This window comes from Megalops cyprinoides, chromosome 4, assembly GCF_013368585.1.
Source record: "Megalops cyprinoides isolate fMegCyp1 chromosome 4, fMegCyp1.pri, whole genome shotgun sequence".
NCBI lineage: Eukaryota > Metazoa > Chordata > Actinopteri > Elopiformes > Megalopidae > Megalops > Megalops cyprinoides.
The window spans coordinates 20,048,844-20,193,022 of NC_050586.1; the positions used below are offsets into that span (position 1 = coordinate 20,048,844).

Genomic DNA, 144,179 nt, shown 5'->3' on the forward strand with positions numbered 1-144,179 from the left:
AGTGTGATGCGCAGTTCTCTCCGTATTGATCCCATCCCTGAAGTGCAAAATTGCAATACAGCTCTTACCCCCCGCTCTAAGACACACACACACGCGCGTCTGAATAGCAAAGGGCGTATAAGAAATAGTTTTAAATAAAACATATGTGAAACAACCGAAAATATATGTTTCACTCAATTACGATCCACCTAGATACAATGTTTGGATTCGTGACAAACTGTGCCTATTTATTTTAATTGTCATTAAAATGTGTCGAGTACGAAATTCACCCATTTAAATCCTGAGCAGCCTAATAAATAATGACACAATCGGTGCTATTTTTACAAATAGCACATGAATAATATTTTGAATGGCAGCCAAACTTCCATCTTAAATCTTATTCAGGAATCCATTCAACGTGTGTGTACAACTTTCAACCTTGTGATAGTTTAGCTAACCTATGCATATATTTTATTACAAATGCAATACTAATACTACTGCTGCTAATAATAATAGGCTAATAATAATAATACTAATACTAATACTGCTAATAATAATAATAATAATAATAATAATATATTAAATTATATAAAATAGATAAGGAAAATAACAGATGTAAAATCATAAAGTATTTTATTTGAAGAAAGTAGGTTAACTCGGCGCAGCATGAAGCACGTTTCAATACAGAGATAAGGGGTTTTGCAGCTAAAAGGCTAAAAATGAGCAGCGTGAGTGAATTTGTGTTCCCCAGGGAACAGAGCTTTTTGCAGGAGCTTGCAGGTTTCCCCTTTTCTGCTGCCGCCTCTGCGTCAAATGATGCCACAGATCTCTGGCTATATAAGCACCTGTCCTGGCTGTACTGTACTCGCATCTCTCACTTTCTCTCCCACATCCACACACACACACACTCACTTTCACTCACTCGCAGGCAGTGGGAACCGAGCTCTCTGCAGCAAGTGAAGGACAGCACTTCAGTGATCCCGCTAAACATGAGTTACACCAGCGACATGTTCTCCAGTAGTTCCTATCGGAAGATCTTTGGGGACGCCCCGCGAGCCTCTGGGCGCATTTCTTTGAGCAGCAGCCCGTCCCGCCTCCAAGCGGGATACCGCTCTGTCTCACAGCACCGTAGCTACGGCTCACCATCCTCCATGCTGTCCACCAGCTACCGCAGCAAGCTGGGTTCCGGCCGCAGCTTCTCGTCCTTGCCGGACCCCACCGTCGACCTGTCGCAATCCACTGCTATCACCAACGAGCTGAAGATCATCCGCACCAATGAAAAGGAACAACTACAAGGCCTAAACGACCGCTTTGTCACCTTCATTGAGAAGGTGCATAATCTGGAGCAGCAAAACAAGGTGCTTGAAGCGGAGGTTACCTTGCTGCGCCAGCGCCACTCCGAACCCTCGCGCCTGCATGATCTGTATGAGCAGGAGATCCGCGAACTGCGGGCGCGCGTGGAGGAGCTGACCCACGAGAAGAGCCAGATGCACCTTGATTGCGTGCAGATGAATGAGGCGCTGGATCGCATGAAGGAGAAGTTCGAGGAGGAGACGAAGCTCCGCGAGGAGGCGGAGAACACCCTGAAGGGGTACCGCAAGGACGTGGACGACGCTACGCTGTCAAGACTTGAGCTCGAGAAGAAAGTTGAATCACTGCTGGATGAGATAGCTTTCCTCAGGAAAGTTCACGAGGAGGAACTGCAAGAGTTGCAGGCGTCCTTGCAAGCCACACAGGTGCGAAACTTCACCTTTATCTCAGTCACCATCCTAACATTCACCATCATCATAATCATTATTCTTGTCATGCAACACAATGCACTTTGAACGGTTGCAAAAGATCAAATGTTATTTTTTTCCGTGACCTATAAAGGGTGGAATTCAAAAACATGAAAAGCAGCACAAAGTTTCTACTGTCATGATTTTCATAACGGACAATAGATTATATACGTAGACCAGATAACCCCAATTAACTACATGTAGTCACTTTATTGTAGGTGCACAATGTCCCAGTATAACTTGCAACACACCCTCTGTGCCTCCTTAACTTTTAAGCACAGTAGCAGTCTATGTGAAAATTAAGACCCATAGTTATGGGTTTTGGCGTACTGTCCGTTTTATACTACAAGAACATGAACAGCGCATTGTGACACCAGATGGGAAATCTCCTTAATTTACGGGCACTGCAGTTTCAGAAATGCGTAATACGGTACCATCCCGACAACCCACCCATTCTGGGGTAAGATGAAGTGTTCCGCAGTGCTACATCCTTGTCTTCGTGCCAAGACGCAAGTTTTTATAAACGTGGAAAAACCGTAGCGATAGATCAATTTCGATTAATACTTGAAAAGCAAACTATTGGCTGAGCTATAATTAAGAGAGGAACTTCCATTGATCGATGAACTTGAGTATTGCTAACTGTGATTGAGCGAGTGTGAGGTCGGTAAGTTTTGCGCTAGTCGGGGTAATAAAGCTTTCGTGTCGCAGATAAATAGTAGCGCAGTTTTTAGGTGTGGCTCCGAACGGGGGGAGCGGGGCACTGCATGAGCTGTGTCCTTCAGTGCTCAGCATCAGCCGGTCTGGTGCTGTGCACTCCAGATTACGGAAGTGTGAGGAAGCAGATCAGGGACTGCTCTCAATACGACACCCAAAAACAGAGTAAATAGAAAATTTCTGAACACGGTGGCTCGGAGGAAGAATATAAAATACTTAAATATAAAATACTTTAAAATGATCAGAAAAGACAACTAATTAAAACGACTGCAGACATACTTGCTAATATAGCAAACAGATTTCTAGTGATCTGCAAGGTTATCATAAAATGAATTACTGATACACAGTAGAGCCTGTAAGAGGTGTCAGTTCTGTGTTCTGTTACTGGTATCCTAGCTACGTGAGTGAATATGCAGGTATTTATATAAAACACAGTTTAAAGTTATATGGGGATTTGAAGGTATATGAAGATAGATAAAACATTAAAAGACCGAATCAACGGTCCAATTAGACGATTTCTAGGAATTTCAAATTATTATGAAATTAATGCCTGAAGATACGTCCAGCCCGTATAAAAAAGGCAATCAAGTGCAACTCAATTCGTACAAAAGAGATTTGCTTCAGCCTTCCTGAGACAAATATAAGAGGCATTACATGCGATGTAAAGTGTACGCGTATTGACAGTCAGTCAGCATCCCTCGCTTCGCGCACAGGATGCTGATTCAGCGATCGATTTATTTCCCCTCAGCAAATTTCTGCCGCTTCAACAGAGCACACAAGCCATATATTGTATATCCCACTGTAATCTGTATCAGCCATAGATTCACCAATATATCCAAGTAGCTGCACAATATTTTATCATGTCTGTTAATTTGAAATCATCTTTTTTGCATTTAAGTGTATTTAGCACCCCCCCACACCCACACACCTTGCTGTCTTCTCTGTCCACACCAGGTTTCAGTGGAGATGGACATGACCAAACCAGACCTGGCAGTGGCTCTGAAGGATATCCGGGCCCAGTACGAAACGCTGTCCGCCAGGAACCAGCAGCAGGCTGAGGAGTGGTACCGCTCCAAGTTTGCCAGCGTGACGGAGGCTGCCGCACGCAACTCCGACGCCATGAAGCAGACCAAGGAGGAGCTGAGCGAGTACCGAAGGCAGGTGCAGGCCCGCACCCTGGAAATCGAGTCCCTCAGGGGTCACAACGAGGCCCTGGAGAGGCAGCTGGCTGAGATGGAGGACCGCCACAGCGGAGAGATCGCAGAGCTGCAGGTCAGTGACTGCATTCACGCAGGTAGGATACACACTGGAAAACAGGAGACCAGTGTGGATCCACTATGTGGTACATATGCACTCTACCTGTGTGAGTTGTGTGTGCTACTTTATATTTCAGGATGTACCAGTAAGTACTCAGTATTTCAGTTTACCAGGGAACTGTAGTATTGCAGCATTAAATATTGCAAATATGTCAACATATGTTACAGTAAATGAATTTTCAGTTTGTCAGTTTTAAGAGAAAGTCCAAAAGGATGTGCGTGAATATATGTCAAATCTTTGTGAGCTTGTTGGGTTGATGTGTAGGGCCTGTGTGAGAGAGTGTTACAGTATGCTTGATTTTTATGTGTGCTGGGATGACTTCTGAGATCCTTGTATAAAAATGTGGGCGACTGTGTGTTTCTCTGCCACAGGAAACGATCCAGCAGTTGGAAAATGCTCTGCGTAACACCAAGGGTGAGATGTCTCGCCACCTGCGTGAGTATCAGGACCTCCTCAATGTCAAGATGGCCTTGGACATCGAGATTGCCGCCTACAGGTCAGAGACGCAATATGCCTCTGTGGGGGGGGGGTGTTGGGCTAAGGCACAGCATTGGACCAATGCTGTAGCACTGGAGTCATTTGCAGAATGTTTGCAGAGCTGGGGTTACATCCGCATAATTAGCCAATCACAGTCATACCACACTGCCGGGATAGTAAAGTAAAATGGTCAGATCTCCCTTAAGTGTGTTGTAACGTGGACATTGTTCATCTAACAGTAATGTGAGTGTGTGGAAAAGCTACAGCATCAGATCAGAAATATGTATGCTGCAGCCAATACATTCTATACATGTACATTCACTGCATTTCTCTGTCTTTTCAGGAAGCTGTTGGAGGGAGAGGAGTGTCGTCTGAGCACAGTGGGTGGGGCGATCCTGCAGTCAGGTTACTCTGGCTTCTCCTACTCAGCTGGCCGCTCCTACCCACTGGGCGCTTCCGCCCCCTACAGGAGGGTCGGCGCCAAGCCAGAGGAAACAGAGGAGGAAGAGGAGGAGGAAGAGAAGGAAGAGGAGGAAGAGGGAGAGGGAGAGGAAGAAGGAGGAGAAGAGGGAGAGGAGGGGGAGGATCAAGAGGAAGGTGATGAGGAAGGGGAGGAGGAAGAAGAGGAGGAGGAAGAGGAGGAGGAGCAGCCAAAGAAGGATGAGAAGGACGAGAAGGACAAGAAGAAAGGAGCTGCTGGAACCGCTGGAACCAAGAACAGCAAGAGCTAAACTGCTTGCATTATGTTTTTCTTTTCATACAAACCCACTCACTCACTCATTCACTCACTCAGTCACTCCCCTTCCATCTCTCTACGTCTCTGTCTTACACAGACAAACATATATACATACACACACAAAAACACACACACACACACAAACACTCTCACACACACAATCTTGTCCCTCTGTTTTTCTGAGTATCATTGATTATAAGCAGTCCATGTATTCAAACTGGACCACAATGGATGTACAATATAAATTTCAAAAAGCAAACCCACCATAGGAAAGAAACAGTTGATAAACAGTTTAAATACAGAGCATCTGGCTAGTTCAGCAAGATGTATCTTATTGACATAGCACACTGATACACACCAAGTATAACCAGTGATATTACCCAAACACAGCACAGAGAGACCATCTCAGAGTGCAGGTCAAGTATAGCAATGGCAGGGCTCAGAGCAGACACAGAGGGATTTCTGAAAGTCCAGACTGCTAAACAAGGAGAAGGCCTTGTCAGAGTATCAGTCAGATAAGAATGCATGGATGGTCTTTCCTCAGAATGTCCCACCTTTTTATATCATTTCACTGTCATTATGGTTAAAATGCAATCAATGTGAAGCAGACAGTGGGTTCTCCATCGGTGGCACTCAGACTACAGAATGCACAGAGATTAGTGCAAAGTGACCAACTTGGCCTGGTCCATTTTAAGGTGCTATTTGATAACAAGAAAACGGTTTGGAAAGCATTGGAACCAATACTTTGACAAACCAATGTCAACAGTGTCTCTGGCTTTTAAATCAAAGCAGAAATATAGATTAGTTCTACTTTGTGAAGTTTCACATGATTGAGCAGGGCAACCATCCAGACAGTGTAGAGAAAGTTTGTTCTGTGGGTTACATTAGTATAACATACACATGACACAAATAATATGTAGTGGATACTGACATCTGTTAGAAAAGTGTGTTCTTCACTCCTCTCTCTTACTCATTCACTTGAGAAAAAGGAATAGAACATTCCATCCATCACTCTCTTTCTCTCCATCTCTCCACACTTTGATAGAAAACACAATGATACGTGGCAAAGTTAGTGTTTAGGAGGTGTGGAATGATCCATCCATCTTTCCTTCGATCCCTTGATCTCTTCCATTGCAATGGCCCCAGCACGATGAACAAGGCAAAGTTGAATAAAAGAATTAAACTGAGAATTTTAGGGGGAGTGCTCTGCTGGTAGAGTTAGGAGTAGGAGGCGTCACACTGCAGCTCCGCACTGCAGAGGAACTCTTCTGGGAATGAAAATGTAGAAACTAATACAAGACTGCTGCTATTTATTGTACTGTACCTTTTTTGTTTGAAAACAAGACTGCCTCTCGATTGATTAATTTATCTTTAAGTGGATGTGCAATTATGTGTCTTAATGTGCATTGACCAGTTCCGCTTTCTCAGTCAGAGGGGGGAAAGGTGTTGCCATGATGTCTCTGCCTGGTTCGCCATCAGTATGGTACGGAGAGCTCAGGCAAACATGGTCTGGTGGGTGTGGCCTCACAGAACTGCCCAGCAGCGCTCCTAGATCAGTCCTGTGGAATGATTGGCTCGGGCTCAAGACATACGGCATTCCTGCTGAGAGACTATAGGTCTGACGGGTAGGGTTTTTCAGTACAGCCTGCTCTGGACAGGGTAAAGGTCAGCTGGACTAGGACAGCTGGGTCTGACAGCGACAGCCCTCCACTCAAGGCTGCAGGCGACAGCAGTGCAGACACTGTGGTGTGATGGGCTTAGGGTGCAGTGGCGCAGATAAGGGCTATTTTCACCATCCTCCCTCGCTACAGGGAATTCTGCACTGCTTCACTAATGGTGTGTACTCTGTACTGTGAATGGGCATTGAAAAAAATATGGTAGAGGGACTGCATAAATGTGAATTCTGCAGACAGCACTGTTTGGAGTTTAGTGCACTGTGAAATCTGAACAGATTGCAGGAACCCACACAAAAACGGACAGGTTAGGATAGAGTAAATTACCATAGGGTTTGGCCAATAAACTATAGTGTCCTATTGTTAATTGCTCTATCCCATCAAGACTTGTTGCTAGCTTAACCCGAGAGACAACAGTGTGAAGGGAGGGACCAGGACTGAATCACAGGAGGCTGGAGCAACCTAGTGGCTTTAGTCTAACTCTCTTTCTTTCCGTCTGACTTTCACTGATGAATAAACCAATCGACAGGCAGTGATTGCATGGCCTGATTCTTGGAGCTTGAAAACACGAGGGGTTGGGATGGAAATTGCTTGTTGGGTGTAAAAATGTAGTTGCCTTAACCATGAACTAAAATAAAGAAAAGCAACCTTTCACGCACATTTTCACATGATCAGAGGTGTTGCAGAACTGCTGACACTTACTGTTCAACTACTGTGACTGTATGTACTGCGAACTCATGCAGTGGTATTCCCCCTAAAGCCAAATAAAGCCATTTATTAACCAAACACTCACCTTATTGTAATTGTGTGCTTATTGTATGTCAGTATTCATAATGAAATCAATAAAAAAAATTCCAACAATAGTTTGGATAATAGTTACAATAAGCCATAATGACATGAAAAATCTTGTATGAAAGATGTTATGTTTTTAGCATGTCTCAACAGTATCTATAACATTACCAACAGGTAGAACTGGCCTTTTCCATTGATGAATGTATTTAAACCAATTAACTGACCTTCTCCCCATTTAAACATAAATGGACCTATAATAACCTACAATGTTGTACAAGCAAAATGAATACATTCTCCAATAGTAGAAGCTCCCAATCATCTAGAATCTATGTTATTTTCCACAACATAACACCTGAAATTGCCAAAGACAAATGTACAAATCTCAGAAAACAATAACGAGTACAACATTAATAAATGAAATCGAATAAACTCAAACAGGCAAGGAGATGATGAATGAAGAGAGATCCGAGCAGCTCAGATTAGGGAGTGTTTATCCATTCTGCCTCTCCACCATTTTTCTGTGAGCTCCGCAGCAAACTGGGAGGTCGAAAAAGATATGTCAGAACTGACAAGACCAATGCAGTCATTACAGGGCGGTGTTTCTGTGCCATATTCCCGTTCAATAATCCTGACAGAAACATTACCTCAATCGTGAGAAGCCAACTCGTCATTGCATTAATCTTAGGGCCTATAACAAGATGTGATCAATGGCTCACAGTGACCAGATCCCTCAAACCCCAATTGCACCTCTACTCACAGAAGCACATCCAGTATAAGCAGATGTTAGATTTATTGTCCTTTTGGCTTATCTAACTGCAACAGATAGCAGGACCAAATCTGTCCTCTCTTTCCCTGCATGTCACAAATCACAAACCTTGTCCGGTAAATTAGTTCTTTTGGAGCCAGACTCAAGACCAAATTGAAGGAGTACAGTACTTCAGGCAAAGCTCTGAAACCGGCAATGAACAGGTGGGTGAAGACCAAAGAAAAAGCCCGGTTTCCATTAACCTTCCTTAGCTCTACGCATTTCAACAAATTGAGTGTTCCTGGGATATCTTTAGAGTCCGCCTTGTTTGGTACACAAAAATCTGTGGCAAATGATGCCAATTATACGTGGATGCAGCTGAACAGCATGAGAGGTAAAATGATTATTTGCTATTGAACTATCCATTGTATATGGATATATATAAAATAAGCATGCTACCAATTTGCTACCATAAGCATTGTCAAAGGAATTTTTCTGGCAACAGTACAAACATGCCTACTTCAGCTTGTCTCACATATTGCTGACATACAAACTAATGATGGTGGATCAGTAGAAGTGTGGCTTCAGTGACACAGGAGAAATACGGCAAGTCGTCATTCACCTGATGTCACTACCATGACAGCGCTGAGGAATGTGGCAGTATAGTCTTTTTAAATTAATGGGCCTGCCTTGCGATGTGATTTACTGTGATAACTGTCAATGCGGATCTTGAAAAGGGTTAACAGACAAGCCCTGGCAAGGACAGGTGCTTGCCTGCTAGTCTGTAGTCTGCAGGTTTTAATTCACGTTTAACTGCTGGTTTAATTACAAGGTTGATGTTGAGCGTAAAGATAGGAGTCAGGAGTGTTTGTTGGTTGCTGTGGCCGGGCACAGATTTATTGTTTTATTACCATGAGTCTCAGGGGTGCAGAAAGATGAATCTGCTCAATTATGCATACATCTCTAGAGCCACAAATTTGCTGACGGAAAATCGCCACATTCAGCCCGACAAATCAAGGTCGAATCCACGCCACAGCGATAGCCTTGTCATCTGATCACATCTCTGCGTTCTAAATAAATGTGTCTGGCCACTGTGGTCCTATTACAATGTCTTTTTCTTCTTATGCTGCTCCTCCTAACAGAAATGTCACTGAGTTCATCTCATTTACCTTTCCTTTGCACACCTCAAACCTATGTGATTCTCCCTGTATTACCCAACCACCACACACACACACACACACACACACACACACACACATTAATTGACATCAGCACCCTTCACTTTTCATTGCCAGGCAAACGAGAAGGCACTTTTATACAGTACCAGGCACAACAGACAATCCATAAAGACGTTTCCCTAACCATAAAGCAACATGGGAAGAAACCATGAACAAACATCACCGTGTGAAACATCAGTCAACATGTGAAACCCATCCTCATGATGGTCTTCTTTACTAAAACGGTTCAAGTTGTAACCAGTAAACTAGAACAAACAATGACTGAATAGCTGAATTAACAGTAATCGTTAATCTATCAGTGCAAAGAGCATCTGTGCACTGCCAAATGTTGCAAACACTTTTAACATGTAATTTTTCTAGAATTTAAGGTCAATGTCATTTTCTATACATAATATACTAATTACTACACTGACATTTTGCAGCTAAACTATTTATCAATAAAGATATACATGTAATACATTCAATATATGTTTTATATATATGATAACTTAATTGTTTCATAATATTTACAGATTATATTTGGCCCTTATTTTCAAGGGTCCGCTATGAAAATATATGCAAATTGAAAAATATAGAGCAAATATTGCAAAATATGTCAGTTAAATACATTTGACAAATCATACATTTTACAATATCAAATGGTTAAACACACAGTACCAGAAAATAAATATTTAACCCTCAGATCAGGTCATTAATGTGGAATGGCTGTTAAACCTGATGCTAAAAGGATGCAAGTGTTCATTTAGTAAGATGCTGTATAAGCACTACTGAATAAGGCATCACAGATCAGAGTCAGAGTCAAGAAAATTTACTGGAGGAGATAATCTTGTTGGCTGTCTCATAGAATTTCCCAAAGGATGGCCTATCATTTTGGGAGGGTGAGGCTGGTAAACTCCAGTGATGCAGTATAATCATAATTTACAAATTACGTTGAATACATCAATCAGTAAACGTTTATAGAAGCTATTGAATGACATGCGTATCAAAAAACCTTCTGACTGTGCAGTTCATGTTCAGTTCACTATGCAGACACACAGAACTAATATTTTCATTTCCAGTTGCTTAAAAAACTTTCAGGAATTTTCAGGCATACTAATTTGAGGCAACTGGGCCCAAAATAAATGGCCATTCCTATGTAAAATGAAACTAACTGACTTTAGTATTTCCATGGCTTCATGGACAATTCTTGAACCATTGTTATTTTCCATTTCAATGTGAAATGTAATATCTTCAGGTGTCAGATGTGATAATCCTATATGGATTACCCCTTTTTATTCTGTCCCCTTGGTGTGTAACTCCTCTGTTCATCTTTAAGCACCTCTATCCCTCCTTTACATTTCAGCAAACCCACTCTTCTGTCTGTATGTGCAACCTCTCCTGTCTCTCTCTTTCCCAAACTTCTTATGCACAACGCATAACCTCCCCAGACATCTTTCATCTCTCTTTTTTTATCCCATTTTCCCTTCATTCTTTTCTCAGCCTCTCCTTTCCCCACCCTCCCTCCCTCTCTCTCTCTCTCTCTCTCTCTCTCTCTCTCTCTCCCTCCCTCTTTCTGGCACCCCTCACCTACTGCTATATATAGACTTCTGCATTGCAGATGTCCCACAGCCCAGAGCCCTGCAGTCGTGTGAAAGCTGCTGGATCCCAACCCCAGTGCAGGTTCGACACAGAAATGGCAATTACCAAACAGTGCATGTTGTAGTGTAATGTAGTGTGGCAACATGGGTGTAGCATGTGATGTATGACGTATAGCACGGTGAAACAGCAGAATGTGGTACAGTAAAGGCAGACACAACAAACTGGCAATCTAGGGGGAGGTAAGCATTTGTAATGCAGCAACTGTTGCCACGACTGCATTGTGTATATTTTACACAAAAATGACAGTAGTGTAGGCGTAATATCAGCTGTATTTGTGGGGAATTAGTCTGTGAATGTACAAAGCCACCTTAAAAGACCTTGCCACAGTGAGGGGGAGTAAGTTACCATCACCCATCGTGACCACCACTCTGCTACCACCACTTCACACACACACACACAGTACACACATGCATACACACACATGCCCACGCACATGCGCACATACAGACACTCAAGGACAAGCTGCAAGCTCATCTATATTCACAGATCAACCCTACAGCAACCATTTACATTGCAAAGACATTTAGAAGTGAACAGGTTTGTAATGCTAAATGAGGCAGGAACCCAAGTCTGCAATAGGGAAATCTGAACATTCTGCAGACAATTTAAAAACCAGATGGCTGAATAGCCAAACACACAGCTCTGGAAATCGATTTATCAGCACTAATCTGATTCTGAAACATTCCCCCCATCTCAAAACACCACAAATCCCAATAGGGACCTGCAAACTGCGGAATGGCTGAACATTTCATTTAATTATTTAATGTGGTGTCTGCCTGAGACTACTCCACTGTGACTATGGTACACAGACTGACCCTGGGTGGTCATGTCTGCCAAGTACAAGTTAACAAAATCACTGAACATCAATCTACATTACCAAATGTTGGCTTTAATAAGCCATTTGTTCAAGCCCTCTGATGCACTGAAAATCCATCCCAGCTTAGAGGAAGCATGCAGGAGTCTAAGGTGTTGTAGTATTTCAACACATGCTAAAAAAATGACTCAGGTCCCTCTGTTCTTCTAATAAAAGAATGTGTAAAGGCAAGTCATAGCATAATACACTAATTTACCACACAAAACAGATGATGAATAAGGTATGATCATAATAGAGGAAGTATAATGGGATAATATGTATGACAGACTGGTTTCATCTGACAAGAATTAGTGAATAAATTGCTTTGCAGTACCATTATTGTAAAAATAAAACTGATGAATGAGCTGAGGAAAACTAATGAGGCAGCTACAATGTAAGTATTCACAGCTGTGCTGCTCAAGTAATTAAATTTGTCTCAAACACTACATATAGCAGTCCCATTCAAGATCAGTAGGGACTCCTATCATTTTTGCCTTTATGTATTAATTTACTTTGGAATTCCAAATTGTTTCGTGAGACCCAAGCAGGTCTGACCAACAGTTCAGTAGAGACTCCATTGGGCAAATGTTGCCGAAACACCCTTGCATGCACCAGTAACACATTTTGACTGCAATGTTCCCCTCCCTGAACCCCTCCACTGCAGGGAGCATCAAGTATTTATACTGCTCCTCTCTGTCACGACACAGGGCTGAACCACTGCACACTGTTGCTGGGAAGAGACATTACATGCAGACAAGTAGATTTAATGGCCTGGGTAACAGCATGTTAAAATGTGAAGACAAGTAATGACTTCACTATTCAGACATCTCTTTTAGTACACTGAACAGACCTTTCCCAATGCCTAATAACTACTTTAGATTGTCAAGCTTTGTACTTTAATATGAAAACAAACTCAGTCGTTAAATGCATGGACCTGCTTGCATGGGAATTAAATAAAATTCCAAATTATCAAAAATGCAGTTACCATCTGTTATGTCATACAATACGGAATTCCCAACATGCAAACACTTCAGTCCAGCATGAAATCGTATTTATATGCGTTTCCTGCCACCTAGTGTTACACTTACGCCTTGCACCACGTTTCCATATGGTCAGTTTGTAAGAGCGCAAGAGCACAAACGAACATTCGCTGAGAACATGTGGAAGTAGCAACCCATGTTACGCTCATAATCTCTGTGCGTACATGTAACTGGGAGAAATCCATAGTAAATCTATTGTTCATTTTATTACTTTGTCCGGAGTAGTACGACTCCTCTATTTGAGCAGTGCACCGGCAGCGAAAAATAAACATATGACATTCTATTTCCGCTCATGGGTTTGTAGTTACATGTGTAAAATAGAACAAATTTCGTTCCAGAGATCTGCTGATACGTGAATACTTTTAAAATCCTTCTGAATAACCTCTAAATGGTTAATTTTGTCTCATATTTAATCCATTCCTGAAACCAAAATGGCCGAATTTTAAATGATCACTGTATGAAGTGCTTGCGGCGATTTTCATCGCAGTTGCTACGTCAACTATACGGTAAACAGGGTTGGCTTGTAAGAGCGGCACGTTTGCCCGCATCAGAAGACTGCACGACCTTCTGTTTTGTCAGCTCCTGCAGAATTGCGTGATCCCAGGGACTGTATGACTAAGATGTATGGCAGAGTTTTTCATTCCATGTCATATCTGTTTAATACCTCCTCTGTCCTTTTCTTACACCAAATAGGTGACCGAAGGCCGCGTAAACCATATCTGCCCTACAACTGCGGATAAATCGAGGAATATTTACGAGGGCAGCAATATTACGCAATAAAAGCAAAGACGGGATGATTTTTATAGTATCTGGAGTGGTTCACATTATGACATGAGCCCATCCAAACAGAATACGTATCGATAGATATTCACAGTTGCTGCGCAAATCGGATGTCCCTTTTTAATCCACATCGTGTGAACTCAGTTGGAAACATCAACATAAGGTCACGTACTGCTTTGCACACACCAACCGCTATCCTCTGCGATGCTGTTATTGTTGAGCGGCCTCCTTCATTCCATACTCTGCCAATAATACATATTAGGGCATGTGCTTAAACGTATCGTGGTAAGTTGCATCACTTGTTTACCAGGTGTTTTGTATATCTATAAATAAAGTAATAATGATTATAAGTGTGAAGGAGAGCCTTTACCTCCCCTAAAAACAATGTTAATTGCTAGGTTGTGTCAACTGTTTAGAGAATATTAAATGTTCAAGGGCCGTTTGTCATCTATACAATTAACAGATCATATTTTATCAAGTGCATCAAAACCTGTTCATTGTTAACTGTTTGCCTATTTCTTATGATAATTGTCTTGAACCAGCCCATTGGTTAATGAGCCACACCTGCCCAATTAAAGGCCTGTTAAATACAGGTGTGGGGGTGGAGAGCAGGGGTGTTTATTTTGTTACTTCTGACTTTGTTCAGGATGGTTTCTTTTCTGTTTTTTTTTTTTTTAATTAATGTTTGCTCTTTCTGTTTGGCTCATTTTTGTGTTGGCCAGCTACTCCCCAATAACAAAACGTCATCTCAGTTGTAATGCACCTTTATCAAAACTGATGGCTGTACTTTGTAAAATAGGGGTAGCCAGGATAAACCAAAAATGTGTAACACAAAGCAAGCTGTCATGTCATTAAAATAGACACAACATATGTGTAGTTAATTTAAAAATCCATAAATGGCAGTATTGAGACGATGGGTTTTATAAAGGATGAATACCCATGGTTACGCACTCTGAAATAATTGGGCAAGGCGTTGCAGATCTGGAGCAGCACTGTAAAAGCAACGCCCTGCAAAAAGTCATGCCAACTATGGTAAGGAATTTGGCCGCGGGTATCACGAACATCTCAGAATCATTCAACCTTTTAATGGGACTGGCAGGGTGTAAGTATAAAGGAGATTACTAAAATATGCTGTTCTACCCTGAAGTGCTTTGCAGGTGAGGAGAAGCAATCAATGCCACTAATATGACACAAATGTCACGACTGATCGTTTGGTACACAAATATACCATGTAATCAGGTGACCATATTTTGTGCCATTGAAAGTTAATACGTCTTTTTACATTAAAAATGCACGTGGTTTAAACTGTCAGTCAAAATAGCTCTAGTGGTAAGAGCACTTCCGACCATGCAACAGCCAGTAATGTCAATAATATCAAGTATGTTTACCGAATGAACACTAGAGGCGCACCACTCGTCTGAGGCAAAATAGAGATACTATACAGAGATGTATCACTCAGACCAGAAGATGCTACCTACGCCTTCGTGATTGGGACCTCGAGTTTGTTTGTTGAGCCTTTCACATTTGCCATTCGAATTCTAACCTATCGCCTTTTGGAGCATCAGTAAGGAATAAAACCAGATATAAGAAATTTATTTAGCTTCATTTAATTGGGTTCATGCGATCTGTTCATAGGTTCCATGCTGAACTACAATTCCCAACATGCAAACACTTCACTCCAAATCACGTACAATCTGTGAGCTCAGGGTTAATATAAAGTACATTGTTGAAACGCGCTTAGTGCCAAAACCTCATATTAAACTGCTGACAAAATCCTACTTTGTTATTGTGTACACCCCAAGGAGCCAACACTGAATCTCAGGAATTATAGGCTAGTTCAAAAGCATATGGAAACTTGGGGAAAAAAAACAAGCGTTTTCATTGATCGGCTGGAGGTCTGCTGTAAAAATACACTATGTTCGCAAATATTCTGAGAACATATTTATTCTTACATATATATGTGTTACTATGTGTGTTACTATGGACTGTTACTAGCTACATATGTATATGTTATATGTGTTACTGTGTTATTATGGACATATATGTCCATAGTAACACACGTCTGCATTAGGTAGGCCGAGCTAAATCAGACAGGGACAGAAAAGACAGCTACTTTCTCCCCACATTGTGCTTGCTGTACAGTTTACCTGCGAATTTACCTCTTCAGAAATCAGACGGACACTCTAATACTCTTAAAATACGTTCCGATCTTGAGCACCAAGCAACCCAATTAGTTGTACACAACAAACTGATATTTGAAAAAAAACTTGCGTTTTGGGTGACTTAATGGCAAATATGCTGCACGATTTGATTTGCGATCATGCAGCTACCACATGAATATGTGACACGTGGGTCACTAAAGTCGGATCCATTGGGTAACAGAAGCTTCTCGCGTAAGAGTCAATCGGTGCTCCGCCATGAAATCGAATTCGGAGTTGGTGTGAATGTTTTAAAATAGTGTGTAGCACACCATCAACAACCCACAAACCGATTAAAGGAACCAACGCCTGCAGTACACTAGATGCGAAGTGTCTCGCTCTTTGAGAATCTTTGCGGATAAGCATGCTGGCAAACGGCGGGTGAAGGGTTACGGTAGTGCGTAGGTCGTCGGGCGACGTAAGAAGGGGGTATGCTGTCCAGGGGTGGGTAGATTGCTGTACTGCGTGACAACCAAAATAGCTAACTAGCCAGCGACATACTCGAGTTATCTAGCTAGGAATAACAATATTCATTTTAACAATAACACAAAAACTCCGGTATAGCAATTGAGGAAACAATTGTTATAATGACAGAGCTTCGACACCGCGGTACGGCGGAAAACGACTTGCAACAACCAACAGATGAGAAGGTAGGGGGACGTTTGCAATGTTTTCGATTTCCATGATGAGCTTTAGCTAACCTTAGACAGCAAACAAGTCAATGGTCATACGGCTATGATAATTTATTGAACGATCAAACTATCTAGCCAACAGTTTACCTCGTGATTGGAGCAGCTAACTGGAGCTACTCAGGTAGCTAACGTTGACTAGTTTGCTACCAAGCCATATAGATTTGCCTAGCTAGCCGACGTTTATTTACACACACAGAGATGGCTAAATACAGCTAACACTGGGGTTGCTAGTTGCATCTCTAGGTCTGAAGTATTCATCTGGTTCATTTTAGATGGCTGGAGAGATGGGGAATTATGGCCCATAAAAATCAGGTTACGTAGTTAGTTAGCCAGTGGTCTGTCATAATATAGTCAGAAAGCTGTTATCTAGCTATCACTGCCTTGTCGCCAAGTCAACTAGCTAAAATTAGATTGCTAACGCTAGGCAGTCTACTTGTTAGCTCGCTGTTTTTGGCGTTAGGTGAATGGCGTTAGCCAAATGGCTACATATTCTAGTGGCTAGCCACATGTTAGCGATTCCCTGGAGTTTGATTAGAATGTTCGAGACTCAGCTAGCTAGCAGCTGGCACCTTAGCTAAGTTCGTTATAGGCTATAGCTAGGTAGATGCGTCCAATAATGCATGGCCCAGCTACCAATGGCAAAAGGCAAGTTATCTGACTTAACTCTTATCGAAGCAAAAAAAAAAAAAGTAGTAACGAGTATTTTCGGGGCAGTTTTTTCCATAGATGTTTGACTTGGGAGTCTTGCTTAGTTAGCCAGCTAGGGGGTGCATTCCTGTCCTAATTCTGTAATGCATTTTGTTCATAGATGAGTTTCTGTAGCCAACGTTAAATATATTATCGCTGGGTAGTAAAACTGGACCGTAAGCCAGAGCTGTTACCTGGATTGCATCCTTGGTGGTCCAGTAAACGGAAGGGGCGTGGTGGGAACTAAGGATATTTTTAGCTATCAGCTAGCCAGCTAGTTAGACTAGCTAACATGCTAACGGAAATTGGTGACGTCATTGCTTTCTTGCAAGTTGGCCAACGTATCGGCTCATTTAGTTGACTAGCGAGTTCCTTACTTCTCCGTTTAGTTCTCCCGCCGAGTAGTACACATAAGCTGTGAGTTAAAAAAATGTTATACTGGTGATGGTAGTATGTTTTCGTCATCGTGGATCACATGCACAGTATAACTATGCTAGCAAGATAATTGAATGATTTTATTTTTAAATCACGTATTTAGTTTGTTATTAGACTTGCTAACTAAGTCCTGCGTCGTTAAACGCAGCTCCCATGTCCTTAAGTTAACGTTAGCCTAGTTATCTTGCTGGCTACGTCATTTCGGCTGTCAAGTTGACAGACTTGTCACCATCTTGAGCAGTTGAGCAATTTTAATATAATTTCAACAAAAAGCAGACTGTGTTATTAATGTAAACCTAATTAGCATTAACGTTGGATTGCTTGAATAGACTGGGCTTACAGACGCACGACTCCACTTGCTACACAAGCCATTATTTGGGGCAGAACAGCTCTAAGTGCTAGACATACATTGTTATGATTCTGTGCTAGCTAAATGGTTCAATCCAGATGGTCTGGCTATTAGAGGAAGGGCCCTCAGGGTATTGTATTGCAAGCGTTACACAGTGGGCTAAAGGGCAGCTTTGGGATGGTTTATCATTCATTGAGCTGTTTCTGATTAAATTCAAAGGAGTCAGTCCTTTATGTGTTTGCCAAATACATGTTTACAAACACATGGTTAGAAAATCTGTGAATTGCAGAAATAAGGTAATGCTTAGAATGAAAGTAGCATCCGTTGCTGTCCCTATGTATTTGGTGAAGCCAATCACAATCATGTCTCATCTCTCACAAATATCGTTTTATCAAGTGACCATGGCCACACATTGGGTCCAAAAAGTTAAATTCTAGTTTTGTGCAATATTACCTGTCCAACTATTTAAGAACTTGCATATGAACGCAGCTGAGTAAATCTGTTCCAGCTGCTTACATCCAGGGAGCTAGAGCTGTCTGTAACGTGTGCATCTATTACACAAGACTTGCAGCAGACTTGATTAGATTTACATTGTAATGAGAGTCATGCTGTTCTGGCAGATATTCTTCTAGCGTTTAAAAAATCCAATTCATTTAGTTCTTTTCTATATTCCCCTTTCACTGTCCCATTAACCTCAATTCTGTCAGCTGAACTCTACCAGTGTGTGATTGCTGTTAAACAGACTTGAGACGACTCAAAAAAAGTATAGTTTCACTTTGAACTTTTAATTAGAATTTTGAGTGTCAGTAATTGGTTGAGTGCTGTCAAATACAATCATAGCCTTTGTGCTCAGTGTCTCTTACCTACTTATATATAGTCAGGTGTGCTCCTGCCACACCTTACAGCTTAGCAAAAATAAGGTGCTCAAAAGCTTTTGAGTGGAGGAATGCAACACTGAACTTAACCCTGTTGCAATGTACGTTTCTGAACAGTTCTTTTCATGCATGATTGATTCTTTGACAAATTGCCAAAATAACTGTGGGAGAGGTTTATTTGACCATCACGGAACACATCTGTGCTCCAGCTTCATGGATCTGTGTTCAGTGGAGGAACAGTTCTTGCGTTGCTTGCGCCCAGGTGGAGGTGACAGGGGTATATGAAGGACCCTCAAGGGCAGAGTGCTACCAGTAAGGAAACATGTTCATGAAACATGTTCAGACTGTTTGCAGTGAAACCTACCATAACCAGTAGTGAAAAACAGGTTTTCAAGCATTCACAGCTGCTTCTCCAGCCCAAGGAAAAGGTGAGCCCCATAGTTATGCCTCTTGTGTGCTGTAGGGTAATCTCTGAATCCTGAAGATGACATATGTAAAAAAAAAAAAAAAAAAAAAAAAAAAAAAAGCCCAAATAAAAATTCAGAGCCTATTTACAGATAACCGACCCATTCAGACAGTGGGCATGACCGGATTGCAAGATTACAAGAGGGGGGTAACAGCTAAGCTTCCTGAAGAAGCTGAGTGCAGTGGTCTGGCTGGTGTGTAAGATTGGGTGATCAACGAAAGATAAGACAGAGCCATTCCCCTCACTTCTTGGTAGGCTAACACCAGCATTTTGAAGTGAATGTGAGCCATCACCGGTTGACAGTGAAGGGATGTACTAGTACAGTAAGAGAAAACGCCCAGCTCTTTCTGATAAATTGTGTGAGAACTTTGATGGACACAGGTCATAAGGACCTTAGTCAAATGTGCGCTGGGGCATTGGTTTCTGCGTGGCGTAGCCCTAGAGGGAAGAGAACCCCCTCCTGGCCCGGCTAAACTTGCTGTAGCTCCATGCCATATAGTAATGCTTTTGGCTATATTAAGCACATCCACCCCCTGACCTTGTCAGCCTACCCACACGGGATGTAAAGAAAGCAAGGGTAGCAGTTGAGAAAGAAAAGCTACAAATGTGTGCTAATAGGGTAAGTAAGCAGGTGCGAGAGTATCTGCTGCTGAGAAGGAACAGCAGAGAAAGCATATGAGCAAAGTGTTGTCATTTGCAGAGAGAGGAAAAACAGTTTTGAGCAAAGAGAGTGATGTCCTGCGATAATCAAATTCCAAAAGCATTTGATCAGCAAGCCTGTGTTACAAGCCATCTTAGCGAGATGATGGCATTTCAGGCAATTCCCTGCTGTGTCGCTTTTGCATTTTTTGACTTGCAAATTTAAGACTGTCTGTCTGTCTTCAAAAGCAAACTACTCTCAACACCTGATGTTTTAATTGGAAGTCTGAAACAAAGCAAGAAACATTGGCAAACTGCAGTGAATTGGTTTTGCATTTTGAATCCTGTTACTTTATTTTCTTGAATTAAATAAAACGTGTTTTATGTAATTTCCCATATATTGACACTTGTATGTCTGTGGCTTTGAGCATTGTATGACGCACACTATCCTCTGTTACTGTATGCGAATGAGAAATTGTCTTACTGTTTTGTTCTTTAAATAGGAAGATTTTTGTTTTTAGATAAAAATCAGTGAATGGACAGTAAGAAGAAACAGAAATGTAATTGAAACATGTGTTCATATGTGCTAGTGTGAGACAATGATATCTACCACAAAGATAGCAGCTCCATTTATAAGCAAATTGTGGATGCAAATGCTGATCGGAAATCATTTATAGTGCATAACATGCTAGTGCTACGCTTTCCTGTTATCCCCTGTAACAGGAAGTATGCAAGGGTTTCCTCACAGTTCCAGAAGGGTCTTTTTTTAAATGTAGGCATCCTGAGTGACAGGATGTGGTCTCCATGGCAACCCAGTGCCTGCAGTTTCCATCAGCCAGATAGAGTGAGTGAGTGTGTGCATGCGTGTGTGTGTGTGTGAAAGAGAGGGAGAGCAGGAGAGGAATTGACTTTGGATATTGTAAATGATCGATTATTTATTTATCCAAAATTATGGAATTTGTTTGTAAAAAAACATTGATTAGACATGTTTTATCTTTTGTAATTGGCTGTAGATTGAAAACACAGGGAGAGGGAGGGGTCAGACAGCTGGTAATCTCTACTTCATGAAGACAAATGCTTGAGACAAATGAGAAGAGGGTCATCTGACAATCAGGGGGGCGATGGAATTCTTACTTCATAAAAAACAAGCCACACACAAAAACACACACAACTTACAACATGTCATTTTCCCCAAATGTACTGCATATTTGTAAAATTAAGGTAGACATGATAAGGTAAACACATAAGTTGAGCTATGTGTGTAATTTAAATGAATAGGATTTGCATCACATCTTTTACTGGAAAGATAAGCATACACCTAAACAGTGAAGATAATATTTTTTATGTTATGTTTCATTTCATTTTCAGCAAGCTAGCTGAGTAAAAATAAGTCTAAGTACTATACATTGATCAGATATACTTTGGAACTGTCCATCAGCCACTACTTTACTTAGCCTGCTAGTTATTTATTGTGATATTAAGACAGAGACATTCTTCTTTACCCTCTTTATATTGTGGATTAGGATGGACAGAAGTGCATGGAGGCTGCAGAGACATCTTGCAGCAGCCTCTGTGGCCATTTGTCTCTGGGGTGAACCAGCCTGGTAGTAACAAGCAGTTTGTTGCATTCAAGTGTGGATGGGCAAGTCAAACCGTGACCCACCTGTCAACAAAATTAACTCCATCCTGAAACATGCTGCAGAAATTAAGCCCAGATTTAGCTGTCTATGAACCCTCTAGGGTTTTGTGTACTTTTAACAGTTGGTGATGAAATTCAAATGTTTTGATTCATGTATTGTCAGGTTCTATTCAGCCTGAGTAGATAATTGCTTCTGAGAGAACTTACAGAGCACACATGACTAGTGTTATGATATTGGGTTCCATTTTCACAAGAATGACATCGTGTCAACACATTACAAAATAATGGTGATTCAGTGAGTTGTGCTTCAACATTATGTGGACAATTGCTTAAATGAACATTGCGACTGCCCAGTTTGCTACCTGTACTTTCATGTATGACAACCCATGATAGTAATCTCACAGATCATCAAAAATGACTTCAATAAAATTAAATATATTAATAGCTTCTTCTTTTAAACAGGCAAGTTGTATGTGATTACAAGAGGGTGCTAGTGAAAGTGAATAAAAAGGCAGCATCTATTCTATACATTGTATAACAGTCCATATCTTGTGCTGTCATGTAATCTGGTGTATATCATCTGGTGCTATGGTCCCCGTAAGTGAGAGGAAGTGTTTTTAGGTGGTCTTGCCGCTGTTTGACAGATATGTCTCTAGCTTTTCCCTTGTCTACACAGATGAGGTCATCATTGGGCCCCCAGAGAGATGTTTAAAATTACTCAGTATACTCAGGAAGTAATCTCAGCTGAATCATAAGTGATACATTCTACATTGTCCCATTTTTTACGTGTGTGTGTGTGTGTGTAAGCCCTGAGTTCAAGAATTCCCAAGAAAAACATGGGTACCACAGTTTTCAGACATTGTGTAATGTATTCCAGGCATCAGTGGAAACAGTGAGTGGGCAGTGACATGTATTTTTTTCTAACACAAGCTTGGTAATTGTGAATGCTTCGACAAAGGAAAAAAATCTATAAATATTACATATAATATTATATATATAAATATTAAATATATATAATTGTGTCTATGAATAAGAAATTACAGAAACTATGATAAGTCTTTTATTTTTATTTTCAGCGTCAGTAGTTGCAGCATCTTGGGAATTTAGCATAGTAGCCCACCACAAAACAGACTTGTGGTAGTCAGCTTATGTTTATGACGTTACATTAATTAGTAATGTATCATACTGCCCTGGTGATAAGGTACTAAGCAGAGCACACAGTAATTATCTAGGATATGCATTTTACTCATTTAAAAAACATGAAAATGGAATTGCATTTCAAAGCATTCTGCGTTACCTCTTTTTGGTTGCCTCTCTTGTCTCTCAGGGCTCAGAGACAGACGCGAGGACCGACGGAGAGGCGGCCTCAGACAATGAATCAAAGTTGGATTCGGGCGTCCCAGAGGTTCCTGTCCCACCTGATGACACCCCTGAAGTCCTTAACAAAGCCCTCTCCGGACTGTCATCACGGTACCCTGTGCCTTTCTGTACAGTTACTCATTTTATCTTTTTTTTAATCTCCTCCGTAAGAAATCTTTGTCCATATATTTATTCATCCATTCATCCGTTAATCCTTCTGCATACTTATGTGTTGTTCTTTGAGAGAAGTTAGTCTGGACTTTGTCTCTATTGTGAACAATGTACAACGAGCCATTTATCTGTTCCTCAGTAATGCTGTGTATGGGCTTTCAGATGGAAGAACTGGTGGGTGCGGGGAATTCTTACTCTGGCGATGATCTCTTTCTTCTTCATCATTATCTACCTGGGCCCCATGGTGCTCATGATGATTGTGAGTATTTTTTTTTCTCTCTTATGTTTCTCTGGAGTGTATGCTGGGATTATTTTGTGTGTTTTTTTATTTTTTTTTTTATTATTTTGTGTTTTTTTTATTGATTGCCTGTTTTTTTTTGCCAAACTGTAATGCACAATAAGGGAATAAACATTCAAAATAAGAAAATCCAAATAGGAAAATGTGAACATCTTACAATGAAGAATTTGAAAGACTGTTTAAGGTTTTAAAAGTAAGAGTAAGTTTAAAAGTAAACCTCTAAAAGTAAAAAAAAAAAAAATGCAGTGCTCATGTAATACAAACCTGAAACGTAATACATTAGTTAGTCAATCAATCAAACTATTTATTGTAGAGCATTTTTACAGTCAGGATTGTCATGAAGTGCTTTATATAGTGCATTTTCCGGGGTGAATAAAAAAAAAAAACAGGTCCAATTGGCCAATTGGGTTAAAATGGAAAATTATTCTCTGACCCGAGGTACATGTGAACCTGTGTTGGTGAACTAGAAAATGAGTTCTATAAACATGGTCATTTCATGTGAAACAGAGCTGACATTAGCAAGGCCCTCTTAAAAGTTGGCTCATATATTTGTAATGTAGATATTAAAATGTAAAAATGGTTAATGATATGAATTAGAAGTGTTTGTTGTTTGAGATATTGTTAATTGAAGCACATATATACCATAGTTAAGAAAGCCTCTGAGAATCAAGTTCTTTTTCAGCAATGTTAATTTTTAGTTACTATGTACACTTTTTATATAAAATTCTTTAATAAGTAACTGTCAGAATTATGGGAAACTATTCAAAATAAAGAAAATGCTTGTTAGAAAAGTGGTGATACAGAGTTGCAGTTTTTACAGTTTACAGGCTGTTGCCACATTTATAATCAAGCTCAAAATATTGTCCCCTCGCAACACTTCTGAGGCAAAAAAAAAAAAAAACTGGGTCAGAGCAAACTAATACACTGCCTGCATTTGGCATCAAGACAAAAGCTGAAGCACCCAGTATACAAGTAACAGAGAGCTCCAGAGTATTGTGTTTGAGGTTTTCTATAGTGAAAGCATGGGAGAACAGGGTCTGCCCAGCTGCTCCTAAAGCGTTTCCCATAAGGTTAGAAAGGGCACACACACTATTCTGATGTTCTAGCAGATCTGCATAAAACTTAGACACCAGGCATGATTGGCCTCTTACAAAGATTTGAAGACGGGTGAATATGTGGAACGGGCCAGTTTCTGGTAGTAATGTAGGAAAGTCTAGAACGAGGTATGTCCCCCAGGTGCAGATGAGCTTCCTACTCCCTGAGAAAGAAGACTCATTAAAAAATTTAGAATGGAAACTGTACTTTGAGTCGACTAAGATTCTGTTCACAATCCAAGCCACAAGATTAAGGCCAGCAATGGCAAACACAATTCACTACAGTCAGTCATATTGTGTGTCTAACAGGTCAGTGCATGACAACTTTGGTTTAATTTGTGATATTCTAGAGGTTGCCAGGCTCTTTGGGGATAAATGTCTAATATCCTTAAAAGGCTTTTGACCTGGATGAACACCATTATTTATGGAGGGTAATGATGGGCTTTATGTTGAATCCTGGGTAGACAGTCATGCAGGGTGGTGTACTGTGACTTTGAGAGTGTTAAAGTAATTGGTTCAGGGCTCCATTCCAGGTTAGAATGCTGGATTCGGTGGCTTTTCAAACTCTGCTTGTGGAGCGGGGAGGCAGGCTTGAGAAATTACAACAAGCAACAATACGCAGTCACAAAAACAGCAAAACGGCATTTGCAGATAGAGATTTATACTGTAGTATAAATATTTGGAATAACATGGAGGCCTGAACCTAATGTTGATATGACTAAATTAAAACAGGAGTCCTGAGACCTTCTTATATTTAATATAAATATGTAAAGAATATCTGTTACTGAATTTAAAGTTTACCAGTATGCATTGCAGCATTCATGTCTCAGTGTGCTTGCTTAGCCGCTGTTTGTTGCAACATCTTCAAACTTTGCTTAGAAAATTTGGTTAGATCCTTAAACCCTAACCATTAAATCCAATTTTAGAATCCTGACACATGTTTGAAATTACCACATTTAATAAGCGAACAGGCTATGATTTAATTTAGCCCCTCTCTGTCGGTTACTGCTTAGCCTATGACAGATGGCACTGGAAACATGTTTGATGGTGTGCGATACACTGTGTCCTCACAGCAGAAGCGAGCCAAGTGCAGTCCACCAATACACTTGCCCACAGCCAGCTGTTTTTTTTCACACTATCACCCTACGGTGCCATACAGGAGAGCAAGAGCTGATTGGTGCGATAGGCATGTCTCTTACTCATGGTAGCCTAGCTACATACAGGTGCCTGACCGGTCACTAGAGGGTGCTAATGAGAGGTGTGGCAAGGAACCTTGGCCAGCGTATGCCCACCCTACTAGAATGAAGGCAATGGCTTCCCGCCACTGCAAACCTCTAATTCTAGTTGGCTACTGACGAATCACATTGCATTTGGGGAGGCTGTAGAGCTGAAGTGTCCTTGAGGTTTGTGTCAGGGATGCAGGGTAATGCAAGGGGCCCACGTTGTTTAATCAAACACGATAATTTCTGTTAACTAGCTATTAACAGCTGTACGTAGCTCACTTTGGTCTACAGCAGTGTTGTTTGTTGAATAAAATCCTAAAACACTGTGCACTTTGCAGAGTTATTTCAGGTTGCAAACGCCACTCACAGTCGATCATAAGTCTCTGAGCACTCACAGCTAATGATGAAATGTCTCTCCCGTGCCAGGTGCTGTGTGTGCAGATCAAATGCTTCCATGAGATTATCACCATTGGCTACAGTGTGTACCACTCCTACCACCTGCCTTGGTTCCGAACACTGAGCTGGTGAGCCTCCCTCCCCCGCAGGTGTCACTGAGTGACACCCTGTCCTTGTATTCTTTTGGCTCTTTGCATGGCTGGGGTCGACATTTTACATGGTTACCTTTGTCTCCGTATTGTTTGTAAAGTGATAATATGACATGCAAATTGACATACAGTTTTTCCAGTGCATTAATCAGGAGATATTTTATATTGTATTTCCTTGCAGACTTCCAGAGGTTGGTCTGATTGGGTAATACAGTAGTTTATTAGACAATCAAGTGAGTTAGTAAGATGTAGTACTTATTTACATAGGTAGAAAAATAAGTAGTTATGTAAATAGATGAAGGTAGGAAGAAGCAAGTAGTTATAGTGTTGGTGATGAAGTTTTAATATGCAGTACTTTGCTGAACAAGTGGTAAATGGAGAAGCGACTATTTAATTAGGTGTAATGCTTCATTGTAAAATCTAGTGTGTATGTTCCATCTGTTCATTAGTTTGTTACCCTTTTGTTGTACAACAAATGATAGAAAGTACCACCATAATGCCCTATGGGCTTGTTGGCTACATTCAAAAAGATAAAGAATGATGTGTCTTTCAGATGACTCATCCTGCCTGAAGGTGTACTCTTGAATGAATAGGTCTGGCGGTTAGCATAGCTGAGCTGTCAGCATTTCTTTGCTGTATCTGCAGTGTACGTGTCTGCCCTTCCCCTTAGGTACTTCCTGTTATGTGTGAACTACTTTTTCTACGGAGAGACTGTGACAGACTACTTCTTCACTCTGGTGCAGCGGGAGGAGCCCCTGCGAATCCTCAGCAAGTACCATCGCTTCATCTCCTTCGCCCTCTACCTTACAGGTGAGACACCACTCCACCCTGTCCTCTACCCCCTACCCATCTGGTGTAGTGGGCAGCAGTGTGGTCTAGTGGAAAGGAGTGGTAACTAAAAGGTTGCCAATGCGGTTCCCCGCTATGGTACTTAACCCAGAATTGTATAGCTGTATAAGTGGATAACATAGAAGAATTTTAACCCATGTAAGTCACTCTGGAGAGGAGAGTCTGCTAAGCAAGTAAATGTAGATGTAGTGTACCCTAGTGCACACCCACCTTGTTCCCTACCCCAGCGCACGCTCACCCTGTCCCCTACCCCAGCGCACGCTCACCCTGTCCCCTACCCCAGCGCATGGCCATCTTTGTTTCCTACCCAGTCCCTCTGTTACCTGCGCTAGTGCACCACTGCCTTTTATTTATAAAACACCCAGTGTATTTCACACTCTGCCCTTACAGAACACACACTTCAGTTCCATTTGCATTCGCCTTTACTTGCTCCTGCTTATACGCCTGTGTGGAAGCAATCACCAGATAAATGTTACTGATAAACTACATGATAACTCTGCTAACGCTGCTGTAGCTTTCTGTCTGAGGTTTCATCTACATATCTGCAGATGTACTAGCACCAGTCAGGCTACAAGTCTAAGCTCTTGATAGCAGTGTTATGTCAGTGTGACAAATCCATGCAATGAAACGGCAGTTGAGTTTCAGCTAGTGGTGAACAGGATGTGGTTGAACTCTTTCACTGCGTTTCTTGTTCCGTTTGTGTGTCAGTCATCAGGCTTTTGTGCTGGAGCAAGACTTTTCCCTGTCACTGTTTCTCTGTTGATAGTGAGCCAGGGCAAGCTTGATTACATTTGCATTAGGTTCCATTAGGTTTTTACACAGTAATGATATATCTTCCCATGTCCAGCTCAGTTTGAGATATGGACAAATAGACAGGCTTCCATCATTGAGGTTACAGTGAAGCTTTGTTGAGTGATTAAAGCCGCCTTACCCCTTTCCCCTGTCATCAGTCATCATTGTCAACCCTCAGGGTCTTTGGCATGTCAGTACCCTGACTTTTAATGATGTCTGATGTGAAGGATGCTTTCAATAGGAAGGCGAAGTGTCGACATCAAGCGGTGTCCAGCAGCCTCAGCCTAATTGCCATGCTTGTCTGGAAAGAAAGGGTCCATTCTCAACGTGCCGGCTCCTCTCTGTCCTCAGCAAAGCCACGCTTTCACCTTCTTTGTTTCATCTTTTTTTTTTTTGCCTCTTGCCTTTGTTTAACACGCTGCCGATTTAACCCTGGCTTTGATGATGAAAAGCCTCCCCGCCCTCCCGCACCTGCCACCACGGAAACGCCTCGCGGACAGCTGCCACGGCTGCCGAAATGAGCAGATAACAGACCAGCCCACAGACAGGGAAATAAGCACCCGTTGATTGTTTGGTCATTTGCAGATGTTTTTTTTCCTGTTGTTTGTTGCACAGGGTTCTGCATGTTTGTTCTGAGCCTGGTGAAGAAGCACTACCGCCTGCAGTTCTACATGGTGAGTGCGGACGTGCTGCTGGCCCGCTGCATTATTGATGTGTATTCTTTCCTATAAACATGGGGAAGATCTGTCACGAGGCTGGGCTCAGGCCAGGCCTGATTTAGACTGTTCTGTTGCAAAGCGAGCTGGGTAACTGCGGATTAAAACAGGGTTCATCAGAACACACTAAATATGAAAGGGAACGGGAGGTCTTTTCTCATTTTTCTTGGCCTCATGCTTGCTGCCCTCTCTTTCCCTCACTCAGTTTGGCTGGACACACGTGACCCTGCTGATTGTTGTGACTCAGTCTCACCTCATCATTCACAATCTCTTTGAGGGAATGATTTGGTAAGAAATGCCCGTCTTTCTCACTCGTACCTAATAACTTAAAGTTGCAATGACTTACTGCTAACAGTATTTTAGTTCCTCCTCTGGCTGTGTGGTTACATAGGCACACAAGCTTAGCTCCAAGCCTCTCAGTACTCCAGTGAGTTCACAAGCAAATCCTAAGGAGGCTGCATTAGAATAAAATATTACCTGTGTAACATATTTTATATTAATACATTACATACATTTTATGTGCATCACAGCAATGCACACGTGTCCTTGTTGGACTCAGAATAGCCATAGGGTATCTCTTTCTGTAGCTGCATGTTGTTCTTCACCAAATGAAGCTGATTCTTTATGCCTTTCCACAGGTTCATCGTCCCCATCTCCTGCGTCATCTGCAATGACATCATGGCCTACATGTTTGGCTTCTTCTTCGGCCGCACTCCACTCATTAAGGTTATTATTTGAATATAATTTTCAAACACAAAACTTAGGTTAAAAACTTAAGTCTACAAACTGTCTGATATCTGAGCATGGACAAGAATATCTACTGCTGTCTACATTTGGTTTTCGTTATGAATAACGAAAGTGGTAAAAAAAATGCAGTGTCCTTTGTGATTTCTGTCACACCCAGAATGGTGGAAAATGTTCAGCTAAATGTGGTGTTCTGTGATCCCTTGCTCACTGCAGCTCTCTCCTAAGAAGACCTGGGAAGGCTTTATTGGAGGATTTTTCGCTACCGTGCTGTTTGGGATATTGGTAACTGATGCGACCACTGTCCGCGCACACAGACACCCACTGTATTGTCACACAATAGCTGAGTTATGTAGGAATTTCTCAGTCATTGTAACATTCCAGCATCATTATATAGGAATGTCCCAGTTATCGTAAAATGACAACATTGCACACAATGCTTCCTGGCAGTCTCTCACCACAGCAGTCAGGTTTTTTAAAAGATAGGTTCCTGTTTTCCAAAACTGTTTTGTGGGAGATTTGTAATGGAATGGAAGCTGTCTTCATGTTGGTTTCCAGATGCCTCTGGCCTCTCAGTGAGTTTCCTCCATCTCTCCCCAGCTGTCCTACGTAATGTCGGGGTACCAGTACTTTGTGTGCCCGGTCGAGTTCAACAACGACTCCAACAGCTTCACTGTGGACTGTGAGCCATCAGAACTCTTCCAGCTGCAGGATTACAGCTTGCCCTCTGTACTGGAGTCCCTCACTGGCTGGGTGCGGAGAATATCCGTCCCTCTGTCTGTCTGTCTGTCCTGTTTTGTTTCTCTATTTGTTGCACTCTGTCTTTCCTGGTGCTGCTCACCAGCTGGAGCAGATCGAACTGTGTATGGATTTTTGTTGAAATGGTTCTCTCTTTCTGTATTGGTTTTAAGAAAGTTTTAATAAGGCATGGTGGATTTCACCAGTTTTGCTCAACTCTTTCATTACTATCTGAGAGGACCATAAAGGGATCAGCTGAGTGGAGACAAACTGTGCTGTTCTTGGATGAGTGTGTAAGTCCCCCTCTCCCTGCAGACCACAGTGAGGATGTACCCCTTCCAAATCCACAGCATCGCCCTGTCCGCCTTCGCCTCCATCATGGGTCCCTTCGGCGGCTTCTTCGCCAGCGGTTTCAAGAGGGCCTTCAAGATCAAGGTGAGTCTCTGGCAACTGGATTCCTCAGCGGTTAGGTATTGATACTGTGGACCACTGGGAGCAGCTGTAGACCTCAGGAAGAAAGCCTGGGGTTGATTGGATGGCCAAGAGGCTGGGGCCAGCATTCACAGCACTGCCACCTACAGGCACTTAATATTAATTGCATCAGTGCAAAAAAAGGGTCTTGCACTTAAATGATTCAGAAACTGGTCTTGAGATTAAAAGCACCAATAAATTGGTGCATAATGTGATCCAGTGGGAATGTTCTGAACTCACTGTGTATTTTTTTAAATTTTGTTCCAGGACTTTGCTAACACTATCCCTGGCCATGGTGGAATTATGGATCGATTTGACTGCCAGTATCTCATGGCTACCTTTGTCAACGTCTACATTGCCAGCTTCATCAGGTGACAGCTGTGGCCTTGCTTGTTACTCATTTGATTGAATCAGTGTAGTTTACATATTCTAGAAATAATGACTGGATGTTGTTTCCCTTGGCATGAAAAAGAACAATTGATATGACTGGTTTGATATAGACAGTGGTGCATTTATCATTTCAGGTTATGAACAGTGAACCCAGATGAGAGGTCTTTTTTAGTGATTGATTTAATATATTCCCCAAATTTATTTTGCATTAATTTTAAATGTGACATAAAATTATTCATGGCAAAGATTTGAGCAACACTAAAATGGGACCCTAATAATATTTTGATTTCACAAATTTGTTTTCACAAATTAGGTAACCTTTTCAGCAAAGCATTTGTTTTTCATCAGTTCAGTTCCGATAGGTTCAGTCCATTCACACCAGCAGCAGGCAGCACTTTCATTTTAGAATGGAGACACCTGTAGAGTCATCAGAACAGAAGCCCACTTCTCATGCAGTCTGTCTGTGATCTCCCCACCCAGGGGCCCCAACCCCAGCAAAGTGATCCAGCAGCTACTCGCTCTACGATTGGACCAACAGCTCCACATCTTCAACTCTCTCAAGGCACACCTTACGGAAAAGGGGCTGCTTTCAGCCAATGAGGAGGCTGCATAGGCGGTCCCGTTCACCAGTGACGAGAGCGAGGAAGGCGGAGAGGAGAAAGGTCAGCCTCGTAGCAGCAGGCGTTGGTGTGTGTTTTGGAGGTGGAAGATGGACGGTGCTTGACTGGGCAAGAACACAACTGAACAAACTCAATTTAAGCCTTGGGTCATTCCATTTCGTGTGTGTAAGCGCGTGTCACTGTCATTGTTTGTCAGTTTGTCTATGGTTATGTTCGTGAGTTACCGTTGTTTGTTTTTTTTTTTTTTAAGTTAGCCAGACTAGTTACAAATGCAGTGATGACACTTGGTTCACAGAGATTGTGAAGTCAACTTTACATCTCCAGTCATATACAGTAGACTATATATATATAATATGTGTGAATATTTTATGGTATATATTTTATTTTATTTTATTTTATTTTATTTTAATGCACTGTGTAACACATTCACACTGTAACTTCGCCATCAGAGTGACTTCTGTTTAATTATTGCATTTGTTACATAATATATTTATATATTGATGGTGAAGGTTGCTTTGGAATAATCTTCAAGCAAAATGTCAGCCAGAACGTTATTTTACACCTACGGGTGTCTGTATCTATATTCTGTTTATCTGTGTGAATTTGTCATGTATAATAGAAAGCCAGTCATTGCAAATATATGAACGCCATATACATATATCTCTAGTATTTTTCATGTGATTAATGCCACAGTTTCCATGTCCCAGTTTCAAAAAGTAAAGATGTATACACACTCAGCAAGCCAGTAGGGGATGGAGGTCACAGCGGGGGTTAATCACTGCTGCTGGACACAGTTGGCTAGCATGGAAGCATTGGATTTGGGATCAGAGAGCAGCGAACAGTCAGGACAGCGTTTTGAACAACACAAGCACATGGTTCCAGACAATGCAGCAGATCTTGTACCTGCTGATGGTGAGTTTACCTTAAGGCATTTTCTCACTGATCAGTATAAGCTGGGAATTGGCAATGTTTGTCTGTCTGGGGGATTGCATAAAAACCTCAGGGCCCCCACAGTTTGTGAATATGCTTGAAAATAGTTTTATTCTGGAAAATCAAGAGAAATGTTCACTTATATTTTTACTTTTACACCAAGCGAAGTATGTCCCATCTTGCTAACTCACTAGCTTAAGATCACTCACTATCAAGTCTAGCAGTGTTGGTGTGTTGATATTCCGTACAGAACAGATGTTTGCTCGCTGCTTTGCCTATTAAATCGGATTCCAAAAGTCTTCAGCAATCACTGCCAGGATTACCCACAGACATGTATCCATGTCGACACACAGCATTTTTGGAGTAATGTTGTTCAAAAAGTGTTTTGACAGTTCCATCTGCACAGTAGTCCAGTTTCACATGAATCTGACTATTGCAGCAGTGGAAATAACCACAGAAAATCACAGATTTTAATAAAACCATTATTAAAACACAATGGAAAATAAGTGATATGAGTGATGGCCGTGAAACACACAGGTGTCCTATTTAGCCAGCTATTCAGTTACATTTTCATGTCCTGTTGCAGGGACTACCTATAGGCACCACTGCTGTTTTAAGGTATTGCAGCTTTAAAGTTACCTGAAATTCTACTGTTAGCTCATTAGCTAATGAGCTTCTCTGTGCTTTACAACGGTTAAAAGGCATGTGGCAGTGTACTGCCTACTTGCATTGTAAGTCTCTGTCTGGCTGGTGTGCCAACATCCACGGTCTTACGGAAATCACGGTAGGCAACGGTAGGCATCGAGCAACGGCGCTGTCATTTGTTCTAATGATTTATTAAGCCACTTAAGTCCGCTAATGCCGCTCACTTTTAGTTCAAGGCTTGTGTGAGGAGGAAGGGAGCTCAAGCATGTTTACACGCACCCATTAGAGCTCCGAACGTTATCACTGTCCACCGCTGTTGTCTGCAGTCTACGTGCTTGTAAGAGAAGGATAGTGGAAGTGTGCATCGCTGCCCTGTAACCTGGCTGATGTAATTGTTTAGACCTAAAGAAGTTGCAGAAGGACTGGTGTGGAGGCGCTGAGCTGCTACAGGCCCTTAATTCCATTCGTTGTAATGAGGTGGTTAAAGAAATGGTATTGGTACAGAGCGTTTGAGAAGGAACATAGTCCGCTGTCTGAGTTCAGAGTGACGAATGAGAACGCCACTGTATTTTCTCAGTCAAGAATTCTCAAGTATGTAGTTCACATGACTATATGTGATCACAGTACAGTCAAACAGGTCAGATACCAGTGATAAATGATAGGCTACCTATAGTCACTTACAGGGACATGTGTTTTGTGAAATGGTTTGGTTCATTAAGGGTTTTTTGAGGGATCAAAACGGCAATCTTTTTAAATTGCGTCAATGTTCTTTGTTCAATGTTTGCTTTTCATCAGGATCGCTTGCACTCTAAGGACCATTTTATTTCCTACGGTAAACCTTGAAGCTTGAGTTGAACTTGCACTGTTTAAATGCCTCTTGTAAATGAAGAGTTATGAAACCTTGGCATAAAAAAACTTACAAAAAAAATACAAATCTTAACTTATATCTCTAAAGGAATGATCCTGTGCCTCATGTCATCTTCAACATAGGCCAGATGGCCTTTTACTCACCCCCTAATTATCAACTGTAAACCAGAATAATATGTACTTAGCTGCATTTCAAATTACAGTACAGTCAGCAGTTGTCTGCCAAAGTAATTATTATCAAGTATTCAAACCAGATTTGCAGTTCATGATTGGTGTGTAGACCCTTGATTCCAGCCCTGGACAAATATAGAACAAGCTCAGATGATGTCGCTCAAAGTAGATGCGATAACATTCTCTGCAGAAGTACAATACAGTCCCAATTTGTGACTTTTTAAGGACTTAATTTCCTTTCCCTGCATTATCTCCACACTATGTACTAATATATAAAAAGGAAAATCAACTCTTTGGGTTTTTATACAAATCTGCCTTATTCTGAAAGTTATACAACACTCGAATTTTATCATTTTGATACCCAATAAAATACTGAGTTTATTGCATGTAAAGTTAATGCCTGATACCTTGAAAAATGAATTGTTTCATGTTTCATGTCTTGCCATATTTGTACCTACCCTGATGCCATTAAAACCAAATCGAAGGTCCTTCAGATTGTCCTGAAAACAGCCAATTAAAAACGAAGTGAGAGATTCCTACAATTCAACATCAAAGCCTTACATATAGGCCTGTTCAAGATGGTTATTCCTTAGGATCTGTGTCATAAGACAGTCTGACTAAGCTAAATGTCTGTTAAATGCATTGCCGTGTAATTCTTTGTCTGCTTTGGGTGTAGTACAGAAATACAAAGCAATACAGTGTGGTTAACCAGTGTAGTCCGTTCAGCTTTTCACAGAGTGAATTCCAGTTTTCAGAAGGGATTCATCATAAGTCTTGAAGAAAACTGTACATTTTCTAAATGTGTAGTTTTTAAAAGTAGGCATTTTCAACAAATTCTTATTAGCAGTTACTACTGTATTGTCTGACTCTGGGAGTAAAGTTCAGGTCTGTGTTTTGCACTGGAGGGCGCCTTTTTAGCAAGGAATTATTGTTAAACTTTGTCATCCACAGCCAAGCAGGATGGCCTCTCAAAATGGTTTCCCTTCACACTGGCACATTACTACCAACCACAGGATTTAAATTCAGATTGGGAGAAGCTGAGGAATTGGCCTGAATGTATAATGAGGATGGATTATGTAATAAGTCCACTGTAGCAGACCCAGCAGATTTTCCTGACCATGCCGTGCTGCTCACTTTTCGATCCCTTGTGAAGCGCCAGGCTGTCTCAGTGCAGAACAGAGCCTGCCACAAAACCGTCCTTTAGTTCCAGAGCAGATCCACCTCTACTCTCCTTATTTCCTACTGCAGCACATAACATGAACTCATACGGTTTGACTCTGTAGTAAAACTAGGCATTTTGTCTATCTACCCATCATGTAAGCCTTTTTTTACCTTAATTGTTTATATTTTGAGTTGACTTGTACAGTATATGTTGTATCTTGGTTTTTCAATATTATATGGTGCAAAGTGATTGTCATATTAAGATTCAGCTACTTAGATGCACATCGTATTAAAATGTTTTTTAATCATTTCAGAATTACTCAACATTTTTATGTGCTGATTTTATAGGAAAATATAGAGGCCATATTGTATTTAAACTATATTAATAGGAGTAGAGATAAATAACAACTGTTTTAAGATATTGCAGTGGTGTCTGGTGGATCCATGTTAGCCCCAGAGTTTCTCCCACTAATCTTTGTGCATTGTGTCTTTGAAGCCTAAGGGACATGCATCTGAGTTATTGTGATGTGTAACGTACCTAGGTAGCTGAGTAGGAGAGACATTGACGTAAATAATCACCTGGCAACTGGTGGAGTAATTTGAGACAAATTACAGGAGCAGAGTATGGGGTTTGTATGCTTTGAACTCAGGGTTTTTTTGTTTTTTTTTGGTCATCTGCCACATGAAAGTCTTCTGCCACACTGACAATTGACCACCAGAGGGAGTCAAACTCCAGAGTCTTAATTTAATTTTCTGAGGGTAAGCTTTTCAGTTATTAAACCTCAGACAGTACATGGAGCAGAAAATGATTCAGTGGTTCTTTTCTTCAAAACTGTGTTCTAAATTCTGACTTGAATCCCAGCTACAGAAATGTAATCAAATGCGGTGATGTGTATTTCATGTGGCATGCACTGTACCCAAGTAATTACCTGGTCAATCTGAAAAATACTTTGAGAATTTTGAAAGTCATTTTTGAAGAATTCCTAAATATTCAAAACTGCTTGTGGCAAGTACTGAAAAAGACAACATCCAAAGAAACGCATACATCTATTTGCTGTTCACCTGCATGCTAAAATTTGGAAATGTTGGAAAGGAAGGGATGCCTATGTATAGGTATGTGGAGCCCGGTGAATTTATGTGTTCACACTGTTATGACTATCAAGCAGTTTTCATCAGGTCCAGTGATTGTTATCTTAATACAGGTGCTGTCATACCAACACATTGTTCCAAGTACATCTACCCTGGTCTCAGTGGTCAAGGCATTGTGAACGTATTAGCTGGACACCAATAAAACTTATTACTGGGAGTTATATATTTCAGTATGAGGAACTACTTACAGTTAGATATACAAGTGAGAGAAAGTCTAGGAAACTGATCGCACTGGTCTAACGTCTGAACTGCATGAATTTGTATGAAGGACATTATCTGCCATGAAGAAGGTTTATATATTGGTATATAAAACGTTTACCTTCTTCAGAGCACCCTGCACACGTATTTTCCACTCTATTCCCATTTCAGTTTCCATCTGAGAACAGATGTCAGTGTCTCTCTGCTTCATCATTGTTATTATTATTATTACTATGATTACTATTATTGTTGATATACTGTATCACTTTGTGTTTTGTTGTATTTTTGGGGAAATTTTTAAAGCTGTATATTTCTGGGAAAAAACCAAACAAAAAAAACATAAGTTACTTTCCCCTGCAGTAAGCACTGTGTTAAATTGTGTGACGGTATTAAAAAGGAAAGTGGCATAGTTTTTGTGTTGCTTCTTTTTTTCTGTTTTCTTCCTCTGTGAACTACGGGCAACTTCTCTTTTCTGTTAACCTGTTTCTGCACTGGAAGCTCTATTGGCTTTGAAAGCAGTGGTACCTGCTGTTGTGATGCCAAGGAAGCTCCCTCACCAAGTCTTCAAACTCAAGGACCTGGCTGGGACTCAGGACATTCCTTTTCCAGAGAAATGTACCACTGTTTTGTGCATACAGACACCTTCAGCCAAACCAAAATGATTTCAACCCTGAGGTTACAACCACTAACCATACGCATAAAGAGAGCCATGAACACACAGAACAGAGCTAGTCTGTGCTTGACCAGTTTCTAGGTGTGCATCTTAAAAAAGGTCAAATTCAAGTTGGGGAAAAAACTGCATCTCCATTCTGATATTTCAGCAGTCACGCATCCAAACACAGAGCTTAGAATTTATCATTTATATTGCAACAGGCTACAAAATCTATTTAAACAAGGCATTTAGGTGTATTGAAAAAAGACGGGTGTGAAACTACAGCTGAAACAGTTAATGGATTGGGTGTGTTTTCTCACTGCCTGAAGTCTGCAGTTGCAGCAGTCTTGACTTGATGTGCATGCGTGTATCTGCTTGAGCTGGAGTGAATGAGAAGTCAAACCCACTTCCTCCTCTGAGAACAAGAGAGAGATGAAGCAAGGCTTTGGTGATATTGATATGGTTTGAACACCCGTGTATAAACCATTAGCAAAAACAAAAGTAGCCAGAACCCTCACAGTGGGATACACATGAGCATTTCTTAAAACCAGCTAAAGAGAAATGATTGCTACAGAGGAGTGGAAGGGACAAGAAAGGACATGTTTGGAAGTGTAAAAAGAGCAAGATTGCCGCAGGAAGGAGGAAGTGAGGTAGAGAGGGAGGTTTGTGTGTATGTGCTTGTCGGGAGAGATTGCGTGTGTACAATCTAAGTGTGTCTTGTGTGTGCGTGTGTGTGTGTGTGTGTGCGTGCGTGTGCTTGTGTGTGTGGAAACTGACCTTTCATATGAAGAAGAATGTCTCTCAAGCTGCCTCGGAACTGGGACTTCAGCACCTTCAGAGCTGAAACAAATAAAATAGGTAAGAGACCAGTGATGGCCCAGCTGCCTATTTCAGCAACTCTTGATAGTTGGGCTGGTGTGTGTGTGTTTGGAGAGGGGCGGGGGGGGGGTGATGGTGTGTCCATCTTTTACCCCACCTTCACACCAGACCTAAATGTGTGATATCAAGGGGTTTTGACAGTGTAAAGATGGTCATACCTTTTTTCTGAGAGGCTGCAATGCACAGAAAATGTTTCCAGTGTGTTTTGAGAAGCCTCTCTTTCACATGTCCGTACAATATGCTTGGAGTAATGATATAAATTATTGAACAGAAGGCACTGGTTGTGTGTCTGTAGCAGGATTATAGGAGTCCTCAACTTCCTGAGGTCGATGCTTGCTTATTTTCAGCTGCTTTTCTATTATTCTATTATTTTTTTTGTTACATTTTTGCAAATGATAAATTGACCACACCTGTGTATTGCATGAGTGCCATACTCTGCAGAGGTATTTTACCAGACTGCATCTTATGTAATGCACTGTAATGAGTAAATGTGTACTACTAATGATCTAGTTTGACCACTTATGCCATGGAGCTTGATTGGAATACACATCAGCCAACACATGGCCCTTTGGGAACTGGGTTTAACACTCCTGGTCTATAGTGTGTGAAAAGCATATGATGGTGGTCTGATTTGTACATTTTTCAATGACCAGCTCAGCTCTGGCCATCATAGAAAGTTTGCTTTTTTCCCTCTGTGATGTTTCTCTGTGATGTCTTTTTGTCCAGTGGCCTGTGGTTAAAAGGGTTCTGTGCATTCCAACGCTAATCAAAAAAGATCACAAGTCTCCTCAGCATGAAGGAGTCCGCTGCCCTTTAATTTTCAGAAATGTGTACCTGCTCAAATAAGACACGGCAAGCTAGTTGAAGGCATCTTCAAGTGAATCCTCGTGAACGATGGACTGCAGATGAATAATTCAGTGTAGAGATGCCTGAAAGTGACTTAGGTTAGAACTCAACTACCACTCTTATATTTTTTTCTCAGGGCATTTCCAAAATATTCTTTTTCCCCCACTGAACCCCATTTCTCCTTAGAAAGAATATAAACCCTTTTTCTTGAAGCCATGTAAATCCACTGCATCAACTGCAGCCTCCATTTCCCTCTTAATTCTAACATAAACCATCTGCATCAATACATTTACACTGTGAAGGCTTAGGTTCACAAGGCTCTTTCTGTGTAGCGCTTAACGTAGCACTGCTTTATGCTTTGCAACTTCTGTTCTGAGGTTATTGAGGTTTCCTCGGTTGAGTACCCTTTTATGAAGTATTTTGGTACTTTTTAATTGTGTAACTGGTTTATAGTGTTCACATTGGTTCCAAAGTGTCACTGATGTAGCACTGTTCTTGTGGCCTTTTCATAATAATAATAATGTGTCTTGTATTTTAAGTTGTGCTGGATGAAGTCATATGCCAAATGCTTAAATGCAAACAAGTGAATATCCCTTGTCTCTCAGTGAAACCCCTCACTGAAGATGAACAAAAATGAACATTAAAAAACACTTGTGCGACTACTTTTGTAGCAACGGACAGACCGTTTTGGGGCTTTTTGGTACTTCTTTCCTGCTGATTTCCCCTCCAGTCTGTTGCTGCAGTGCAGCACAGTTTCAACAGGAAGCTGACGAAACGCTGAGAAAGAACGGTGTGTTACCATGCAGTTTAGCATCTGCTTGAAAGTGCCAACAGGCCTTCGGCGCTGTTACCGAGAGAAAGCATAAGCCAGGGTAGAAAACTCCTTGCTCCTGCCGTCATGCAGAAAGCCAAGAACGCAACCACTCTGTATGTGATGTGCGCAGAAACTATGTACTGTATCTCCATATCATAATGAGCCATATGTCCTCACTCCTATGTGTATGTACGTATTACTACCAGTGATCTCTGCATGATTTGTCACGTTAAAGTGGGAAGCATTATTAGTGCCAGAGGGGTATGCTCCACGCCGCTACAATGTATTTTTGGATGGCCTCAACTCTCTCTTTGTTCACCTATCTAGAATCTCAGTAATGACTGGAATGTAGAGTTGCGCCACAGTTTTTTTTTCTGGTTTCCAGGCGTTGCATGACTCCTTGCAGTGATTCCAAAGGAATGAGGGGAGGTAATCCCTGGGTTAGGCAGACGTGCTATTTTGCTTTACTAGGCTGTCTAGCCTTTTTTCCATCGGGCTTTAATGAAGAGCCTATCTTAAGACAATACAGGCCAGCTTTCTCAAACCAACGTGAGCCTGTTTACTACCTAATGGCTGCAATATTGCCTCTGTATTGTATACTTGTGCAATCAAATATTTGTAATACTATTAGCAAATAATTCTATAGTGTGACATTTTAAAGTACATGAGTTTTTATTATCCTTGCTTCTATCCCTGCTACTTCTACTACCACAGTGATTTTCATCTGTCCTTTATTTAATTTCTACACTTATAGTGGGCAAATAACCATCAGTTCCTGTCAAAATGATTTCATTTTCTATATTACAAACATAAATTGAGGAGAAATAAATGTAACAATGAATTTTTTTGCAACCTATTTCATTAATGCTAAGCAAATTAACATGCTAAGTAAATTAACAGTAGCTTAAAAATGTGAAGTGACTTTTACCATAAAGAACAATGTCAGAGTATGATCTCATTGTTTTGATCCCCCACTGGACATGTGAATGTTGCCACCAGAATACTCTTAAAAACATGTTTGTGTATATGACCTAAAATTACGAAAATTAACGATCAGTGGTCTGTGTGAGTATGCATGTGGTGGCTTCCTCGTCAATTGTGTTTATGTTACTTTTTTACCTTTCACATGTCTTTACTTAAATGCAGGTCCAGCAGCAGCAGAAAATACAGAGGGGTGCAAACTTATTAGATGAGCAAGCATTGTGCATATTGCACTTATTTCATTAACAGACTAATTAAGCTGCTGGGTGATAGCATCAAAGCTGTGAGTGCACTGCAGTCCCCTGTGACCTACGCCTGAGACCTCGGCAGTAGGTCTACTGGAACTCCCACCATTGTTGTGCTTTAAGATGAACAGCCAATACATGCGCAAACATTCTGCTCGACAGACACAAATGAAAGGTCGAGTTCCTCTGGGAGATTTGGGTTTGGATATTTATTTATTTTTTCTACAATTTGAAAGAGCGAAAAAGAATGTGATCTTCAAAGCTCTGCGTTGCCCCTCCATGGTACCATCCCCAAGAACCTGATAAGAGCAGTGCAACAGTCTTCACTTGTGAGGGTATGGTCAATGATACGGCGCAGTGTGTGGGCCTGGGTTCGAACTGCAGGCGTGGATTTTGCCTCTCGCCAGGGAAGCCCTTAAAATAGACCAAAGAGGTCGAGTTCAGAAAGCCTTCAAAGGCCTCTCCCAGCAGTGACTGATGCAGCCTCTTCCTGTTTACTCAGCGACGGAGATGTTCGTCTCTTCTTCCCTTTCAAGTCTGCCCAGGGTACTCAGTGAATTGACAACAGCTGGGCAGACACACTCGATCGCAATCACCCTGATCTCCCTGGTTACCTCCCTGCACCTCCCTCCATCCCTCTCCATCTATACTGTGCCATTCATGTCCTGTGCTCTTTTCTGCCTTCCTAGCTCTCCACTATTCTGCCCACAGTGCTGCTCCAATCCCTCTTTCACAGAGGAATGAGACTGAATATGACATCCTTTTTATCAAACTATGACATACATACAGAAGCTTAGACAGCCTTCACTTGTGAGGGTATGGTTTGTCAAGTCCAAAAATACAAGGTTGACCTTAAAGCGATACCCTGCACTGCTCACACTTTTTTATTGCTTACGTGAGCAGTGAAATCTTTCAATAGACAACACTAGTAGAAGGCTAGAAGATATCCCCTTGTATGGCGATGAGTAAAGTGTGTCGTGGTCTCCCTTCATTAGGACAATATGATGATAGCCTGCCATTCAAATAAAAATGGCCAATAGAACCAAATGGAAGATACTGACATAATTTGCCTAAACATCCTCCACATCCTCGGGATCGGATGCAATTTATCTCTAGTAACTAAGATGGCGATAAGGGTAACCCTTTCAAGATGGATTTTCCTCGCCCAGTTTACAGATGACAAATTTTCCAAATCTGCATGAACTTAGCAGTTGTTATTTCTTGCTGGATATGAAGCACAATCATTTTGGTAGACTGCTGCCACCGACGATTCTGTTACATACTTCCCAGGCTAGGCCTGTTTGAGGATTCTGTTGCCACTCATCATCATGGGGGGGCCTGACCAGAAATCTAGCAACCACCAGACAGCAGGCCCCACTTCATGCGTCAGAGTGAGTCAAGTGTCTGCCTCTGTTAGTGGTATGTGTGAGCTGGTGAAAGTGCAACAATGTGACAGGCCGATGCACAGAATGGAGTAAAACTCAGCGAAGTGTCTTCACTGGAAAGGAGCCTCCCCACCCTGCCCTCGCAACCCTTCCTTGATTCTCGCTTCTTGCCAGAACGCAGATAAGAATCCCAGTTACACCAAAAGAGCTCACCCCCCATCTTAAATCATTGTTAAAGACACTTGTCTATAGATGGTACACCCTGTCTGTGTGTGCATGTATCAATGTACAATCAGAAAACCAGCAGACATTCCGTGTCTCCTTTCAGCCTGGGTTATGTCCATATATGGACATCGGCTTTGATTGCAACACGTCAAACAAGGTGAAAATGGTTTTATATTTAGCTGAATGACCTTTTTCCTTGTATTCATCACCTTCCTGAATCAGATTTTGAGAGGCAGTTTTACATGTGTGTATGTACGTACGTGAGTGTGTGTGTGTGTGTGTGTGTGTGTCTGTGTTATATTGAAACAACCCGTAAAAACAGCAACTCGCTTTCCCTACATTAGAGCAATCACAGTCAGGCCAGACTCATTGTGTGCAACAGGAAGCTCCTGGGGTCAAACAGTGGTGGGCTGCTTCCTCCCTGACACAAACAGGCTCGGTGTGCTGACAGTACTCTAGCTTTCAAAAATAGACACACAGCCACAATCATTAGATTTTCTGGTCCACGGTTAAAGCTGTGTTAAAGCAGCATTTGGCAAAGCAGCTTATTCAAGTAGATGTCGGCGCTAGAGGAGATTCAGTGAGCAGTGCTCTTCAGGGCTGTCCGGTAGTGCTGTTTTTTTGTTTTTCGAGGGTTTTATGACAGCATTCTCTCTGTGTTTCGTTCTCGATTTTTCTCTTCCTACTTTAATCACGGACCTGCGCCTGCCCTGGAAGCACGGTCCAAAAGTGTGATGCCAGGGGAAGCGGGCCCGGGGTCATGCCGACCAGGTTCGCCCAGATCTGCGGAGCGGCCGCTGAAGACCGGCTGGCTGAAGAAGCAGAGGTCCATTGTTAAGAACTGGCAGCAACGCTACTTTGTGCTGAGAGGACACACCTTGTACTACTACAAGGATGATAAGGACAATGCCCTTCAGGTGAGCAGGAGGCAGGGAGAGAGAAAGAGGGGGAGGGCAAAGGCTTATTAATCTGTATGATTTACTATTATAGTTGATGCTAACATTTTGCAGGCTTGATGGCTTGTAGACAGGTTCAGACATTTTGCATGTTCATACTCTGATGTACAGGGAAACAAAAAATTATTTGAGTGCACAGTTTGGCCTTTTAATCTTGATCCCTTTTCAGTGGTTTTTGTACTGCAACACAAAAACTCAAGTCCTGATTTCAAGAGCGATGATTGCACTGTTGACTGAGGGACCACAACACCATGGCCTTGTACTAGTTTTGTTGTTAGTTTAACACTTTTCCTTGTTTTTTCTTTCCTTTACGATGTAATCTTCAAGTATTACTTAATATTTCTTCAACAGCTGTTTTGGTCTTTTAAGTACTGCACCTGGAAAATTGATCGACACAAGCTATTTCCTTATTTATGCTGTAAAAATATTTACATACATGTATTGTAACGTCTGAAAATCTCTACACAGCAGTGCTGGTATAGCAGCACGCATATTTCCTGATTTGAAATTTAACTGTTCTTTTTGCACCCTCTCAACTCTTCACTGGCTTCCTTTTGCAATGCTGTAATTTGATAAAACTGTTCTCATTTATCCTCATCCCTTGAATTTAAACTTTTGCATATTTGAGTAAATCACTTGTTTGCACAAAAACCTTAAACTTGGAATCTAAAAAAACTCTTGGGGTGTCTTGGAACAAGATGATTACACACTTTCAATTTGTCTTCAATATGACTCAAACAAGATTGGCTATCATGTGTCACATGACTGTAAAACTGAACTGCAATAATGTTAGCTATTTTTTTTTCAAGGGAACCCCTGGAACATAGCCTTTAAATGTGATATAATTTCACATTACTTTTCTCACTTCGGAAATGCTTGATCGGCAAGATGAGGAGGTGGCAACAACAGATCATAATTTAAGATCACTTTAGATGAAATGAGCCCAATATGTAACCTAACCAGACCACAGGAAGTAGAATGTCTTTTAGAGGAAGGACTATGTACAGTCAACATAAATCTTGCTGATATATTTACCTAACTTGACCTGTCAATACTTCCTGTTGCACTGCCTCTAAACAGTAGCACACATTGTTCATGAACACTGCCTTCAAATGAAATTGCAATGTCTTAAAATGACCTTTGTTTCTTCTCTTGGAAAGTGAGACATACTTCTAGTTACTTCCCCTTTCCTCTTTCGTCTCTGCTTTTCCACATTATTTCACTTTCATTCCCCTATTTCCAGGGTCACATCTCATTGACGTCCAGCCAAGTGAATGAGCTGCCTGCGAATGCAGATGATCCTGGGAAGTTCCTGTTTGAAATAACCCCAGGTCAGGCAACGCTCCCTTTCCTTGCGTGTGTTGCTGAACTCCTCTTGCACATCAGCTATGTTATAATTGCCTGGGGTGGGTGCGAGTTATGGAAACTAAGCTAAGCTCTCCGCTTTGCAGGCAGCGGTGGGGATCGTGAGCGGGACTCTTATGTCCTCATGGCAAACTCACAGAATGAGATGGAGGAGTGGGTTCGAACCATTCGCAGGGTGATCGGAACATCCTCTGGTGGAGGTACAGATACCCTTGCAGTCAAATTAACTTCCATTCAGTGCGAACAATTGCTATCTTTATATCAGCAGAGACATGGTTTCTACTTCATAAGGAAGATGACTCCAAAATGTCATCTGGCCAATGGCCCTGTTTTAAAAGGGAGCCATTTTTCCCAAGTGACATTTTCTCAATGGACTCTCCCTTAGTATATTTTAAGGATGATGCATATAGCAAAGGGCTTCATATTCATTATCATATTTATATTCATATTCCAGTACTGGTATGAACTTTACTTTGCTTCCCAGAACTTACATATTGCTATCTCTCTCTACACTGTTGAGGAAGAGGCCAGCAGAGGAGTGGGCGAATCAGAGTTTGAGTGCTTTTGTGTCCCTCCCCTTTCCCTGCCCATACAAACTGCATATCCTTTTACACCTTTCTTTCGCCGAACCAGCAGTGTTTGGAAAGAGTCTGGGTGACACAGTTACGTACGAGCAGAGGTTCGGCTCCCACCTCGTGCCCATCCTGGTGCAAAAGTGTGCAGAGTTCATCCGTGAGCACGGGCTGAGCGAGGAGGGCATCTTTCGACTGCCGGGACAGGACAACCAGGTCAAACAATTCAGGGATGCCTTCGACGCTGGAGAGAGGCCCTCCTTTCCCAGGTGATCCCCTAAATATGCCACCTCACCTCTTGACCTCAGATGAGCCGGCCTTTTTTTTCCTGCTGGAGAACTCTGGTCCTCTGAGCGTGAGATAAGGGGGGCCATACATCAGATGGGACTTCACAAGTGTACATTGCTTGCTTGGCGGAGGCACAGGCCCACAACTTAAAAGGCAACTTTGTTCTCAAAGCATTGACTACTTGTGAAGAGGGTTTCCATTCCACTGGCACAGCTCGCCCTATTATGCTCTTTGTACTTTCTGACTGGTTCTCTACCCTGAAAAAACCACAGGCACAGAGACCTGCCCCCGAAACACAGAGAGAGCGAGAGAGAGAGAGGAGAGAGAGAGAGAGAGACAGACAGAGAGAGAGACGGAGAGAGAGGAGAGAGAGAGAGAGAGAGAGAGAGAGAGTGAGAGAGAGACAGAGAGAGAGGAGAGAGAGAGAGAAGAGGGAGAGAGAGAGAAAGATGCAAAAGAAGCTGATAGAACAGAGGAACTTCTTTCGCTTTGCCTCTTCACCAAGCCCTGCAGCTCAAACCACATCCCGTCTGACAAAGATGCAAAGCACAACATTGCTCAACCAGCACCATGCACACAAGAGGCCACACATGGCATGATAGGTCCCTTCCATCTACTCATGATATAGAGCATAAATGCCTTCGGTTCCATCCTTTTTAAAGCAGCTGTACTGCAAGTGCCTTTCACCACAGAGAGACAGGTCAACGGTCTTCACAATGGAGCACAGAGAACTGAAATAATTCCACAAAAATGCCAGCATTGCTTTCATTGTGTGAGACTATGTAATCGTGAGCAATTTATGTTCTGCAGTGACACAGATGTCCACACAGTGGCGTCATTGCTCAAGCTGTACCTGCGTGAGCTGCCTGAGCCTGTGATACCCTGGGCTCAGTACCAAGACCTCCTGGACTGCAGTCATGAGCTCGATCCGAAGAGTTCGCTGGTAAGACTGTGGCACTGTAACAGTTACACAATATAATAATGTGAGAACCATCCATTACAGTTTTGATTATTATTATTATTATTGATATTTATAGGATACATAAGAAGAATGCCTTCTCAATTAATGTTAGATATATACATTTCTGTAACTGTTTATGTAATTGGAAAAATTGAAGCTTTGTTGAAAAACTCTGCTGCCAAAAAACTCTGCTGCCAACGCAGTATGATCATTTAAAAAGTTATCTTGTAAGTGTTCTAATGTTCACATTCACAGGGTAAAGTGATATTATTGCATAGCTTGCTTATTTGACCGTCAATACACAATGTCACAGGCGTTTTAAAAATCTTGAGTAGATTTCGAACCAATAAACCATTTATACCAAATAGCCATGTAATGTTGGTGTTTTTCTTACAGACTATCTGTAGTACTTTCTTAATTAAACTTACATTTTCGGGAAACACAGGGTCCCATGTCTTTTATTGTAGGTTGTCACTTGTCATTTTGTGATTGAAATCATTCCTCTAAATCCCTTTTTTATTGCAAACGAACACTATTCGTGAGATCAGATATGCCAGACCACGGGACTCTGTAGCACAACTAAACTTCTGCCATTTTCCTTAAATGTGCAAATGTTCATGTAATGTAATAATGTAAATTAACTATTATTTCTAATCCAACATAGTACATGTAACTCTTCTCTCTTAGCTGAAGAAGCTTTGGCAGCAGTTTGTACTTGTTTACACTCCTACAGTCAGCCCCAGAAGTCAGAAATGATCTCAGAAAGTCTCTTAGCCATGAGTGGGTGAAGGAAGACTACCTAGGAAATCAAGTGAATATAGTCTTTGCCAGAAAAAGAATCCAGTGAAACATGGAGTTCAGATGAGACACTTCCACAGATGGTGGTTCTCATTGAAACCATTAATGATAATCTGATAAGCTTTAAACAGATGAACATTGTATTATAGATAGTTTACTTTTGCTGGGGTTTCATGGCCTGCTGAAAAATTAATTAAAACATGCTATATCAATAGAATAGTTCCATAAGGACGCAAATAAAAACACAGTTTTGCATGCCATGCGATTTCAGGGTCGGGACAAGCTGGAAAAGCAGATTGCCCTGCTCCCCAGAGCCAACTACAACCTACTCAGCTACATTTGCAGGTAAGGCACATATTCTACTGTTGTCCCCTGTCTGCTGTACCTGACGTGATTTGGATTTACGTCAAATTGCATCTTATATATAAGTGGCCTCATCAAGCAGTCCTTGTTATTTTATGTACAATGATTGCTATGATGCTGGCATTTGCATTACCTGCCTTTTTTAAGTAATGAAATTCTGTTCCAATAATTCTGACTGATAATGACTTTGGTTTGCACTGGGTAGGTTTTTGTATGAAGTACAGCAAAATTCCAAGGTGAACAAAATGAGTGTGGAGAACCTGGCCACTGTCTTTGGGGTTAATCTACTGAAGCCTCAGATAGAGGACCCCATCACAATGATGAAAGGTGAGCCACCTCCTACCTGGGACTGCTTCAGTGTCTCCATCAGAGCAACGGGTAGTCCAGCAAATGCACAGGGACCCTTGATCCCTTGCCCTCCAGAAAGTCCATGCATGGCCCTGCAGGGAGAAAAATGTAAATTTCCTATTTAAGACCTCAGGACCAACTGTCAGAACAGCAATCATGTCCAACAAAGCCTGTCAACTGATTCTCACAGCAGTTTAATGTGATCATCCAGCAGAATTTGCATTAGTTGATGTGAAAACTGGCACCAAGTGTTTTATAACTGAAAAAGAACATACACAATCATCAAATCAATTTGCTGCTGCTACCAAAAAGAAAGTTTCCCTGTTTGTCCCCTGTTCAACAGTATTTTTAATGTTGTCAGTATCATTGACTGCATTTCTTCCTGTACGCTGAAGTCACTCTCTCTTCCTGTGTGTGCTGCAGGTACGCCACAGATTCAGAAGCTGATGACAGTAATGATCCGGCAGCACGAGGAACTCTTCCCCCCCTCAAAAGATGTGGCTCCATCACCCCCATCCAAAAAGTCTGACAGTAAGAAGCCCAGCGTCCCGCGCAGCTTTGTTGGGTGGGATGCAGCAGAGGTTCGTTCAGACAGCATCTCCTACACGCACACACACATACACAAGCCTCTGAGGTTGTGTCCTACACTGGTCTGAACTGCACTTTCACATACTTTACACTGCTGAGATGAAGTAAAACTGCACACACACATATACCACACACACATACTGCTAACTCTTGCACTTTGTCCACACATTTTTTGAACACAGCAACATAATGTTAGCATCGCATTTGCTGATCACATCACACCACATCGCATTACATGCACCACATGTGCTGCTCATACTTTTCAGATTAAGTAACACATGCAAAAACAGCTGAGATACGTTTACTTTATATTACCATTGGCTCTATATTTTGCACAAGAATTTTGTCCAGATCATAAATAACGTGTGTGCACATGACCTGGCCAGTATTCTTTATTTATGGATAGAATTACGCAACACAGTGAAGGAAATGCGATACGGCTGCTCAGGAAGTGTGCTATCGGCTTTTCTGAGTATTTTTTGCTGTTTTCTCAGAGTGAAACCTCCCCTCTGTCTGAGTCCCCTGAGGAGGACGGGACATTGGGAACTGAGGCAGGGGATGGTGAGGGGTCAGAGTTCATGCCAGTCACGCAGGCGTTGAGCCGGCCCCCCTCCTCGTCCGCCGTGGACCCGTGGATGGGGAGCCCGAGGAAGCGCACGCAGACGCTCCCCTCCAGTACCTCGCCCTGTCCTAGTGCACGGAACAGCTGCGGGCTGACTCACCAGGGCAGCCTGCGGGAGCCGCCCTCCAGTCCCCCGCTCCACGCGCCGGATGGCGATGGCGAGAAAAGAACTCTCTCCGAGGACATCTTCAAAATCCTGGACCTGCAGAGGGTCTCGCTCTTCAAGGGGACTCGCGGCAACGACGGTGACAAGGCGGAGAAGGGCAGGGAGGTGAAAGATGGGGAGGGCTGGGTGTCTGGGAGAAAAGCAGATGATGTGGTGACCGCCCAGCCTCCTGAAGCCACCAAACCCACCAAACCCACCAAACCCAGCCGCATTGGCATCAGCTGCGTCAGCAGCAGCAGCAGCAGCAGCCCCCCCCAGGCCCAGCGTGACACATCCCAGGAGGAGAGGACAGAGGGCAGCTCAGACAGAGCTTCCAGCCCAGAGGGCAAGGCGAGAAGCCTAGGAGACAACAAGGGAACATCTGAAGAGCTCATTAACAGGTCTGTGCATCTATCTGTACCACTACCTTTATTTGGTAGGCAGAGATATTAGAGTTGAAAGGCAATAGTGTTAATACCAGTGATTGTGCTAGGGCATAAAGACGGATTTCATGATTGCTCTTATCTAGAGCAAGTTTTCACATTATTACTTACACAGCTAGATAGCTTTTGAGAATTCAGGTTAAATACCTTGCCAAAGATTTGAAGTGGCAACTGTTGCGACACTACACTGCTGCCCAGATGAGTGCATCTGTCCTTACATGCTCGCTTCTCTGCCCCCTAGCCTGCAGCAGAAGAACAGAGAGCTCAGCGCTAGGGTGGCTGAGCTGCAGACTGCGCTGGACGCCGAAAAGCGCTGTGTGGCAGCACTGGAGATCAGGCTGCGCAATGCTGAGCGTAGCCGGGACGAGGCCCAGAGGCGCAACCAGGAGCTGGACAGAGAAATACAGGAGTTTCTTACCAGGGCACCTTCTGGGCCCCCATAGGGCACCTGCACACCCAGAACCCTGAACTCCCAAAGAGACAGAATGGGGAGTGGATAGTCACCAAGGCCCCCGGCACTTATCCCACACCCCTAATGCCGAATGGTGGAGGTCCACAAGTGTCTGCTTCTAGAAGTATTTTACATTCCATACCCTAAATCTTGAGTTCCATGGCTGCTCAGTGTAAACTGGGGTCTGCAAATACCTCTCATAATATCTTCCAGAATGTACTAGGTCTGCATGTGACCATACATAGCATGGATACAGATTAAATGCCTCCATAGTTTGTGATATGCTAAATAGTGTCTACATACTTGATCTCAGTTTGGGATTCTATTCCATATCCACTATACCTGTATATGCCAGGAAGCCCTTCCTTTTGTAAATTCCAGCTCTGGGGTTTTCAGTGGTTTTATTACTTTTTCATGCATGGGATAACAGCCCAGAGAAATGCTTTTGTATCCCTGGTTGTTATTTTACACACTGATAATAATCAGTAGACTTAACCACTGCTCTGTCTTGCTTTACTGCCCTTTTAACTCCAAATAAAAACAGCACTGCCATCAGTGGTAGTAATTAGTCACAATAAAAAAGGAGAACTGAACAATGGATTGCAAAGTAGTGAACATTTTAAATTAATAGATATTGTCTAAATAAGATGCCTTTATGCCATCTGTAGACCCATGGAAATATAATTCCTGATTTATGGAGATTGTAAACCACCCAGGCATGACTGAATACAGGTTTTTAACAAAAATGATTGCACGTTTGACTGAAATGAAGGATACAGACTGATGTATATGTAATGGGAGGTTGAACATTTCAGATATCAATATTGAATGTCAGCAAGACATAATTTATGTTAGTTTTGTATTCAAATTGAACATTTTTTAAAATGATCTGTGGAAAATAAAATATTGACTGAAATAACCTGTCTGATGCTGAGCTGAATGTTACAGATTCCTCCTGTCAGTTTTTATAAATATTTCAGAATTGAGGAGGTAAAAGGAAACTGTATAATTATCTTTCTAATTTGATTGAAATGGTCCTATTATTTTGCCATCTTCTAACTCATGTTATTTTATTTTGGTGTATTTCCACACTGATATAAAACCCCGGCAAACATTTTTTAAGTTATTATGATAAGCATACAGTAGGAAGTACAGACATCACATCAAGTAAAGCAATAATTTTGACTGGTATAAAGAGAAATGTTTCCTTTAAGATTTTAAAGTTTTTTTCTTAAATTGTGCTGTACACAAATCATGTGATATGCATTGGGGTAGTTATCATTTTATATACCATATAACTTATATGTATTTGTGTGAATCGAAAGATGGCGCTTCACGTGCCAGAGACTTGAGAGAGAGAGTGAGAAAGAGTTAAGTGTCTAAAAGGCTGCTTTGAGGTGGGTCGTAGCTAAGACAGTGGGTCAGGGCAGATAAGGTGCTGGTCAGGGCAGGGAAATAGCAGGAATGTCTTGTCAGCCTAGCACTCAGTCAGAGGCCCGTGTGTGTGAGTGTGGGACAGCACTGTTATCTTAGGTCCCGAACAAGCCAAGGAGACACGAAGCAGCTCATTAGACAGAGGTATTATGTAAGATGCTGCAGGAGAGATAGCAGCACGTCTGTCAAGTTTCAAAACGACTGGTGAGTGACAGGGAGGGGAACGCTTCCCACGTCTTCCCATTTCTCAATATGAAGAAGATGCCCGCAGAGGTCAAAATATCAAGGCTTTCAAAATCCTGAGAACGCTGTAAAAAAAAAAACTGCTGCAATGTCAGCTTGCCCACTGACTGTATCCCAGGTCACTGGTCAATTGGATGTTCAAAATCACAAATCACACAAATATTCAGCAAGTGCTCAGTAGTTGAACCCCATATTGTGACATATGCATGGAATGAACAGTTGTAATAAATTTGCAATGAATTTGTAGTGAACTGTGGGGGTGGCACACGGAGGCACGCGACAGCTGGGCTCGACCTCACACCCGTCCAGGTTCCAGCGCTGTCACGTTGGACTCTTCACCGCTTTGCTAATCGGATTCTCAACACCCTCCTGAGAGCCTCTCTCATGGACAGTCCCTACTGTGTGCTGGCGAACCACCCAGTTCAACAGCTATGTTGAAAATTTCCAACTGCGCAATCATTCTGGAGGTGTGACGCCATATTAGGGCCCTTGACATTATCGCAACCCGAGAATTCAAGTCACTGAAGCCCCTCACACATTCAGACAACACATCTACAGCACTCATGGAATCTTAATTACATATCCATATTTCTCGAGTTGAGGCAACTGACACTGGTTGAGAGCATCTCCTTGAAGCTGACCATTGTGGGCTATGCAATGACAACCAGTAACTACGAACTGAATAACTGAGATAAAGTTCAGATGACAGGGTTTTGTGTAAAATGGAGAGCCTAGACGATGCATTATCTGCTTTTAACAAGAGTAAGAAAACAATACGGGGTTCTCCAAGAAGTACTCCGCCTTTTGATATGCAGGTAAATATACTTACAAATATACCAACAAAGAAAAGAACATGCTTTCTGGAAAGCTTCTTAATGCTTTCAAAAATGCCACCATTACCAATCAAACAACAGTCAAACCACTTGCTTTTGAAAGATAGTGTAAAAAAATATATATACAGTACCAGTGAAAAGTTTGGTCACACCTGATTAAAATAATGGGAGACATACATTCAAAGATATTTTGATCTAAAGACTTATGATGTTACTTAGACAAATATAAATAGTGCAGTTTTTTTCCAAAAAAATAAATTTTAAAAAATATTTCTTGGCTACTTTGAAGAATATAAAATATAAGATAGTTCTGATTTGTTTAACACTTTTTTGGGCAGTGCATAATTTCATTTTTATTTCATTTTCAGTTTTATTTCATAGTCTTGGTGTCTTTGTCATCTCATTCTCATTTCATTCATAGGACACTGTATCCATTTCTTTCATTTGTACAGTTTATAAAAAACAGGTACTTGGAGACAATGGGCAAACAATCATTGAAAGAGACTTCCACACACTGTTTTTCTTTCAGTGCTACTACATCTTGAATGTGTCACGTTTTCCAAGTTTTCCCACCACAGTACAGACTTCCCACCACACACCACATTCAGGGTCTACTGATAGAGTAGGCAGAAGGCCTTCAAGGAGCATGTCTAAAATATACTCAATGGAGCAGAAACCCACCCTTCTAAATACATCATTTACAATGTAAATAAACAAGTAAACATGGTCTCTTTTGCCTCTCCCACCCCAACAAAAAAACACCCTCACTAGGAAGCTGCTACTGCCTGAATCTGAACGATGTTTACAAAATCCTCATTAGGGGAAAAAGCTGATAACAACACACTCACATGGGGACACCACACACACACACACACACACACTGAAAAAAAATGCAGAGCTTCCCATTTCAGAGATAAGAGAGCAAAAGAGAAAAGGAGAGAGGGAGAGAGAGAAAAGGAAAAAAGACACAAGAAAAGAGATGCCACAGCGGGACGAAGCTGAGCCACCCTCTTGCCCTGAACGCAAACTTTTCAGAAAAAGAGCCAAAGGATTGCGCATTGGGGAAAAGGGATTGATAAAAGGGTCGAGCGGAGTTTGCGGCGGTCACAATTGACACGGAGAGAGCCAGAGGGGAGCAGTGCAGAAGCCCTGCCAAACCTGTCAGCACTGAAGGGTCAACACATCTGCCAAGCCCGTCCATGCCCAGTCACAAGATCAACCTGCTTTTTAACCTTGTATGAACAATAAGAAAGTGAGAGGCACCCAGGAGAGGAAAGCCTTCGGTTGCAGGTTTTGACGATTATTATATGGTCTTTTGTGCTTTTTTTCCCGTTCATTGGATTGCACCTGCAGCTCACAGTGCACATTGTGAAAAGAACCAATCTCCCCCTGACAATGACTGCTGCTGGGGTGTCTAGATTGGGGTGTGTCTACTTCATGACCATCTTTCCCTTTATCCCTCTTCTTGTCCTGTGGCCCCGCTCTGGCCAGGGTAGCCCTATCATGTCGCCTGAGGAGCCCCGTCCAGCCCCCGGGCTGGGGGACGGGCACGGGGGTTTTGTGGACCCCTCACTGCTGGAGCAGGATGGTGATATGGACATGCAGAACCTTCTGGAGACGCTGCGTGGGCAGTTCCTCCGCACCTTCAACCTGACGGGCCTTGGGCCCCCATCACAGCCCGGCAGCCCTCGCGTGGAGCCGCCCGAGTACATGATGGAGCTGTACAACCGCTTCGCCAACGACCGCACCGCCATGCCCTCTGCGAACATCGTGCGCAGCTTCAAGAACGAAGGTAGCCACATAGTTTTTTTTTGTTCCACTCTGTTGCAATGTACCAATGTTGGGAGTGCTTTAGTGAGCAGTGGGATGTCTCACAATATTGCACTCAATTGCGCTGTTTTATATTGCAGTTCAGGTTTGGCTGCTTTTTGAAAAATTTGAAAAAGTTCACTGTGAATTAAGAAATGAATGTCCAAATGGAACATCTTCATCTGGGGTGGTGTTAAGCAATTACACTAAGCAATTATACGTATATCTATATATAATACATATCATAAAGGAAAACAAGCACCAAAAAGAAAACCACTGTAACAAAACAACAAAGAAAAAGGACAAGGATGTGGTCAAATACATTTGTCCATCTCAAAACCACTGTTAAAAATACAATTTTAATCAGCCAAAATATTTGGTTCTCTTTGCATTAAGGTAATGCATGTCACTTGTTTTTAAATTAGCAGCCTAAAGTAGAAAAAATGAATGTAATATTAAAAAATGAAACTGAAAAAATTTGCTTTTCAGATTGCATCTCAGTTTCAAAATAATACCTCAAACAATGCATTTGGTGTGTGAGATCATGTATTTTTCTTTTTAGAATTTAAGTAATAAAAGCCTCCATTATTCTACAGAACCCATTAGAATAACCATTTCATCTCATACAAAATATGATATTGCAATGGCACTGTTGTTTCATGTAAAAGGAAGTGTCAATATCACATTTGAACAAACTCAAACCATGCGTGACAATCAAAATCAATCATTTTAGTGTGATGCAGACTACCAGTGTAGTACAGTTTCTAAATATCAGTACTGATGTTCTAAACCACCCACTATTTTTTATCTCAGGTCAGGGATCTGCAAAGTTCTCAGTGGTCACTGTTGTTGGTCATAACTTTCACTTGCCTCTTGATAAGTTATCATCGTCTGAGATGATGTCATTGTCACACATTGTTTTCATTATTTTTCTCACTTGTTGGTTTTTGTGGATGAGAATTAATTCAAACAAAAGGAAAACCAAATAACCTGCATATATTTTTGTTTTATTCATAAAGGTGCCCATGTATTTAATGTTACTCCTGCTCCCAATATCAAGCCCAAAACATGCAAAAATGTATGTATTTAAAGTATTAATACATATTCTGTAATATATTTTTAGCTCAAATCAACACAGTCAAAACATGTAACATATTCCTCAGTATCAGTATCAACATATTCCTCAATATCTCAATTTCGTATAGGGATAGATTTTTCCAAATCAAGGGACTTCTTATAAGATGAAAGTTGATATGCTAGTTAAATCTGTTGCATACAGTTCTTAAAAAAGGTTACATTTTATATATGCTCTATATTAATTGTGAGTGGGTCTGTAGAAAAAAAAACATTTGAACTGCTGCCTCCCAATAAGAATATCATTTATGTCATTTCTCATTCTGTTATAGTCATTAGATGTTTGAAAAATGTAGATATATAAAAGGCTATTTATATTACTAAATACTCATTACTTACATACTGTATAAGAAAACTTACCTCTAAATGTGGTTTATGAAATACGTAGCAACATGAAGTTTTAAACTGTGACATTTGGAATCAGATCAAAATCATTATGAAGTGCCAAAAGTTTGCAATAAAATCTAATCAGATCTAAGCTAAAAGATGTTAATTTTTAATTTATTATAGACCATTATTAACATTCTTTAAGTTATAAACATTAAAATTCATATTGTCTTGTAGTCATCTAGGGTAAAATCATGTCCAAAATGCAGACCAAGCAATAAGAAAATGTGTTTTTTATTGTTTCTTCTTCAGATACATCTCCTTACAGCGTTGGTGTTGGAGGTGTGAGGAAACACCCTTTGCTGTTCAATGTATCAGTCCCTCATCATGAGCGTGTCACTGCAGCCGAGTTACGCCTGTACACCCTCGTCCAGAGAGACCGCCGCATCTACGCTGGGGTCGACCGCAAAGTGACGATCTTCGAGGTGCGGGGAGAGCAGCACACCACTGAAGGCAACCACAGGAGAAAAATAGAAGAAGAGGAAGGACAAAATGGAGAGGAAGCGGTGGAGGTGGTGGAACTGGTGGAGTTAGCATCGCGGCAGGTTTATGGCACAGACAACGGCTGGGAGTCTTTTGATCTCACTGCTGCTGTCAACCGCTGGCATAAGTCGGACTACGTCACTACCCACAGACTGGAGGTGCACATTGCAAGCCTCAACACTGAGGGGGAAGGAGGGGACCTGGAGGCAGGAGACCAGGCTGGGGACGAGACCTTTGGAGGAGACATGGAGATCGACATGAGCCCCGAGGCCAAACACAAGCCATTGATGATCGTGTTCTCAGATGATCAGAGCGGAGACCACCGGGAAGACAAGCGGGAGATCAATGAGATGATTGGACATGAGAGCATGGGGGTAGGGCTTCAGGACAACATGGATCTGAGTCTGAATGGGCTGTGGGGGGATGGACGAGGTGAAGGCGAGGAGGACCAGGATGAAGAGGCTCTCATGCAAATGCGCTCCAACCTGATCTATGACACCGCCTCCAGGATCCGCCGCAACGCCAAAGGCAACCAGTGCAAGAAAAATTCGCTCTATGTGGAGTTCAAGGACATTGGCTGGGACAGTTGGATCCTGGCACCGACTGGCTATGAGGCCTATGAGTGCAGTGGAATTTGCACCTACCCGCTGACGAAACACGTCACGCCAACCAAGCACGCTATAGTCCAGACTCTGGTCAGCATGAAGAGCCCACAAAGGGTGTCCCGGGCCTGCTGTGTGCCCACCAAGCTTGACCCTATCTCCTTGCTGTACCTGGACGAGACTGGTGTGGTCACATACAAGTATAAGTATGAGGGCATGGTGGTGGCAGAGTGTGGGTGCAGATAGTACCGCCACCAGTGAGGAGGCAGAGACACTCTTCAAACAGGAGGAGATTGGGAGTTTTTGTTTTATTATCAAAACAAAATACACAAAAGACTATACTCAAACTAACCCCTTGCTCAAAGAAAATCACCACTCCAGGACTTTTAACAAGCTTTTTTGTTGATTGTTTAAACAAGGCTTTGAAGAATTAAGTTGCCATAGACTAACAGGGTCAAAGTTTTAATTTCAAAAGTCCAAGTCAGCATCCAACTCAGCTTAATTAATTAATAAGTGGAATTCAAGGGCTGGGAAACAATTTGGGAAATACTTTTCTCTGGAACAGAGGGAGAGGTGAGGTAGGGTGGAGCTGTGAAGGCATATTGTAGGAGGAAAACATGGGTTGGGTGAGGCTGGTACTGTATGTGTATTTATGTATAGACCGCGTGGGTTCTTACTGCTTGTAAATGTGTATATTTTGTATTTCAGGAAAGAGAATATTTAATTATGATGTACAGTACAATGTAATTATTATAATTCACACCTGTGAAACAAAAAAGAAACAGGAAACAGAAAGCAATAATGTACATTACCATACACCTCTCTCACAGAAAAAAAACATAAAATGATGGGTTTTTGAACTCTGCAAACAGTGAAATACAGTTTACTCTAAAGGTATCATTTTTTGACAGAGGATTAGAATTTAACGAGCATGTTATGGATACAACCATGTAACTGCTCAGGAGCAAGTTTTGGCCAACAGTGTAGACAGGAATAAACTAAGGAACATGGTGGAAAAATGACATTAGGTCCTCCACATTTCTTCACAGTCTCAGTATGTTAAATGTATATTTTATCCTCATGTGACAGTGCCAGTGTTGTGTATGAAAAGAACAGGAAAAGTGAGCCTCGAACTAGGAATCTGCAACCCCGCTGTAAGGGACAAAGGGACTGGAGCATGTAATCAAAATGTAACTGAAAGGATAAGTACACCACTGGGTCACATTGTTGGCCGTGGTGCAGAAATACAACATGAACTGTGGAATTCCTTCTTCTGTGCTGGTTGGACATTACTTTATGCAGGTGAAAAGAATTTCAGTGGGATTCAGTATGTTGCTACGGACTCCTGAGGTAGAGATGAGAACTGGAAGCATTCTATTCCTTTCATTTGTAGAATGGCATTGTATCAGAAAAACTAAAAAAACTATCCTCAACAAAAAGAAAAGGTGACAACAGACAAGAAGAAGAGACCTATGCCTCAGACTGTGGGGTCCAAACAATTTTGTTAACGCATCTACAAAATGGTCCTTTTGTCCTGTGAAAACTATTCCTGTTCCCTGGACACCTACAGCAATCACATTGAGGGTCATGGCCTTTCAAATACTGGGAATTCTCACTCCTGATATCCTTGTCATTCAGAAATTCCTGAAAACAGTAAAACTGATATCGATGCACAATATCCTGAGCAGAACATATAAGGACACAAAGTGTATTTCCATAAGATATATCTGAACTGGGGGACTGTTTGTTTCGTCAACCTCTGCGATAATAAGCTTTTATAAGGTCCCTGAAGGATTCTGCACAACTACCAGATGTGGGACTGGAAAGATACTCCAAGCAACAGGGACTTCATGAGAAAATTGGCTTTTCTCCACTGACACTGATTGCGTGATTTGTTTCTTCCTCTAGCCATATCACTTGACTGCCCAGCGGTTCAACAGAGTTGACAAAGGAAAATCTCTCCAAACTCAGTTGGACCTCTCTGGCCTGTTCCTTCACTCCCTCTGCCTCTTTTGGGGGGGTTATCTTCCGTTCTGCATCCCTGGGAGTCACATGCCATGCAAGCCGCTCTCTCCTGCTCCTTCACGCAAGGGCGATAAGAAGGTGTGAGGGCTGAGAAACATGTGCGCCATCACTCAGGTCGCGACGCCACTCCGGGCGGGGAAGGGGGCGTAGTGTGTGGGGCGAAAGGTGGCGTTGGTAGGAGGGAACGCTATCAAGATTCCTGGGTTCTAACAGCAACAGACTCCACTCATTGACCCCCCCCCAGCCCCCACCCACCCTCTACCCCGTGAGGACCCCAACCCCCACCTCCCATGGCCACCACACTCCATCCATATTGTCCTCTTGCCTCCCACTCTTTCTCTCTCTGCCATCCTTCACTTTTATGGCAAAGAACCCCCTGCAGCCCTTATCACTGACAGGCCAAGAGGATAAGTGGAAAAATGGCACCCAATTGCCCCTCCCCCCTTTCCCCAATCAGGAGTCTCAAGGAGAAATAACTGCAGTCAAAGTTGCACCATTGATATGTCAGGCTTGACTGGCTATTTTTTATTTTGGTTGGGTTCACATGTTATACACCCTTTTCAGAGCTCTGTATTCCTGAAATACAAAATCTGAGCCGCCAATCTGCCGGTTTCTGTGCTGCTTCGGTTGATAGAAATCCTATTTATTGATTAATTTATTGATTTTATTGTGACAAAGATGTGACGATGTTAAACAATATATATGGTGTATAGCTACATACCATAATTATACATTAAAAACACAATTGAAATGTCTTCCTTATTTATGAAATATTTAATGCATTGTTTTTGATGTTTTTTGTTTGTTTTTTCTTTTTAGAGGGAAAGTCAGGCAGCGAATTCTTTAGTCTTAGTGGTTCCCATAAGAGGCTTCACAACTTTTTTTTTATATGTTTAGTACCATTGCTATTTTGTTGGTGATAACCAATCAGAGTTAAAAAAAAATGGTATTCATGTTCTGCAGTTTTCTGAGCTGTACAAAAGACCTTTTTGACTGTTAGAGATAAGGGGAAGGGGGGTTACAATGCATAGCTTAAAGTGACCATCATACTATCAGCTCGAAGGCTATAGTACACATGTCAGACAAACAGCAAACCATGGGAAACTTACTGGAACCCCTCTAATGAACACAATGAACGATCGGCTTCTCTGCCTGACAGACTGCAGATGCACGCAGCTGCTGCAGCTGACACGCTCAAGCTTTTTCATGCACTTCAAGAAACTGAACTTAACGAAAACAGAAATTGTACCACTACCCTTGAGGACCGGATATTCAAGCACTGGTATTGAGTCCGTAAAGAGTGGCAAGGCAAGTCAAATGTAAGTGATGACATAGTTACCAACTGCCTTTTAATAATGCACATTATACATCTAAATAAACGGAAATGCGCTCCAAACACCATTGTGTCTGTACTTTTTATTTCAGGGTTTGTGAATGATCTCCAATGTCTGGAGCGGTGCTCAGTTTGGTTCGGCATATGTTCAAATTCAAATGTCAATCTGAGCACAAGAAGAACATAAATAAATATCAACAGTAGTACATCTAGTACTAGTGAGGAAGATCTAGTGTTAACTGGCAATGTTGTGGGACTGCATTTTTCAGAGCACACACACAGTATATGGACCTGGATTTACTGGCAGGAGGGACACACTGCTAATGGACCCTTGAGATAAGCTACCCAAAATCAGGAGAGGCGCAAATATATTCCACCATGTGGTGTGCCACTAGTTTTTCACACCCAAATTTTAAAACATAGTGACACCTAAGCAAGTATATTATAGTAACCCTAGACAAGAACTGGCCAATTAACAGAGAATACTGGTGATGCACATACTTGAAAGGAGAGCCATCTCGTAAAATATGCATACAGTATTTGTACAGTAAATCTGTATAATTACATACCAGAGACCGCACTTTTGGATAAACGCAGATTTATAAGCGGAGATATCAGAGAAGTATTGTACTTTATCTAAATGATGCACGTAAAATTCAGGCTGCAAGCATTGTAGATTAACTGCAGGGCGCCAAGAGGAATTGATTTCAGATCGCTTTGACAGTTACAAATAAAAAACCCAGCCTCATCCAGCTGTCGCCATGGAGACCGTGCCAAGCACAACAGAGTAGCCGCTACGCTGCCAGGTCTCAGGCGAGTGAGTGTGAGGGCGACCCGTGTTGTTTTTGCACGCTCTTTCAGCGGATACTGTTGTCACCCTTGTCAGCACGCTGAGGAGGGACACTTGTTGAGAAGCAGGAACAGGGAAAAGCTATTTGCTCGCCCAAGCAGCATGCCTCTAGCTGTGAGGGTGAGAGGCGGTAGAAGGACAGCACAACGGTAACTGCAATGCACTGCAAAACGCCCACACAGCCCAGCCAGCTATTCCAAGTGGAATTCCGCAAAAAGATAATTGAAAGATCAGAGCAGTCAATTTACTGCTACGATCAATAAAAGTGTATATCCTATGTGATGGTTTCAGAACCAATAGCAGCTGCTATAATGAATATGTAGAGCAGGATCATAAATAGTGAAAACCCCACTTTTGGGAACAGGCAAAGCTAACGTTCTGCTTTCACGCCAACCTGCATGAATTTAACTTCCCAAGCTGATGACCCATCGTCAATCCGTTCTAACTTTTTGAACGTATAGCTAATAAGCAATTGCTGTTGTTGCTGCAAGTGCAATAGTCGCCTGCAATGTGGTTCACCTTGCCTCAGCTTCATTAAGGGAAATGTACTGCATAACGCTGTATTGCTTCAGTAACAACCCGGACATCTGGATGGAGAATTGGAGCATAGCAACAAATTCAGGAATGCTACGACTGCTAACGTCTACACAATAATACCAACCCCTCCACTGGTATGTGTGGGATAATATACATCAGCTTGTTTATTTTCATTTACTGAGCCAATGGAATCATTGACGGTTCCATAAAAGCGAAAAGCATCTGTAACAGAATGTTTAGTAAAATTCATCAACTTCCTCTCCCTGCTTTTTGTCATTTCTCGTGCGTCTAATGAGTAGATGCTGATCAGTGTTGCTATATGTGGATACAGAGCGGGAGCAAGGACCCCGGTCAATCACAGGGGGTCACAAGGCTGCCATACAACGCTCAGAGCTGAAGCTCGCTAATTGAATATTTACACAACCGTCGAAATGTCTGGCCATTCTCAATCTGCCTAATGTCCAGAAACGATGTTGAAAAGGGAAGTTATTAGCGTATTTGTTATGAACCGAAGGAAATAGTAGCCTGGGCAATGATGACTTCTGTTTGCTTTCATTCGGGGATCTTTTTTCATTAGTCACTAGGCTGCACTAGTGTCTTGCGATACTGTATAATAATACTTCATATAAAATGCTTCATTTTTAGGATGTATAAGCTCTTCTAGTGTGAGTGTGAATGCAAAATAAATGCAGAGGGCAAGTCATCAAAGGTAGAGAAAGAGTGAAATACTTTCTCACATGGTATAGCTATTGCCTTTGTGGGTTCAAAGACATATTAATAATTTAAATTTTGTTCAGCTTTCCACAACAAAGCTTCCACAATGACTTTTATTTAAATGTGGGGGCTTGCCAGAAAAAAATTCCACCTGACATTTCACACACAGCCTGTTATACAATATACAACATATTTGGTTCCCTTTTTGAGGAGGGGGAAGGGGGGGGGGGGGGGGGGGGGGGGTCCATGAGGGAGTTTCAGTGTGTCTCTTTTGGTTGAGCATACATTATGCACCCCTCTGCCCTGCCTTACCCCACCCCAGTTCTGACGTGGGTCTCTAATGGGGCCCATCGCCACACCCATCGCATCACACAGCACCTTATCGTCCCATCTTCACAACAACACCTCCGCCCAGCCGGCTGCTGTAGCAGCCCCCTTCCTACCCCAGCAGTGAGGACGCATGAGTTTCCCTCTGTCCTCCCTTGGGCTTGGTCGCTGACGAGAGAGGACAATGGACGTGCTCCGACTACATCATCAGAACGTTTGAACTACGCCATACATACAGTATCTGCATTGTGCATGAGGGACCAAAAAGCTTCCTGGCGTCTCAGAATTTCATCCTGCCGATTCCTATTCCATTTCTAATAAATGCACATTAAGACAAGACAGTAAACTACCTGCTCCCTTGTTCCAAGTATATTAAAATGTAGTATTTTCTGACAAAAATAAAATGTCTCTAGTGCATTCTTATTTGTCCTATAACCATTGCTCCACTCTCAAGCAAATGTACTACGTGCTGCCACTATTTCCTAGGATGAAATGCATTTGGACCAATGTACATTTAATCTCTTGCAAAGAGGAATTATTAAAAAAAAAATGATAAGGTATAGAATCCAAAAGTTATTTTGAACATATGAATTACATATGTTAAAAGACCATCAGTTATGGCCAATACCATTTCAGTAATTCATGCCTGGATTTTATATTTCAAGTGTCAACAATTCCTATGTATTGTAAAAAACGATTTATAAATTACAAATCTATATTCCTTTTATTTATGATTTTGTATTTTACTACCACACTGACCTACAATAGTAACTTTTCTTGGAATGGAAAAAAGCAGTTTAGTGCCGGTTCCAGGTTTCAAGTTGGAACACACATCACATCATGCTGTTTCATTTTTTCAGTAAATGACATATTGGTGCATGGAATCCAGTGCATCTCAACTACACAGCCAACCAGTTGATTTACATATCAGGTGACCATATGAAAAAAATAATCTGAAATGTCACGCATGGTGACTTCAGTAGAATTTCCATTGGGAACACATTAAAACATTTGTATTGCCATGAACAGGAAAAATTCTTTCTTCTGGAGTTTGTCTATCGTGTTTCAGTTTCTTTACCATCTCCAACAACTGAGACAACATTCAATTCAGTCTCGTGAAGTTTTTTGTACCACTACTTTGAATTAGAGTACACATAAAAGCTACTGTGCTAAATAGCTGAATGTTTGCAGTGGATAGAATATTGAAAAGATGCCTGGGGTATTTTTCAAAATGTTCAGTATTGTGGGCATTTTATTGCCATACAGTCAATATGATCACTATGGTAAGAACATATGTGTGCATGTGTATATGAGCATGTATGTGTGCATGCATGTGTTTAAGAGACAGAGGGAATGTTCAACAGATGTTCTACAGATTGAAAGTGACAACTTCAGTATTCCAGAGAAAGGGCTCCTTGCACGTTTTGGAAGGGCCATTCCATGAGCAGCAGATAAAGAACTGGAAACGGCCGGTTCTTGCAGGAACAGACACGTCACAGCAAAATCAGGTCAAATGGACAATGGGATAGAATGAGATAGACTAGAACAACATGGAAAAATTACCAACGAATGCAAAAAAGCCCTCCAACCATGCACCACTCTGTGGTGCAATCGTGTGCATGCGTATCTGTGAGCAGGTGTGTGCGTGCAGACATGTGTGTGCAGTCTGTGGGTGTTTCCTTCCACACATGTGATTGGGTGTAATTACGTGTGTGCGCACAGGAGAGTTGGAGAGAGAGATGGAAAGATTAGCAGAGATACAGTAGGTGAAAGAGAGAGACAGAGATGGGCAAGCAAGGAGGGAGATACAAGCAGTCGTTGAACGTGGTTATTTACATGGGAGGAAATGTCCTAATTGCCTGTAATAGGGACAGCAGAGGTCTGGCTGAGGGTCGGGCTGCTGTCCTCCATTCACTTTGCTCCCATCGCTGCTGATGGAGCAGATAGCCGGCATGCTCCGGAGGCTGGGATGTTTGGAAGCTTTTTTGCCCGAGGATGCAGCATGGAGGTAATTTCGCTGTGCTCGGGCACGATTGTACGTGTGTCCCGGCACTCACATGGGATATCTCCTCACCCCTCCGTCGTCCAGTACGGCTATGACCACGCCTAGACAGGAACAAACACCACGCCACAGAGATTCACAGAGATCTCATTCAGCAGACTTGCTGAATGTACATCATGTTCTTTGTAAATAGTCAAGCTTCATTCACTGCTCTAAGACATTGAGTCTTACTCGAGCTCTCTATCCTGCCAGAGTCACTCCTTACATGCTTGCTGTTGAATACAGATGTGAGATTTTCTCATAATGACTGCTTTAAACTAGACCATGCACTATTTTTTCAAACTCTAATTCAAACAAATATACTGCTTGAGTGCATGGGTGCAAGTAACAGCTCTCCTGTCTCATGCAAATAAATGTTATATCCCTACTGTGTATAGTTACGCATATGACTTGAGTACTGCAGTACTGACTGGAGAAACCCATTTGATAATTTACTAATCTTTGACGAAATTTTCTGAAGAAATTCATCTGCAGAACACTGACAAACCATGTCTTCATATGAAAATTAACCTTTTTGCAACCTGAATTCAGAGGCGCCTCTCAAGTAATACTAGTGCTCAGCAATTCTTTGCCAACACTACTGTAGGTGTAACCAATTGAGTATAGATTGGTTCAACAGAGACATCGTGTGGACATTCAAGGTACCTACTTGAAAGAGTAAGAAACTACAGAGACTTACCATCAAATGCTGTTAGAGCTGTGATAACATCAGTTTTGCAAATAATTTATGCAGTCATACAGTAATTAGAAGTTATAATTCTTCAATTAAACAAATTGGAGGCTCTTTGTAAATGAATCGATCTGCAGGGATTGTGGGGGATGTGAAAATCTTGTAAATGAGCAAGCACAAGGTCAGTTAAGGTCTTACAAGTTAAGATCATTTTTTTTTAAATCATTTGATTTATTTTTGGTAGTTGGTGAAACGCTTCCAAGGAGCTAGGTGAGTTCTACTGCCCAAGCCAAAATAAGATGGAGTCTGGGCTGTGTCAAGTGACAAAGCATCTCGCTCCATTCTGCTAGAATAAAATGGTCAATTTTATCCTTTTTTAATTTATTTTTAGTTCAAGAACCTAACAGGTACAAGTTGCAGGGAACATATAGTGACCGTCAAATAGCCTGACAGCAGGGCATTGCAGTGGTCTAATCTAGACATGGACCACTTTGTCTGCATTTTTAAAAAAAAGGATAGGTCACATCGGTCCCTCACCAGATATCTGGATATATGATCTGGATGATAGATCAATCATTGTTCTATCATTATTCAATTTCTGTTTTGGAATGTGAGACAGACAATCTCATAACCTTTGTAGACAGCAAAGGAGATTATGGATCTGATATTCTTTGATCAAGACTTCCCAACTGAACTACAGCAAGAGAAGAATCTCTTCAAACCACCAAGGAGAGAGTAAGACTAGATAGATTAAGTCTCATATTGTATATCCAGCCAAACTCAGGATCTTCTGGAAATAAGGAGTGCCGAAGTGCAACAGTGCTTGCTCTGCAGTGAAGGCATTAAATGAGAAGGGGATCTGCACCACCAAGGATACGGCCAGCAACCATAGGAGCAGGCCCTGTGGAGCCTGACGTGGGAGAAGCCAGTGAAAGGTAAAGGAATCATTGCAGAGAGGCTGATGAAACCATGGCATATAGGGCTGACTCTGTCTCATCCTCCATTGATGTAATGGTTGCACTGGCTGAACTGGTGATTCATTGAGTGGACATAAAGTGAAATTGGGGTGATAGAGAGACATTAAAGAGTTCTGTAGTTGTCTTGGTGGGCTGAGGCAGGGGGCTAAAGATGAAGATCAAAAGCTGTGCTAATGAATAAAGCTCTGTGTGTGTAATATGTGGCTGTGGACCCAAGATGGCTGGAGGCTATGTATTGAAACTCAAGGGCATGGGTGAACATCAATGAAACTTTGCCAGAGAACTTGATGTTACTTACAGGAACCAGACAAGGCGATGCCCTTTCCCATTATTCCCTTTGAATGAGGGATTATAGCCATTGTCACTCTTTGAAAAGATTGACACGTTACAAATGAATGTGCTCCTTTGTGTGTTTTTAATTCTCCCTCTACCAATTCAAACAACCACCTTTAAAAAGTGGGATAGCATTATAAGTAGCTTTGTATGGGAGGGAGAGAAAGCACAAGTTAAACTGAAAGCACTTAAATAGTTCCAACCTCTTGAATTACACTGTAGCATAACTGTCAATAATTAGAATTTGGATAAATGAGAATTCTTTTGCTGAATGGAGGCATATGGAGTGGGAAATGGAAGCGTGTCCACTGACAACATTATCCTTTGATGCAAAGAAACCCCCTGTTGGCAGAAAATATCTTTGTGAATAACATGGTGAAACTAGGAAGAAAATATAATCCACTCAAAAACTAAATTATGATCTCATATTGCTTAGACACACAGCAAGGGAGCAAGAATTCATACAAAATAAGACAGGTCAGAGTTTTAGCATACAGCCACAGAAGGGACTGGGTAATTCTTGGCAAATTGTTGGAAATTTGTATTTTTTGAACACCAGTTGTAAAATTATATTACATCACCAATAGCCAAGTAAAAATAAATATAAATAAAAATACTCCCACTAGGTGTGTCTCTTCTTAAATATTATAAATCAGATAGATAGAGTAAAATATCAACTAGCAGAGCTGTGTAACATCCTTCAAAATGTCTGAAAACAGGAAGAAATAAGATCCAGACTAAAATCAGAATAGGAATTAGAAATACATAGTGTACATTAGATGTACACTGATAGGATGTGATTGTTAATGTCCACAAAACAACAAGCTCACACTATTGGAAAAACATACATCGAAGATTCAGCAACGATTAGATTAGATTATTGGCATTTTGCCGACGCTCTTATCCAAAGCGATTTACATCAGTGACAGCTTTTAAAACAATGTTATGTATTTATACAAGCAAAATATGACACTTCAAAAATTCAGAACATTGGAGGAAATGCAGGGTGCTTCCTGAAAACTACAACCATACATCATGGTATGTCTATCATTGCACTCATTTTGGGGAAGTATACTAAGTACTAAATGTAAACTTTCTAATGCGTTTGTTTTTCCCATCAGAACTAATGGAAGCTGTAGATAAATACCTTGTATTTATCACTACACATTTCACCAAATATTTAGAATCAAATTACTGGGAAATGGTTTAAACCTCTTAACCCTTTGAACTGAAAGTTGCAGCCGAGTGAGTTTACCTCATTCTCTGTCTGCTGGGAAATTTGGCTATTTTTCCATGTAAAAATGCCTTGTTTATTTTGCCACATGCAGATGGCTTGTCATCTTCATTGTGCTAAATATCTCAACAGAAAATGTACAATTGGCTCTGCATGGTATAAATGAAAATCATGGAAAAATAACAGTTTATATATACACACTTTCATCACAGTAAAAATTCTTTATAGAATTTTGCAGTGCAAAATGTATGGTTGAAAATATCTGGCGAGATAAGCCTGCTGAGCTCTTCTTCCTGTAGTAAAGCTGTTGGGAGCTCTTGAATAAAATCTGGAATGTTAAGGGAATTTAGAGAGTAGGGTTTAAGGAACATATGATGAGCATTTCAAAATTATGAGATGGTAAGATAATGCTGAATTTGGTGGAAAGATACTGTAGCTAGACCTATCAACATTGATAGCAATAATCAGGCATAATGTGATTATGATAACATGTAGGCTTGGTGAACTCAGTCAAGGATGGATGGGAAGTTTGCTTTTAGAGGATCAGATACACTATAAGTCTCCCACGGTTGAAACCTAATAGTGGATTTATGCAAATGGCATTTTGGATGATTTGCAACAAATCTGCAGTGGGCCAAGGCAGCCATAAGGCAAGGCATAAATATTTACACCCAGTAGGCGGGTGGCTAGGAGGCATGCACATTCTTGTCAGCACATGAATAAGCAAAGTTTTAAATAACTAAGGTCAAATGCAGTGAAGCAAAATCCAGGTTTTGATGCTGAGCAAAGACCCTTCTCTAAAATTGTAGTAAGATCACACTAATGAGACACTTCAGGAATTACTTCTTGCACAAGGCCAGACTGAGAATTAAATATATTATGCAGAAACTCTATTGTCATAACTGTTTTGTTATAACAGGGCATTATAACAGGTTACTGAGTAATTTATGTAAACTATCATAGCAGAAAAGTGTCTGAGAAGATAGCTGGCATCAGTGTGGGCCAGGATGTTTGTTGGCTGCCTAGTTCTATAGCTAACCACCCACAACAATGATTCAGACCAATTTTATCTGCTGTCTCTCCAGATAGGAGATGAGAACCTCTCCGTCTTGAGTCCATCTTTCTTCACTAGGCCAGACCTCCCCCAAACATATTAGTTATCTGTGAAACACAGATTGTTTTCATGAATTGTAGTTTGGGGTTATATCTAGCCAGAGTCTTATTTAACATTCAGCTAAATTCATAATACGTACAGAGAAAGGGATAATCTTGATATGTAGGATAAACATCAAATAATCACCTATTACTTGTGAAAATGTGCTGTCATAGTTTCCGAATGACTATAGTCTATGAAGTCGACTATAGGCATCCAGATGGTCAACTCAGAAAATCCACCTGGTCTGTCACACCACATGATCTTGATCTACAATAGTCTAAACCCATCTACCCCAATTTGTGTCCAGAGTACAATCTTTGCTGGCCACCTGAAACCAGCTTTTAACCACTGAGCTAATCAGAGGTGCTGGGTGTGACCCAATGACCGTTTGAATGACCTTGTGAATGAAACACTAGTGGAAAAAGTATTACTTGCAGCACTTTCAGCATTCACTGTCCAAGAATGAAAGGAAGCAGAAGTTAAAGCTATTCTAAACTTTAATCCAAGCAAATTTACAAATTTACTTTAAGTATAGGCCTATTACAGGAAGAGAGAGACACAGATGGACACAGATTCATAACTTAATAGACCAATTTGATATCGACAATATTACATATTAAATCAATAATGTGAAACAATTGAGAGTTTACAAATACGACCTAATGATAGAACACAAACAACATTAGACTAGATTCTTTGTGATACTCAAGTGGTGCTTTGGAATGCCTGTAGCAAAGCATTTGTTAAAAAAAAAAAAAAACAGATCTTGCAGAATGCCAAATGTGGGGAGCCATAGCAATAAACTGCCAGAGCCTCAGGCCTTGAAATTTTCCATGGTCCTCCCCTTTTGGCATTCACCTAGGTCTGTGGGTGAGCAAACAGCTCTGAGGACCAATAGTAGAAAGAACAAAAACAGCCTGGCGACAGATACAAGACAAAAGAGAAACAACAACCATTATCTGCCAGTCCCTGACAAGGAACCCACCAGGGCATAATAGTGTGTCGAAGCAAAAGAATCTCCCAGGAACACAAAAGTACTTCATTTTATTTAAATCACTGGTAATCGGTTTGAAGACGTGTATTTGTAAAGTAAATGTGTTTACTTTAACCAATATTGAACCAATATTAAAGCATTCATATTCTGTCTACAAAGGCTGTATGTCTATAGCTAAATAGAGCATTTCTGTGGATTATCCTTTGGAACTGTAATCCATTATGTTCGTTTGCTGGTTTAATTCAGGCAGCATCTCAACTTAATGTCAGAGGAGCATAATCTTCTTCAGGAGGCAGGAGTGATGGAGACTTCCATCACAAAAGAGCCAGACTTTAACCTGTAACAAATGTATTGGGTAAGATGGGTGGCTGTCAAATACTCTTATGGGAGCAAATGTGTTTAAGATAAGTCATCAGTAAATAAAGTTTGATGCAAAACAGATAGCAATACAGAACTCTATCACTGCATAATCATCAATGATCTGATTGGAATGCACATCCTCTGTGTCCTGTTTGAAGAGAAAAGTGAATGTCAATGTGCTTACACAGAATGGGGTGACCGCTGTGGATTGCATAAGGTTGCGGCTGTGGTTGTTAACAATACATTGTTGTCATTTGGAAGATACTTGTGACCAGAATAGTTTATGAGCAGAACACTGAATACAGAAAACTGTAAATCACACAGCTTTCACGTTACAGTCAAATTATGTTTTAAAAGAAAACTGACATTTAAGGAAATCAACATAAAAATCTTGTTGTTTTCTCAGCATTAAATGTGCTGAGAATTTTTATAACATCCTCACAAAAGTACTTTGAGCATACGAAACGCAAAGTTATTCACAGGCACATATTCTTTGTAAGTCAGTAGAAACACTTACCAAAAATATGTCTGCAATAAAAATGGTTCATATCAAAATGAAACCAAGTTAAACAATCTACACCACATTACTTAACACAGAAGGACCGAATACTTTCCTAAATTCTTTTGTGTAACTTAACTCAGTTCATTCATTTTAGTTTTGTTAGGTATTGGCCATTAAAGTAATTTCTTAGGATCTCAACATTGCGTTTTTATTAGGTAGCAACACTATTTTCCAAATTTATATATTTTCCCTGTGCTTTCTCCATTTATTCTCAGAATACCACTGTTCAATGATAGAGTAAAATCTGCTGCTAGAATTGGACATCAACAACTAATAAAAAGATGACACTTGTTACTTATTATATTTCTAAGCATCAGAAGTGAAGACATAATTTTTTGTAACATCAGAAAATGATGAAATGTTTAGTGGCTCTGAGAACATACTGTGAATTCAAATTACTTTGTGGCTTGGATTAAAACTGGTCAGAAGATGATATACTTTTTTTTCCCCAAAATGTCATGTCAGTGGAACTTTTACTTGCTGTATTCCTTCTGTCCATTAGTCTTCATCAGCCCTCTGCATAAGAATCTCCAATCATCAAATCAGGTGTTTTCATCAAATTCTGTCTATGGTATCATTATCACACCATGTTTTTCCATCTTAACCTCATTGTAAGGTAGGGGCAGACTGAGAGCGATGATACTTCATGTAGTGAAAAAGGTGAATTCTTAATGTAAAAAACCCAGCAAATCATAGTTTTGAAAAACCCTATGCCTCTGTAAAGGCACAGATTACATACTTATACTTTGTATAAGTATGTCATCTGCACATGATGTGAATAAAATGGAGTAGTAAGTTCTCCCCTTTGTATCCCTGTTTTTTTTCCCTTTTGCTAAAAATGGCAAAATAAGTATGCGCTCCAGTAAAATCATCCCTCTAGGTGCAGTTCACAGGCAACTATAGCTACAGTGTTTTAATTTAACAGTCTGTTATGTATATAGGAGATTATTGTCATAATGAGGTGAACCTACAATATATAAATTTTACAGCTGGGGTAAGTTAAAATATATGGTTTACAGTAATATGTACACTTTATGGACTTTAGTATTCGGACGTCTGACCATTACACCAACAGGGACTGTAATGACATTGTATTCAAATACATATACTTTAATATGGAGTTGGTCCCCCTTTTGCAGCTATAACAGCTTCCACTTTTCTTGGAAGGCTTTCCACAAGATTTCGGAGTGTTTCTGTGGGAATTTGTGCCCATTCATTCTGTAGAGCATTTATGAGGTCAGGCACTGATGTTGGACGAGAAGGCCTGGCTCGCAATCTCCGTTCCAATTCATCCCAAAGGTGCTCGATGGGGTTGAGGTCAAGGCTCTGTGCGGGCCAGTCAAGTTCTTCCACACCGAACTCATCAAACCATGTCTTTATAGTCCTTGCTTTGTGCACTGGGGCACAGTCATGTTGGAATAGAAAAGGGCCTTCTCCAAACCGTTGCCACAAAGTTGGAAGCATAGCATTGTCCAAAATGTCTTGGTATGCTGAAGCATTAAGATTGCCCTTCACTGGAGATAAGGGGCCTAGCCCAAACCCTGAAAAACAGGTGTGGACAAATACTTTTGTCCTTTGACTGAAATTATATTTATTCTGTCCTGTACTGATGGTGTGATTTACAGGTGACAGACCTACCCTTTTATGACACCCCAAAGGGTGGGCAACTGTGACTTGCATTGACCCTGAACAGGTATATGAAGGGTGTTATGAGTTGCATGGGATCCCCTTTCTAGGGGAAGTGGAGGCCAAGGTGGATACTGTGGAATGGGCTGTCCCCTCAGCTTCCCTCATGCCGTGACAAAATAAAACTAAAAATGCACAGGGCTCCCAAGCAGCTCAGAGGTTAACACGGTCACTTTGAATGCAAGCTGACTGCTTTGGTCCAGGTTCGATCCCAGCTGTGTCATCAGCCTCAGCTCAGCTGGGGGTAGATGTTGGCATGTCAGCACAGGTTGCTCTCCACTCTTGGATGCTCTGTCTCACCAGGAAACTGCAAGGTGCTCGTGTGATGTCTGTGAAGCTACGCTCCTCCTCCAGTTGACAAGTAGCTTGCTGTGGCACTCTCAATCACTTGCAGTGTGAAAAAAAATCACATTGGCATGTGAGTGTATTGGAAGATTTCATGCATCACACTCCCGCAAGAGACAACAATTTTCAATTGACCATTCCAAAAACACAGGTGCACAAAGGGGTGAAAAGCAAAAAAGGCCAACCTGGACAAAAGAAGATTTTCTACAAATGTTCTTATTAGCTGTTCCAAAGAAACTGAGTCACTGAAGCATTCATGCTTGTGTAACTTCACTGGAAAAAGGTTTCAATGCCAAGAGAACCCTTAAATAAGAGCCCAGCATTTAAAAACAGATACTTCCACTGATATACCTTGATGAATCATGAATCATGACTCAATGTGTGTGACTCTCTCACTGTGTGTAGTTACATGGAATAATTTCCACTAGCGTTGTTTTCCTTTACTTGTACAAGACGCTTTAGAACAGCTTTTCCCAAACCTGTCCTGGAGGACCCCTTGTCCTGCATGTTTTAGACCTCTCCCTGCTCCAACACAGCTGATTTAAATGATAGTAAGTAAGTAAGTAAGTAGTAATAGTTTATTTCGGTCCTTATTAACAATTTTACAAAATTAATGCACATAGAAATAAATAAATAACAATAAGTTAACACATATTGACCGAAAAGGTGTTGGCTGAAGCTTTAGCTTATTTTACTTACCCTTTTTACATAACATGCTCTGATAGGCAGCCCTTTCTCTACTGGGTTTAGGCTATACAAAGACAAAACAATACCAAATGATCAACTCGTTATGAACTTCTGAAGCTGCTTAATAACAAACTGATCATTTAAATCAACTGTGTTGGAGCAGGGAGAGATCTAAAACATGTAGGACAAGTGGTCTGCCAGGACAGGTTTGGGAAATGTTGCTTTAGGAAATAGTGACTCACTTGTGGCAGATGTGCTGTAATTTTGTTACTCATCTGTGTGAGATGTGCTTTTGTCTGTTCATTTCATATTCAATGAATATATTTAAATACATGCTATGTCATTCATTTTTGTAGTTTCCATGGGGTGGAAGTAGTCATGTGCTTTAAGGTGTAAAGGTGGTTTTAATTTCATAAAACCAAGGTCAAATCCAAATAAATTCTAGATAGTAATAAATTGGAAGTATTTTAAAAAATCATTTTTATCTAAAAAAAAAAAAATTTAAATGCTAGATGCCCTCGCAAAGTCTTCTATGTTAAATGTATTAATAAATGGTTTCTTATGAGTTAAAATCACTAAATTTCTCTTCCATTCATGCAGCGTGGATCAATGAATGGTGGTTAGAACTTGAAACACTAATCACAAAGGCTGTCATAGATTTTATGGAGCCCAGAAATTAACACTGAGCAGAAACAAAAGCTTTCTGAGTGGCACTGGTTTTGTAATGACAGTTTCATTTTTCAGTAAGCCTGTGCCTACAATAAATCTAGATAGTATCTGGAAAATTTATGTTCTTACTCAGCTATTGCTCTTCCCTGGAAATTTCAGCATGGAACCCTTTATATCAGATTACAAAAGGGTGCAGATTTCCTTTGTATAGCCTAATGTGAGGAATCAATGAATTGCTTACTAACAGTCTCTTAGGTAAATTTACATCTGAATTCAAACAGACTTGTCCTAACAGACAAAAATACTAAGAGAAGAAGGGTCCTCGTCTTTATCTTAATACATTATGTGTTACTTGAGATTCGTGAAACTTCATCAGCATTTTGTGTAATGAATGATGGAACAAGAGCGTCTTCTGTAGACTGCTATTTTTGTGTGTGGATAATTGCTTTTTAACCTGAAAGGAAATACAGAAGAATGCAGATGTAATGTCAGGAAAGATACAAATGGATTTAAAGAATGTATTTGTTATTGGCTACCTGTTGACTGCAGCAGAGGCAGAGGTGTATGGCAAAGGTATAATTAACATTGATTTTTGCTAGTGGTGCTCACTACGATCCTCCCTTCACTGTATTGCATTATTACATTTAAGAATGGCTTCCTTCCGACAGCTATAACTATGTTTGTGTGTGAGTGTGTATGTAGGTGTGAATAAATGTTTTTGTCTTCACAAAGTGTTTAACATTTGTGTGTGCGCAAATTCCAACTACATTCTAATTTCTCAGTTTCACTCTTGGTTGGTAATTGACCAATGCGTAATAGTTTTGTAGACTCAGATATGCCTATGCAGTTGTACAGCCAACACTACAATGAGCAATGAACAAAAAGAGAATAATAATGCATTTTGCTCTGTGAAATGATCTCTAAGATGACTCTAAAAATTATTTTTCTATGACACAGGAATAATGAGAATTAACACAGTCACACTGTCCTATTTGTTGAAGTGAATCTCATTCCTGTTATTTCAGCTGTTTCAAGCAATAGACAAATAAAACCTCTGACATTTTCTCTACGGAATCTGGATGGAAAACAGAATACTGTTTTCTTCAACCACTGAAACACAAAGAGCAAACCTATGCACATTTTTTCAACACTAAATTTAGTTTTGAGATGTACTACAGTATATTTCAAAGTCTCACTACCTTTCTTACCAAATGATCTTTGACCAAATGACCTTTCACTATCCATGTATACATCCCTGTTACATGTATCTTCCTCTGCTCACTGTGATATTACACACATTGCATTGTTTTAATCTGCATAGTTTCAGTATCATATAAGGAGAGGTAAGAGAGATACTACAGACAACAATATTTCACATTTCTTTTTATTGATAAATGGTATTTCTTGCATCTCACTAAAATTTCAGTTCAGTTCCCAGTAAAGTTTCATTTAATATCTTGAGCTGCCTCATCTCTATTGTAATAGTCTTTTAGGAGAAACAAATCAGAAATATTTCAGACAATAACTGAGTTCTCAGATTATACCTGTAAGAAAAAAATGTTAATGTTTCAGTTGGGTAGCTACTGTACACACTTTAAGTTTCACATAACATAAAACAACAAATACTTATTGTTATACACCCGTTACACTGTTCCGATTTTATAATAAGCATTGAAAAATAATGTGAAATGGACACAGAGCTATCAGAAGCAAAACATGTACAATACACGAATGAAAACAAATTCTTAAAGGAAAATTCGGAAGTGAAGTAATTTTGTGTATAGTTCTATGTAGCATAAGTTGTTGTGTAGCAAAAGTGATCTAGAAATGTTAAACCACATTTAAGAATTACCAATACTGAAATAGCACATTTCCATGCCTGTCAAAGTCACTTTGATAAGGAATCAAGGCATGAGTGAAAGGTAAGAACTTAAGAAGCTGTGGAATTGACATTGGCAGGGCTTTCAGGTCATTTGTGGTCATCGTTTGCCAAATAGGAGACGGTGTCTTCATGTGGCAGACAAGACTCACACTTTACGTTCAAGGCACTGCTGCTGGTTGCCAGCAGAGGAACAGCTGTTGGTGATGGAAAGTCTTTTCTGTTGCTTCTGGGAAGATATGTTTTAGAGAGGAAAAAAACTTCAAATTATATGTGTGACTGGTATATTAAAGACCAGAAAGCAGCATTATGAATACCATCACATTGTGTAGGAGCTGCCACTGGACAAAGACCATTTGTTCTTCAAGCTGACCCAGAGTCAACAGCATACACGGGGCCATTATACGTAGAGTTAGTTGGATATAAAAATACGCACTGCCAGCCACCATAAACTGCTGAGCAAACAAATTTCATTGTGCTTCTCTGTCTGAGTGTTTGAGTAGCACCTAGAAGGGGCCATGCACTGAAATGTAATAGGTTCAAACTTCTTCTGACCTCATGTCTTTTTATCCCCATCACAAATGCTGTGTGTTGGAGATGTCTCCAAAGAAGGTCTTACTACGCCATATCACCGAGCTGGTCGGGTAGCACTCGTCTCAAGGGGCTCTTTGTTCACACAAAGAAAACAATGACTTCTGTTCCATGTGCACAGTTTGCAATGTGTATATACCTTTAGACAGCACTGCATGGAGGTGTCCAATAGTTCTATAGGGAAAAATTGTGAGATTGTGAATGTGTGCCCCACAAGCAAGGAAAACATTAATACCAAATGTGACAAATGTTCTTCTCTGTGCAATGGCAGATGAACATTCAAAATAGCTCTCAGCTGTCTGGGAAAGGATGTCAGACACCATTTTTGTCACTTCTAAAGTTATTTCCATACCACCCTGTTTTGTGGTATCTGATGATCAAGGGTAATCCACTTGCTTGAAAATTGTGGTGTAGCTGTTGCTGAACATGATCAGTAATATGTACAGATTTGTACTTACTTGACTGTATTTCATGAGACAGCATTACATTTCATAATGACAATTCATTAACTTGAGGAGAATAGACAACAAAGCTCAATTGATCAGTTTAATTTGATTTCCTAAATGGAAACCTAAATTTATCCTATGTTCTGCATGCCTCCTTTTAATTACATGATCAGTTGCTTACTGCCCCATGCCCTCAACATGATATCTGTATATTAAGGGGCAAACACAATCTTGCTGAGATAAATTTTACTGCAATGCTATCCTTCTAACAGGTTTTTCTTCAAATGTCAGTGTGTGGATACACGCACATAGCATTCATTGTCTCAACAAACTCTCAAAACCCCACCTGGTTGTGCAGCTGTCAATAAGCAGCTTGCCTAAATAAGATGAGTAATAATACTTATGTAACTTCGCAAACTTATGATCACGTGCAGCCAACAAAAACAACACTGTTCAAAAACAATACTGAATAGTGACATCTGGTTTCAATTTGCACTGTATATAGGGTAAAAAAAAAAAGCAGGGAAATTTTTCAACACATTGAGAAAATGTGTAACAAAAATTCTCTTTAACAACAAGAGCCGAAGATCTTGCTTTGATCATCTGTGCTTCTGCACCAAAATTCCAGTGATTTTTAATTCTAATTAAATTCATTTTAATTCATTTTATGACCTGAGAATTAAAACAAGGCAGTCTCTCCTTTGAAAATGTACATCAGCAGTCTATAAATAGATAACGTAAAAAACATAAGCTACGTAATTCGCTCTGGATAAGAGCGTCTGCTAAATTACAGTAATGTGAAATGCATACACATTTATTGGTGGAGACTTCAGTTTGCTACAAAGCTGAAGACACCTAAACTGCAAGATATTGGTGTGTTATAGTGGTAAAGAGTTGGGGCTCACAACCCAAAGGTTACTGGTTCAATTCCCCAGGTGTGGAACCATGACAGTTGCTCTGGATAAGAGCATCTGCTAAGCAAACATAATGAAAATACAGGATTATTGCTTATATATTACAATATTTCCATTTAATAACCCAACACATGCCAATGTGGATCTACTAATGAAGATGTGGAAAGGTAGGACAAAAGCATAGAAGGTGGGTTTGGGGTTCCACATGGGACTCAGAAACAGATATGGTGTAATTAAATGCCTTCAGGTTTTTTTTAAGTGACTTCCTCCGTCAGATAGGTCCCACAGAGCTGGTCCCAGTGCTTGAAATAGGGAGCGTAGTTTCCCCGGAATTTCTGGTGGTGTAATTGGTGGAAGGGAGCCCCACCAACACCTGGAAGGAAATGGTGGAGGGCCCAGGGCAGGTCATAGCCACAGTGGTCCTCCACTGCCAGCCATGTGTTGAGCAAGTGGAAGAAAATCTCACTCAAAGGGTGGCAGCCAACTACAGCAGCACTGGAGAGTGCCAGTATTTGGAGGGACAACAGCTCAGTCCTGCTGGCATCTTGGGCCACCAGGGCAAAAGTGTCCCAGTTATAGTGATGTGTCCGATGGACCCACTGGTACAGCCAAGGAACCCTGACAACACAGAGGATAAGTGACTTGAAGGGCAACATGTGACAAGGATGCCAAACTAAACATGAACGACAGTGTTCATGTTTCATCTTTTTAAAACATGTAGCAATGTTTCGTTTACACCTTGTCGAAGATTTGCATTTTCAATACACAGTCCAATAATTGATTGTCTCATTTGGTTTTGAATTGGCAGCAGCTATAACTGTTATAATTGTTACAATATGACTTTCACCGAAAGTGCTGTGTTTACAAAATGTACACAGTTTAATTTGCAGGCACATTACCTGTGCACGATGATGTGCCAGAAGTAGAAAAAGGTGTCGAACAGGAGCAAACACAAAATAATTTCCCACAATGCCTGACAGCAGGAAGGAGCAACGGCCGGCAGTCTTCTTGTCCGAAACTGCTGAAGAAGCGCAGTCGCCGGGATGACGCAGGTCAGGTACTTCAAAAGTATCCTGACAAAACAGTCGAACCAGCGCCGTAAGCACACGGGTATGGTGCTACTGCCAGCGATCCTGAAACGATGTACTGCCGGCCAGCAGTGCCCAAGGACGTCTAATGCGAGAAAAGGTGCACAAAACAACAAGTGGGCAAGTAGTGCGAAGCTTGCGGGCAGATAAGGTGACAAGAGCAACTCTTGTCTGCGCCGAAGATGGTCCCAGACCGGCTGTAGCAGATGTCCATCGGGCAAATCCGATAATCCACATGTGTTGTTCATCACAAAAGTTGTAGCCGATATTTCATAACATTGACAGACTATCCATTGTATATGGTGTTTCCGTCAGTTATTCCCGACGTCGCAGTAGCGTTCTTCTGATTCTGATTAGGATAGTTCTTAAGTTTCTGCAACGACTTGGGCACGCACTGGTAAATTGAACACGCGCACTGATGTTTTCCCATTTAGCTGCGTTTGTCGCCAGCTGTAAAGCGCGTCATTTCTGACACATCTGTCTTGTATCACTGTAGCGTATATGAAGAGCGTCTGGGGGAGTTCGGTGTTTCCTGTGGGTGTGTGCGCCATTAAAAAAAATTTGGACACATTCCACGGCCGCGGGGTAGTGAAGTGGGAGAATCCTCTTTGCCTTTTCTCGTAATTCTGAGGATACTGACTTTAGATTCTAAATGAAGTTAAAAAATAAGTCAAACATTTAAAATCAGATGCATGATCAACTACAATAAACAGCCTGTTTCTGATAACGATGTGATCACTGAAGAGGATATTTAAGATTTCTATTATCCAGCAAAATTGTCTGCTTTGTTTTTAACTTCACTTTTGTTCCACTGGTCACTTACTATGTTGTTCATATTAGAGTGACCACATTAATTATGATGACGTTTACACATATGTAATTCAGCTGGCACCTAATACAGGCTTTTACCACTAAACATCCTTCTTCGGAAAATAAAGGGGCTTTCTAAACGTTCTAGCGGTGGCTAAATCTAATGCGCGCTCATCTGAGGAGCATTTCTTTTTTATTACTGTATCTGATGTTAGGACTTGGTGAAGGCTTGGAGGCACTTGTGCATATCTTTCGTTTTCTTTTTTTCAATTGACTATTTAAACCCTTTTTGGGGGAATATAAGCAGTGACACCTCCGTCATGGTGGCAGTACTCTTAAAATGGCAGAATAACCAATTTCGTGGCTGTCATGTGGACCATAATACTGTACATATGAATACATACACATATACAGTATTAACATTTAGTGTAATATTTAGAGACATATTTAGTAGAGAAGGCATTCTAGACATAGCCTAATTCAACAAAACGAAAATGTGCTGAGAAAGATATTTGCATTGAATGTCCATACAAGGCAACAAAAACTGGTGATTTTACACTATTTGCATTTTCACACTATTTTGCATTGCAAGTTTGATAAACCATCATGTATTACTCAAGGGTATGTATTTCTGTAAAGTGAGTCTTTTCACATTGCTGACATATTTCCTCATACAACTACAATTAACTAATTTAGGGATGCAATCATGGCACATTCTTTGCACAATGGGAACTATGTGCAAATAAATGTTATGTGGAGTATCTGTAAGGCCAGCTGTTGAAAAATTGAACCCAGTAAAACTCCCAGCAAACATTCAGTGTTTCTGTCAGTGCCAGCCAGTTGCACTAATCTTAAAAGTTACTGGATGGTTCCTATCATGCTTTTTTGTGCTCTCGGCACATCCAGATAATTTAAGGTGACATAGACAATAGACAACTTTTTAACAATTGCAACACATATTTTTATAATTGTCATTTTTATCATTATAATCATAATTTATAAAAGTCTACGTTAATTATAGAACATCTATCCTCAAACTAACATCCAAATCCTCAAACCACCTCTGGACTTAAGACAAAGTTGCCAGTGTGCTGAGTGGGGCTCCACCAGAACATTTCTTCATTAGCGTCTCTGACTCTTTTACCTCCAATTCACAATCAACCAGTGGCTGGGGATAGGCCCACGATCGTTCCAGATCCGCAGAGCATGTTTTCATTAATTTCTGCTCCTTGAGGGCATCCATCTAACAGAACGTGCCTGCGGGCGTCCCAGGAGGTCCCGTCACGTTGGCACAGCACAGAATGAGCGGAGCACAACGCTGCTTTAAAAGCGTAATTAAGGCAGAGCACTCTGTGAACTGGAAGCAGAGAAGAAGCACTGTATGGCATATACTGATGATCTTATTCCTGTTACGCAAGCCATTAAGAGCTGTGCTTCAGACCTTCTCCATTATGCCCTTTCAGAAAATGCACTGAAGTAGTCATGAGGCAGGATGCTTCACTGCAGCCATGACTTGAGCCGCTGAAAGTGCGCCACCTGGGCCCAGTTCAGGATGTGGTTTGGGTGTGAGTGCAGTAGCTGAGTAAGGCCTTCCTCAGCTGACGGGGGCGGCATTAATATTTCTTCCAGGGAACAGTGACTGCAGCCCGCTTCCTAGCAAAATGAGCTCAGTGGCAGTGGTGGCCGCTTCTGTCACAGTCCAACCACTGACCTCAGTGTGCGAGCTAAATCGTAACTGGAGAAAGGAGACAGGCAGAGGAACTGGGGTGCCGAGATGGTCTACCTAATGTGGATTCGTTAGCTAGCTAGCAGTTAGTCTATGAATATCACGTTATATGCCTTTTACAATGACAATAAAGAATCTTGATCTTGACGCATATTGGCACAGCTAAGGCTATTTTTACATACTAGGCATATGATGTTTCATTTAATCAATAAAACTTATTAAATCTGGTCCCTCCTCTTATTTTATGTGTGTAGATAGCCAAGTAGCTAGCTAATGGTAGTCTTTAGTTCATCCAACAATGAATTTAATGCACAATGATGTTAAAACAATGTATAAAAATTCCATTTAACCATGATATTATCAGGTAGTATTATCACGGCCGGAACAGAAACTGACCAGTAGAAATAATGGGTTGGCCCTCACTCACTAATTTATAAATTACTGTATGTCCCTTTTTATACTTTGTAATGAAGAACTCTTGAGTTGAGGGACAGAAGGGAATTTGAATTGAAGGAACTAATTTGGTTCTAGAGAGAGAATTGAAGAGAGGGAATTGTGGAAGAATATTTCATTTAAAATTGTATTTTTTTTTAATTGACGTCATTGGAATTGAGAAGAACTGAATTAACTCTAAATGAAAAGAACTGGTCTGGAATTGGAATTGAACTGATGGAATTTACAGGGAAAAGCAACTGCACTTAATTTTGTAGAACTGACCCCAGCCCTGCTTTCAACTCCCTTCAGCCCTGGTTTTATGAGGAATAATTACTGCACAATATTCACAGTGGACTATCATTACAGAATGCTTGCAAAAATGTAAACACAGCATTCATTTAATGAAGAATTTGGATAAACTCACACATTACTCAGAGAATACATTTCAATATACTGACTGTCTATTCAGTATATATCACCATTTGCTATAACATTCACGTGTTCGCCGATGTCACTTTTTGTGAAAATCCAGGTCTATCATAAACATTTTTTTCCCCACATGGTTTGAAGATTGTTTGGTGGCACACAAATTTAACTAATTTTATCAACATAAATTATACCACAGAACAAAATAACTCCAAAAAACATTTCATCAAACAAAACATTCCAAACTCTTTATTATAAATTACAAAATATACATTTTCAAGTCTCCATTCTGCTTTCTTTTTCCTCTCTTTTCTTAATTTAGTTACAGTGCAAAAATTGTTCCCTTCAAGTCACATTCAGGAAAGTCTACCTGAGCAAGACTAAATACAAGGATCCATAAAGTTATCACTCAATCATTTTAAAAGTGTGGCTAAGCCACTGCAGGGGTGGAGATTTTCATGAAATCCACAATGGAGTTCACAGGATGGATATTCTACATAGGAACCAGGCATCTGAACAACACACAAGCTTAACTGAAGAAATATTACACGTTTATAAAATATACCACAAACTCTACCACAAATAATTTAGTATGGGCTGATGGACAGTTATGGAATGTTTCACAACACTGAGGCCACAGACAGCATCCACCCACCTAATTATTCTAGCTGGAGGAAAGCCACATGGAACAAGAAAGACATGGAATAGACAGCAACAACAAACAACCAAATGAAGAATCAAGAATCACATTAATTTAAAATTCTTTGACAGAAAAAAAAGAAATGCTTTCCCAGATGAAAATCCTCCTCTCCTGGGACAATCAATGTAAATTCTATGGATGGCTAAATTTATACATTGAGTTTTTTTTATTAAGAGACTCAGATTTATTCTTTGTCAGATAGCTAAGAGCCATAAAGGAATTCTACACCTTTACAAATGCTACACAATTTGTGACAGCCATATGTCCCATTGTATCTTGCAACAGGGTCCTGATAAACTCCTCCAACAACAAAAATATAATTTAAGAATGGACCAATACAGGAAGACATGATGACAGTGGAACTGCATGTCTCTCACAGAACTGAATGTCACAGTGATCTGTTCCACAGTAGAAACACCTAAAGGTGGGCATGGAGTGTATTGTTTTTTTTTTTTTTTGTTTTTTTTAAATGCTGCTTTACTTTGGAACAGGGAAATTCCATAAGGTATTTCTGGTCCCATTAAAGGTCCCCTCTCCCCTTTAAAACATGAAATGGACAAACTCTGGTTAATCAAGTTAATGAGCACATCAGTAACATAGAGACACCTACTAAATGACAATTTTACATAGGACAGACTGGTCTTTTGCCCTGTGCCTGATGCTGTATCACTTACTAAAACCCTGACTAACATGTTTTTTCCCAACATAAAGATAATGGGATCCTGGGAACTCAAAATATTGAATCACAGCATATGATTGCACAATTCAGTGTGTAATCTGCTCACAATGTGATATTCCACAGAAAATCCTGCAATGAGCTCCATTGTGCACACAAGTTCTCATTCTTTGAAAACCACTCAGTGATCCTCCATCCAAGTTTCTCAGTTATTTAAAGAAGCCCTGTCATTTCCTTTCTTACTGTGCAACAACTCTTCTACAGAGAATCTCTGGTATTTTGCCAGTTAAACTACGGTCGAACTATGTAAAACAAATGAGATTTCCTAAAACTTTTGGTCTGGCCTCTACAGTCCAGCACTCAAAACCTGAACGCGTATTTGACCTTTAAAAATCGCAGGAGTGAAAGGGGCTGTCTAATTAAATAATTGCATTTCTACCATCAATAAAATTCATGGAATGAACAAGCAGAAAAGGGTACAGCACCACAGACTGGGATTAGCACCTCCGATCGTAATTAGAGAGGGAATAGGATGTTGTGTTAATCTATAAAGCACTTTGCATATGGTTTTAAGACGTGCTTAGTGAAAAACCAAAAAGCCCAACCTAAAACACCAGAGAGGCAAGTGTACTTTGGTGCTCCTGTGAGAGGTAATAATTTTTTTCCACTAACAAATTATACATTGCCCTCTTGTGAACAAACTGGATTATAACCACTGCTATTCTGTTTAGAGAAAGGAGCCCCCATCAAAACTCAAAGCGGAAGGAACAAATTGCTGGTCCTAATCAAGTTCCACTCAATGCTACAGCTACAAGGCTGCAGAATCCTTTGTTGAGAGCAGACAGACAATACCTGAAATACGGGAACCCGGACAGTTAATTTTTTGTACATCTTGAATGAACACTTGCTCACAGTGTGCGGGAAGAAAAGCTGTTTCTCATAATTAAGCAGCTTATCAAATAGTTTTGAAAACTGACGCAAAAACAGCCTGTGTCGGCTGACAGTTTCAAAGCTCTCCCGCTGCAAGTCATAGTCATAGCGTTTTGCCCCCATTTCACTTAGTCGGCTCTGCAGCAGGTGATGATCTGGTGGAAAACCATCCAAAATTACACTGTACACTAACCAAAACAGAAAACGGTCACATTGGAAAATAAAGCACAGGTTTGCAGTTTATATGCTTCCTGGTGTAGGTACAACCACAAACAAATGGGGAGAAGGGATGAACTGTGTGTTTAAATGAAAACATACTTAACTGTTACATTCCATTACTCTTCTATTGGGTGCACTGCTCTTAGCAGTGCATTCTGTTGATCCTCTGCATCATTAACACCAGTCACCATGCTTCTTACTAATCCAGCCCTGAAGACTCCTACGCTTCAGTCTATGTCTATTCTCCCCTCTGCAACCATGTCCATTGCAGGGGAGGCAGCCACAGCAGGTCCCCCAGGGCCAGAGTCAACAAACATTTGCGGGATCTCATTCCCAAAGTAAATCTTACTGTTGGCAGCTATGGCCTTGAATTTCATCAGCTGCAGGTATTCAGGTGTCAGCTTCAGCTGTGAGGACAAGAGAGACACAGGGAGAGAGAGAGAGAGAGAGATGGGGGAGAGTGTAAGAGAGAGTCTTTGAGGTTCTTGTTCTGGGGGGTCTTCATCTATTCACCTCCCATTCCGACTGGTTGGCGTATATGTGGGAGCGCGCTCTCACCTTATTGGCCTCTGCCATTCTATGGGCGGTGTAGAAGTCGGCATCTGCCTTCGCCTTTTCTCTCGCCATGAAAGCGTCGTCTGTGTAAGAGGAGAGAGCAGGAGCAGGCCGCACAAAAATGGGTTGCAGGATTGAAAGCAGATGGGATGGTAGGGGAATTCAGAAAAATGAGTCAGAAGGGAAATGAAAAGTGTAGGTCAAAACGAAAGTACAGACAGACAAGTCCCCTTTGGGCTCTGAAGCATGCCAGCATCTTGGAATGGTGAGAACTTGGGAACAGAGATATAGCTACTTTAAGCATTACATTACCTCACCAAAACAACATACCCGCCCACAACTTCAGCATCACGCTTTCTGTACTCCAGGATTTCTTTATTAGCTTTATGAGAAATCAAACACATACATGGACACACACACCTTCAATTTCTGATATCCTTTTCTCTGTTTCCTTCTCCATAACCTTCTGTCCAAACTTGATTTCTGCCACCTGGGCTAGTTTCTCTGCCTCTGAAAAATGTTTGACAAATTAACAATGTGCATTCCACATTTTTAGCTCCAGTTAGCATCAATGAATGTGAGGGAGGGTTTTGGACACAAAGCACTGTAGCAGCATTAATGGAAACAGAAGTCTGTTCACTTGCAGCAAGAATGATCACTTCCAAGAATGTTGCATAATGACTTTTTCTTTTTTTTTTTTTAATGTTGACAGCAGACAAAACTACTGATGTCTCACCCACCAATCACGGCTCTTTTCCTCTCAGTCTCCGCCTCCTTCTCCACCACTTTCTGAGTCTGTGCAGCAATTAGCAGCTTTGTCTTCTCACTCTCCCTGCACAACATTAAGGCTCAACTGTCAATACAAACAGCCGTGCTTTTCCCAGTCTCACTCCACATTTCCATTTTGTCACTTTGCAGATGCTCTTATCCAAAGTGCCATACAAAGTAAAAAAAGAGCATCTAAAAAAAACTGCAAGAATAATAGAACATACATAACAGAGCACATCCAAATATGTCAACACATCACACAGTGCTGCTTAATATTATGCCGCCATAAATACATTAGTGCTACTATGAATTCAAAAATGCAACACAGCTTAGCACGACACAACACAAATGGACAACAGTCAAGACAGTCATATTTATTCTGTGCTTCTGTCAAATGTAACATTCTTCCTACAGCCAAAGGAAGAAAAAACAAACATGTTAAAAACATCCTCAGTACATTGAAGGCACTGTTACTTTGAGAAGGGGGCTTTTGGGAAGGCCTTGTTGCCAAATGGATGGAACAGAACCAGCTTACATGAGCTCGTAGTTCCTGCGTATGCTCTCGGGAATGTTGGGCTTTGTGACACGCACGGCCTATGAGGAGAGAGGGGATGGGAAAAGAGAAAGTTGGCTAAAGCAGCGGTCAAAGGAGAAATGGGAGTTGTGGACACTGGCAGATGGAAGAGAAGGGAGAGACGGTCACAGATGAGGGCAGAGAGATGACCAGAATCAAAACTCTCAGTACAAAATGCCCCGAGACGTCCTACTGTTGTTAATGTTGCTTCAGCTCTGGAATGTTTTTTTTTTAATTAAATCCAGAGGGTAGGGAGAAGGAGAGAGGGGGAGGGATCTTGAGTGTTTGTATTTCAAATGCCAAAATGTTCACCCGCTGGGCTAACTAAATATTGCTCAAGCTTATTCTTGTAAATCACTACCTGATCATCATACCCCTGTCTCTTAAAGAAGCATTTCCCATGTAGCTTATGAATAAGAACAGAATATTGTGAGCTTTTAACTGCAATCCTAGAGTATATAATGGCAATGTAACTGCTTGGCAAGCTAGCACGCTAACCTACCTGTCTGAAGTGTAGCTATACCATTGTGAGCTGAATTCAGATTCAGAGGGATTAGGGCAGGTAGTTGGTAGGTGTATAAGCCTTATAAATGTAGCTGTATTTTCTTGTAAATTAATTATATCTCCTTCCTAAAAATGCTGAGTAAAGCATTTAAGAAAACTATGTCACACCATGCCAGTGACAGGAAATTATGCACAGAGCCATACCTGTACCAATTAAATGCACCAAGAACCAGGGATAAATTAGTCTGTGATACTGTATACACATTCATAAATTCAAATACTCTTAATAAATCAGATTAGCACGAGTTAACTTGTAGGGATGCTTGAATGGTGTTGTGCACGCACTTGCTGATCTGAGAGTGGTATTAACCTGGTCTGTGACTGCTACTCATAATTGGATGGATGCACTTCTGTGGTCTGTATTTGAGCATCTGCTAACTGCATGTAATGTACTGTACTGTAAATTACTTGAATATATGTGGTTGACAAGCCCACAGTTGATGATGAACTCCTGTGCTTGACCTCCATTCCACTTCAGTTGCTGTTAACCGATTATGAAATCACAGCTACATCACACATAATATCCAGGAAAACCATTACCGTTACATTTCTCTGTATCAGTCAATGTCTAGCAACAACATGAGTAAAAAAATCACTGCTAGAGGGTACAGCAGGTTGAATGGACTGAGCCATCTACCACTCTCTCCTTCTCCTTCTACTCTTTCTCCTTCCTTCCCTCTTACTTGTATGATAAGTCCGGGTGCCATACTGGTCAGGTCTTGCTGCAAGGTCAGCTTCAAGTTCTCATCAATCTGATCTGGGTTTGGTTAAAAAAAAAAAAAAAACACACACACACACACAGGTAACACCCAGCCCCTAAAACCCCCCAAAAGACGCACAGCGGAAAACTGCAGAAATCAAACTTTTTTTTTTTTTCTTTACACTTGCGGGACAAATGTCACAGCCATACAGCGTAAATCAACATGATCACGATTAGCACATATCTCAAGTGGTCTCATGTTCCCTCTTGTGGACACTCTTGATCTCAGCATGAAAACACAACTGAGGCCTACAGTTCAGAAATGGGAAAGTTAGAGGGACAGAGGGGGCGACACTTTATCCCTCTTACCGAACAGGCCGATGTAGACCTCCTGCAACGTGTGCACGCTGCAGAACTGGTTGAGCTCATGGTGGACCTTGTTGAAAATCAGGGCCTTGTCATAGTCGGCTGTAAAGTTCCTCACAATGTCATACACTGCAAAGAAGAACAGGCTCAAAGCTATGTGAACTCCTCACTTCTGCCAGTCCATGAGTGCCAGCCACACACTAACAATTCCCCTGGATCACTTTATCTTATGTAAGGACATTCAACCCCTCAGCTACAACCGTTTGAAATGTTTATTAAATATAAATTACGCCTCCTTGTTCTCTACATTAAGTGACATGCAGTTCAGCAGAAACCCAGGTTTTCACACTGCTAAGTAGTCTTCATTAACTTCATTAATATGCCTCAGACATGACATTATGATGATGGCATAGCTTTCACATGTGCAAGCAAAAATATGAAGGAAAGAGGACTTTTTTACCAGCTGACGGCACCAGGAAGTTGACTACTTCTATACGGTCAAAGTAGATCATTACACCTCCACTGAAATGAGAAAAACAACCTCAGTTATATCTGCGGACAAATGTTGAATTTGTGTACATTCTGTACGAAACTTGCTGTGATGGAACAAAAATGAACAAAAGGTATAATCAAAAGAATGAATAAAAAACAATGAAAGAGAGAAGAAAGTACAACTGAGACAATACAAAACTAAAAGACACTGTATATGGGTGTCCCACCTTGTACCACAAGGCACATTCTTGACTTCATCTGTCTGCAGGGTGGTCTGAGAAAAAAGAAAAAAAAATCACATGATTCCAACTCTTCTGTCTAATTTCAAGGACGTTAAACCAACCATATAGTAAAGCCTACTGTAGAACACATTACAGCCATTATGAATTTGCCACAATTACTGTTAAGCCTTAGTCCCTGCTCACTGAAATCAGTGTTTGAAATAAATGTTTCTTAGCCAATCCAGCACCTGATCATGTTTTCATTTACAGCCCTCTGTAAAGCACACCAAACCCATTTGATTAGGTTAGAGGTCATGTCTAGAAGGCACAATGAAATTAAGAATGAAAGGAAGTACTGACTGGGCTTGTCTTTTTATTTAGTTATCGTACTGACCATACCCTATCAGCCAGAGGTACCATTTGCCATCTGTTACATGACAGAGGCATGTCCCTACCATTCACAGTATTATTAAATTCTGTACAATATGCCATTTCAAAACTATTTATTAAATACGTCTAGTGTAAGATATGACACTAAGTCAAAGCCAACCATAACATGTAATGTAATAGAACTTTTTCTAAAACAAATTATAAAAAAAAATACATACGTTGCAGTAATATGCAGTGTTTTTGAAGCACAAGGTACAATGTATGTGCTGTTTTATACTTTTTCAAATTGAAATACAGTATATTTATCTTCTATGTGTAGTTTCTACTTTTCACATGGATGAGAAACAAAATGACCAGCATAATCCAAATATGGTAAAATTTTACCAGAATGTAATATTGGCCATTGTCCTATTCTCTATAAGCTACATATCATGATGAGCCCTGAAAAACTTATATATGTTGAACACTACTTTATATCACCTTGAGTTGCTGAGAGGGGAAGCATTTGATTAGATGAATATACTCTTATGATACATTACCAGTCAAAACTTTGAACACATCTACTCATAGAATGTTTTTTCTTTATTTACTATTCTCCACATTGTATAATGATAGTAAAGACATCAAAACTATCGTATAACACAAATGGAATTATGCGGTGACCAAAAAACTGTTAAACACATGAAACTTTTAGAATCTTCAAAGTAGCAAAAAAAAAATTGTAATTTTTTTGGAAAGAAATTCATACATAGACTTCACTATGTCTAAGAAACAAATTTCAAGAATTTAAGCATAAATTTTTAGATCAAAATGTCTTTGAATGCATGTTTCCCATTATCTTAATCAGGCGTGTCCAAACTTTTGACTGGTACTGCAAGTGGATTAGCCCAGCTCCAGGTCTATACTGAGTCCCATGAACAAGCAGGCATATTTTCCCAAGCACCCTCCCTCACCTGCACAGACTTGTAGGAAGTAATGAAGGGCAGCATGAGGTGGAACCCTGGGCCACTAGTGGTTGTCAGGAGAGCACCGCCCCTGAGGCAAAGACAACAACACAGGCTACAACAGGACAGAGCGCCGTGCTTTGCAGTGGCACAGAGCTCCATTTTGTACAGCTCTTGAAAGGCTGACAGTGCTTAACAACAATGTCGCAGTGATGTTAACTGGTCAGAGGTGAAGAATTTTGTAACGCCTCAGCCTCTGCAGTTACCCTGCATTTAGCCACCAAATTGTAGCTCTGCAAATTGGCAAAACAAACTAATGCATTTTGAGTCCAAGTGAAGTACAGTGCAACATGTTACAGATTCCATGGATCTGCGACAGACATCAGCATTTAACCTTCAGGCCATGCCAGTGTTTTGGTAGGTACTGGGAGGTATTACAGGAGCCATACAGACTTATGGTAAAGTACACTGGAGTCTGCTGACCTGTAATAGACCCCAATGTGTCCCTCCTCAATCTTGTGGACAGCAGAGAAGAGGGCAGCTGCCCCGATCGCCAAGACCACAGAGGCGATAGCACCTAATTGTGTCATCCTGAAAAGAAGATAGCATTAGCTAATTTGGGTGGACTGACAACTAACAACATAATCACTTCTTTAAAGGGCACATTTAGTCATCATCACAAACACGTCATCTTAACGAATGTAGAACGTACGTAGAGTTTAAAAATGCTGGACTGACAGACAGCAGATAGCGTTCACTTGTTAACTCCATTATTTTTAGTGTGAACATACGTCCTCTTTTTTCCCGGACGTCCTCGTTTTCCTAAAAATGCGTCCCAAAAAGAGGACATTTCCGGGAAAAAGAGGACGCGTGATCACCCTAATTTTATTTTACAAGATGTGCAGCTAGTTAGCAAGATATCTAACACAACACGTGAAGAACAGTGACATGTGGTTCTCCTTGGAATTACAGCGCAGGAACAGAAGTCAGAATGATCCTGTGAAATAAGAGGATTGACCCTAGGGAACGAACAGATCGTAGTGTTTTTCCAACGTCGGTGTAACAAAAAACCGGTTACCAATCACTCTCAAACCTCTTTTATTCACTTAGTAAGATGTCTAACGTTAGCTTGATGCATTCTATCACATTCACATTAAATGCACGGATTACCCAGCTAGATACTCTAATGTTAGCAGTATATAGTCTGATTGGCTAACTAGCTAGCCGACACAATCACAGCGAGTACATACCTACTAATCACTTCCGAGATAGCTAGACTGCATGACTGATTTCTTTGGTTGCTAACCCAAACGCAAGACATAACAAACACAGTTGCTACCTAGCGTGCTAGTCAGCAAGTTACACCAGTACAGTTATTGTTGGCTAGCTCATCAGCCGACTAGCAAAGGAGTAAGCAAGCTAATGTTAGTTGCTATCTCCTCTCCCAGCACTCAGACTAGCTAGTCTAGCTATACTGTCTAGTTAGCAGCTGAATGTGTAGTTATTCAACGTTTCGTCTGAATTTTCCGCAGCTGTTTCAGATTTAATAAACATTTATCATCTTAACAGCACTTTATTACCTGTGCGGTCACTTGAATCTGCTCACTGTTGAAAAAGAAAAAAGAAAAACACCTGCCCAACCAGAATCAGGAAGCACATTTTTGCGTTCAACGTCATCACAGCGCGCCGTGAGAGTAAATACCTTTCTTCCTCCATCACTTACGCACCGACAATGTATTTTTGCATCTAATCGACAGAGGGCGACACAGACAGAATAATACTCAACGATAAGTAAGAGTACATGAGTAGTGCATTACTACCACGATTACCAATGGCAAAGCAGTAACTTGCTGTGGTGCGCTAAGGGCAACCTCAGATACGTCAACTTCTGTGTGTAACTGTTGTGTGAAAAAAAGAGACTGTGCATCTTTTATGCCAGCATACTGGTTGTAATTGGAAATCATTCCTAAATTGCATATGCCTTATTTCATTGCCTATTATCTGAGACACACACTGAGCACACACTTTAGTTAGTTGCTGTTTACAGTTACCCCATCTTGTCACTGAAATGCTTTTGGAAAGATAACATCATCCATGATGTAAACTGACTCACTTGTGGAAAATGATAAACTAAGAAATAACAGCTCTTAAGCTTTTCTTTTCACAGCGTCATCTGCCTAACTACTTCAGGCAGTTACCTGGTTATCTGGGTTACCTGTTAAATGCACAAAGCCTTCCCTATGACTTGGTGCTGCAGTGGCAAATCTGAGCTGTGCAATTACCAAAAGAAAAGGAAAAAAAGAATGAACAGAAATGGGGGAAAAGAAGTCTGTCAGAGTTCATTAAGTATCGAGGCAACAACGCTGAAACTGGCAACGCAAGCCGAGCCGGGCTGGACTGCCATTAATCATGGCTGACAAGGAACTGGGGTTGAGGGAGGGGGGAGGGGAGCTGCCAGCGACTCTGTTAGCGATTATAGTGCTGAGCCCATGGAGACAGGGAGAGGCAGAGAGAGATATTCACTACGACCTGCCCAGAGTTGAGAAACATCATACTCCCTGAGTCATATATAACACTTAACCCACAATAATAATTACAGATACAGAAGGGTAAGTTGTTCTTCTGAAGAATTCCTTCACTCAGGGCAGCTGGCCTTCTTTTGGGCTGTACCCCCAGAGTGACCCGGTACCCCAGGTTGAAAGTGAGATCTACACCACTTTACTATCACCAAGTCCTCCTCCTGAGTTCACTGACTGTCACTCTCTAGAATTCAGACATGAGTTTTTATTTCATTAATGAGTTTTATTAATGTTTAGTATTGCTGAGGAAGATACAGACTTACAGTGATAACAGCAGCTCACCAAAGCAAAAACACAGTGCCACAAAATATCAGATGTCCTACATGCAGGGCAGTACTGCAAAGTGTATCAGGGCTGTCTCCCATCTTTCTGAGTGTGTGTAGTGCTAGGGAGCTGTGAGCTCTGTCTCCCTCTGCTTTATGCGAATTATGAGTGCATGACTTCAGGGTCTGCGAGATGGGAGAAGGAGAGAGAGAAGGTGGGGGGCTCTTCCCTGTGTCTGCCTGCTCTGGCTTGGCTCTGTCAGTGCCTATGAGCTTTCACGGGTGGAAGCCTGTCTCTGCAGTGCCACCACAGATGAAATAAAGAGAAGGAGAGGAGGCAAATAGGGCCTGAGACTGGAGAGAGATCGAAGCCCCCGTTAAGTGCTCTGTTCAAAAGCACGTCTGGCCTCATTAGCTGTCAGTTGTAACAATAGTGAACTGGCAGCGAAGACTGCTTGGAGTCTCACAACCATAAATCACTGCCCGACAGGACTCTGACAGGCTGGGAACCGGCACACATGCGATTCATGCTCTCTCCCACACCCACTCTGCAAAAGCACACCGACAGAGAATAACTCACACGCACGCGCTCATGCACGCTCACTCGTGCTATCAAAGCGCTGTCCCACAGGGAGTGTCCAGTGAGGCGTGGGCTTGCCATCTTGAACTATGATGGGCTCATACAGGCATTTGCGTGTCTTGAAGTGATGTATGCGAGTGTGCGTGCATGTGTGTGTGTGCGTGCATGTGTGCGTACGGGAGTGGTGAAAGCACCCCTTCATCGTGGCGCAGTGGGTCTGCCCGCCCAGCTCCAGTGTCAGTCTGCCCACGTCCATTAGCCTGACGCACAGCGGTGTGGATGACATCGGTGGAGAGGAAGGGAGCGGGAATGAGGCCTGCGGGTCATTAATCACAGCCCCTGACACTCAGACGAGGGGGCCGGGGGGGGAGAGACACACACACACACACACCATGCACAGCTGGCCCATGCTCAACTCGCAGTAGATGTGAACCTTCACTGCCCTCTGCTACCCTTTCTGCCCCTCCCCTCCGTTCATTTCTTACCATGTGCTGTCCTCTGGTCCCGTCTTCACTGCCCCCTACCTCTCCCTCCTCGCTCCTGATATTGATGATCAGACAGATGCTTGCTGAAACATGTAACACATAATTCCAAGTTGTGATATTACTCTTACGGTTGTTACCATTAATCTTAATTTTCTTCTCAGAATGACACATTAGCATTGTCAGTTCTCTCAAATCAGGCAGCCTTCCCATTCTTTTTGCTGCTGTCCCATGTCAGAGTGGTGTTGCTTGGCCTGAGGGTCTATTTTCAGGCGAGTTATGCAGACGTTCTCCCCTTCTTTCTGCCTACAGCTGTCTCTCTCTTGCTGCAAAGCTCTCTGCTTAACTTCTTCCATATGGGGATCCGCCTGCTTTTCCTTCATGTTAAGATTTATTGGAGTGCTTTAGAGAGTGTGTGGCTGTGAATGTGTGTACGTGCACTTAATGTGAGTGTGCGTATGTGTGTGTGTGTGTGTGTGTGCTTGAACATGAGTATGCTCAATTATACTTGTTGGGAGTGAGTGAAGGGAGACAGTAAATGTGTATGTCATTCTGCTAAGGAAAGTTAAGAAAAGCTGAGACAGGGCCACAGAGAGAAATAAGCAGCAGAGGAAGAATCGGGGGAATAACACACAGTCACTCTCACAAGTTCTGTAAAAGGAAACTCCACAACTTACAGCTGTTCACCATTTATTAGTCCTCATTCCACGAAGAGAGGAACTTGCAGTGATTTGTGGCCTTTCTGGAGGGTTATTGGACCGAAATAGAACCTGGATACACCCTAGTCCTTCACTTCATCATGATCCTGATAATTAATATTGCCATTGCAGATACGCAAAGTATGAGCTATGCCTGTAATCCATATTCACTACATTTCATACACTAATAGGAATGACTTTCATACACAGACCACTTTAATGATACAACGTGTTGTCATATACAGCTCATGGATAGACTAAAAGACCAAAACTGATAAATTCACTGTCTAATCTCTCAATTTGACCTGTAAGGAAATGGTTCCCAAAACACTGATTTCAACTGACAGTGGACTGGATCATTGTCCATTTCTTTCCTAGCTCTGTGGCATTGTTTGTGGATACAGGGAGCCTTTTACCTCTGTTCCTAAGATCATTCTTTCAGCTGACACTGTGTGCCCTGTTGCTGCTTCTGGCCCCTGCATGTAAAGACCAGTGTGAGCAGGAGGAATGAAGTCAGGCTTCAGCACTTTGCCACTGGAGCAGAGGACAATTAATCACCTTGGAGGTCAGGGCTGACAACACCAGCTTTCTTTTCTCTCTCTTTCTTTCTCTCTCTCTCCCTCTCTCTCTCTCTCTCTCTGTCTCTCTCTCTATTTTCTAGCTACCTATTTATCTTTTCCTACCACCCTTCAAATGTTGGGAGGGAAAAAGGAGCAGAGTTGAGGGACAGAAATATTCTGGGTATTGCTGAGGTGTGGGTACATTTACATGCCATTACCATGATATCAATGAGAAACAGGGGGCACGCTTCTTAAATCTCCTGCACACGACTTAAATCTCCTAAAGTGGGACAGCACTGCTTTCTGTGCCTTCATAGGGTCCTGACTATGTGCAAGGCTCTGATGTCAGCTGCTTGATTGTGTTTGACACCTTAATTTGTACCTGCAGTGAGGTTAAAAGGCTAGGACAAATGAAGAGGGGGAGAGAGAGGAGATTTTTAATCAGAGTAAATAGGCTGTGTCAGCTGGTGACAAAAAGTACCGTGGCAATTATCCTGATAGCTCTGTGCAAAAGCCTGTTAAACTTTTGCATTAATTCGCCAGAAATTCACGTTGATCCGAAGGACTGGTTGTGCTCATCGATTGCATCAACTTCCCAGCACAGTCATTACTTTTGTGTTCCGTGGTTCTACCACAGCAGAATGGCTGAGGTTGTGTGCTGTACCTTGTTCAATACTTTCTAAAAATACAGTATCGGCAACAAACAATTTTTTCACCCTCCCCTTGCAGTCAAGGATTTGAAAAAAGTTATGCAAAAGAATGCAAGAGTCATTCCATTCACCCTTGCTCACTCTCGCCCCTCCTTCTGCCCCCTCTAAATTTCCACCTCTTATGCTGTAATGTTCCTCACCATGGATCCCTGTATCCCCCACCTTCCCTCTCCGCTACCCCCAGCCCCCCCCCCCCCCCCCCCCCCCCCACTTTCCTCTAACCTCACTGCGGCCTCACACACAAGTCCTGCCATAAATCAATGGGCAGAATCGTGTCTGCCAGTTAGACTAAACAAGAGCATTTGTGAGGATTTGCTCTCGCCCATTAATCATCTTGACAGTTTGAAAAACACATTTCCCCTTTAATGGCTGTATTTGGATAATCAGGTCTGTTTCCCTCCCTGCCTGCCTCTCCTCCTCCCCTCCCTTCTTTTTTTCTGTGCCTGAAGCAACACTGTGGGACAGCTGGGTTAACTTACCACTGAGAGAGGAGTGGAGTTGGGGGGGGGGGGGGGGTGAGAGCGAGAGAGAGAGAGAGAGAGAGAGTGAAGGAGAGTGGTAGTCACTTCAGATCCTAATAGGGGTTCCAAAAGGTAAAAATAGTCAAATAAAAATATTCCATACTTTATAAACCCCTAATGCATTAGCAGAGTGTGAGCACAAACAGGAATGCACACACGCTCGCGCATACTGTATGTGTGTAAACACCACACTGCGTATAGCTTAGGATGATAAAATTTCACACACATACTTGAAATACTCACAGACCCACAGGGCAAAAGCAAATTTATGTTTTGGAGCCTGTTCAATTGTATCATTGAACTCTCCTGGGTAGCACAATGGGATTACACTGTACAACATATGTGCGACCACCCATAGCCTTCGCTACAATGCATTATGACAGGCCAGACTGTTGGGGCTATCTCTAGTGGAAAACAGTTACCAACTACAATAGCTGCTGTCAGTGACTGCACTTCAATTTGTCTGGCAGCATTCATTTGGAAAAGTGCTGAAGTTGAGGGTATCTCTTCCAGAGGAAGTTGTCGGCAGAGATCATTTATCACCATGCACTCTGGACTCCTTCCTGGTCCAGATAAAGAATCCTGGTTGCCATATTAGTTGTTCCTCCTAAAGTGGTATGAGATTAAGAAACCTGAATGATGTTTAGTATCACAGTGACACAGTTCCCAGTGTAAGCTATAGAAGCTCTGACATCTTGTTTCTTGCAGATATAATATCTTTGGTGCTGAGTGACAGGCAAACAGCTTTTGCTGCATGGGGAATGTACAGGTAGCTGCCAGAATGAAGGAAAAACTAACATAAAGCATCTTAATAAGGTGTTGAGCCACCGTGGGCTGCAAGAACAGTTTCAGGGATGAAAACACCATTCTTCCATGAGAAATTCCATCATTTGGTGTTTCGTTGATGGTGGTGAAAATCTGACTCAGGTGCTGCTCCAGAATTATACACAGTGTGTTCAGTTGGGTTGAGATCTGGTGACTGAGACGGCCATGGCATATGGTTCACATCATTTTCATGCTCTTTAAGCAACTCAGTGGCCAGCTGTGCTCTGTGGATGGGGGCGTTGTCATCCTGGAAGAGACCAGTCCCATCAGGATAGAAATGGTGCATGACAGGATCAAGGCAATCACTTCGAATGGCTTTGTGTTTATTGGTATTTACCTTTCCCTTTAAGGGGTTATGTGGACCTAATCATACCAGTAGAATGTACCCCACACGGTAAAAGAGCTGCCATAACCCTTCACCGTGGGAAACAAGTACTCAGTCCTGTAGGTGTCTTTTGCCATGTGCCATAGTTGCCCCTAGCTGATGATGTCTTTCCCTCTGACTTCCATGTCAACATCACCTTAGCCACTGTTCCTCAGCAAGTTAGGCAGCTGTCATCAGTGATGATCTGGCCAAATGTGCCCCAATAGGCATCCTTCTCTCAAAGTCTGTGAGATCTCTTCCTTTAGCCAGGGTAGCCAAAGGAAGGGGAAACTGGGCCTATTTTCAGTATTTTCATACATGACCCTGGGCATGATGGAATGGTAATTGCTTACTTAACTCAGGAAAGACACCTTGTATAAGCCCCTGATTTCAATATACTTTGTATTCTTTGTTTACTCAAGTGTTTTTTTTTTTTTTTACTTTTGCAGTTACCTGTTTTTGCGCTGGCTGTATGGTCAGCTGAGCTTGGGAAGGGAGTCAAAGGGCCTATAATTGCATGACAACATACTGTGTTAGTTTACTTGTACTTTGCTTAAGCTTGAAGTTCTTCAGTTAACAGCATTACATTAACTTGCAAAAACCAACTTGGAATCAAATCATTATAGATGTTGATTGTGTCCAGCACACACATGCATATGTTGTTTGCTCTATGCATGTGCTCTATGCTGCTGCACTTGTTACTGTTGCATGTGACTCATTAGACTCTAAGCTTGGTTGAAGAATGAGATCATAACTATATGAGAGAGAGGGGAAAAAAAGCAATGTTGAGAGAAAGCGCTGAGTTGAGGACAACCACCCCCCAATCCTCCCAGAGCCATGTCAGAGACACCCTTTTGCTAAGAGTCAGGCAGCAACTTGTTTTGGTTACTGACACTGCAGAGGGTGAAGGATAGAAAGAGAAGGAAACGCAAAACCTTGAAGAACGAAACATGTGCGGTTGAGGGCCAGGGCCTGGCCTCCAGAACCATGGAGGGAAACGCGCTGTCACTCTGAGCGCAGTGAGCAGGCAGGCTCCCCTTGCCAAGGCACGTTTTTCCGTGAGCGCTGCACTCATGGCGCATGAACGCTGACGTCCCTATGGTAATCCCCCAGTGTGCAGGGAAATCAAAGCCAGCTGGGTCTGCAGCGTGCTTGCCAGAGGTGCACTGTAATTGTAATGGTCTTTTCTTGCAAACTGCAGGAATAGCTGCATGTCTTTCTGTACAACTGCATGCCAAGGAAGCCTGAAGACTCAATACAGGCACGCTGATAAAGGTGGGAGAGGCTCAGGTTGTTTGCTCGGTGAAGATGGAGGAGAGTGTACACGAAAACTACACACAACATTTTTAGGGTGTGGGGGACTGGGGAAATTTGGAAGTGAACGTGTGATAGCATTATGACTTTGAGTCGCTTTTAACCACCGTTTTATTGCCAACCTTCAATGACCATTGGAAAGGTGTCAAAATCTTGCGAGCATTTCACCAATGTCATTATATCTATTTGATCATACAAGAGTGTACTGCCAAAGTATTCTTGTTAAGGCAACAACTCACCAGGCCATCCTGAACAGTTGTTGGTGGGCCTGCAGCCATGACCAATAAAATATCCCTGTATATAGTGGGTTTATAAAACTGGAACAGGCTGAATGTAGCTTCGTTAGATAAAATAAGATAAAAGCCAATTATATCAAGTAGATGCTGTTCTTTGCATATCACCTGCATGGTATGGTGAATATGTAATATTTGGTATATTCCCAACGTGTCTTTGGCTCCTCAAAATGTGTCTTGTGTACTCCTGGCACCTGATGAGGCTTTCCATGTTTTCCAGGGGTCTATGTATCCCAGGTTCAGAACTGCTGATGTAGTTGAAAGATTTGTCTTCAGTTCCTGGGTTGGTTTATGGGGTGGTCAATGTTGGAAAGAGGAGACAGAGAGAGGGGTGAGAGGAAGAGAAAGCCTGTCTCACCCAGGCCAGCCTCTCTGTTCTACACCATTCCCCTAACTGTTTGTGCTTCCATGCAGCTGTCTCCTGAGTGACACCCAGTGTATAATTAGAAGCAGTAGTTTTGGAAGTTGTAGTAAACTTGAGTGTGTGTGCGTGTGCGGGTGTGTGTGTCTCCATCTCCCTCTCTGTGCCTGTCTGCTCCTCTCAAGTCCTGGCTGTCAAACCTCAGAGGCAGTGTGGACTTGGCATCTAATTGAGGAACAGCTCCACACCCTGTCATCATTAATCACAAGGGCTGTCGGCTGTCCGCCCAGGACTGCGCAGTGCTGCACTGCCAGGCGCGCATCAGCCAGTGACAGCGGGGACACTCTCAAACCCCTCCAGACTCTGTGGGACAGTACGGGAGAGGGATCAATTTCACAGGTACTACCTCCTCGGTGCATGCTCCATGCATCGCATGGCCTCCAAGCCTCTCCCTCGCTGCGTGTCACCGTGATTTAGTTCCCGTCCTTGCTCCGCGTGTTGTCCCGGGGACTAAATTAACTGTCACACACCCCCACCAGCCAGCAGAGGTGACAGCAATGGAGCATTTGAATGTTGATTCAGCTGGAACCGTGAGAGGAGAGAAAGATTGATGAGGATTGGGGGGGCGGGGGGGGGGGGGGGGTGGCAAGAATGGAGTGATGGATTGGATAAATGAGTGTGGAAGGGTGACAGTACTGTTAATTCCTCCTCTAAGACAAGATGAAAAGTTTTTTTTCCTCCCCTCCTAGTTCCCCTGTTGTCCCTTTGCCCTCCCGATGCACTCTATTGCACTTCCTGGAACCTCTCTCAGGAATGACGCCTTTCAGTGCCAGTAGGATGCTCAATCACACGGGCTGACACCCACTCACAAAATCTGTAATTTATAACAAAGCATCTGCGTTTTTCAAGAGGGCCGTTGTGAGAACTGCAAACATAAATACAACACATAAAAACACAATGCAGCACAACCTAGTCACCTCCCGGGTGTATTTTCATGTGGGACCCATAGGTGGCGATACAAACCAAGATATTTAAGCATCTCAATCAGTAGCTAATGAATTAAATGATGAGGTAGACATATGAAACTCAACTAACTTCCATTAGTGCATTCTACTGTGACACGTGGAGGTGATGTTCAATGCTTTTCATGAAATATTAAATATGCCACCGACCTAGTTCTCATCAAGCTGATAATATGATCCTGAGGGTGGCATTGACATCTCTTGCATATGCAGCAGTGGAGCATGGCTGTGAAGTAAGTAGACTTTTAACAAGAGGGTTTTGCAAAGTCTTCCATCAAGTCTTCGTAACACTTACCATGGATGCAAAGGACAGTAATAGTTACCATGACATTAAAAATTCATCGATCAGCACAAATAATAGCTATGCATTTTAATATTCACAAAATGACCACTGTTTAGTACCCATGAATGAAACTGCAGATGATTCATTCAGCATGCCATATTGAAAAATAACTCCCAAACTGAAGTCTAAGTCCTATTCAGAGGTTAATTACAATGGGGTAACTCAATGGAGTAATCCAATCCCTCCTCTCTCCTTCTCTACCCCAAACCCAGGTGTGTCAAACACGAGAGCAAGACCCCACTACAGCAGCCCAGCTGACCACATCCGCTGCCACGCTCCTGCTCCCTAACCTTGCACTGCTGGTGAACAGAGCATGCTCTGGGGGAAACAGAAATAAGAGGAGGCTCTCCAATTACGCACCCAGAGAAACACGCAGGGTGCTGTAACCCTGCTGGTCTGGCGGGACTTACCGTGACCCAAGAGGGTGATATGTTTTGTTAACGGCCTTGTCAAGTTACACCTGTGCTGGGAACTCTCCTGTCCAGAGTGCTATTAAACTGAGTGTGCAAGAGAACCAGTGAGAAGAAAGTCAGTGCTCACCAGTCTCATAAGAAGTCACAACCGCAGGGCCTTACAAACACATCAAAACCCAGGCTGGTATGCATCAAGTGTCATTATTCTGGCAGTTACAGTGGATGGATTAGGTTCCCCAGCATTCATACTTAAAAGAAGTATGACTAAGTGTTGTGAATGTAATTATACACTCCCTTCAGTACGCCTTACCTTAGGGGTCACCAATCAATCGCACTCCATGTCAAAAAACAGAGGGAAAGATTTCACTTAGCAAGAGCCAGATAATACAGATACAAAGCACCCCCAAGAGGTGTCTGGTGTTAGATGAATATTTCTTGGTTAAAAGCATCCAATTGTCAGCTTTGCCCTTTGTTCTCTGGGGCAATCAATCAGAGGGAGAGAGAGAGAGAGAGATAAAGAGAGAGAGAAAAAAGCTGGGGCTTGGGTCTCCAGGGTCATTATTAAAATCACAATGTCCTGTTCTTTCACAACAGCGGAGAAAACCCTCGGATGTGCTGAGGTGGCATTTCGGCGCGGAAGAGGAACAAACAGGCATCAGCAATTAAGGCCGCATTTCCTCTGCTGGAGCAAGAGGAAAGAGGGGGAAGGAGCCGGAAGGCTCTGCTCCCTCTGCTTCCGAGACACGGAGACAAACTCCCAGCCAGAGCCAAGCACCCCCTAACACACGCAGCACTCCGGAATCGGCAGGATTTGAGCAGTGCTCGGGGCGTTCCCAGACACCTCCGTCAGTCATAGGTGTGGCTCTGTATACGGGCGATTAATGAGACATGGCATATTAATTCCACCAAAGGTAGGCAGATGTGGATATTGACACAGACCATCCCCTGTGTGCCTCTGCAGCCCCTAAACATTAGCACCATAGATAGATACCTAAGGGTTACTTCGAAGTAGCCAGGACTGTGTATGATATCCAAGAAGTGAAGACTCTCACACACCCTTACCTAGCTAATGATTCGATCTGCAAAGGACTGCCCCTCTATAATAAAACCCATTGTGGTCGTGTCCTCTTTACAGCCACACCTGCCAGCTGCAGGTCAGATAACGTTCATCCTGAATGACTGCCAGTGTCCCTTGAGTGACAGAGCAGAGTTGCCACAGCGACAGAACCCCAGTGATTTGCTGCAGTGGAAAGAGCATCTGATGGACAGATGGATCAATAGTGGATCTCCCCGTATAGTCCACGGCTAAATTTGAGGCACATTCAGGCTACCATTACATTAGTACTGGGATCTGTCACAGTCGGAGAGCTAGTCAATATACCCTCAGAGGTTAAGACAATTTGGACGTGTCCATTAATGCTGATCTCATTTGGTTATATCTACACCTCTCAGATGTCTCTCCATGCAACATGTTGCACCTAACACATCACGTATTATGGTGCAAGAGTTTTTAATAGTCGTGTATAATTTTTATATTTATGAAACCAAGATATGCTTTGAAGCCAATAAATGCATCCCTTCAATGAACAAAATCCAAAAACACATCTTTTAAATATAATCAAGTATCATTTATTAAACAAAATAAGACCTTGCCCTGTGAATGGACAGCACTGCCATCAGTATGCGCTCTTTCGCTTTATTTATTTTTCCTGTCTCGATCACCCCTCGGCTACCCCAGTCTGTTGACGTAATTACATTACAAAAAATATTACATCTCTTTGTTTCTTTTTTTTTTTTGCTCAAATCAAAAATAAATGGCATTTTAAGCACCCAGTCGGGGACTTTTGACATTGGTTGTCAGTCAGAGCATGCACATAGTCACCCCACCAGAGGGACCAAACTGCAGGAGGGGTAAAAAATGCACAGAAAACTATAGAAAAAGAAAAGAATATGAGGCATTTGTGGACAGATAGGTGTTCCTTTGTTAGAAGCTTGCAGTTCATCTTTGCCATGTCGCATACCACAAAACTTTAATAAAAAGTGTATAGCAAGTATAATAATATTTATTATTAGAATTATCATTATAATAAGAATAATTAAGAACAATGCATTTGGATAATAAATTTTCCCCCAACTTGAAAGCCAAGCACTCCATGAAAATAAATATATTTTTTCAGTCTGGGAGAAAAAAAAAAATCTAAAACCAAAAACAAAAACTAATCCCACACACTCAAGAGTCAAGCTCAAACGTGTCCGTCTCTCCTGGTTTCGCCCACGCAGAGGTTCACTGGGGTGGCTCTGGTGGTCCCCTGAGCCCTCCTCTCCATCGCAAAATACTAGTCCTTCCATTTTGGGGCTTGGGAATCTCAGTGCAAAGTCGATGGCCTCCCCCTACAAGCGGCCAGCAGGCGTTATATACGCGCCGGTAAAAACTTGGCCAGCACAGACCCGGACCATCCCAGCGCAACTTGCTGGCTAACAAGTGCCGCCCACATTTCAGCAACCCAGAATGGGTCCCACTCTCCCAAACACGGATCACTGGTAACCCAGGGCAGAGGCGGAGCCCAGCCTCTGGCTGTAGAGGGCGTAGGGGGAGTAGTAGGGTGCGGACGCCGGGAGAGAATGCATGGGCAGCGAGGCGGCCGAGGGCAGGTGGGCCTTGCTGTAGGGGTGGTAGCGTGCGAGGCCCAGGCTCGGTGGGGCCCGCAGGGAGAAGGAGCTGGGGAGGGAGCTGGGGCTGCTGGGCGGGGGCAGGTGGAGGTGACAGGAGGCAGCGGACGAGACGGACGATGGGTAGGCGGAGAGGAGCTTGCTGTCGATACCCGGGAGCGCGGTGTGCGTGCGCAGGTGGGACAGCAGCTCCTCGGAGGTGGCGAAGCGCTTGTCACATGGGCCCCCCGCTGACACCCAGTTGCAGGCATGGGGAAGAGGCTCGTTGGGCAGCATGAAGCCGTAGGTGTAGAGGGGGTGGGACAGGGAGGGCGTGACGCTGGAAGACAGGGAGCTGGGGTGGAGTGAGTGGAGAGGGTGAGTGGGGTACACCAAGGGGAACCCTGACTTGAGCGTGGAGGAGGGGTCGTGGACGCACGATGTGCAGTTGCTGCCCCCCAGATGGGGAGCGTTGGGATAGGTCAGGCAGTATGGGTCCCTGCACAAGCCCTGCATGAAGGAGGGCGGAGAGGCTCCAGTGAGGGGGCTGGAACTGGGGTGTTTTCCAGGAACCCCGATCCCCCCTCCCACCAGAGTGGACTTGGTATGATCCAACCCAGGCACAAACTGGGACGCATAGCCAGCATAGGCACCAACAATGGACCCATGATATCCCATGCTGGAGGGCGGCAGGGGGAAGACAGAGTGGCCTGGTTTGAAGGGGGAGACGGGTGCTATATGTCCAGACACAGGGCCTGACTGGGACGTGTTTGAGTCAGCCTTGCCCTCATGATGCGGGCTGCTGTCTGCGCTGGCGTTACTGGAGTTAGCGCTGGCCCGCGCATGGCTTGAGTTGGCGAGCTGGGCGCCATCCAGCGCCGACTTGCACAGCTCCACCTCCTTTTTCACGCCGCCACCACTGGAGTCTGCGCTGCCCAAATCGGCGGCCCCAGGCTTGGAGTCCGCGTGCAGGGCCTGGGAGTGCTGTGTCTGCTGGGCCGGGGGGGACTGCGTCTGCCTGTGCGACTGCAGCTGTGAGTGCTGGTGGGGCGAGCCAGTTCTGGAGTTGGGCGAGTTGGCATGCGGGGGAAACGACGGGCAGGCAACCGCGCTGCCACTGCCGACGGGCACCCGAAACCCGGCTTTGTCTGCGCCGCCGTTGGCACCAGGTCCCTCCTTCCGAACCTCACCGCCGACTTTGGAGTAAGGCTTGAAGCTGGACTTGTCCTCCAGAGACTGGTGCTGCTCTCCGAGCTTGAGGCTGGAGCTGGAGGAGCGGCCGCCAGGTTCCTTGTCACTGAGGCCATTAGAGGTGATGGAGCCCAGTTTGGTGGAGGGAGGTGGGTCTGGCTTGCCTATCTGAGAGCAGGTCTGTGCTAACAGTGCCAGAGGGCTCTTCTTGGCATCCAGCTGAGGTGAAAAAGAACGAGAGAGTAAGCTTTCAGCTCAACCACTCAACCAGTCAACACAACAGGATCACTTCCTGTTAACCTGAATCGATTTTATTTACTACTTCATTTACTGAAATTTAATAATTAAAATGTAAAAATTATAATCAAAAACATTTTGTAGAGAACTTGATTATTTTCATATTTAAAAATTCGCTCTCATTTGGACATTCTGCTGTAGTTATGAGTGATAGCAACGATTTCTATTAGGTCTCAGTTGTAACAAATGGAATAACTGCATTTCCATAGCCACTATCAGCAACAGACCCACGTTTATCATTATTACAAGGTGGAGTTATTACATTGTAAGCGCAAGCCCTTAATCATATCTTGGTTTCAGAAAGTTATTAGCGTTAGTCGGAGGCAGCCTATAAATCAAATAAATGCTGAGGTATGTCGTTTATCTGGATTTTCGTAACTCTACTTCTGTTTTTCTTCGTATGGCGTTGCATGCACGTACGATAAATACGCGTATGCTTGCGGACCAAGGCTTAGACTACGTGATTTACGAGACTGAAAAAATTTAAACAGGAAAAAGGGCAAGCAAATAGACTGGTAACTCGGAACACGATTGTGAAACGTGCTCTCCGATAGGCCACAAAATAGTACGAAGAAATTACGTCTGAGGAACTTTTAAAGAAAGTCAGAAGAAAAAATATATGGACGTTTAAAGTTACAAAAATGAAGCTATGTTGTGTGAAACGTGTAAAAGACTTTAAGAAGAGTTCTGTCCTAGTGCGTCAATAATCGTTGATGACGCCATTTTTTGTTCAGGAGTATCACTGATGGTCAATAATAATGTACGGTTGTTCTAGTGCCATATTATCATTGCTGTTGCCACGTACACTGCCATGGAGAGGGTCAATCTAAGACGACGCTGGTCCTCCTGACTTTAGGCTCAGACTGGAACAGAAAGCTAAGTCAAATTCACTTTTTTACTGCACAGCGATGCCAGACTTGGAATCTCAAAGGGCGAATATCCATGGTCGTGTGGAGAGAACGTTGCGTAATGTATACTTAGGGTTCCTAGTATTTAGAGGACAAATATAAACGAACGATAACTACTTTATTATCACTGTTTATAAGCAGTGAATCAATAAACATTGTGGAATCAAACTATTTAAATGTATGCGTATTTCTTGCTTAAAACGATGTTGATGTTAAGGTTTTCAAGATGCTTCAAACAGACAGGTACTCCCAAAAAAGTAGCTACCAACAAGATCAGAGGGAAAATAGTGCCATCGTTGTCCCCAAAGGATATTTTACAGCTTATTTACAAAACAGGTTTACACTGAAAAGTTTAACGGTTATTAAAGGGAACTTGAAAAACGCATTAATGTTACAAACGACAATACGTTTTGTGAATTTCGCGCTGTAATACTGACGAGAGGTCAAACCAATTGCTTTATGCTGACTAACAAAGGTATATTTATACGAACAGGCGATGATAGGCTATTGTGGGGAGAGGCTAAATTAATAGTTTACCTCAATGCTTACTGGTGCGGAGGTCAAGGGCTGTAGATACTCCGGGTGAAGCAAGTGGCTACTATGCGCGGTCAACATCTTGAGAATCCGAATGGGCAGCCGCTTTGCCTGGCGTATAGGATCCGTGGGTGAGAGTGAGGACACCGAAAAGCCTTTGGTCTTAATATTCTTGAAGGGACGCTCGCTATTGCTGCCGTCGACGTCGCTGCTGGTGCGTTCGGATGACTGACTGCCTATGTGTGCCTCAGATCCACAGGGAGAATCGTTCATTTGGAGCGAGGCGGAGTAGGGTTTGAGCGAGGGCAGCGGTCGGGAATAATTCAAAGAGCATTTATGTATACATTACAAAATCAATAAACAGCGCGCCCTTCTACTGCGTCGTTTTTTTTGTAATCCAAGCGAAACCTTCTTTCCCCTTTGCGTTGTCCCAGCCAAATCAAAGCGGGTGCTTGTCGCTTCGCCTTAAAGCGGTGGAGGAACTCTCTCCAGTGTGGTCATCGTGCAAGCCCCCGATCCTTCTTCGCTCCTAGTTCTTTTTCAGAAAAAGACACCAGTCCTCTGCGCTGCTGCACTCAGGGAGGAGGGCGAAGAAGGAAACCCTTAAAATAGAATACAAGCGGAAGGACGAAGAGAAAGATGGACTAAAGGAAATGTGAAAAATAAGAAATCCCAAAACGCGGATGACCGCGCCAGATACGCATAAGACGTCCCAATAGCTCTCCGCTCTCCTTCTCTAACGCGCATTCCTCTCAACCATGAACACTTCAAATATTGGAGATCTGAAGGAGAACTTCAAAGCAAGCAACCGCCGTCCAATCCTAGGAGCTCGCATCAGTAATGAGAGGGTTGGCTCTCTTCTCCTTAGGGCGGGGCGTTGTCCACTGTTGTCTCTCGTGTCATATTTACAGCACTGATTTGTTGGTAAGCCTTAAGATGTGCGAATCATCATTCCCCTCATTTTCATACAGGACATGTGGCTGCACTGAACTTACTGCATCCTCAGACACCACAATTGTAATTCTTGTCCCTCGAGCAAGGGAGCACTTGACCTAATGGATTGCGTCTCTGTGTATCGTTCATCAAGACAGCTAAATGCGGCATCGGTGGTGCCTGTATCTGATATACTGAGACCTTTGAAATACAATCGAGTGTCGTGACAGTAGGCATTGTACAGTATAGGTTATTCATGGGTCTTATTTTAAATAATGTACAATTCAGTTTTTTTTTTCAATATAGCCCATTGGAATTTTAACTTGAGTGCGGAGTAAGGACATTAGGAATTTGCTGAACAGCAGCCATAAAGTTCGCAACGCTTGTCAGTCGAGTCAGTCTCTTTTGTGCCGGTTAAAAAATTGTAAATATTAAATCTAATAAAGCAAGAACGACCCCATATTCATGTCTGCCTATGAATCTGGAATGTTAATAACGTTATTGCATTACTGCTGACTGATTCGCCAATGAGGTAATTTTGCTAACCTAATTATACGATGAATTGGTTAAATTACTTAAAAATTACGCCTGACAGGAGCTATTAGAGGCAGCCCGAAATAGTTGGAGTCGGCGGGGCTTTGATGCTTAGAATGCTTTAGTCTCAATTGTGTGCGAAATTTGTCAGGCTTAATCCTTAATAACCTATGAGGGAAATTCAGAATACAGTGTGTGTACGAACAGACTTCCCCCGCATATGTCTTGCGCCTTCGTTTGTAGGCATCTACATTCTATTGTTGCTGTTATTATTATTATTATTATTACTACTACTACTACTACTACGACTACTACTACTATGACTACTACTACCCCTACTTTTATATTTCATGGACAATATTTTGTCAGTCACAAATGGCGCCGATTTGTTTTTGCTTGGAGACACTTGTCAACATCACTTTATCGTGTATTTCCATATGTCAAATTTTCGTAGAGTCACAGGAACCACACTGTAACCCTCTGTCAAATATAGAGCCCAACTGAAATGTGATGGGGAAGGAAGAAATTCAAGGATTTCATTTCACCTATTATTTGGCGTCCTGTCTATTCAAAATAAAACGGTGAACTATGAACACGGCGCCAAAGTGATGTTTGGATGAATTTTTATTACTATTTTTAGTTGTAGGCTAGTATTAGTAGCACTTGTACCAATAGTCATGGTAGTCATGGTAGTGGTGGTAATACTAGGGCAATACCATTCACGTAACCTCCACACCATGATACATAATAGAGCTAACAAAAAGACATTAACACTGGATAGAAATGAACTGTACAAATAGGCCACAAGACTATAGCACCTATTTATATGAATGTCTATTTATATGAATCTTCAAAATCCAATAATGTTTAACATCATTTTTAGGTTTATGTTACTGACCTAGTGCCTTGTGTGACAACTGAGTAGTACACACCTCTAAAAATACCTTTGTACCTGAAAAAGGTTATTTGAGTTCTGCCTTAAGTGAGTTCTGCCTTAAGCTTAGACACTCAAAGTGCTCCTAATAGATACTTTGTTCTCATAAAGCACATTTTCATTTCTTCTAGCACAGTAATGAGAGCCCAGTCTGAAATGAGCACAGTTTCCGAAGGAACTCTTTGAGAAGAGCCGCAGAAGCAAAGGCCTTCAATATGAACTCATTCATCCCATCGCTATCCAAACCACTGCCCACATTTGCAAACAAATAAAACTGAACAATAATCTGAACGTGAACTCTGTTCACGTCGACTTTAGCCTGGTCCAAGAACCTTCTATGACAGCCTCATTAATATATGCACTTTCTGGAATGACAAAAAGCTAGTAGCATAAATGGTAATACTATAATATAGGGTAATATTAGATGTGTAAATTCCAGTGTGGCCAGATTTTGATAAGAATATTTTTTATCATACATATAGATATTTCTATAGGAACAATTCTGCCCCTTTGCTTTAAGTGATTTTTATGAATAGACTGCATTGTATATATAATTACAAAATGAAAGGTTAAAACATATTTTCCCTTGATTGAGGTGCAGTTTTGCTAGATCTATTTCACTGACACAGTGGTCTGTCATTGGCTTCCATTGATTAAAACAGGATGTTGGCCTAACAATGTCTTGGGAATACCTGATAACACCAAGAAGGCTGATACTTGGAAAATCCTGTTTTCATTTCCTTTCCGTATTTCATTATGTCCTAGCCCGAGCTTGCGCCCTCATTTTGTTCAGGGGAATAAGAAAAAGTATTCTTTTTTAGGCTTGGCAAAGCTGTTACCTCCAATTAGCATCTCGTGGCTCAAGTAATGGATCTTAGTTGTCTAGGGTACTGTGGGAGCTGTGATAAATGTTGCTGTTCTGAACATGATGTTGCAAAATCACCCGTCTCTGGCATGCACAAGTGAAGTTACATCTTTTGTTAAAATTTTCTGGCGTTAATGTGAGTGGCTGTTCTTTCTTTCAAACACTTTGGGATTGATTTTCTGTCATCCCACAAAGGATATCAAGTATATGTTATTCTTCCTGTCATTGTTTACATGTAGCTCCTGTAATTCACCCCATTTTGATGAGGAAAAACCTGGGGTAAACTGCATGACTAATGTCTCACCTCATCTTGCCTCATTTGCATGAAAATTGGTGCATTGGGGCTCTACAGGATAGAATAAAGGACAGTTTTAACAAATATCATGACAATTTTTTTCCACAAGGTCCAAAGGTTAAAATCAGTGTGGTAACATTGTGTACTCATGATAATATTTTACCTTCCAAAATCCACTTTATATATAAATGGGAGAAACAAATAGTTTGAATATATTCCATCAGCCGTTTTACTTTACTCCAGCTCAACAGGAATTCTCAAAAAACACTCCTATGACCCTTTGGTCAACATTCCAGAGCCCTAACTTCTTTTCCATACTGCTGATCACTTTGGTGACAGTGATTAAAAGTGACAGTAAAGTAGTGCACAGTGGTTCCCAGCTTTACAGAGAAGACTATGACTGTGTCTTGCAATTGGAAGGTACAGAGTTAAATATGTTTGGGATGCACTTCCATAGGGACTACATTTTTTCCAGGGGCAATGTTAGCACTATGATAAATCACTGAGGAAAAAGAGGTTGATGAAGAAACCAGTAGACGATGACATGGGCTGCCAGGCATCAAAACGGCATCTCCGCCATTTTTTTCTAACACATAGCACTTATGTCTTATCAATCCAAGTCAGCATGGTGATGCGATATAGTGTGCAGAGATGGTGCTGGAATAATGTCAAAACATAGGTCAAAGATCAAGCCACCCTTAAGAGGCGGTGATCGGACTTAGAAACACCATGCAGCAGTTATCAATGTTCTGGACTTGGGATGTATGGATATGGAGGAACTGCACCCCAAATTGTCTCCAAAAGAAACACAGCTGTGCATGGAATGTGGGAGGATTTACACATCATTACAAATGTTACCATCAGCCAAATGAGTCACTCAGTTAAATGCTATCTTTAGAATGGCTCAGCAGGTAAAAACACAGGTCAGCTGGGAGGAAGAACCTGACATCAAAGCTGACACTTCTTTGAACTGTGCCATAAAAACGACACAAGGACTGAAGGTATGAACTGCTGACCTGGGACTGGGAGGGGCTGCTGTGAAACATGTGCTCCAGCTCTCTGTACCAGCAGCTTTCAGTCATGGACTGCAGCTTTTAATAACAGCATTGGACTGGAGGAACAAAGCCTGAAGACATGGGTGTCACAAAGGAGACTGGATTTAAGCCCTATAAAGAACTCTTGTCCTTCCTTTAAAAAAAAAAAAACAATAAACAAAGACATTACAGAGGTACTCAAATTATAACTTGTCCTGCTCAACCTTCATATTAGCTTTAATAGTTGATGCCATTGTGTAGTGAAATTATAGCAATTTTAGAATACTGATATTGGCTTGACTGGGGTAGCTGCAGTCTGACTATTGGTGAAAGAAATCAAAGATCCAGAGCTAGAGCTGTTTATAAATCTGCATTTATTTTTCACTTAACTGTGTGCAGTCATGGACTAAGGAGCCACGGAGTCCATGACAAAGATTATCGGCTGCTGTTTAGACACTCAAAGTGCTAACAGTTCAGTCCTCCGTACCAATGACTTGTACCATTTTACCCACTGTCTATACTCTGTCCCTCCTCTATCAATGGGATAAGCGTTTCACTTGACATTATTAGTGTTAACCCTCACTTGTTCCCGGTACAGAGCTACTATTGCTTGAGTCAAAAATCCATGAAGGCAGGTGTTCTGGTCTTCTGCTTTTTTCCCTTTATCTCCCCTTGTGAGAGGGTAGAGATGAAACATTATCATTATTGATAGCTGGTGTGAGCTTCCCACACTGGACATGAGCATGAACATCCATACATGGGGTTATGTGAGCTGGTGAGGAATCATTAACCATGTTAAGGTAAATTTCCCAGTAGATGATGGTATTATCAAAGCCTTTTCTCAACGTTTATCTTATCTTGCACTGTTTTTATCTGAGTCGATTTGAAGTGAACACCTGTTAGCTGATGACACAACTATTTAGGGGTGCAAAATACTGGCGTACAATGGAACGACGTATAGCTGTTAGTGCGTTTATCCGTGAAAGTGTGTTTGTATTGCCTCCATCGCATCATGAAGATGAAAAGCGCCGCGGGGTTCAAATGGAAAAAGTTGGAAGGTGATGTTTGAACGTCACATTTCAAAGGGGGAAGGTTGAAAGGTGATGTTTGAACATCGGAATTTCTTTGTATGTGGCAAGGAACATGCGGGGTGTGACTAGGCACTTTTCGTATATTTTCATCGGCTGTTTTATGACACTATGCAATAACTAAACAATAGCGGTGTAAGCAGTAATGGCGACACGTGTCTCCGTTTCGCCTTACTTAAGAGTAATTTATTTCATTTTCATTGGATTTCAAGTAGTGCGTGGGACGTTAGCTCAACCTCAAAAAGTGGAAAAAGAAAACTTGTGGGATGGAAACGGCTGAGGGAGCTGAAAAAAGACGGAGGAGCCAGGAGCAAAGGGAAAAGACACATAAAGAGAGAGAATGAATGAGGGAGGGCTCAGACGCGGAACTCCTCCCTTCATGTATCGCCTTGAAGTGGGCCGTTAACAGCTGTTTTGGCGTGTCGATGACTGATCGCCGTTTCCTGTTGTTGATGTTTTGAGGGCAGGTTTCCCGTTGCGAGGCCGAGCAGGAGCATAAATCTCGAAGCCCTGGAGGCGGAGTCAACAGTTCCAATGCATAACTTCATCAAAGCAAAGGTCTTTAGCAAAACAACGGTCAAACATAAAACCAAAGAAGAGTAGCTACTTTTGTGAGGAGAGAAGTCACATGTTCTTGTTATTTATAGACCCGGTGAGGTCAATAAAGGATGTTTTCATGGCAGTCACTATCATTCAAATGTTGAAGACTGAAAAAAAAATCTCTTAGTTGGTGTACCTACCAAACAAATAGCAAGATAACGATAATTTTAAAAGTGCCATTTATGTGTTATGTGTTGCCATGTAAGTGCCACTGTGTTCCTAGTTGCAGTGAAATGAACACTTCGGTTCCGGAGGACGTGGGGTGGTCCTTCGCTCACCTGTCACAATGAATAATCTTGACATAGTGTCAAAGCCGCATAGCTCAATGGGCGACTGTTCAGTCTGTCATTAGTTTGTTCAAACATAGTCGTACAGTATTTTATATCTGACGTTTTAAATGTATTAAATATAACATTTAAATTAAGCAAAAATAATTAGGCTCAGAAAACATTCCAAGAAGTTTTTTTTTCACAATATTAACAAGACATGTTTCATTCACTTTATTGCCTCTTACCAAACTTGAGAAATATATCTCAGTCAATTGTATATTTTAACACTCCTCATATGACAGAATAGTTTTCAGAAATAAAACGTGGTGAGATCATGCATGATATCATTATACATAAATACATCTCTTTTCATAATAGCACTCACCGCCAGGCCTTTTGAATTTATTTATGTCAGGATTTAATGTCAGACTTTAATTATGTCCTCAGTAGAACTGTGTCATGGGAAAAAAATAAAATTAAGCAAAGTTAACAGGAAAGCCCAGTTTTGCATTATTTCACAGAAAAACAGGGTGATTTGTGCAAAGTCCATGTTGCTTATATGTAACAAAGAGTTATCAAACAGTGGAAGGCCAATACAGGTTGAAATGGCAGTTACCATGGTTGCACTGACAGCATATAATGGAAATGCCCCAAGACCCTTAGAAACAGACAGGAAATTTAACTGAAACACCAGTGAAATAAAGAGGAGGCAAATCTCATGCTAAACAATTCATCTTGCTGTTAGCAAGATGATAGTAATGGATGTACAGCCTTATGTAAGAGAGGATGCAGAGACATTCAACTATTGCTTGAACCAAGGTACAATATCAACATTTCGTCATTTGTCCTCTGACAAAATAGTACCTGATATGTATCTAGAAGGCTGTAATGAATTACATACAAGAAGCCATTGACAAAGCGTTAACAGTTACATGTGACATATGGGTATGCAAATATTCCATGCAGTCATACATCAGCATAACTTCACACTGGATTGATGATGATTGTGACCACAGGACTGCCATTTTCCAATGTGAGGCTTTTGACATCAGTCACAGGGCAACGCACATAATGGATCTGTTGCAGGGAGTAATGAGATACACGCAGGTGAAATAAAAATATATATATATGAATATAATTGTTCTTAAATTTGTACTCATTTACTTTAAATGTACATTGGATCTTTGCATTTATAAAATGTATAAGATATGTGGCCAAACCTTCAGTACTAGATTTGTCATTAAAAATAACAGCACGTAATAGCTACAATAAGCTAGTATGAATACATTACATTACATTACTTCATTTAGCAGACTCTCTTACCCAGAGCGACTTACAAATAACAATGAGGTATCAACAACAACTGTATTAAAACGTAATTAGATGAAGCATAAATGCAGTTCATTAACAATTAATTACTGCTGTTATCATAGAAGGTTAAAATACTGAAACACAACATTTTTTTGAACTGCAGCATGGCATTTTGGAACAGGCAGCTGTGTGATCATTGCTCTGCCATTGTTTCATGTATGCCACTGGCAACATGATACTAACCTTATTTATATGGTAACACAAGAAGGTTCAAAGGTTCCCTTCCCATTGTTGGAGCAAAAAAGATGACTATCTAGTGGTGCACAGTTATGCATGTTTTGTTTCCAAATACGTTGTTGTTATGCCTTTCTTACACGCCTTTGATTGTATTTAGATTTCTGGGGTGATAGATGATGCGGCCCTCTCACAATTTTAAAAACCATACACCAGGAGAGAGAAAAATGATGAAGGGAAGGAAAAAAGAGAGGAGAAAAAAACACACGTAAATCACTTCCATTTAATTATCTGTGACTGATTTATGGAGTGTGTGGTATGGAAATGGAGGCCCGAGGCTGGGACGCTGCCACTATCTTGTGTGTTCTCCAGAAATAATAATAATATAAAAAAGAAAAACAAGACAGGTTTATGGGGTGTAGCTGACATATGTGAGTCACCAGCCCTGCTGAACTGTAAAACTGGTTTTCCTTCTATCTAAGGCCTTTTAAAACTCCGGCATGCAGCAGGATCAGAGAATTGGGAGGCTAACAGTGGTGCAAATTCTATAAAAAAACTCTGAAGTGGCTTTTTCTGTCTGTCACTGTCAATGAGTGTGTGTGTGTGTGTGTGTGTGTGTGTGTGTGTGTGTGTGTGTGTTTGCACGTGTTGCTATGCAGAAGGATTGCATGCATGGTTCATTTGCAATCACCACAAATAACAACAAAGTCAGATCTTGTTTAGTTACTGAAGTGATCAACTAGAAATTGAGGAACTGAAACCACATGTATATTTGTTTCACCAAAGTGTTCACTGTATCAAAAACTGTTTAGTTTTCTGGATATGACAAAAGGATACAAAGGTCCTCAGCTCTTACTAAATGATTTTATAAACAAATGAGAATGGAACTATTAGTCCATCAATCAGTGAATAAATCTAAGATGCCCCCTAATACACACAAACACACACACACACACACACACATGCACGCACAAACACACACACTCAGGCAGACACACATTCAGTCTAGTACATCAAGCTAACGACTCCTGACAGGACACTCATCAGGAACCGACTCATCAGTATATGGTAGTTTATGGTAGTGAACAGGAGATGATGGTACCATCTTGCCCACATTCTATATGTAGAATCCCGAAGGTTTGTCAGGGATCCCTGAGCCAATTACACGTGGGGTGCCAGTGACATATATTGGGGATGAGTGGTGTCAAGCACTGGCAAGTTGATAAAAGCAGAACGTTCAATATTGCTGTATATTTCGGTTATATTCAATAGTGCCTATAATTTTGTATTGGCCTGAAAAGCCAACCTTTACGTTGGCTTCAGAAAGCCAAGCATAGTAGTCGCTATTAAGTTAAACTCTTTGCTTGAGGGACAGTCTGTATCAGTGGTTGCTGTAGCAGGCCCATTGTGACATCAGCTGCATGTGTTAGAATGTTCAGATTCTGAACGTTCTATTGATGTTGGCCAATTTGACTTTTTTGATGTAAAATTGTAAATACCTCAAAAACTGTTTTAGTATTGACACAGAACAAGCAACTCAGTCCCATACTGTCTGAAGGTATTGGGCAAGTTTTGCAATTGTAATGAAAAAGCTGGAGGAGGAATCGTATATAGGAAATCAGATGGAATAAGAAGATGGAAGAAGAACAGTAACACAGCTTTTTCAAACCAACCAATCAGTGGTAATTAAATTTGTCTTCATCTGCTGTTGAGAAATGAAAGGAAGCAACCATTAATTAATTTTAAATATTACTCCCAATTTTAAACACAATACTTGGGAGCACTGATTTTATTCTGGTCAGTTAGAATCAGTGAGAGGACAACCAGTTAGGATTTGTAGATAGGTGTAAATGTTACTAAAATGTAAGTTTGTCTCAGTAAATTGCCACACTATCAGGTTTCTATTAGCTGGAAAATGTTGGCTAAACCCTTTAGAGGTGACATCCCCTTTGCTGACTTTCTTTCTTATCACATACGTCAAGCTTGTTAGCTGTCTCTCACTGTACATCTCCCACTCACATTCCCTCATTTTTTTTCTCAGCCTCTTAGCACAAACACACAGATACAGCATACAACGAACACACACAGGTACAATCCTGAGATAAGGTCTGGAGTTTGGGTATTTACATACTTGAGCAACCGCATAATGTCTCTCACTCTCATGTGTCAGTCACCCAGCCTGGCTGCTGTACTTATCTCTATGGTTTATAGGATTGTCTGTCTCGCCACCTCGGCCTGTGTTTGTCTTCTTACTCATCCATTCTGCCCACTTGCTGTCTGGCTGTCTGTCTGGTTATCCACATGGACAATATGTTTGCCACCAACTGGATGTTCCTTTTCATGCAAACTTGTTCTTTCGCACACACTCACACACACACACACACGCAGTAATATCACATGAGCTTACTCAATCTGTCAGTCACTCTGACAGACACACATGCACACACACACGCATAAACAAGCGCTCCCATCCACCAACACTTCTAGGCAACAAAAGCAGCTATTGTCCTCCACATGGAGAAGTTATCATGAGTGGTGGGTGGGGAAATACCCAGAGAAAACAGGCTGCCAGAAACTTCCAGCCTGAAATCAGATTGCTGTACATTGTTGTGCGAAATTTCAGCTGACATCAAAAGGTGTTTTTTCATCCCTGCAGAAAAGGCCTTTTGCTGAAGTCACAATCGGCTCATTCACAAGAGCCATGACATGTCTCGCTTCAGAATGTCTTGTTAAAATGAAATCTCCTCCACATTCCTCATGCTTGCAGATTCACTGCTTCCTTCTCACACAAAAGATCTCAAGATCTCTCTGTAAACATACACACACACACGCGCGCACACGCACACACAGACACACACAAGGTGAAAGGGAGGGTTACACACATGCACACATTCATGCACACAGTGAAATGCACAAACACTCCTGTTCCTGTTTAATTTCTTTTAACCATTAGACTGTGATCTATTTAACATACACATTATATCAGTTTTATTAAAAATAGCATGAATCTTGGTGTGAGATGCAAATACTACTACTACTACTAACAATAATAATAATAATAATAATAATAATAATAATAATAAACCCCTTTTCATCATGTGCTCTGGATAACTGAAATCAGGCTACATGATGTCACTCCAATACCTAATTAAAGTGGCAAAAGCCCAGCCTCCACAGCAATCCAAGCCCTAACAGAAGCAAATTCTGTTAACGTCATAAAAAGCAATAAAACACATCACAGACATTTCCATTTTCCCATAACCTCTCCAGAGGCAGATAAACAGCATAGTCCATCCACAGTACTGCTGCAACATGGTGCTTCAGAAGGAAACTGTACATGTTGCCTTATCTAATTACATTATGAATATTCAAGGCCCAAACGTGCATATTATTTTACTTACCTTAATACCACTATGAAAGTTCATAAGGGGAATAGTTCAGTTTCCTGAACACGGGCCATCCATCAAATGGACTTGGATGGACACTTACCCTCATTCTTTTACTGGTTTCAGCTGGTGTAAAATTTCTCATTAAGGTGATTGAGAGATCAATGGTGGCCTTTTTAAAATGGACAAGCTGCTTGAAAATTGATGGCAACTTCAGCACCCAGGGGCACAAGTAAGTCCCTTCATTCCCTTTTCAGCCCAGTCACAGTGACAGCGTTAGGGTAATCTATTATAATTGATCTCCTTGGTGTTGTTACGTCTTAAACAAAGATGCAAAGGGGAAACCAGTTCTAATTTAAAGACAGGTTTATCTCTCAGTGAAAGTTTGTTATTGATTTTTTTCTCACCGCAGTCTTTGAGAAAAAAAGTGATCAGATTGATTATTTGCTGTAGTTATCCTAAATGTTTGCTCTTCTTTCCCTGGCACTTACAGTTTTAGTGGGCAAGTATCCAATCAGCATCAGCGCTTGCTTTCTTGGAGAATGGATTCTCAGAGCCGATATGCACCACATACACGCTTCACACTAACAAGCTCAGTCCACTGACAACACCCTGCGGTAGGTGTGTCAGTATGTGACACCCGCGTGGTGGTGAACTGCGGGTCGTTACTCCCAATTACATTATAGCAATGTAAAACCTGATGGGTGCCATTCCCTCATGAGTTATAGGAGGGAATGAGGAGGCTCAACCTCTGAATGATTGCGGCTACAATGGCATTTACAAACCAATAAATTATCAGAAATCCGTCCTGATCATCGAATGGGAGAGGGGAACGTTTCCTTCCATGAAGTACCATTTTAACCGGCAAGCTCGCAGGGCAGGGTTGGGGGAAGTGCGCACGCACTAAATGCAGCCCAGTGAAGCGGATTTATTTGTTTTACACCCCCCTCTTCCACACATGTCAAAATGAGTAATAAGCACCGTTCCTAACAGCACGTTCAGCAGCAGAAATAAAAAGATACAGTCTATGTGTGTGGGCTTTAGTTTAATTAAATATACAAGTTGTTTAAGGGCAATATAAAATTAATTACGGTCAAGGACGTATTTGCATCTTAAAACGCGACGCCATCAACATAAACGCCGTTACATATCTCTCAGCAAATCGAACATACTCTACCACCTTGTGGCTCACAACCCCAAAATTTAAGAATTTAATTTATGTTGTTCGGGGAAAACATTTTATTCTTAGTCATTCTAATACAGAGTCAGTATCTTTTTACTGTGGCATAATAGTTACCAGGAAATCACACATTTCCGATAGTTGCTTGCTTAATTGATATACTTTGTCACGGCAAATAGGGCTGATTTGGCAAATCTCTCATCAAATTATTCTCTATGCGTTTCTGCGTTGAGACATGGGAGACATTTGGAGCGAAATCATCGTTGTGCGATGTGAGCGTTTTCTCCGTTTTTGTTGAAGGGCGATCGAGGAAGGCGAAGAGGAAAAGGAAAAGTTGGGCACAGTGGATTCAGTCAGTCATGGCGCGCTAGAGTGAAAAGGGGGACCCATGCCGATTGCCCTGCCTTTGATGTGACGAAGGATAGAGGCGCTCAATTAAAAGCCTATCAATGTGTAAGTAAATCAACGCCTATCAGCCTTGTCACATCAAACAAACGATTATTACAACGATCCGCCCACCCCATTAATCTCATAGTTCGCGTTTGACAGCTCAGGGTCGTGACGGCGTAACACAAGTCCTGGACTGGAGTTTTCCAAAACGCGGATCAGAGGTCTCGTTGTAGTATTCTGGAGAGAGATTAAATAGTTTCACACTATTCTTGGAGAGACGTTCAGAGATATATGTACACGGACAACTTAAGTTACCGTTTGTATGATCACCAGTGCCACGTATTTTAGTAATGTGCATGCGTAAATAATTTACCTCAGATTTGTATATAAACCATATACGGCCACTTGTTTTATCAAGCGCATTTTACCATATAATTGCAATATGCTTTGGCCATTTGTCATTTAAGCCAACTTTCCAACCATCTTTAACTATCAGCAAACAGCAATGTGGAAAACCCAGCCAGAGAAAGCAAGACTCTAGTTCACACTCTTGAATATATAGGGATTTCCTGGAACCAGGGATTGCCTGGTCTGTGATCACATTGGCAGGGATCTAATAATTAAAACTGTTACCTCAAAGGGGTGAGATTCATTTCAGTTCTGCAACTTTGAATGCTGACTAGAAGGGTCACCACAGGGGTGAGATTCATTTCAGTTCAATTGTAACTACTTTTTTTGGTTTGTGATTCCTAAGCCCTGAACAGTGAAATTTATTGCAGTATCTCTGTATATGAAAGGGCGTCATAAGTGATGAAGCGACTGCAAGTGTCTAAAACCCTACTCTAAGGAGACCATATAAACCAAATATACCTGGGCTGCGTTCCAGTGTGCTCCCTCAGTCACCTGACTATCAATCAATGGCATATGTTATAACTATATTGTCACTGTCAGTTTGTCATTGATATAATTGTGCAAGTTGCTGCAGCCCTCATTGAAAAGAGTATCCAAACCTTATGTTAGGGGATCATAGCTGCATTGTTGGGTTGAGCCTAAATACATGCAACTTACAGCTTCTGAGCAGATGTGTCAGAATACTTAGCAAAAGTGACAAGTGGTGCTGTTGAAAACTGCTGGCAAAAGGAAAAAAAACAAGAGAGGAAAAGACTGCCAAGTTTCTACACCACGTTGTTTGACCAAAATTACCAACATCCACTGGTAGACAACTGTAGTCTGTATTATTTATTAATCAAGAACATTTTTTAAACTGGGGAGAAACAGACCATAACATATTTGTTGAATCAATTGCTTGTAGATTGCTCGCAATGTATTTCTTGGCAAGCACCTTTACTGCTAGGTAAGGATGCTATGTAGGAATGCCATTCTCATACAATGCCCAAATCAATTTCTCTCAGTTAATATTTTGAGTAAAGTCTCCTCCTCCTTCTGTCCCTTCAGTGGTTACTTGACCATGTTTGCTTGCTTGCAAAGTGTCGTCTCACTGGAGTAGTAATTGCAGTGATGGAGGGAGCAGTTTCAGTGCTGCCTTCAGGGTCCTTCTGTTTTGGCCTAATGGAGAGTTAGTATACAGGAATATTTTATTCAGTATCTAATGCATTTTGTATTTTTCCCATATGAAGAACTGACTTTTGGTACCTCTTAAATATCCTGTAAAAAAAGACCAGCTTACCGCTAGTGTCCTATCTTGGTCACTAACTTTAGGTTTGATCAGGAATAGCTTCTCAACTCTTACAGATTAAAGTTTACAACTGTGTTGACTCCACACAATATCAGTTTGAACAACCAGCCACAAACACACACACACACACACACACAGATGCAGATAATATGATATATGCAGAATATGCAGATATGAATCAGTGCCTGATTTCACTGATTTCAACAGTCCACCAATGTTCAGGACATTAGGAAAGGAAAAAGTCATTTTCAAAGGAGCATTCTTAGACTTTCATTTGGAATTCATTGTCCTTTCAGTTTCTCTCTCCGTTACAACACACACACACACACACACACACACACACACACGCACGCACACACACACGCACACTCAGAAATGTACTGATCTTCTCTTCCTCATCAGGAGAAGACATAAGGTTAAAAGTGCCATCAGTTTGTTGGCAGCTGGACCAAGTCAGGGCACTGTCACAAAAGCACAAATAAATAATACATAATGAAAAATGCAGATGATCACTACATAACTCTACATTAACTTGTGGTGACATAGCACTCCACCTGGCCCTGGCTGCAATTTATTTTCCTAGATGAATACATGAATGTGAAACAGCCTCATATTTCACACCTTCCCTCTATATGATTATGCATGCCCTAGAAAGTCACAAGAAGCTGTTTGTCACCTGAACACGCATTCTCGTTTGGAGCGTTCTTTAATGGCTGCAGGCCAGGTTGACACTTATGAAATATTTCCCCAACTGACCCCGGCTACTGCCGCAGAAGGGTGATTAATCCTCGCGCTGCAGACACCGAGAGCGGCGCAAACAACAGTGCAGTGAAACGAGATGAAAGATGATGCCCGGCAAAAATCTTTAACAACATCCCCCTAACAATCTATACAGCTCTTATTGATTGCACGGGGGATCATGTTGCCCCATCTTTTTGCCCTTTCTCTCTTTCTGTCTCTCTCTCGTTCCCTCTCTCTCTTCTCGATCATCTTCAATTTTCTGTCTTTATTTATCTTTTAATGATCTGTGCTTTTTTCTTTTTTTTTTTTTTTACATTTTTCTCTTTTTATCTAATTGTTCTTTTTTTCCCTCTTTATCTCCAGCACCCTCGGTGAAGGAATTAAAAACCTTTAAAAACGGTTATTTAGCTGCTAAGAGAGCAAGCTTTCTCCAGCAGTGTCTGCCTAAAGGTTACTGTGCTGTGGCATCATAAATTACACATGACAGTGGATGAGAAGGGGAGAGAGAGGGAGAGAGTGAGAGAGAGAGAGAGAGAGAGAATGAGGGAGGGGTGGGGGCTGGAGAAATAAGTGCAGTTTTCTTTATTGTCCAACTTGATGAATGAGCTTCAGAACAAGGCAGAAAATACATCATATCACCTTTAATGGGTGCACATTTCTGTAGTCATAACTCACCGTTTAAAAATAGAAAAAAGTGAAATATGGCGCCGTATATTCCCCCTCCTGACACATTTACGAGTCCACCCTGCAGTATAAATACAGTGATTGCTATTTCAAAGTACCATGTCAGGCCCAGCACTGAGTACAACCAGCTGCCATAGCAGAGAGAGAGACAGAGAGGGAACGAGACAGAGAGAGAGAGAGGGAAAGAGAGAGGGAGAGGAATTATAGCCCTGGCAAACTTGGACGTCTTTTCAAAAAGTCTCACTGGCAGCTGTAAATTTACAGTGTTTGTGCTAACTGTTATTAAAACCAAATCCATGGCCTTGCGAGGGTCATTCATTCCAGGCAACCAGCTGGAGGAGATTCCTGTCTGACAGGCAGCCCCTGTTGGAAAAGGTGGAGGAGAGAGCATTGGGGACAAAAGACAGAACGAGGCAGAAACACCAGTGAAACACATGTGTCTTTTGTTTATTTAATGTACCTGCAGCCTGTGCTTTAAATTGGAAACAACATTTTTTCTTAGGGGTCATCATTTCTTTACTTGGACACTTGTTCCACTTTCATCCAGAATTACTCTATTTTTCTTATTTCTCTGAGTTGTAATTATGCAATGCACATGATGAATATTTTGTTCAGAGCCTACAACGCCAGCTTTGTCCACCATAAAATGACATTAGCCCATATGTGTTTTCAAGTATGACAAAATGAGTGTCTGATGAATGTTGTCACTCAGCTGGCTTCTGTCATCACAGAATCTACACAAATATACAATAAGATCACATTTACAAACAAGCGTTGACTTTACAGTCTCTGTGGTTTTTAACAGCTTCCTGGTCATCATATTTTTCACTTGTCTTCCAACCGTAGCTTTCATAGCTGTGTACCTCTCCTGGTCAAATACACATGCCTTTCTCTCTCCTTCTGTCTCTCCCTCCCTCCCCTTCTGCGTTCCTCCCTTCCTCCCTCTCTCCCTCGCTCTGAGGATCAGTCTATTAAAATCTATTCTGGACTCTTGCCACCGACACATCATTTATTTAAGCTGGGGCCAAGAAGAATTATTGTTGTGTAAATCTTAAAGCCTTTTAGAAGATCAAAGTTGCCAAACATAAATCACAGTTCCTCACAAATTCAAAAGTCACACACACACACACACACACACACACATATATATATGCATCTGCGCTTGCGCACATGTATGTTATGTTTGGCTGAAACTCTTGTCTATAGCGCACACACAGGCACACAGGCACACACGCACACACGTATGCACACACGCATATACACACACATGCATACACACACACACACACACATACACACACACGCTCACACACACAGAAAGAAAAATGACATGCACTCCATTACATGAGCAGAGAAGAGGCTGTGCTCTCCTCCCCTCTTCCTCTTGACAGGCCCAGGGAGATGAGCCTGGCCCCATCTTTCTATCTTCTGTTTGTACTTCACACCTCCACTCCTCATCCTGCACTCAATCACCACAACAAAGTGCTCACTTTCGTCTCCCTCTCTGCTTCTCCTCTTCTATTTTTATGTCTTTCATTTTTCATCCTTACTTTTCCCTTTCACTTTTTTGTTTTGCTTCATCCTGTTTTTCTTTCTTTCCTCTGTATCTCTCACTTGCTCCCGTACGCTTGAGTCTTAGGGACATCATATGAAGCGATCTGTCATTGCCATTGACGGGAATGTGTGCGCGAAAGACGCACTTGTGTGGTCTGGCATGATTCATTATGAAATCAGAGGGAACGCTTTGGCATTTGACAGAAAGATGTGTGGTTGTATGGTAATTGGAGTAATACATTATATGTTTTCAAGGATTTATAAACATTTCAACTGCTTTTTTTTCTTAAAGCACAGATTTTGACTTTATTATCACATTTTCCTGAAAGTGTAAACATTAATCACACAACTACTTTTCTAAACTAAAATCAACAAAAGTCTTTTCTGCATAAATGCGCTTGAAATTCTAACTCCTGCATTTTACCAGCTGCATTTGTGTTGTAAGGTAGTTACAACATTCAAAAAGTCAGCATAATTCTTTTTTTTTTGCTTACCATTACCCTTTTAACCTTATGTTGAAATAACCTTTTCAACATAAAAGATATGTCAGAGCTGCACTGATATACTCTTTTAGCATTATGGAGGGAGTGGGTGAAAGGAGGGAGTGAAGGAGAGGGAGAGAGTAACACGTCAGGTGTAGGGTGGTGCTCTGAGCCCTGAAGCAGGGGATCAGACAGGGGTGTTGGTATGATGGAGTGCTGTTCGCAGCAGACGAATTTCTGACATGCAGCAGATCCCTCTGTCTGTGTCAGGGACAACCCATCACTGTCCTTATCTGAGCCCTACTGTCTGACTTACTGACAGGGGAAAGAAAGAGCGGAAATAGCCCTCAGCTTCACAAAATTGCCTGAATACCACAGTATATGTCATACCCCTTATTCACACAGCTATGCAGCCTGTAATGAAGCTCTTTCAAAACATTTCAGTGAATGCATTTTGCTAAGTTAAATCTCACTTGAACATATTGAATGTGGTGGAACTCAGCCCCCTACCTGCATAAACGGCAATCATTTCTCTATTCAAGGTTATGTTACAATTTAGGTGTATGAGCATAATACTCAAATTGTTGGCAGTGCTACTAAAAATAACACTGAGAGTATTCTAAGTTTTTTTTCCCTCAGAAACAACAGCCTAACTGATTAAAGTGTTAGCTTTACCTCTCTCTCCTCAGTCTTCTAAATTTTTATTACTAAAGTAACTTTTTAGCTAGCTGGCTAATCACTTTCAATGAGGAATAGTTTAAAAATTAAAAAAGTAAAAAAAATAAGAAGTAACAACACCCCCCATATATTTGGCACACTCTGTAATGTACTATAAACTGTACACTACCTTATTTAGGTGCAAGGCAAAACATTATGAAAAACCTATGAGCTTTCTATGTACGTTATGAGTAACACTGCATTGCATGTTTTGCACTAATGTTCAATCTACAAGCTGCTACCTATGCCATGTGCCATAAGACCATTTGCCGTTTTGTGTAATCAAGGAAACGAATGAGTTAAGTATTGTTAATATTGAGTAGATAGCTTGAAGGCTACCATCGTTGTTCAGTCCATTTCTAACCAGATAAATGTAAAGGTAAAGTTATTGCATTATGTTGCATTATGTTCCTGGTGGAGACTCTTGCCACAGCCTATACAACTAGCTGCTTACAAATGGAGAGGTGACGTTATGTCAACATTGCATTGCTGTGGGCATGCCGAAAAAGCAAAGTCATAAACAAGTCGGCATAAGCTTTGCAGAGGAATTCAAGTCTGTGTGCTTCATTGTAATGTGTTTCCCATCCCCGGGCCTGGCCTTGTGCGTGTCATGTGCGTGATCAAGGTCTGTTCTCATAGACTCCTGCCATCTGGGAGAGGGTGAGTTGAGCGTGCATTGTGACATCTACCCATTGTAGCCATTGCTACAGCTAGCCATGGTGAATTCACTTCTTTCCAGGTTAGTTTTATGTTTAATATGTGTCGATTCTATCTATGAGAGCGAGAAAGAGAATTCTTAAAAATCCTCTGAACTACATCCTCTGAACAGACTCATTGGATCTTTCTGTGCAAAACATTTATTAATGCATGTAACATTATTGCTTATAAGCTAAGGAAAGTTGGAGCAACTAGAGTGCAGAGATGCCTTTGTAAAAAGAACCATTGCAATGAATATACTTCTGAATAAAATATTGAGATTAGCACAGCACTTCTCATTTCTTCCTGTATTAATTCAACAATTTAATGGCAGATGCTGTGCTTAAAAGCACATAATGTTCTACAAGGAATTGCTTGAAAAATGTGTTCTGCGGTTTGTACCTTGCATAAAGAAGAATGAGTTGAATATTTTCATTTTACCTCCATCAGTAAAACACTGTCATGCAGCCAAGTTGCAATTAGGTACTGTGAGCACAAAATAATGTGCTCACAATAATCATGATGACTTAATCAGCCACACACTCTGAAGAAAAAGATATCTGCATAAAAAGTTGTGATTGTATCTTTCAAAACTCTTTCAAAACCAAATATGATTTTGAAAAGTCAAAGCTTTGCACGTAGCACATAGATTTCCCCAGACCCTTAATTAAAGCCACCTGCACTAATATGCTCAGCCTTTTCAACACCCTTTGAAATGTACAGTCAACGAGTGAGTCAATTGCAATATGACGCAAACATAAACAGTTCGCAGTTTAACAACTGTAGGTAATTGTAATGTAAAAGAATTTCAGCCAAGAAACATGATATGAATTAATTGCAGGAATGAACTTATGGTCTGTACAATATGTTCTGAAGTAACCTAGTGCTGTACTGTCTGACTAAACTGAGCAGAGATCATGTCATGCTGTGATTGGTTAATTATCACGTCATGGCCCTCAAGATATACTTATACCTCTATTCCACTGGCGGAACGGCACTACGACACTGTGCTCTATAGACCTAGCTGTGTCTAGTGAGCAAGGTTTGCTTGTTTTTTGTTACAGCTCTATGGTCGGCATGGTATAAGGCATATGAATTTTAAGAGAAGGAGTGAGGCATTCAATTGTAGGAACCAAAATAGTAAATAAAAGTGATTTTATAAGTGAGTTTGTGTCCGAAAAATTGCTGACAATTTGTTTCATGGAGAAAATAGCTACATTTATCTATCTGTAATTTGTCTTAATCAATGTGCAATTTATATGTAACAAACTTTCTGCAATAAATGTAAAATTAGCATAGCCATCAAGTGTATTCACAGCACACCTACACTGCTTGAGAGGGAAAAATTCAGAATTTGATAACAACAAACAAATGCTACAGGGAAATTTGGACATGCAATCATCAGATAGCTTAATAACTATTGAAACTTCTTGCAATTTCATCCAATGATTCTGATAACATTTCCTATCATGACAGTTGTAGTTCTGACTCAAGCCTGCCCCTGGCCTGTTTGTACCAAGGCAGGCACCAGATTGGTTGTAGTTCAGGGTTTGGTTCTCCTTCAGCTCACCAAAAAATTCAGTCCAAGCAGGACCAGGCAGAAAACCAGGCAGGGCCGCCCCAGGCCATCAAAACCCGGTTCTGACACAAGCAAAAAAAGGCTTTAGAGGTGTTTTAAGGTCTGGACGCACAGCATTCAGAGTTTGTCAAATCACGCATGAAAGGATATTTAAAAAAATGAGAAGATTTTGGCTGTCTCTTGCACCATGAATGGCATTTAACGAAGTAAAAAAAAAAATCAAATGAAGTTTTTAAATTACGCTGCCACACAGATCACACAGAGAAGCATTATTGTGACATCTCGCCGCCCTGAGGGGGAGCCTGGCTTTTTGATGTGTGATTCGCCAAGGCTTGCGTTGGCTGGCAGATTTTTATCAGCAAACAGGGCTGGCGAACGTGGAGGAGACAAAATAAAAGAGGGTTACTGATAAAAATGTGAAGGATTATCTCCTGTTCGTGAGCCCTGTGATGTCGTATCAAAAAGGATTTGGCGGAAATGATTTGACAGAAGGGAGGTTGATGGAGGGTAGTTGGGGGGTGGTGGGGGCGGGGGGCTTTCTGAGAGGGGGAAGATTTTGTTTTCTATTATTTAATTTCTTGTCTTCCTCTTGAGTCTTCTCAAAAACCTGTTTTGTTTTACGCAGATTGGAACTTGCAGAGGAAATATCCTGGAATGTTTGCCGCTGTCACTCACAGTAATTTGCTGTGAGCGGCAGAAAGCACAGGAGGCAGGGCGGGTGAGGTTGAGAGGCAGGTTTCTTTGAATATCTAACCTAATCAGATGACAGGCGATGACTGCAAGGTGGTAAAAGCCGCAAACGCTGACGGTCTACCTGCAGGATCAGACATATGTGTCGATCAAACCATTTTAAACACTGACCCACAAGCTGTCATAAACTTTATTCCTATATTAGGCTACCGGAAGTACCAGTTCCCTGCCCTTCCTTTTCTGATTTGTTTAATTTTTTTGATGTATGCCTAACCATAATCAGCCTGGAAATGCAATGTGGCAGAGGGAGGGGTAATCGAGGCAGGCAGAGGCACTAAGACATGTTTACATATATTCAAAACATGGTAATCACACTCAGGCTGAAAGATGCAGCAAGTAAGAAGTGTTGGTTGACCTTAACAAGTTCCTTCCTTGGTGTCACACTGAATTTGCACCACACTGGGTGGACTACAGCTGTGATGAAAGAGAGTGAGATGCAATCAAAGGTGGCTACAAAATGTGCAATACCACAGAATATTAGTGTTTAAAGATACTTAGCTATTTCAAAAGTTGACACTGAAAGGGTGTACTAAGGTACAGTTTAGTTGTGTCAATGTTTTAGCTGTGTTTCAATATCAATATCTTGTAGATGTTTTTTATATTAATAATTAATATTTTAGATATTTTTTAAATATACGTCACTTGCTGATGTCTCCATCCAAACAGCTATATTTTCTATCACTCTGAATGGGCAATAAATGGCCAATGAAAAATGTTGTTTTGTGGTCCTTTATCACTGTCTATCACATTCTGAAGGAGATTCACCTCTCTGGGGTGGTCTGCCATTAAACGCTGGACTGTGAACTCGCCCAAGAAGGCTCGATCCACATTATGTTTGTCAATATGAAAGGCCCCTCAGCTACCGTGCTACAGAGATATTGCCACTTGTGTGCTGCTCCAGTTTTGTCAATAAATTGATCGCAGAATCCCAGTAATGTATTTTTAACAGAAGAGAATTCCCCTTTTAGTGCAACTCAGAGCTTCATCAATGTTAACTTCCATGTACTGGCTGCAACAAGGTGGAGACAGGAGTAGGTGAGGGGTGGGGTCTTCTGTAGATTTTGTTATCTTTTCCTTTCTTTTCAGATTTTTAAGAAACCATCCCAAACACATTGAAATAAGATTTGCCATAACACCATTATAGTGAAATTTCAAGAGTGGATTCAGTGAGCCACAGGATGTGCATAGAGCAAGTACCCCATGTATTTCAAAAATGGAACAGGAAGAAGTGTCTGTTTTCTTCACTAGCTGCACTTACTGTTGAGGCTTATGCTTATATATCTGAAGACGTTGTTAATTTCATTCTCCTTTCCCCCTCTTCTAGGGGTTCTTTGACGTTTCGGTGATATCAGCCTAAGTCTAACTCAGTCCAAGCATGCTAAACTTACCACCGCACTGACAAGTTAATATCCCCATTCCTTTTCTCCATGTAAGAGTTTCACAGAGTTAAAAGGGAGGTGTTACTTGAAGCACCCCTCCTCGCTGAAGTCAATAGAGGATGTATTTATAAAGCTGTGACTTTCAGCACAGGAGATTATTGGGCACCTCGGGTAATTCTGTGGCTTCCATTTGGCAGGAGGTTCGGGGAAATGACACTCCGGTTAGAGAAAGACCCCCCAGGCTCATGTTGGCCCACACTTCCCCTGGCTGACTCACAGGCTCCCTGACACCTCTCACAGGGGCCACTTTTCTCTTTCTCTGTCTCATCATGTCACACGTCCATTCCTTTTCTGTTACACTCTGTCTCATCTTATTCAACGTAAACATGCACAACAAACACATGAATGTCAGAACTGAGGGAGAAATTTCCAGCATGTTGTAAAGACCGTGGAAGAATAAAACAGTGCACTTAGTGCGCCCACCAGCTGAACAGTTCATTAGGAAATTCTAACATGCAGACAAAGCTTATGAATCAGACTCTGAGAACAAGTCTTCCAAGAAAGAGGGGGCTGGGGGAAAGGAAACACACAGGATACAAGACTGGCAGAAAAATATACATAGACATATGTACGTGTTTTTTTTGTTGTTGTTGTTGTTTTTTGGTTTCTGGGGGTTTTGGCAGGTGGAGAAGTGAAAATACATTCTGTTCTTTCCTTCCACCTGTCTAAAACTTATTCTTGTGCAAAACACAGAACCCCCCATCCAAATTCAGACATTGATTATAGAAGACAGAGAGAAATAAAGGGAGACAAAGCAGAAGAACAATGTTGCAAGGGAGAGGTGCAATTAATGTTTCCCCTCCCCAGTCCTTACCTTCAGGGCAGTCTTCTCTTCCGTCTGCCCTCTCTCTACATCTCACACTTAATTGACGTGGAACCTTTTTTTTCTCACCTGTCTGTCATTCCTGTCTTTCTGTCTGAACCGTGGATTAGAGCGCGAAGTAGAGTGTGTTTTAGTTATGGCTGGAGCTTAGATCCTCAGGTTTCACTGATACCATCCACTTTCCCCCGCGGCAACTGGAGGGCCTGTGTCAATATCTGCCTGTCACTCTGGCGCTGTCACCATGCTTTAGCACTGCACAGTCATGTGAGACCTCACCCAAGCTGACATTTGAAAGCACAGACCCGGATGTGTGTCTCAGCTTGAGACGCACCATAATGCCTTAGCAGTTCCCATTAAACCTGCAGCGCACCCAGCTTATTATAAAAGGGGCAACCAGGTGCTTTTAAAACACTTTTTTGTCTGTGTATTAGAACACGTGTGAGCTTGCACGCATCTGAGCGCAACTGTCTGGGATGGTGCGAGTGATGTTCGAGGCACGATGAGGCACGGCTGCTCTTTTTAAACGAGTGTCTTCCCCTCTTTCCTCGCACGTCCCCTCCGGCAGCGATCTGCCATGGAAGACAGCTCCCACAAAGGAGGAGAAAGGAGTGAAATGGGAGGGGGGAAGGGAGGGATGAAAAGTTTAAGGGGATGAAAATAAAGTAAAGAAGGGAACCTGACAACACCTTGAAAAGAGCTATTGTGTGCCGGGGAAATGTATCTGTGAGAGATGTCTTTGATCTCCAGTGGCTGGGGTGGGGCGAGGGGAATGCTTGCAAACTCAGCTCTCCAACTTTTGGGGGGAAATGGAGTAAACCAGACCTGCTATTCCTGTTAATAATAAGTCAAACAAAAGAGACGCTATTGCTAATGACACTACAAAATGGAGCCAAAAGGTCAAGACTGAACTGTAAAATGTGGTTTCTTTGGCGTTTTGGAGTCATTTTTCAATTTGAATGTGGCTCAGACTGTGTATGTGGTCATCATTATGCAGAGACAATGTGAAGACATACGAACTATATTAGCTTGGGAACCATTTTGATGATTGTACAAGAGCTGACCGCTTGTGGAAATAATCAGCACAACAGGTCAGCTAAAAAAAGATCATCTTAAAAGCTAGAGTCTCCCCAGTGAAAAACATGAAAGAGATACACAGAAAACAAGGTAAGTTAGAGCCACATCAGAATTACAAAGGGCCTTGTTTGAAAAAGAATGAACTCAAAACCATCTGAGTGGTTGGTGGTGTGGTAATCAATGGTTTGATACTCAGCAGGACATCCCCTTCTCTCTCTCTCTCTCTCTCTCGGGTTCTCTGTCATTCCCTCTCTGGCTTAGGCTGTATGTACAACCTTTATGTTGAGCACACTGACATATTGATGTCATTGCATTTGCCACAAATTATTATTGGTACACACATGCATGTGTTTTCATTACACGTTATCCAGAGCGACTCAAATAGGTCACAGTTTTATCCACTTATACAGTTGGATATTTACTGAGGCAATTGTGGGATAAGTGCCCTGCACAAGGGTACAACAGCCCCAGTGGGGAATTGAACCAGCAATGTTTTTGTTACTAGCAATGCTCCTTACGCCTGCGCCATACTGCTGCCCCTGTATCAAATGCACTCCCTGTCTCAAGCAGTGCAGTATTTGCCCCCCTAAAACTAAAAATTTGTTGGGCTCCGTTTGTAACAATTGTCTTCCACCAACAAACAGCATGTGCATGCGTCTCTCTTCCTCCTACACAAAGGTGGCATGAATGATGAACGAATGACGCAAGTTATTTCATTGACATCACATCACGCCACTGTTCAGTACTGCACACCTTCAGTGGTATCAGGTTATACTGCTTTGTACAAACTCACAATTTTCACAGGTTGCAAAACACTAAGCAGTGTAAACAAGGGTGTCAAATGTATCCTCTGAGTAAGAGTAACTTAGCTATAAGTATAAGCTATATAGGATGGAAAGCTCACACTAAGGAAGAAAAAGGGGGGAAAGGATGTGAAAGGTGAATGGTGCCTGTTTTAGTCAGTGTATATGAAGGCTCTGCATGTGGAAAGGGACGGCAGCACCGCTGGCATACAATACACCAGCAGTGCTTTGATAAAAGCAGCAGGCCACACAATGGAGCTGAATGGGAACTCCATGCTGGCAGGATCTGAGGAGAGTGTTTACAGATGGGCTTGTCTGATGTTAGTATTGGGTTGTTCCTGTGTGTGTGGAAACAGTGGGGGGAACCTGGCTTTGATCTCTCTCTTTCTCTCTTTCTCCCTCTCTCTCTCTCTCTCTCTCTCTCTCTCTATTTCTCTCTTTCTCTCTTCATTGGGACCAGTGGGATTTGATTGCTACATATTTGTGCTCAATAACAATAGAGTGTAGAATTATAGCTGTCCACTGTTTTACAGCTCTGTTTTTAATGTGCAGGGCTTGACCAGGACAGACAGGGTGGAGATGGAAGTTTTGTGCTGGAGGAGCCTTTGATTTTTAATCCATCCTTTCCACAGAATGTGTCTCCATTGGACAGTATGTCAGCTCCCTTTATAAAGGCAGGTGGTACCAAGATTGGCCACAATTTATATGGAGAATTGGAGCTGACTGTGTTTTATGCCATTCTGCACTGAGTTGGGGACTCTCTGGTTGGGGAGCAAATAAAGGAGACTGGCACTAGATGGTCATTTCTGGGTGCAAATATTGAGATCTGCCCTTCATGGACTCTAATATATAAAAACCCACCTCCGAAACAAGTTCGGGATCTGCAGTGGAGGATTATCCATGATGCCGTGGCAACTATTACCTCAGTGCATCGTATTGTACTTGTTTCAACTGACAAATGATGCCTTTTTTGCAGGATGAAGGTGATATGCTTTCATTCATTCTCAGAATGCTCCAGGTTACAACTGCTGTTCCATGTCTGCAAGCTTTGGATGACAAAGATGTGGGGATTTTTTCCAAAACATGTTTTATATTTTGAGGTAAGGTACGGAAAAGAAATGGAAAAATGTATGCACAGTCATTAATTTCATCTTTGGAACAGCAAAAGTGGTGACTCTTTTAACTAGAAAAGCGGAATTAGAGCAGCAGGGGACAACCGACCGCATTGTTGTAATGAAATCTATGATTGTGTCTCGGGTGAGGTGATAATCTTTCTCAGTTCTGCAACAGGTGTAAAATGGATGAAATGGAGTTGACATGCTCAGGCTGACGTTGTAATCATTTGTGTTTAGCAGTGTTGTTCCATTTTGTTCTTTTTTTCTTTTCTTTGCATGGGTGTATGGTGGGTGGGCTGGGATACCGATTCTATATTGTTTTTTTTTTTGTCTTTTTTTTACATGTAGGTATGTAAATATATAAACAGCATCTTTTTCAAAGCATTTAGTTGAAACTGACTGTTGAAATAAGGGCTTTTATGCCAAAAGTCTCTCTCACTCTGTCTCGTCTCGTCTCTTCCTGTCTGCAGAGATGTAGTGCTGTGGTGTGCTTCTCACCGAGAGGAGTCCAGGTTGGCCCACAGACCACAGCCTTGTGTGCCTTCCCATCCTTCCCAAGCCAAAGCATGGCTCCCAAGCCAAAGTTCACCCACAACAATGCATTTATAATATTACAATGTTTTTGCATTGGACGTCCATGTCAGAATAGCTTAGCTCAGGGGTGTCCAAACCTCTCCTGGAGGGCCACTTTTCCTGCATGTTTTAGATCTCTCCCTGCTCCAACACAGCTGATTCAAATGATCAACTCGTTATGAACTCCTGAAGCTGCTGAATAACAAACTGATCATTCGAATCAGCTGTGTTGGAGCAGGGAGAGATCTAAAACATGCAGGACAAGTGGCCCTCCAGGAGAGGTTTGGACACCCCTGGCTTAGCTGGTCTGTGGGCTGGTCTGTGAGTCCTGAATGGGTTTCCAACCCAGTAGGATAGAAATCGTCAAGCAATATGACAACAAGCAACATGACACAGATGTGTGATCGTCTGGAAGAAAGAGGTTGGCAATGAGTTGTGCGATGACATGACCACAAAGGAGAGGAGTATGGAAGACAACATTGACCAATATTTCTAAACCCATCAGAAAGTGATCTTTGGCATGGAAGGCTTGCTAGACTCATTATTCTCGCAGACAAGTAGACAGACATGGATTAGCACTGTACTATTGCATTCCACAGAACGTTAACAGACACTAATGTCATGTCTCAGTAATTGCAGGCAAAACTGAAATTCACATGAGAAAGATTTCTTGGCTCCATCCAATCAATTGCTTTCTTGTCATGGGATTACAGCATAGAAGAGCAAAAAAAGCATCATTTATCAAGGCATTCCTCTCAGACCACTTGGTCCCTTTTTTCTTAAATTTGATTACATTGTGATGTGCTAATCAAAAAGAGCCCACAAAGTTACAGAAATGTTTCTAATTTTTAGTGATATAAATGCACAAATAGGTATGCACACATAAAATATTAAATCTGATGAAAATTAGCCTGTTAGGTCAGCTTCTATTGGGTATTTTATGGAAAGAAATTTCAATTATATTTTTTTCCAAGCTTTTCAAACAAAAATAACAATGTTTTACATTTTAATCCAGTCATCTGCTTGATAAATGCATGCACATTAAATGAGGTTTAAAAAAGTGTGAAGGTAAGAATAGTTTGGTCTGTAGGGAGGAAACTTAACATGCCACATTGGAAATTAATGATAATACCTTTGTGTGGAAAAACTGGTGTATTGAGGTCATGTAGCATGGTGTAAAAGAAATATGAATACAGTGTCTATATGAGTGATTTGATGAGGGACAAAGAATGTGTTTCATCTGGATGAGCCAGTGGTGGCAGTTTATATGGATGTGGAAAAATTAAAGAGCTGATTTGTGCAGAAGTGGTGTGTTTCCATATTTGTCAGTGGAAAACCTACAATCTATGTGTGTGTGTGGGTGTGTGTATGTGGGAGTGGGAGTGTGGCTGCAGTCAGTGAGGTCTGAAGCTCTGGACCGCCACACACATTTCTGTGCCATTCAGTCATCCCTTACTTAATCTGCTTTTGTCAGTTTGTTTTTAAGGAGGGCTTTGGGCTTTTGTTGTCCTGATTATTTATTATTTATTTATTATTTATGTCCTTATATTTGTGCTGAGAGGATGAGGAAATGCATGGAAACAGAACAGGAGCAGTACACATAGACACATACACTCTCATAGGGATAGAGGGAGAAAACGAAGTGTTTGCAAAGAAAAGGACTTTACTGTAACTGTGTGTGTGTGTGTGAGAGAGAGAGAGAGAGAGAGAGTGGAAAATAGAGAGAGCTGGTGTGTGTGCTGTGACAGGGGTCAAATGGGGCTTGTCAACAGCATCACTGCTTTAATTTGACATATTAATGCGGTCTGCCAGTGCCAATAACTCACTACATGCAGGCAGGAACTCCAGCACATGTGTGCATATTTATTAGAGTCCATAACTTCAACCCTTCGTAAAATATTAAATCCCCACTTGCACAGGGAACTGCTGAGTGTGATAATAAACCGTTGGACCTGTTTTTTTTTTTCATCCCCTCGTAAATTTATGAGTCAACGGGACATGGTGGTTGAACAGATTTTGCGAAGGCCAGAGTTATCAGAATGTCTTATATACTAATTTATTTTAATAAATCAAACCAGCCAAACATTTAGAATGCAGAGACAAATAGCATAGTGTTTTGTTTTTTTTCTTTTTTGCTCAGCTACAGCGCTACTATTTTACTGTAATCTATTTACATTATTTATTTGCTTTTCAGATGCCCCTATTTGGAGTGATTTATGGTGCCTTCAGATTCTGTGACCCAATTATGTAGCTGACTTTTTACAGAAGTAAATCAGCTGAAGTATGTAACATAAGTATATAACATTAATGTTCCAGAACTTTACTAATGATACATTTCTGGGTTCAGTCCAGTTCAGCCACTAACGTTGCTCCACTCTGTGAATAGTTTGAAAAGTGGATTTGTTAAAGTGCATTTTGTTCCACATTAACTTAAGAAATATTTTTTTCTGTTGACAAGTAAGGCCCAGTGTTCATCTCACAATAGCTCACTTTTTTACTTGTCTAGTATTTTTGCTCTCTGCAAGAATAGACTGGCATTATTGAAAACGTGGCTACCTTCAGCTAAACATCTCTCCGTATGAGCATGTTATCTTGTCTACCAAAAGTTTTTCATTTGAGTAGCTAAAACTAAATAGCCCATATTGATAAAATGGTACTTAGATAGGTAGCAATGGTGGTGGCACCATTAGCTAGTGAATGATGTTTAATAATGTGATTAGCTACAGATAGCCTATATGTCTGCATAAATTGGTACAAATATTGACATTTCTAGGGTTCTTGGCAAAACAACGTGACTGAACGTTTTTAATGCAAATTCTAATTGTGTCAGTTGGCTGCACCAGATATTTTTCTGTTCAACTTCATTGATTTTGATGGGTTATCTTGCACATCAGGACATCTGCAGAGGGTCAGCAGAACATAGGTGTTGCTAGGCTGTGACAGAATATCAAGAATATCTACAGATGCTCTGCCTGCAGATTATAGGGGTTCCAAACCCTGTTTCTGTCCTTCCTTTTCCTTCTTTCCTGCTTTCTTCCAGTCATACATCTCAGATGTTCTGCCCGTCACTCTAATTACTGTTGCTTACGGTCATAATTTTGATCTCAAGTCAATGGATATTTTTTAAAGATTTTAATGAGTGGTTGAAAAGTCTGCTGGAGGCCATTGGCCTGGCCTGGCCCTACAGGACTAAAATAGCCCTGGCCTTAAACACTTCAAACACGCTGGGCCAAAAGAGGCATGCATTTGATAGAGTGCTTTTACTCAGCACAGAACCAAAAAGAGGCAAAAGTCTCAATTTAAAAAAAAATCACTGTCTCAGCGCATGAAATAACCCTCACCGTGACCCTTACAGTACAGCACTAGGGGGACTGTAATAGAAGTGGTATCAAATTATCCCTCTGTTTCTCTGTTTTATTCCCTTTCTTTTCTTTCCCCACCACCTGTTCTCCTCTCTGCTGCGGCTTATTCTGATCGACATGCGTTTTCCATTTTCCATTCTCTATTCAGTAGAGATCAACTCAGACAGCTTATTCATTTTGTGGAGGACCACATGGAGTTTGTGAATAAGGAGCGGAGCAGGAGTACCAGGGTGCAAGGGAGCTGAGGAGCATCAGTGTTGTCAATGCTATGGTGTAGTTCACAGGAAAGGGGATATCACACCTTTCTTATCACAGGAAGACAATTAGGAAGAGACTAAAGAAACTACCGACTTGGATTAGTTAGCGGACTAATCCCTGTCAGTATATCCAGGAGAAAGCTATTCCTTCGGTGTTATTAGTCCTGGTCTGAATCTGCTGTGAAGGACAAAATTATGTCATAATCGATGGCTCAAAAGGTTCCCTAGACCACCACCTTCGGAAATCCTTTTCCATTTTTATTCTGGGCCAGTTCTGCTCTCGTCCTTCTTCCTTCTCATAACCCCCCCCCCAACCTTGTCCTCCTCTTTGAGTACTTTTCACCTTCAGTTTCCAGTTCCTGAGAGGCAGAGCCCTGTCTGCTCACAATGACGATGCACATGTGTGTCAGCTGTGGGAGATGAGCGCTCCACCTGAGACTGCCCTCCTCTCATCCATCCACCTCTCAGAGTCCGATGCTCTCCTGCACACCAACTGCCTGAGCCAGAGGCCGCCAGGAAGGGACCCTTTCAGCACTCAGAACTTCAGTAGGACTCAAGCCAGGGGGGGGAAATTGAACCGTTCCACAGCCCAGAGAAAAGCAAGAACAGAGCACGCTCACAGTCTGTGTTTAAGAATTCTGGAAGAGACAAGAAAGGAGGTCGAGAAAGAAAAATCTCAAAATGAATAAAAGCTTTTCCATTGCCCTAATAGCTTTGCTGACATGCTCGGAGACATGTGAAGAATAACTCAGATCTCAGCTGCAGGACTGGCCCTTGGCAATGACAACCGCTCAGCATTTACGGCTTAGAGGAGATTCAGATAAAAAAAAATGGCTTGAAAAATGACAGAGATCCATGTGCACATTTCCCCTCAGAGATATTCTGAACTTGGACTTGAAGGACAACTTTTTCTCCGGGTATCTCTCACCGGAGCTGGAGAGAAACAATAGCTTGATGTGGAAAGCTCGACCTCTCCCCTCCCCTGCCCTGTCTCTGCCTCTCTCTTTGCCATGCCAAGCAGTGCAAGGAGGTTAGAGGTTCTTTGTGATGGGAAGTGAAGCTTAGGAAACATTAAGAACTCTTACTGGAAGATAAAATAAGTTAAAAATCTTAGAAATTGATACTGATAATGATACTGCAGCCACCTAGGTTTATGTCATTGAAAGTGTAATACCGGAGTAAATGTTAAATGTATAGATGAACTGGATTGGAAAGAATTAATTTATTAATTGCATCTTGCTTTTTAACTGTGTGTGTGTGTGTTTGTGTGTGTTCTGGGTAGGGTGCAGCCCTAACCTTATTCCAATGAAGGATACAAATCCACAATACATTAGTTAGTTCAAACCCTAGCATAAAGACCATCTGACCCAGTATAAATATGTAATTAAAATGCTGGTATTCTAGGAACTGAAACCAGATGCAAATGTTTGACCACATACATAACTATACGTACTGTATATTACAGTGTACAGTGAGAGGGACACATGCCTCATTGTTAAAAAAAGAAACCAAACACTGTTGTGAATCCAGCCACAGCATGGAATTATCACAGAATAACCAAAGGAAGGGCCACACAGAGCTCTCCATTTGTGTTGTCTCTTCTCTCTTCTCTTGTCCTTTCTCCTCCCTCAGTTTAACTACATTGACCTCGCTTATGGCCCTGTTACTCTCCTCTTCTTTCACGTTCTCCTGTTCTCTATTTTCCAACTGTTCTTTGTTTCTTCACAAGCTTCTCCAGGCCTGTCTTTTGCATTTCTTTTCTGCCTGGATCAAGTGTAACTGAGTCACGGAGGAGCACATGACAGGAGTTCAGATGGCAGACAAGAATAAGATCAAACATGTGATGCAATACGAAGAGGTCACAAGGTCTACTCCCCCTCCACCATGAAACACTAATTTTAAACATATAATCTGCACAGCCATTGGGAGATCCATTCTCTCACACACAATCAGAGGGTGTTGCTATCTCACTTCAATCAAAACAGAAATGTCCAAACCGAGAATATGAAACATCAGAGCTGAGAGGCATAAATTGAAAGTGACAGTTTGACATATCGTATAACACTCGTAATGTGATTAGGCTGGTGTAGTGCTTATTCCTCATACTTACAGAACGTAAATGGAACGTTGCATCTGCCAACACCACACATATTCAATCTCTTACCACAAAAAGGGAAAAAACTACTTTTTTTTCTTTTTCCCCTTAGTTCAACTTGAGATGTTTCATGCTTTAAAGAGGCTTAGGACAATGCTGCTGTTGAATTATGGCTCCTGGTGAGGAATTGCAAACACATGTGGGGGAAAAAAAGAACTTTGTGGTTTTGCTCTTGTGGGCCAAGGACACTGAACTGTGGGAAAAGATGAAATGATAAAATCAACAATTCTGTTCCTAGGTCAGTGTAGCTGTGTATATTCTCCAACTGTACAGTGATACAGAACTTACTCTAATACTGTTAAAAGTTGTGAATATAATGCATGGTCATTAAAATCATAGGTAATCTGACTGGAATGTAGCATACTAATAAAGCAATAGTATAATACTGTATAATGTCTACATAATGTGACTTACTCCAATGAATTGCTATAATATAATATAAATATCAGATTTATGTGCAAATAGGATTTGGCTCTTCCAAGTAAGAGTTGAAATATTATCTTGCGTGGGGAGCGTAGTAAATCTGACAAGTTATTCCCCCAACTAGTAGTTCCAAAGCCATGGCTGAGTATGATTTCCCATCTCTGCAAGAGCCCCAGCATTAGTGGCAAAGTGAGGAGAAAAAAAATAGAGATATCAAGATGGCTGAAACGAAGAAATGAGGGAAAGTGAGCGAGGCTAAAAAGAGGAAAGGGGAGATACAGGAATGTAAGGAAAGAGACAATGAGTGTGCGGCAAAAGGGAGGAGGAAGGGATCAAGTGACTAAAGCAGAGGAATGTAAGAGTGAGAAAGAGAAAGAGTGAGAAAGGAGGGCATGGGAATAGCAATGGAAAGAGGTAGGAAAAAATGGCCCTTGCCGACCGGTCCAGCAGGAAATTCAATAAAAATTCTTCAAAAGGCTGGGCCTGACATTGAAAAATAGCGAAATTATAAAATGGACCAGGGTAAAGAAAGAGAAGAGTTATTATATTTGGCACGGGGAAGGGGAGCAGGAGCCCTGGGCCGCGCTTTCAAATGAGCCGTCACCTATTGAGAGAGTTAAGCCTCACGTTGATTAAATATGGGGCTGGAACCTTCAGGCCCGCCAGCCATGGCAGAGAGGGATGTTTGCATTCAGATAGGGAGGGAAAAAGAGACAGAGGAAGAGAAAGGGAGGACTAGGGTAGGACAGGAGTGTGCGCAGGGCACAGAAGTAAAAAAAAAAAAAAACAGCTTAAAGTATCCAAGAAATAATCTCTCCTGGAAAGATCTCTATCTTTCTATGTTTAGAGCGATAATGGAAAGAAAGACAGAAAGAGGGATGGAAGGACACACGCGGAGAGCAGAGAGGATGTATAGAGTAGGCAGGGAATGGAGGGCAGGAGCGTAGAGGAGGAGGGAAGGGGGGTGAGGGGAGTTTGGGGCGTCAGAGATGGATGGATTGGCCTGCCAAACAGAGTGAGAGTGAAAAGCCTGGGGTCTCCACAAATGAGGGTAATTCTTCAAATGTGTTTAAAAATGTGTCAGGAGGCAGGGAGACTGGCCCTGCTTGTTCGGCTTCCCACCTAGTACCTCTCTCCTGTGTCCCTCTGTCTCTCGTCCTCTCTCTTTTATCCCTCTCTCTCTCTCTCTGTCGTTTTCCAATTCAAAACATTGACATTAATGCTTCACATTATTTCATATTGTGACAAGCTGACAAGTTATTGATATGGCTGCTTCAGAAAATTATACATTAGAAAAGTAAACAATTGTATAAGCATGTATAAGCATTAATATAAATCTCTCTGTATTTCTATTTGCCTCTCTTTCTACCATTGGCTATTAGAACAGACTGTCAAGCTTAACTACATACAGCCACTTAAAAAAGATGGCTGGTCACTTGTGACAAACTGAAAATAGAATAATTGAATGTTTTATTGAGTCTAATGATGGTAAGAGTAGTAATCATCTGCAAACACTGCAGACTATCCAGTAGTGGTATTGCAGGGTTCATTTCATTGTCAGAAACCATAAACCAACTCTGTGGAACAGAACAGTGGCTCCTCAGAAAGCGTTCCGTTCCACACTGAGTTTGCTCTGTA

General features: G+C 41.6%; 7 protein-coding genes across 8 annotated transcripts; 4 read left to right on the forward strand and 3 right to left on the reverse strand.

Moving 5' to 3' along the window:
• Positions 1 to 803: 803 nt before the first annotated feature.
• zgc:65851 (uncharacterized protein LOC321113 homolog) lies at positions 804 to 7,456 on the forward strand. The gene is made up of 4 exons (XM_036526675.1): positions 804 to 1,715; positions 3,426 to 3,743; positions 4,160 to 4,284; positions 4,609 to 7,456. The coding sequence occupies exons 1-4, from the start codon at positions 969 to 971 to the stop codon at positions 4,994 to 4,996; spliced, it is 1,578 nt and encodes a 525-aa protein (XP_036382568.1). The 5' UTR covers positions 804 to 968; the 3' UTR covers positions 4,997 to 7,456.
• Positions 7,457 to 16,337: 8,881 nt separating this feature from the next.
• Positions 16,338 to 32,095, forward strand: cds2 (CDP-diacylglycerol synthase (phosphatidate cytidylyltransferase) 2). Its single transcript, XM_036526676.1, has 13 exons — positions 16,338 to 16,608; positions 23,068 to 23,210; positions 23,433 to 23,529; positions 26,312 to 26,409; positions 27,101 to 27,240; positions 28,687 to 28,745; positions 28,993 to 29,075; positions 29,426 to 29,513; positions 29,748 to 29,816; positions 30,132 to 30,284; positions 30,585 to 30,704; positions 31,008 to 31,111; positions 31,611 to 32,095. The coding sequence occupies exons 1-13, from the start codon at positions 16,546 to 16,548 to the stop codon at positions 31,741 to 31,743; spliced, it is 1,350 nt and encodes a 449-aa protein (XP_036382569.1). The 5' UTR covers positions 16,338 to 16,545; the 3' UTR covers positions 31,744 to 32,095.
• A 5,868-nt stretch (positions 32,096 to 37,963) lies between these two features.
• Positions 37,964 to 51,676, forward strand: arhgap25 (Rho GTPase activating protein 25). Of its 2 annotated transcripts, none has more exons than XM_036526672.1 (11): positions 37,964 to 38,381; positions 43,616 to 43,815; positions 45,098 to 45,185; positions 45,306 to 45,419; positions 45,853 to 46,060; positions 46,890 to 47,022; positions 48,110 to 48,183; positions 48,407 to 48,528; positions 48,973 to 49,130; positions 49,632 to 50,305; positions 50,589 to 51,676. In XM_036526672.1, exons 1-11 carry the CDS (start codon positions 38,318 to 38,320, stop codon positions 50,788 to 50,790), a joined length of 2,037 nt encoding a protein of 678 aa, XP_036382565.1. In that variant the 5' UTR covers positions 37,964 to 38,317; the 3' UTR covers positions 50,791 to 51,676. The 2 variants fall into 2 exon arrangements, with proteins under 2 accessions (XP_036382565.1, XP_036382567.1); XM_036526674.1 differs by having other exon boundaries at positions 45,856 to 46,060.
• Positions 51,677 to 54,245: 2,569 nt separating this feature from the next.
• bmp10 (bone morphogenetic protein 10) lies at positions 54,246 to 58,387 on the forward strand. Its single transcript, XM_036527290.1, has 2 exons — positions 54,246 to 55,100; positions 56,891 to 58,387. Exons 1-2 carry the CDS (start codon positions 54,704 to 54,706, stop codon positions 57,967 to 57,969), a joined length of 1,476 nt encoding a protein of 491 aa, XP_036383183.1. The 5' UTR covers positions 54,246 to 54,703; the 3' UTR covers positions 57,970 to 58,387.
• A 20,941-nt stretch (positions 58,388 to 79,328) lies between these two features.
• Positions 79,329 to 80,464, reverse strand: ch25hl3 (cholesterol 25-hydroxylase like 3). Its single transcript, XM_036526250.1, has 2 exons — positions 79,974 to 80,464; positions 79,329 to 79,692 (listed from the first exon to the last, which is right to left on the reverse strand). Exons 1-2 carry the CDS (start codon positions 80,408 to 80,410, stop codon positions 79,329 to 79,331), a joined length of 801 nt encoding a protein of 266 aa, XP_036382143.1. The 5' UTR covers positions 80,411 to 80,464.
• A 4,254-nt stretch (positions 80,465 to 84,718) lies between these two features.
• Positions 84,719 to 93,315, reverse strand: erlin2 (ER lipid raft associated 2). Its single transcript, XM_036527379.1, has 12 exons — positions 93,239 to 93,315; positions 92,142 to 92,249; positions 91,668 to 91,749; positions 90,331 to 90,377; positions 90,072 to 90,133; positions 89,615 to 89,740; positions 89,229 to 89,302; positions 87,943 to 88,001; positions 87,380 to 87,471; positions 87,060 to 87,149; positions 86,643 to 86,722; positions 84,719 to 86,491 (listed from the first exon to the last, which is right to left on the reverse strand). Exons 2-12 carry the CDS (start codon positions 92,246 to 92,248, stop codon positions 86,312 to 86,314), a joined length of 999 nt encoding a protein of 332 aa, XP_036383272.1. The 5' UTR covers position 92,249; positions 93,239 to 93,315; the 3' UTR covers positions 84,719 to 86,311.
• Positions 93,316 to 104,643: 11,328 nt separating this feature from the next.
• On the reverse strand, positions 104,644 to 109,313 carry znf703 (zinc finger protein 703). The gene is made up of 2 exons (XM_036526703.1): positions 108,569 to 109,313; positions 104,644 to 107,045 (listed from the first exon to the last, which is right to left on the reverse strand). The coding sequence occupies exons 1-2, from the start codon at positions 108,836 to 108,838 to the stop codon at positions 105,522 to 105,524; spliced, it is 1,794 nt and encodes a 597-aa protein (XP_036382596.1). The 5' UTR covers positions 108,839 to 109,313; the 3' UTR covers positions 104,644 to 105,521.
• Positions 109,314 to 144,179: the final 34,866 nt, after the last annotated feature.

Bases quoted from the DNA above. Each gene is read 5' to 3' on its own strand.
- bmp10 (XM_036527290.1), top strand. From the start codon at position 54,704: ATGACTGCTGCTGGGGTGTCTAGATTGGGGTGTGTCTACTTCATGACC. The intron at 55,101-56,890 runs GTAGCCACATAG...TTTCTTCTTCAG, and splicing joins GCGCAGCTTCAAGAACGAAG to ATACATCTCCTTACAGCGTT.
- erlin2 (XM_036527379.1), bottom strand. From the start codon at position 92,248: ATGACACAATTAGGTGCTATCGCCTCTGTGGTCTTGGCGATCGGGGCA. The intron at 90,378-91,667 runs GTGAGGGAGGGT...CTTTTTTCTCAG, and splicing joins CTTCCTACAAGTCTGTGCAG to ACCACCCTGCAGACAGATGA. The intron at 89,741-90,071 runs GTAAAAAAGTCC...TCTTCTTTGCAG, and splicing joins CTTCCTGGTGCCGTCAGCTG to TGTATGACATTGTGAGGAAC.
- znf703 (XM_036526703.1), bottom strand. From the start codon at position 108,838: ATGAACGATTCTCCCTGTGGATCTGAGGCACACATAGGCAGTCAGTCA. The intron at 107,046-108,568 runs GTAAACTATTAA...TTTTCACCTCAG, and splicing joins CCGCACCAGTAAGCATTGAG to CTGGATGCCAAGAAGAGCCC.
- zgc:65851 (XM_036526675.1), top strand. From the start codon at position 969: ATGAGTTACACCAGCGACATGTTCTCCAGTAGTTCCTATCGGAAGATC. The intron at 1,716-3,425 runs GTGCGAAACTTC...TGTCCACACCAG, and splicing joins CGTCCTTGCAAGCCACACAG to GTTTCAGTGGAGATGGACAT. The intron at 3,744-4,159 runs GTCAGTGACTGC...TCTCTGCCACAG, and splicing joins GAGAGATCGCAGAGCTGCAG to GAAACGATCCAGCAGTTGGA.
- cds2 (XM_036526676.1), top strand. From the start codon at position 16,546: ATGACAGAGCTTCGACACCGCGGTACGGCGGAAAACGACTTGCAACAA. The intron at 29,817-30,131 runs GTAACTGATGCG...ATCTCTCCCCAG, and splicing joins CCGTGCTGTTTGGGATATTG to CTGTCCTACGTAATGTCGGG. The intron at 30,705-31,007 runs GTGAGTCTCTGG...ATTTTGTTCCAG, and splicing joins AGAGGGCCTTCAAGATCAAG to GACTTTGCTAACACTATCCC.
- arhgap25 (XM_036526672.1), top strand. From the start codon at position 38,318: ATGTCTCTCAAGCTGCCTCGGAACTGGGACTTCAGCACCTTCAGAGCT. The intron at 43,816-45,097 runs GTGAGCAGGAGG...CCCTATTTCCAG, and splicing joins ATAAGGACAATGCCCTTCAG to GGTCACATCTCATTGACGTC. The intron at 45,420-45,852 runs GTACAGATACCC...TCGCCGAACCAG, and splicing joins CGGAACATCCTCTGGTGGAG to CAGTGTTTGGAAAGAGTCTG.
- ch25hl3 (XM_036526250.1), bottom strand. From the start codon at position 80,410: ATGAACAACACATGTGGATTATCGGATTTGCCCGATGGACATCTGCTA. The intron at 79,693-79,973 runs GTAATGTGCCTG...CTGTGTTGTCAG, and splicing joins TGGCACATCATCGTGCACAG to GGTTCCTTGGCTGTACCAGT.